Here is a 144,179-nt window from a genome sequence, read left to right as displayed (position 1 = left end):
AAGTGTAATAAAACTTCAAGTAGAATAAACTCTCACTTAAATTGACTGCAGTCACAAATTTAACAAATATATCTATTTGTGATTTGTAAATAAACTTAAAATACACTACCAAAATTGATGTGCTAGAGGACCACCTAGGATATCTTCTCTAACATATAAAAAGTTTATGTCATGATATGAGTAAAATTGGACTCAAATAAGTAATTTGAATACCACTTTTGGATAATATTTAAAACTGGATTTCAGTGCATTGTTAAATCATGTAAAAATGTTGACATTTATGCTGAAAAAAATAGTTACTCTATTTAAAAAAAAGTTGTGTCATAGCACTTTTTATTGCCAAAATATAAAAAAATTTTAATTAAAATAATTATTAATTGTTTTGTTTTATTCTGTACCTGAATTTCTTCAGTTTCACTGAACACATTTTATATTTATATACATTACAATCTAACAAATAGATATTTATATACATTATAATCTAACAAAAAAAACACTTCATATTTGAAGTGGTTTTTTTTTGTTTTTTTTCTTTCTCCATTACTGTTTTAATCAGTTATCAAATCTTAATCATTTTATTTTATTTAAATTTTTGTTTTTAAATTCACTAAAATTTGTAGCACTTCCATATACACTAAACACAGTAGTTTTTCAGTAAGTATTGTAAAAATTGTACAGCAGAACTTTGTTGATACAAACCTGGTTTATACAACATTCTAATTTATACAAAGTGCATATTACTCCACTTGCTAAAGGGTAGGTTTCTGTGTGTGTATATATATATATTTATATATAGACACACACACACACACACACACACTGATTGCTCACTGAATGTGTGACCACCCATATAAAAACTGAATGTGACCCATTGACCACGTGAGGTACGAGAGTGCAGAGTTAGTCAACCTACGTAGCATAGATAAGGTGTCAGTGGTTTAGTAGGTAGTAAAATTCCAAGTGTGATGAGTAAAAGGAAGGATTTATTGGACTTTGATAAAGACAGATTGTGGGTGCTCGACAAGCTAGTGCCTCGATTTCCCAAACGGCTGAACTAGTGGGGTGTTCGAGAGCCACCGTAGTGTACCAGGACTGGCATCAAAATGGTCAAACAACGACCCAACAGCAAAACTGCAAAGGTCAGCAAAAGGTTGATGTTAGAGGTGAGTGCCGGGTCCGATGACTTAAACAGTCACAGCACTGTTGAAGAGTTGACTACTGAATACAACATGGGCCAACCCGGAACAATATCTGGCATGACCATGCATCGCACATATGGGCTATACCAGCAGACAACCCTAACGGCATCCTCTACTAACCAAGGTTCATCGGCGTAAAAGACTCACCTGGTGCAAAGAGCATGCAAGTTGGACGTTTGAAGACTGGAAGAAGGTGTGCTGGTTGGATGAGTCATGTTATTTACTCCACACAGTGGATGGTCGTGTACGGATTTGGCGTAAACAACCTGAGGCTCTTGATCCATCAGGCATGGTATCAAAAGTGCAGGCCAGTGGAGTCGGTTGTATGGTGTGGGGCATGTTTCACTGGCAGGAACTTGGACCCCTGGTGAATGTGGAACACCATATCAGTGGTCTCTGCTATCGTCAACTGCTTACTGACTGTGTACACCCCGCTATGTTACACTTTTTCCCGAATGGTGATGGTGTCTTCCAAGATGACGATGCACCGAGCCATTGGGCACTTGTTGTGCAGGAATGGTTTGAGAAACACAGTTCTCACTTGCAGCATATCAACTGGCCTCCAAACTCCACCGATATCAATCACATAGAGCACTTGTGGGACACTATGGAAAGGCATATCAGGCGTCTGGATACACCAATCACCTCCATACCTGCATTGCTGACTGCATTACACACAGCTTGGTTGGCCATACCTTCAGAATGCTTCCAATCTCTTGTTGAATCAATGCCACATCAGATAGCTGCTGCTGTACTGAGGACAAAAGGAGGACCTACAAAGTATTAGTTAGGTGGTTATAATTCAGTGATCACTCAGTGTGTGTATATATATATATATATATATATATTTGTTGTTACAAAATTTATTTAATATTTATTACAAAGAAATTTTTATCCGGTCTCAAATAAATTAATGTTATTTTATTTGATTGATACAAAGCTTGGTATGAATCTAATTAATTAAAGTTTAATCTATTGCCTAAGGAGAGTGTTGCACTTGTTGCTTAAGAAGAGTTTTGGTGGACAATTAAAAAAGATATATTATTTGTGATAAGCTGCAAAGCACATGTCAGTACGAAACTGCACGCTCTCATGATTGTGAAATTTTCCAAGACAAGACGTTTAAAGTAGTTAACCAACTTCCATGCTTTTAAGACAGAAGTGCTTACTTGTGGTCAGATTTTTCAGTCTTGATTATTGAGAGTAGGCAGAATAATGGCTACAGAAATAAGGAACATTTTGCTGACTCTAGATCATTTTAAAAACGTTCTGCTCAGACACTTAAGCCAAAGACCATACTCCCTCCCAAATACCACTAGTTTTATGCAACAACTGTATCAAGCCATTATTTATAAGAGCATATAAAGTCTACCTGATAAGATACTTGATGCACAACATAGGGGGAACAATTTGCAGCAAAAGTTGAATGTCTTAGATTCATGATGTTGTTATTGCTTGGGATAGTACTGCATCAAGTATAATAATAATATTATTATTGAAAAGCATTGGTCCACAAAATGAATGGACAGCAAAATTGGGGAACAGGAGACTTTGAAGGAGCATATAGATTTTGTTGGAGAATTTGATGAAGATGATGATGATGTGTTACTACAGCAATGCCAATACCAGAAGTGCTTAGTACACAGCTTCTGGCATTAGCATAACTTAGCATACCAGGATAACTCTGCTGTACCAGGAAAAATTAAGTGTTTATTTTACTAGTAATAGGGCTGTGCAAAATGGGGGTGCCAGAACTTGATATGGAAGGGGGCAAAAGGTTTCTTAAATGATTATACTGTAAAATACAGGTGTAAATACACCATAGCAAACTCATATATCCAGGTATCTTTATATATACTGTATATATATATATATATATATATATATATATATATATATATATATATATACACACACACACACACACACACATATACACATACAGGAGCATATGTAACGATTCTGTTTGAAACCAGTACAAGACCATATTTCACTTGCCAAAAAGATTTTCATATTTTACTGAAAAATAATTTTCAGTAATATATACAGAAATTAAGCTTGAAATCTATGTCAATGCACAAATATATAAGTAACTCAATGAGACAAACAACTATTGACTTGATAGTTGGCCTTACACAGTGGGTATTTTTAAATAATGCAAATGGAATGTACATTGTTTTGAGAGGATTGACAAATGCATCTCATCATTGGTATCTCAACAAGAGAGATGGAATGTTTCGTAATTTCGTAAAGGAAATTTCGTAAAGGCGACTACGATGGACTGAGACAGTATTTAAATTCTATACAGCGGGATCAACTGATGATGTTACCAACAGCAAATTCAAAATGGGAAGCATTCAAAGAACTTATCTTGCAAGCTACTAGGCTTTACATACCAACTAAGAAATATTGTTCAAGGTTTAGGCCTAAATGGATGTCAGATGAACTAATGAGGCATATGGCAGAGAAGAAAAATGCATGGGACACAGAAGCCTATGATAGATACAAGTTGATCTGTAACCAAGTTACAAAGGAGGTTAGGCAGGCGAAGGCAGATTACAAGAGATCCTTGGCGAGGGATGCAAAGAAAAACAGCAAAGAGTTCTTTACTTATGTAAACTCTAGAAGGAAGGGGATGAATCAGATTGGTCCACTTGATATCGATGGATCAACTGTTGATGATCCTGCTCAGGTAGCTAACAAACTAAATGAATATTTTGCATCGACATTCACACATGAGGAGTTATTCAGCGAGGGGAATGCCAGAGGTGTATTCAACTCTAGCAGTAAGCTAGAGAATCATGTAATAACTGAGAGTAAAGTGGAGGAGAAATTGTTGAAGATAAACACAAGAAAGGCACCTGGGGTGGATGGGATCTATCCAGTTATATTAAAGGAGGCAGCAAAGGAAGTAAGCAAACCCTTAGCCATAATTATGAGAGCTTCCTTGGACTCAGGGGAGGTACCCATGGACTGCAGATGTGCAAATGTGACCCCAATTCACAAGGGAGGATCAAAGGCTGACACAAGTAATTATAGACCTGTGCGTTTAACTTCTGTTCCGGGAAAATTAATGGAGGCACTGGTTAAAGAAGCACTGCAGGATCATCTAGACAAGACTTCAGTTATAGCTCGGACACAGCATGGTTTTGTTAAGGGGAAGTCTTGCCTGACCAATTTTATTGGATACTATGATGCAGTCACAAAAGAACTGGATGCAGGGAATAACTTTGATATTATATACTTGGATCTTAGAAAGGCTTTTGATACTGTTGCACATGGAAGACTGCTGCACAAATTGGAGCAGTGTGGCATTGGAGGCAAATTGCTGCTATGGATAAAGGGGTGGTTGAGGGGGAGAAGACAGAGAGTGGTAATCAATGGACACTGCTCATCGTGGACTAATGTTATTAGTGGAGTCCCTCAGGGTTCAGTATTGGGTCCTTTATTGTTCGCTGTATTTATAAATGATATTGATGATGGTATATCAAGCTTAATGTCCAAGTTTGCAGACGATACGAAGGTTGGCAGGGTCGTTAAGGACACTACTGATGCTATGCTGCTGCAACAGGATCTGGAAAGGTTGAGCAGATGGACTGAGAGGTGGCAAATGAAGTTTAACATTGACAAATGTAAAGTACTACATATGGGAAACAGTAACCCCAGATCAACGTATCAACTCTGTGGTACTACACTGACAGTGGTAGAAAATGAGAGGGACCTGGAGGTGGTTGTGCAGGCAGATATAAAGTTCTCTGAGCAGTACAGACGGTGTGCAAGAGTAGCTCATGGTGTATTGTCAATGATATATAGGAATTTTTGTAGCAGGGATGAGGAGGTGATTATTCCCTTGCATAAGGCAATGGTCAGGCCACACCTAGAGTACTGTATACAGGTCTGGAGGCCTCATTTCAAGAAGGATGTAGAACTGCTGGAAAGAGTACAGAGAAGAGCAACAAGATTAGTGAATGGAACAAAGGGGTGCTCTTACGAAGAAAGGCTTAAGTTTTGCGAATTACAGTGTCTGGAGACTAGGCACCAGCGAGGTGATCTGATAGAGGTGTACAAAGCCTTGAATGGTTTGAGCGTGCTCAATGCTGATGGGATTCTTCCTCTTGCTCACAATAATCACCTGAGAGGGCATAAGTTCAAATTGAGGAAAGACAGATGTAGGATAGATGTGCGGAAATTTGCCTTTAGCCAGCGGGTGGTTGGTAGGTGGAACAGACTTCCATCCCTTGTCGTGGAAGTTGATAGCCTAAATAAGTTTAAGGCTCAGCTGGACAGGTACTTCGAACGAACAGAGGGGTGAAGTGGAAGTGGTTATTTTTTATTTATTTATTTTTTTTTACTTTATTTTTTTTTTGGCTGATGCTGCATAAGCTTGCTTTCTTGCATCAAATGCCTCTACTAATGCTAATGCTAATGTCAACTGCAAAAAAAAAAAAGACTTAATCCACATAACTTTATTATAATTATAATATGGTTTTTGTCTTCATGGCTATTATGAAAATGAACTACTATTTACCACTAAACAAGTTGATGTTGCAGTTAGGGTTATTCTTAGCAATGTGCTAATCATATACTGACACCTCAATATTAAAATAAAATTAAATCATTAAAAAAAATAAGAAGACAGTGACACTCGCAAGCTTCATGATTTCTCCATCCTCAGTTAATTTTATTTTTGGGAAGTGGCAACCATACCTTGGTGGTTTGTGAAGGGGGTATCGCCTTAGGCTAGCAGTCATGTGCTTGCACTACTAGGGTGAGCGTTACTTTGTCTTTTTGTTATTTTATTTTATTTTAATATTGAAGTGGATTGGTATAATTTTGCTAGCAGGGAAAAGGAGGTGTTATCCTATTGTACAAGGCAGTAGTCAAGCTGCATCTTGAATAGTCCATACAGGTTTGGAGGCCTCATTATAGGAGGAATGTAGAGCTGCTGGAACAGGAACAGAGAAGGGGATAACAAAACACTTCACTCTTTTTTGCCTTTTATATTTCCATTTGGTGTCTCCAGGATGAAATTCCAACATATTTGGACTCCGTTTTCCCTGGTGTCTTTTTTACAGTTGAGAAATATCTTGGCGAAACCTTTCACTGTATTCATCAGAGACTGCTCCCAAGTTTTCAGGAAAAAAGTCTAAATGGGAATATAGGAAATAAAGCTTTAACAACATGTTGCATCCCAACTCTCTGTATGCTGAAATTAGCTCATCCTCAATTTCACTGTAATTTTGTGTTTTCTCATTGCATAAAAAGTTCCAGCAGACATTTTTGGATGGCCTCCAGGCCTGTTATTTCTGTAGCATTTCATTTTTTATTGAATTCCTCATCTTGGAAAAGCAATTTGATTTGAGGACCCACAAAAATTCCCTCTTTTATCTTGGCCTCATTGATTTGAAGAAACTTTTGTCACAAACAGGGCACTCCTTTTTTTGTCCATCGCTTTCACAAATATTTTTTATCAAATCTAGCTTGATGCGCAATGGAGGTAAATAGATTTTTGACTTATCCACCAACACATTTTTCTGGCCTGGTGTAGTTTCTGAATGGTCTGGCCATTTTTTTACCCAGTAGTGGCAACTCTTCACTTGGGTGTCCCACTCGCATAAAAAGCAGCAATTTTTAGTGTATCTACCTTGCAACTCAGTCAACAAAGCAACCACTGTTAGGTCGGCACAGATGTTCCAATTGTATTCTTGATAGCATATTTTTTGCAAACTAACCTGCAGGTTCTCATACTTTTCTTCATATGAATTGCATGAGCCAATGGTATAGATGGCTACTTATTTCCATTATGGAGTAAAACTGCTTTCAAATGTCCTTGGATGAATCAATGAAAAGCCTCCACTGCTCAGGGACTTGCTCCAAATGTAACTCTTTCAATAATTGCTGGATATTGTTACAATAAACCAAAACACCATCCATGGAGTAATAGGTCATTATGTTAGATTGCCTCTTCCTATAAAAAGACACTTTGCAGAGCCAGTCATAGGGTTTGTGGGGCTGTGTGCGAAAAAAAAATAAACTTTTATTTACTCATTAAAGATACGTTTTTTCAAATATAAAAATAATTATTAAAATAAAATCACAGAAAGTTTTATAGCAAAAGTAACAAAAACAATTTCTATACCTCTAAACAAGTACAATATTAATATAAACAAAAGAAAACTATATATTTTATTACAAAGTAATTCTACGTGCTTTTTTCTCTGCAAAATCATCTATAATTTGTGAAAAATCTATCCCATTGCAAATGTTTCTTTCAATTGCAACTAGCGATAGCCCAACTAGTCTCTGCTGCAATATACTCAAGTGTAAATAATTTTTTATAAGTTTTAATTTCGAAAAAACTATGGTCTGCGGTAGCAGCAGTTACTGGAAGAGTAAGCAGAATTCTTAGAGCAATGTATGTATTTGGATAAACAAAATTTAGCTTATTTAATTAACTAGATACTTAAGAATATCCATCACAGAATTACATAGCTGAATGCTCTGGTAGATCCCCTGCGGAATCATCCTCCGGAAACAGTTTGTCTAGTATTTGATTAATTATGTCAGTCCAGTTCAAGGTCTCTGCAGTTTCGGTTGTAACTGTGCCAAAGATATCAGGCATGTATGTTTTCTCCCTCGCTATCTTATAAAGAAGGCCCCAAGGATTGGAATTCCCTGAGTCATTAACAAATATAGTCCAGGTTGCTCTCTTCTTGGCAGCAATCGCTTTTGTGTATTCATTCTTTTTGGCAATGTAACTACTGTGTAATCTTGCCACCCCAGAGGGGGACCAGTTGTGATGACGCTGATAAAACACTCGCACTCGGTGGGCCTCCTTACACATCGTTGCTAGCTCATTACACAACCATGAGAAAACAGTGGGATGGATGGACTTTTTATCGCAGACTTATACGAGGCCTTCAGTAGTGCTTTCTGAAGTATGTCGACCAATTCATTAGCAGCAAATGAGTTAAGATGGTTAGGATTACGTGAGGGAAAACCCTGGTAATCAAGTCATCAAACGTCTGCCAATTGACATCCTTGATTGAGAACCTCACAAGGGCAAGCTCTCTAGGAGGCCCTGGAGGGAGCAGCTGAGTGTGTCACCATGTAGAAGGTAATCACTCTATGGTCACTGAGTGTCCAGTCTGGGATTGTCTTCCAGTCAGAGATCCGGGTGCTGAGGTCACTGGTTGTTACTGTGACATTGATGTAGGACTCTCCTATAGAGCTACTATATGTGAAATATTGCTGTGGTAGATTATGAACTATAAGGTTGTGGGAGACAATGAAGTCCTCCAACAAGTGGCCTCGAGCATGAGAGATGTGGCTGTGCCAGAATGATGACTTGGCATTTACTTCGGAGACAATGAGAACAGATTTCCTGTGCAGAAAGTTGAGAGCAAACTCCAGATAGTTCAGTGAATCATTGAAATCGGCTGAGGGTGGGTAATAGAGTGATATCAAATAAAATGATAATGTAGAAGCTATGATTTGGATGCAAGTTGCAAACTTGTTGCAGAGCCTGTGTACTACCAATATCAAGTTCCCGTCTAAGTACAACAATGCAGGACTTGGGATCTTCAGGAACTGGTTGTATTACCCTAGCAGTAACAGTATACCCCATTATTTTAGTTGAAGAACCAACTTGCACCTTTGCAAAATAGGGCTCCTGGATGGCAACAATATCGATGGAGTGTTCTTCTGCTGAAAGACAGATCTCATCAGAAACAGCTCGTGACCTTTGTCCATTAATTTGCATTATGCGAAGTTTTGCTCCAGGAGTGATTAGATTGGTAGAGTTGTGATTAAGATTGGGATTGACTACTGTAATACTGGGAAGGCATCGATCCGTAACTGTATTTGGATTATTCATCAGGAGTTCTTAGCCATACCAGTTAAAGTACTCATTGATACTCTGGGCAGGATACATCATGAACTGAGTGGGAGTGTACCCACTTCCTTCTCTTACAGTTGATGCAGCTGGGCTGTTCGTCACAGTGAGGGCATTCTGCATGTTTGTGTCCACTACGGGCACAATGGCTGCAGGTGGGAGAGCTATGGGAGCAGTGTTGAGATGTATGCCCATATCCCAGGCACAAAAAAGCATTTTGTGACCACTGTGAAGGGACGGAATCTATGGGCCCCATAACCCAAAAAGATCCTATCAGAGGAGAGGAGGCTCTTGTATAGACAAGAGGAGAGGCTGATGACTCTGTGTGCTGTAGAAGTGGTTTTAGTTTTGGTTTGAAGTTTTAAGGTGACCTCACTCTTGACTTCCTCCATGGTGTATACAGAGTCAGCCAGGTTCTTATAGAAGAGGTCCTCAAGAATCTCATTATTGGTACAGTCAAATGGGGTGTCATATATCAGTACTGACGGGTTCAACTTCCTAGGTGGGGCAGCCAAGAACGCCAGCAGTGGAGAGAGAGAACCACTGGAGGAGATGTCATTAAGGTCCTCCATTGTGGTGGTCTCCAGAACAATACCCCGGTTTCTGATGGGTCTGAGAGATTTTACTTTGTGGTTCCTGAAATCCTTCTTTAGTGGGTTGGCAACCAGGTCCTTCACCTCACCACTAGTCTTGAGTTCCAAATCCTCACTGGCCTGAATCAGAAGGACATGCTGCAACCTGTTATCAGAAGTGAGAGGCAATGATGCCTTCAGGCCACCATCCTCTGTGGGCACCTGTAGCCTGGATTTGATTACTCTCGCATATGAGAGGGATGAAGTCGCAACTGGCATCGGAGCAACGCTCCCTGGACGTGGGTCAAGATCCTGAGATGACAAGAGCTTGGAAAACATGTCAATAACTTTTTCAAGAACATTCGTTTTGGACTTTAATTCATCATTAATTGCCCAGAGTTTTTCATTTTCAATGACTAATTCTGTAGTTATTGATTCCAGATTGGTCCAGAGTTCTTGAACATAGTTGCCTGCAGTTTTAGTAAATTGATTAGCATCAGAGTTCAAGAAGGAGACCAAGTTGCTGCGCTGCTTCGAAACATATTGTTGTAATGACAGGGGCCCCAAGGGGCTCTGATGGTCATTAGACCGCACAGAAGATGTGATGCCAAATTGATCCAAGAATTTTACCAGCACCAGTGGTCTGGTATAGGGCTGATGGGGTAGCAATAGAGTCGCAGATTTGGGGTTCTCAAGGGAAACTGAGTAGTAAGCAGGCAAAGGGGGCTAGCTGCTTCAACATTGTCAGCAGGCCCAGATTCGGTGGTCTCTGAGTCCCCAGGGGCCTCATCTTCTGACTGAAGGCCACTGCATGGTTGAGCATGTTTTGCTTCTTTCCTCTCTCTCTCTCGATCGCTGTCTACCCTTCTTTTTCTTTTTAACTGTCGATAAGGTGGTCTGTCTAAGGGATTTGTGTGGTATGGGGCTGCGATTCACCTCAGGTTTGTCCTCACCGGCATTACTGGTACTCTTGACTGCACTCATCTTGTAAAACTATGGTTTCAATATTCGAGATGTAATACTATGGGAGTGGAAGATTACACTAAGCTGTTTGCTTCTTAGTTCACTCTCTAAGGGGTGCTCAGTCACCCTAGCACATACACTATTTCAGATATATTTAAGCTAGCTCAAGGCTTTTAACTATTATTTCTGCTGGTTGTGCAGTTCAAGTTAATCAATTTTGATTATCAACATCTACTAAACAATTAAATGCAGATCATACCCATAATATTGGAAGTTATTAATATCGTTTCATAACTATGTATTTAGGATCAATATAGCCGGAGCACACAATAGACTAAAGTAGTACAGTTCATTTCAACAGGGGTGGTCTAAAACGGAGAAAACAAAAGAGATATCCAAGAGATCACTTTAAATAATCTACACAAGGCAAGGGCAATTCCACTTCCTCACTAGAGTAGTACAGTTGATCCTGTTGTCCTTGGTGAGGTATTTGCTTCCAGTGGTTAAATCTCCCTTAGGGATTTTTCCGACCGGGAGCTGTTACTCGCAGATGACGTTTGCACAAAAGTGTTGTTCTTGTAGTGGAAAATATTACTTTTTGATCCTTAGCCGCACTGTTCCATCTGAAAAGTCAGACATAGGAAGGCACATTACCATCCCTGCCCCATGCAGGCAGATCTCTATTATTTAAACTTTAGTTTTTTTTTAAAACTTTTAAGTTAAAGCATTTGAATCTCAAAATCATCATGGACTCAATGCATTTACAACTCATTGAGACAATTTGTTTCTAAAAAAAAAAAAAAAAAATTTCAGCTCTATAAAACTCGCATTATTTTTGTATATTTCAAAATTTTATAAAATTTTACAATATAATATAAAACTCATAACATAAAACTGTAAAGTTTAAAAACTCATAAACTTCTAAAATATAAACTCACTATTTACATGTATATATATTTACAATTACCCTCCCTTCCTTCTCAAGTGAATGGCACTGGCAAAGTCCAGGAAGCCAATATATTTCTCTTTACTTTGAAAAAAGCTCATGGCAGCTATATGAGTCCGTGCCAAGCCTTCCTACAAATTTTCTTCTTATATCATCATACCTTGGAAAATATTTCATAATGTGCTCCATATCCTCAGTGCACCCACATCTACATAATTCATTAGACTCTACTCCAGACTCTACCAATCTTTTTCTAAGCACATGCCCCATCACCAGCATAGTCACAAACATGCCAAGGCTAGGCCAATGATGTAACTTCTCTCTCCTTCATATTCAGAGTTGGCACCTCCGTAGCCAGGTGGGCAGGAGCAGCAGTGCGTAGCACATGTTTCTTGATTAGACCAGGGTTCGAGCCCGTGACCACCAAATACGGAGGATGCGGAAAGGTTAGGGAATGACCACCACATATCTCTGGAGCAATATGGCTTTAGTTGCTGATGCTCCTAAAAACCAAACAACAACAACATATTCAGAGTTCAGTCATCTAATCTCCCTTTGTTCTTCATTGTCAGTTCCTTCACGATCCTCAAGAAACAAGGAGGAGAGCATGCAGTCCATGGAGGACATCCAGTCATAACTTCTAATTCCACTATTCTCTACAGTATGGTACAATCTATCAACTTTAATTTTATTAAACAATATTTTGTATGGCATACCCACATAAATCTTCCTTCATCTTTTCATTCACATATTGCTGCCAAGATAATTTTTTCTCTTTTTGTATCATAACCATATATTCTTACATAATTTAACCTTTCTTCATTTATTTCCTCTTCAATACTATTTCAACTTAATCTTTGAAATGCCCTCCTAGGTTTCATAACCCTCCTACTCATCTCTATCAAACACGAATTCCACCAAGGTACAGAACGCTTGAAGTTTTGGCACTTTTTCAGAGCTGGCAGAAGCCTTCATCAAAATATCAGATATGATCTCATACCCTTCCTCTGCCAGGTTGCTGTCTAACTTTTGATGATTCAATGTCAGTAATTTTTTCACTTCCTCATCAAATCTATTCCAATTTACAGTCTTTACTGACAATCTATCTCTCAGTTCAGTTCATCCTCCGCTATTCTGGTCTTTTATTTCAAAATAAATGCATCGATCATCACTGGTAGTGCAGCCCTCCTTAACATTCCAATCACTCACATTTCTCCATATTGACTCTGTAACAACAGTTTCATCTATAGTCGAAAAAGTAGAGGGCTACTTTTCTAGCATCTCTCCTCACCTATTAGTCTTGGAGCTTCCCCAGGAAGTTCAGTCTGAATTTGTATCTATCCCAGTCACTATTCTTTTCTCTACTAGATCTTCACTCACTTTTTCAAAATAATTTGTATATGGAATTATCTCATCTCTAAATTGACAGTAAAGACATAAAATATATACTCCCAATTTCACTATTAATTTCTACACATACTCCATGGGAGTATGATAACTCACCAACCTGTGTCACCACAAGTTCTCTATTTCGTACAATAGCAGCCTGAAAGGTGGCACCACTTTTGGCATTCTTATCAGTTACTTGATATCCTTTTACCTCTCCATTCAACACATATGGCTCCTGCAGAAAGAGCAGGTCATCTCCAGTTTCATCTAATTTTTTACTAGCCTGTATTGGAACATTATAAGACCGTTATCCATTCCCTACCGCACTACCTTAAGCTTTTTTTATTTCATTATTCCTTCTATGCATAATTGGTTCTGTTTTTATATTGTTTTGTTTGTTATTTGGTTTTTAGGAGCATTAGCAACTAAGACCATATTGCTCCGGGATATGCGGTGGTCATTCCCTGACCTTTCTGCATCCTCCGTATTTGGTGGTGACGGGCTCGAACCCCGGTCTAATCAAGAAGCGTGTGCTACGCACTTCTGCTCCTTCCCACCTGGCTACGGAGGCGCCTTTTATATTGATTATAGAACCTTTTATATTCTAAACATTCTTTACTCCTAATTGAATGGTTATGGTCTATTCCATTTCTTTTACAATTTACGCATATCAGATTTTCATTTCTTTTCTGACAGGCTTTATAGAGGTGTCCCTCACTCCACAGTGACCACACATGGTTTTTCCCTTTACACTGATGAGCGACATATCCATGTACCAGACATTTAAAACATTTTGGTACGAGGACAAAGTCCTTCACCCTATAGGAGGACCATTAACAGTATATTCTACCTCTTTGTATTAACAGATCTCACTCTTTTAGTTACTTCAAAAATCCAGTTATTCACATTTCTTGCACCAACTCTTGAAACACTGCATACTATCACACTTGCTTTAACTTCTTGTAATGTAAAAAACCATATTCCTGAAGATTTCGTTCCCAGATTTCTTTTAATAATTCACCTTTCTCAATTTCCTTTTGAACCTCATATACTATAAGTTTTTGGCCAGGCTTCTTTGGAGTTTCAATCCTCAAACCAACCTTCAATTTCCCATTCTCCTGTAATTCCTTCATATTAACCATAGAATCAAGTTCTAGCAAAACCCCTCTGTTTCTTATTTTCCTTATCTTCTTAACTTTTACTTTATTCATACTTGGTCTTATTTCCTCCTGTAATTTTTACTTAACCTCTTTGCTTGGCTTTATCTCATCTTTATCCACTTTAACTAAGGCCACAACAGTATCATTTTTCTGCTTCTTTTCAGTACCTATATACATTTTCAAAATAGAGGCAAATTTTTGCTTCTGATCTTGAGCCAAACATTAGAGACTGACAATCTCTAATTCTAGATGTCAAAATCTTATTTTCTACATATAACTTAATGGGCCGACCAGGCTAGCCGGGTGGGTAAAGTGCCTGACTGGCAACCCAAAGGTCGCGGGTTCGAATCCCACCTCGGGCTTGGATCGTACTGCAAAAACCTTGGGAGGTGCATTATGGCCACAGAAGCCGATGCGCCAACAACTACCAAAAAAAAAAAAAAAAAACTTAATGGCTTTGTCTTCAAGTGTGTCCCACATGGGTCACCCTGTTTGCATCACAAAATAAGAATTTGTGGAGATTGGTCAGAGTCTTTATCTCCACGAACTCCTCCGACACATCTTTTTCAATTCCATGTCTCTCACTATCTTCTATGTCCATTTCCTGTATAATCTCAACTTCACGTTCACCTTTCCTTGGTCTCTTTTATGCCCTAGTTTTTTTTTTTCATCTATTCCCCCTTGGTTTTCTTTACCACTTGTCCTTCTTCACTAATTTGACTTTGACTCTCATCTTTACCTCCTTTACTACTCTGACCTTGACTAGATTCTTTAACACGCACTACTGCATCCTTTAACTGGATTTGTTCCTCGTGTACTTCTTTCATTTCCACCTCTGTCAATGTTCCATTCCACCCAAATGAGGACTCTTCAACCTTTTCATCCCCTATAGGGTGTAGATCAATCTAATCTACAAAGGGCACGGAAATGCTCTCCGACACTCCTTTAGTAAAACACTAAATATAATATAAAATTTCAAAACTATAAAACATTAAAACTCACAAGTCCAGCAGAAGGTAAGTCCACTTCAGCTACTAGGATCACCTATTCACTTCTGTCCTCTCAGTCACTTGTCAACTCCTCTTTGCTGGCCTGGACAACCCAGGCCACATGGAGGCAGGAGTCTCTGCAAACTTTTACTCCCCTCTAACAGTTCTTAGGGTCTCAAGCACACAAAAAAAGTCTAAAATACAAATCTCACTTTAGACAATATCGCTTTATATACACTGAGTTCACAACCAATAAATCCTTTGCCCTGGGGCCACGTCCTTATACAATGGTTAATCACCTTCTTATTCCTCCCAGCAAAATTCCTGTATATCACTGACAAAACCCAATAAATTGTGGATCTGTCTTTGCAGCCTACTCAGAGAACTTCACATCTGACTGCACAATAACACCAAAGTCATTTTCATTCATTCTCCGCTACTCTGAGTATGGTGCCACACAGTTGGATATTTACATAGGATTACTGCTGCCCATATGAAGTCATATGGATCGCACTACTGATTTGTTAATGTGAAACTTCAATTGCCACTGCTCAGCCCATATGCCCAATTTTTCTAGATCTTGTTGCAGTAGCATACCCTTATAACTGTCATTAACCACCCTGCCAATGTTTGTGTAATCTGCAACCTTAGACATTAAGCCCAATGTGCCTTCATCGATATCATTAATAAATATTGAGAATAGCAACGGGCCCAGTGCTGAACTGTGTGGGACTTCAATAAAAACATTAGTCCAGAAATATCAGTTCCTGTTAATAACAACTCTGTGTACTCCCACTCAACCATCCCTTTATATAAAGAAGAAACTTGCCCATAATGCCACACTGCTCCAGTTTGTACACCAGCCTTTTATGTGAAACAGTATTGAAAGCTTTTCAGAAATCTAATTATATGATATCAAAATATTTTTTGCATCCAATTCATTTCTTACTGTTTTGTAATATTATCCAATCAATCAGGGTGGTCTGAAAAGACCACTCCTTAACAACTCCATCCTCTGATTGCAGTATAACTGCACTCCTGCCTAGATGGTCCTACATTACTTCTTTAACCAGTGAATCCATTATTTTCCTCGGAATGAAAGTTAAGGTAACAAGTCGTTTATTGTTCAAGGTTTAGGCCTAAGTGGATGTCAGATGAACTAATGAGACATATGGCAGAGAAGAAAAATGCATGGGATACATACAAATTAACATGTGACACAGAAGCCTATGATAGATACAAGTTGATCTGTAACCAAGTTACAAAGGAGGTTAGGCAGGCGAAGGCAGATTACGAGAAATCTTTGGCAAGGGATGCAAAGAAAAACAGCAAAGAGTTCTTTACTTATGTAAACTCTAGAAGGAAGGGGATGAATCAGATTGGTCCACTTGATATCGATAGGTCAACTGTTGATGATCCTGCTCAGGTAGCTAACAAACTGAATGAATATTTTGCATCGACATTCACACATGAGGAGTTATTCAGCGAGGGGAATGCCAGAGGTGTATTCAACTCTGGCAGTAAGCTAGAGAATCTTGTAATAACTGAGAGTAAAGTGGAGGAGAAATTGTTGAAGATAAATACAAGAAAGGCACCTGGGGTGGATGGCATCTATCCAGTTATATTAAAGGAGGCAGCAAAGGAAGTAAGCAAACCCTTAGCCATAATTATGAGAGCTTCCTTGGACTCAGGGGAAGTACCCATGGACTGGAGATGTGCAAATGTGACCCCAATTCACAAAGGAGGATCAAAGGGCAACACAAGTAATTATAGACCTGTTAGTTTAACTACTGTTCCTGGAAAATTAATGGAGGCACTGGTTAAAGAAGCACTGCAGGATCATCTAGACAAGACTTCAGTTATAGCTCAGACACAGCATGGTTTTGTTAAGGGGAAGTCTTGCCTGACCAGTTTGATTGGATACTATGATGCAGTCACAAAAGAACTGAATACAGGGAATAACTTTGATATTATATACTTGGATCTTAGAAAGGCCTTTGATACTGTTGCACATGGAAGACTGCAGCACAAATTGGAGCAGTGTGGCATTGGAGACAAATTGCTTTTATGCATAAAGGGATGGTTGCATGGGAGAAGACAGAGTGGTAATCAATGGTCACTGCCCTTCGTGGATTACTGTTATTAGTGGAATCCCCCAGGGTTCAGTGTTGGGTCCATTGTTGTTTTCTGTATTTATTAATGATATTGATGATGGAATATCAGGCTTAATATCTAAGTTTGCAGACATGAAGGTTGGCAGGGTTATTAATGACAGTACACTACTGCTACAGGATATAGAAAAGTTCAGCTGAGAGGTAGCAACTGAAGTATACATTGACAAATATAAAGTACTGCATATGGATAGCAGTAACGCCAGAATAACATATCAACTGTGTGGTACTACGCTGAGGATGGTAGAGAATGAAAAGTACCTGGGGGTAATTGTGCAGTCAGATATGAAGTTTTCTGAGCAGTGCAGACTGTCTGCACTGCTCTGCTTATGGTGTCTTGTAAAAGGATGTAATTATCCCCTTGTATAAGGCAATGGTCAGACCACACCTTGAGTACTGTATACAGGTCTGGAAGCCACATTTTAGAAAGATGTAGAGTTGCTGGAACGAGTACAGAGATGGTCAACAAGATTAGTGAATGGAACAAAGATTGCTCTTACGAAGAAAGGCTTTAGTTTTGCAAATTACAGTGTCTGGAGACTAGGCACCTGTGAGGTGATCTGATTGAAGTGTATAAGGCCTTGAATGGTTTGAGCATGCTCAGTGCTGATGAGATTCTTCCTCTTGCCCAGATTAATTGCCTGAGGGGTCATAAATTCAAATTGAGGAAAAACAGTTGTAGAATAATATGTAGAAATTTGCCTTTAGCCAGTGGGTGGTTGATTGGTGGAACAAACTTCCATCTGTCGCTGTAGAAGTTGACAGGTTAAATAAATTCAAGGCAGAACTAGACAAACATTTGGAGTGAATGGATGGGTGAAATGGGAAGGGCTTTTTTTTTTTTTTGGCTGATACTCTATAAGTTTGCTTTCTTGCATCATATGTCTCTACTAATGCTAATATTCAATTTGTACCCTATTTCACCTCAATTAGACATTACATAAAAAATGAAACATTAACTGCACACAGGAGAGAGGAGAATCTGATTCCATCTTTGTCAGTTGTAATATATTCAGTTTTAATTGTTTGTAAACAACTGCATATGACTTCTTTTCAAGGATAAAATCACATCTAAAATGGCAGAAACTACTGACAGCATAATGCAATGTGTAGCTGAATTAACAAACGAACAGGTTCTCTATTAGAAAAGAGGCCTTGTGCATCAGAGATCATATCAAAAATAAAATTACTAGACACAGCTCAGATAACTTGATTAAAACAAGTGTGCAAAAATAAGTAAAAATAATGGGTAAGCACTTTGCATTTTCATGGTGGGCCCCAATTTTAACTGCAGTAAGGGTATCCACATCTGCCCATTATGGAATCTGTTATCCTACGATTTGATAAGCATCAACACATTCAGAATATTGTTGCCAGTGCACACTGTTGTCACCAGATCCTGATTAAGTGGTGTGGGGGGTTACCATCTATCACATGATAGATCTGCTATTTGTCATATTATGCCATGAGCTAGTTAAAAGCTTCTCATTTATATATCAGATATCAAAACTGGAACCTGTCTTGGTAAGAGCACCCTTGTGTTTCCTTCACCAGTCTTATTGCCCTTCTTTGCACCTGTTCCAGCAGATCTACATCTTACCTAAAATGAGGTCTCCAGACTGGTATGGAGTACTCAAAATAAGGCCTAACCATTGCCTTGTACAATGCCATAATCACCTTATCCCCTGCAAGAAAAATTCATGTATATCATTGACAAAACCCTATAAACTGCCCTTGCAGCCTGTCTGCACTATTCAGAGAACTTTGCATCACACTGCACAGTTACCTCAGATCCTTTTCATTTTCTACTACCCTGAAATAGTAACACACAGTAGATATGTTACTCTGGGATTACTGCTATCCATATGCAGTACCTTGCATTTGTCAACATTAAACTTTAACTTCCATGTCTCAACCCATCTGCCTGACTTTTCTAGATCTTGTTGCAGCAGCATAGCTTCATTACTGTCATTAACAACACTGCCAATCTTTGTATCATCTGCAAACTTAGACTGCCTGACCTAAACAATGTAAATACAAAAAAGAACAAGACCTAGCACTAAACCCTACTCCACTGATAACATTAACACACAAAGAGCAGTATCCATTGATAACTATTCTCTGTCTTCTCCAACTCAACCATCCCTTTATCCATAGCAGTAACTTTTCCTTAATGGTATACTGGTACAATTTGTACAGCAGTCTTTTATGTGCAACATTATCAAAAGCTTTCCTGAAATCCAAGTAATCTGATATAAAAATTATTTTATGCATCCAGTTCCTTTGTAACCACATCATAGTATCCAATCAAATTTGTCAGACAAGACTTTCCCTTAACAAACCTATGCTGTGTCTTAATCATCACTGCAGTCTTGTCTAGATGATCCTGCAATGCTTCTTTAACCAGTGACTCCATTACTTTCCCCAGAACAGAAAGTTCATGTAACAGGTCTGTAATTACTCATGTTCCCTTTAATGCCCTTTATGAATTGGGAATACATTTGCACATATGCAGTCCACAGGGACCTCCTTGAATCTAAATATGCTCTCATAAATATGGCTAAGAATTTGGTTATCCCTTTACAGTCCCTCGTAATACAATTGGATCGATCTCAAATTCCCTTTTTTTAAGTTTAACTTCAACAATTTCTCTCAACAAAACAGCTATTCAGCCTGTTAGCAACCTGAGCAGGATCATCAGATTTATTTTACAGTGGCTCAACTCATCTTCGCCATTCTCCATTGGCACTAATGTGGTTATACATTAAAGACAGTTTCAAAATACCTATTCAGCTCAGCTGCCATTATGGCTGGATTGTCGATTATGCCATCACTGTGATTTTCCTACATGGTGCGTATTGAATTTACTCTCTGCTGTTTAGTATTCATATAATGCTTTTCTTAGATCTTCTCTTCGTCAACAATTTTTTGTACTCAGTTTCATTCACACTTTTATTTTCAAGTCTTACTCCATCAGTGCTTTTATTACATTCTTTTACTAAAAATGTAAATTAAATATGGTGGGATCAAATAATGATTTACAAAATTAAACACTTTTGTATCATGTTAAAGGAATCATTGAAACTACAAAAAGAGGTGCTGAAGAAGTGTTAATTGGTACCTGCATAAAAGCATAAATAAAAAAAACTACCAGATAAAAAAAATAAATAAAATTAAGACATTACAGAATAAATAAGGAGGGAGGTCTGTACTCACTAAGGAAAACACAATGGTAGCCTCCTGTCAAAAGTATAAATAAATAAATAAATTTTCTGTTTATACTCCGGCACGACAACCAAGTCAGTAGAGTTTACAATAAATCGTCAATACAAATATTTATTGTATTTAGTAGTCACGGGCTTGAACCCCGGTCCACTCAAGGAACGCGTGCTATGCACTCTCGCTCCTGACCACTGGGTAACTGCTGCCTAAAACCTGTAAATAAAACCTCGCTGTACCAACAAATACAGAAATCCATTTAACCTAGCAGTGGTGGAGCACCTGACAGGTGTGCATTTTCTTTTTAATTTTTGGAAGATATTTTGGGGGTTTTTTTTGCTTGAATAATACCATATTTAGTATTAGTATTGGCAAATTATACAAGAAAACAAACTTATACAGCATCAGCCAAAAAAAAAAAGCTTCCCATTTCACTTATCCATCTCCTCCAATAGTTTGTCTAGTTCTTCCTTGAATTTATTAAAGCTGTCCACTTCCACAACAACAGATGGAAGTTTGTTCCAATAATCAACTGCCCGCTGACTAGAGGCAAGCTTCTGCACATCTGTTCTGCAACCATCCTTCGTCAATTTGAATTTATATGCTCTTGTATAGTCTGAGCAAGTCAAAGCCTTAAACACCTCAATCATATCACCTTGCAGATGCCTAGTCTCGGACACTGCAATTTGCAGAACTGAAGCCTTTTGTCCTCCTCACCAATCTCGTCCTTTACTTGGGGGATACCTCTATCAGATACCCCCCCAAAATATCTAGTTGCCAAATAATTTTGTAGTCCGCACCTTCTAAGCTGTTCTTCATATGGACATTGATTAGCACCCATTATCAATCTAGTTGCCCTTCTTTGAACCTTTTACTTGATGCTCTGTCTTTCTTCAAGTGTGGCCTCGAGATGTAAGCACAATATTTTAATGTGGTCTCAATAATTGTGTTATACAAAATGAAAATGGCATCCTTTTCCCTCTTTGTAAAGGTCCTACATATCATAGACAGGAAACAATGTGCCTTCATAGCCAGCTGTTTATACTGTATGGAAAATTCCATGTCTTACTGAAAGTCCATGATCTTTCTCACCACTGTCAACACCACATCTTTTGTGCCTTCCTTGTGGATTAGGGAGCTGTTTGGCACTTCTCCAGTCTAGTGGGATTGTCCCAGTATCTAATGATGATTTCATTAACATTGACAATGGGATGATGCACTCACATGCACCCTTTTTAATATAACAGCATGTATATCATTCACTCCTAGATCTTTACCTTCACTTAGCTTCAATAGTTTCCGATACTCTTATCCAAGACTGATATATCATGTAATTTACAACAGCCTGAGTCCATGTTAATATTCCCTCATGGTCCAAACAGTCTTTGAACCATAATGATTGTTGCAAAGTACCTATTCAACTCATGATTAGTACCCGTTATAAAGCCCCCTTCTATTTTTTGTTATCTTTGCTAGTAATTTCTCATATTTGGTTATGGCCTGTGTTGCCCCATTAGTGGTTTGGTTACATATATAAAAACTCATATGACTATTTGTATGGGTATAATTTGTGAATATAATTTTATAATACTCATGTAAATCAGTACCTTGCAGCCATCTAACTATTCCATGCTTTTGATTTGTGCTCAATTTAACCCTTAATCTCTCTCTCTAACATCCACTTGGGCATCTTTCTCTGCAAAGCTTCTCCACTTGAACAAATGCATTTGTAGCTTCCAGAATAAATCTTTTCAGCACCTCCCATAATTAAAATATCCAGCAGCATTCAGTTGTCTCCCCAGTTAACAGAGCCCAAGAAATATCACAACTTGCTATAGTTGAAATTAAAACCCTTCCCTTTTCTTTACCACAGAAATCTATTTGGATAATACCCATTTTATAATATTCTGGTCACTACCTGCTATCGTTTCCTGCACGTCTACGGTTTATATATAAACTTTAGGTGTGCATGCATTGCAGCACCTAAAGCATCAATATATGTTTCAGTATCCTTATAAAACTTATTTCATAGCAGTTTTCTACATCACTATAGCTAAATACATTGGCTATCCCAAATGTAATACAGTACACACTGCACGACTGCTCCACACTCCATATGGCTAGTAACTGACATTTATCAGGATGACAAGTTTAACCTCATTTATAATTTTAAATACAAACAAAAAAATATATATAAACTTTAGATGTGTACAAGTTTCACACAGCACATCCACCTTCTACTCAATTTTTTCAAGATCATTATAAACCTTAGTTTTCTAGAAGTATTAGCATTAATACTGGCAAATGCAAGAAAGAAAGCTTATATAGCAACAGGCAAAAAAAAAAAAAAAAAATCCCATATCACATGTCCATTCCCTCCAATTGTTTGTTTAGTTCATACTTCAATTTATTCAATTCTGCAACCATCCATCATCAATTTGAATTTGTGTCCTTGTGTGTAGTCCAAGCAAGAGGAAGAATGCCATCAATTTTGAGCTTGCTCAATCCATCAACGCCTTAAACACTTCAATCGTATCACCTCTACACACTACAGTCTACAGGAAGTTTAATCTTTTTCTATGTACTCTCCATGTATAGTAACACTTCCATCTATGGATCAGTTGTTTAATGCCTTGAACATAGAAGTCCACACTTTTTGCCTGAAACCATTCCACCTCATTGATGACTTCCTGAGATGAATCAAAGCGGTGTCCATGCAATGGTTTCTTCATTTCTCAAAACAAGAAGTCTTTTGGTGCTAGGTCAAGAGAATAGGGTGGGTACTGCAGTAGTTTGAAGCTGCACTGGGCAACAAAGTTGGTCATGGCAATGGCTTCTGCAAAGGCATCAGCAATCTTAGAACCCATAATGCGAAGACCGTAGACATGTGCAGATGGTCATGTAAAATGCTGTGGGCAGACCCATAACTAATTCTCACTGCATTTGCAATGAAATGAATTGTCACACGTCTGTCACTCAGCACCAACTGCTCAACCTTTGAAACCGTCTCACTGCCTGTGGATGTTGATGGCCTTCCTTCTCTTGGCTTGTCAAAGGGAAGTCTTGTCTGACCAATTTGATTGGATACCATGATGTAGTCACAAAGGAACTGGATGCAAAGAATAACTTTGATATCATATATCTGGATCTTAGAAAGGCTGCACATGGAAGACTACTGCACAAATTGGAGCAGTGTGGCATTGGAGCCAAATTGCTTCTATGGATAAAGGGATGATTGAGTGGGAGAAGAGAGAGAGAGTGGTAATCAATGGACAGTGCTCTTCGTGGACTAATGTTATTAGTGGAGTCCCTCAGGGTTCAGTGTTGGGTCCATTGTTGTTTTCTGTATTTATAAATGATATTGATGATGGTATATCAGGCTTAATGTCCAAGTTTGCAGATGTTACGAAGGTTGGCAGGGTTGTTAATGACACTAATGACAGTACACTGCTGCAACAGGATCTAGAAAAGTTGCGCAGATGGGCTGAGAGGCGGCAAATGAAGTTTATGTAAAGTACATATGGGAAGCAGTAACTCCAGAGTAATGTATCAACTCTCTTGTACTACACTGACAGTGGTAGAGAATGAAAAGGACCTGGGAGTAATTGTGCAGGCAGATATGAAGTTTTCTGAGCAGTGCTGATGGTCTGCAAGGGTAGCTCATGGTGTCTTGTCAATGATATACAGGAATTTTTCTAGCAGGGATAAAGAGGTGATTATCCCCTTGTATAAGGCAATGGTCAGACCACACCATGAGTATTGTATACAGGTCTGGAGGCCTCATTTTAAGAAGGATGTAGAGCTGTTGGAACGAGTACAGAGAAGGGCAACAAGAGTAGTGAATGGAACATAGGGTTGCTCTTACAAAGAAACGCTTAAGTTTTGCAAATTACAGTGTCTGTAGACTAGGCACCTGCGAGGTGATCTGATTGAGGTGCATAAAGCCTTGAATGGTTTGAGCATGCTCAATGCTGATGGAAATCTCCCTCTTGCTCAGAATAATCGCCTGAGAGGGCATAAAAAAATTCAAATTGGGGAAAGACGGTTGTAGGATAAATGTGTGGAAGTTTGCCTTTAGCCATGGTGGTTGATTGCTGGAACAAACTTCCATCTGTCGTAAAAGTTGATAGCTTAAATAGATTCAAGGCAGAACTTGACAAACATTTGGAGCGAGTGGATGGGTGAAATAAGGGGTTTTTTTTTTTTTTTTTGGCTGATGCTATATAAGCTTGCTTTCTTGCATCATGTGCCTTTGCTAATGCTAAAGACACTTGTATGACTGCACTGGAACTCCCATTTCCACATTTTTACAGTGTCATAGGATGAACAATTCTGCCCATACACAGCTTTCATTTCTTCGTCAATTTCCTGAGCTTTCTTGCCCTGCAAATGCAGGAACTTGATCACTGCTCGATACTCCACTTTGTCAACCATATCGTCCTTCCTCAGATTCTGGTGTACGATCACCTATGGGAATGAAATTTCACACATTAGTTATTGAATATGTAGACAACATATTAAAAATGGCATCCTCCTACTGATGTTTTATCTAGGTCAGGGTATGAACTTTTTGATACCCCCTCGTGTTCTTCTAAATAAGGCCTCCAGACCTGTATGCAGCATAATACATTGCCTTGTACAACTGTATAATCACCTTGTTATCCCTGCTAGCAAAGTTTCTGTATATCATTGACAAAACCCCATGAGTTGTCCTGGCAGACTCTCTGCATTGCCCAGAGAACATCTCCTCTAACTGCACAATAATTCCCTTTTTCATTTTCTCACCACCTTGAGTGTAGTACCACACAATACATTAATCTGGAATTACTACTATCCACATGCAGTACCTTGCAATTTTGAATGTTTAATTTCAACTGCTATTTCTCAACCCATGTGCCTAATTTTTCTGAATCTTGTTGCAGCAACTTGTCATGATTACTGTCATTAAACGTGTGGCCAACCTTTGTACCATCTGTGAACTTAGACATTAAGACTGATATACCTTCATAAATATTATTATTAAATATAGAAAACAAAAATGGGGCCTGGCCCTGAACCGTGTATAACTCCGCTATAACATTAGTCCCTGAAGAGCAGTCCATTAATAACCACATTCTCTGTCTTTACCCACTCAACCATCCCTTTATCCAGGGCAATAACCTCCCCTTAATGCTACAATGCCCCAATTTGTACAGCAGACTTTATATAAAACGGTATCAAGAGCTGTACTGAAACCCAAGTATATGATATCAAAATTATTTTTTTGCATCCAGTTCCTTTCTTACTGCACATAGTATCAAATCAGATTGGTTAGACAAGTCACCTCTTAACAAATCCTTGCTGTGACTGCAGTGTAACTGCATTCCTGTCTAGATGGTCCTGCATTACTTATTTTAACTATTGATTCCATTTTTTTCCATGAAACAGAAGTTAAGTTCTGAAATTACTCATGTCACGATTTACCCCCCTCCATTTTAAACTGAGGAGACATTTGCATATCTCTATTCCATAGGGCCCCTCAATCCAAAGATGCTTTCATAATTATGGCTAATGGGTTTGCTTACTTCCTTCGCTGCCTCCCTTAATATAATTGGATAGATCCCATCCACCACAGCAGCCTTCTTATGTTTAGCTTCAACAATTTCTTTTCTGCTTTCCACTATGTTATCACAAAATCATTTAGCTCACTGTTACAGTTCGATACACTTCTGGCATCCCCCTAGGCACCTCCATAGCCAGGTGGGCAGGAGCGGCAGTGCATAGCACATGCTTCTTGATTAGACCAGGGTTCGAGCCCGTGACCACCAAATACGGAGGATGTGGAAAGGTCAGGGAATGACCACCACCACATATCCCCGGAGCAATATGGCCTTAGTTGCTAATGCTCCAAATAACAACTGTCAACAACTGGCATCCCCCCTCACTAAAGGAATCCTCATGTGTGAATGTAGATGCACGATGCCTATTCAGTATATCAGCAATCTGAGCAGGGTCATCAATAGTTAAACCATCAAAATCAAGTGGACCAATGTGATTCAACCACTTCCTTCTACTTTCTATAAAAAAAAGAAGTCTGCTGCTTTTCTTTGCATTCTTTACTACAGGTTTCTCTTAATGTACCTTAGTTTGTCTAACTTTCTTTTTGACTTGATTAAAAATTAGTATATATTTACCGTAAGCTTCTGTACCACCTAATAATTTATATGCACAGCATGAATTTTCTTGTCTGCCACAAGTCTCATCAGTTCATCTGATATTCATTTAGGACTAAACCTGGAATGGTGTTTTTCAGTTGGTATGAAAAACACAGTAGCTTCAAGGAATACTTCCCTGAATGTATCCCATTTAGAATTTGCTATTGGTAACATTACCAAATGGTTCCCACTGTACAGAATTTAAAAACTATCACTGTAGTCACCCTTATGAAAGCCAAAACCCTTCCCTTTACCCTTGACAGTAGTTATGTCTAAAATAAATCCCACATCATTAAACTGTGAACAGTGGCACCCAGTGGGTCTTTTACCTGCAGATTCTTAATGCTTGAAGATTCACTGCTGATAATTATATCAAGTGTATTGCTTCCTCTTGTTGCCTCTCTAACATGTTACTAGAAAATAGCCTCATCTAATAAATTCACAATAGTTTTTCTAGTGTGTGAGTGACCAACCCACAAGTTCCAGTCAATATCTGGAAAGTTAAAATCCCCTATTATAAGACATTCTGATTTACTGACCCTCTGTTTCTCTGTATAGTTGTTTGTTATACTAATCGGTCTTCTCATTTTTGTTTTCCCAGTGTTTATGTCACTTCAAACTCTCTCAAAATTGCACTAGCCACCCATATCAATTCAATGTACTGCCTTAGATTTAATATGCTTCTTAACTAAGACCATAATCCTCCTCCTCCTCCTCCTCCTGTTGTGCCTGTACACATTGTATTCTCCTTATTCGAATTCTTCATCCGTTATGTCCAAATAACACTATATTTCTAATATCCTTACAGTTTGATGACTTAATGAGTACTTCTAATTCATCAAATTTATTTACTATTCTCCTAACATTTGTGTATATGAAAGTATACCTGCACCTGTTTTTATTTTTGGTTACCTTAACAAAACCATTTTTTACTTGTTCAATAATGACTCAGAGCAGAGCTTGAAATACCCAACATCTTGCTTTCCAGGCTGCTGCACATTCCAAAAGAGGTAGTGCAAGAATCCCTTTCACCTCTGCATGCAGCTGTAGTTGATCTATTAGTGTGTGTATCCCTCAAGTTTGCTATATCTCTTTCATCATTATCATCATTGTTCTCTACTCGCTCAATTTTTTTTTGGTTGGTGCAGCATAAGCCTCAGGGCTTCCTTGCGCCATATGGATTACAATAATAATAAGGTTATCCTGCACTTTAGTGTCATGAGTCATGGTCAGCCGGCAAGTCACCGCCAGCTCCAACCTGTCGTGAATCATATTCTGACAGGAAGTTCCGACTTACTCAGCATGCACAACACTCAATCTATCCGCCGGTTACCACTGTATCTACCAGTCTAGTCTGTGCTGGGAAATGTCACGGACCATGCGTGACACTCTCCATATCTGCTGGTCTATATATATTCTTACGGAGCAGTTTCGACTTGACTCAGCATGCGCGACACTTACTATATCTGCCGGTCTGTGTTGGGAATTGTCATGTCAAAAAAAATTACTCACAGTAATTTTTTTTTTATTTTTTCGTTTTCAGAAAGAATAAAAAATAAAAGTAGGACTCTAATATTGTTGTCGTTCTTGTACGGTTTTAGGAGTATCAGTGAATTATCCCAGTATTTGTCTGTAAAAGTCCCTCCTTCATAAGAATTTGATAATAAAAAAATAAGTCATCGTCAGCCATTTTCAATCCACTGCAGGATGAAGGCCTCTCCAGCAACTTTGCAGTTCCTTCTGTTTTGAGCACTGGCCATCCATTTACTACCCAAAAACTCATGAATTTCATCTATCCATCTCTGCCTTTGTCTTCCAGGTTTTCTTCTAGCTCTTCTTGGGTACCATTCTGTTATTTTCTTAGTCCATCTGTCATCATGTCTTCGAGCTATGTGTCCTGCCCAAGACCATTTTAGTTCTTTAGTTTTGATACGAATGTCCTTTACTTGAGTTTGCTGCCTAATCCATGTGTTTCTCTTCTTATCTAACAGTCTGATTCCCAATATAATTCATTCCATTCTTTGCTGTGTAGTTCTCAGCTTCTCTTCCATTCTTTTGGTGAGTGCCCAAGTTTCACTTCCATAAGTCATGGTGGGGAGTATACATTGGTTCATTATTTTACGTTTCAGACAAACTGGGATATTGCTCTTCAGTATGTGACTATATTTCCTGAATGCTACCCATCCAAAATTTATTCTTATCTTGACTTCCAGCCATTTATCATTATTACAGCTAATAACTTGTTCCAGATAAGTATATGACTCCACCTTTTCAATTACTGCTCCTTCAATCATTATTTTCCTTTCTGTGGCATACTTGTTCATCATTACTTTTGTTTTAGCCATATTGATCTTTAGTCCAAAATCCTTACTAACTGCATAACTGATTAAGATTTTCCTCTAATTCTTTGGGATCATGGCTTATGACCACAATGTCATCTGCAAATCGTAAATGGTTTAGGAACTCTCCTTTCTGCGACCAGTCTAATCTTCTGAAAGCTTCCTCAAGGGCAGCAGTAAACAGCTTTGGAGATATTGTGTCTCCTTGTCGAACTACTTTCTTGGTTTTAAATTTCCTACTGTCTTTGTCTAGTCTAATAAAGGAGGTAGCGTTCTCATATATTTTCTTCAAAATCATAATATATGGGATATCTGTGCCTTGTCTTTCCAGTGCCTGAAACATTGCCTTATGCTGTATGGAGTCAAATGCCTTTTCATAATCCACAAATGCCAGGCATAATGGTGTTTTATATTCATTTGTTTTCTCCATTAGCTGTGATATTACGTGAAGGTGATCCATATTTGAGAATCCTGTCCTAAAGCCAGATTGCTCTTTCGGTTGATTCTCATCAAGTATTCTTTCTAATCTGTTAGTAATGACCCTTGTGAACAATTTGTAGATGTGGGATAACAAGCTAATTGGTCTATAATTTCCAATTTCTGATTTATCTCCTTTCTTATGCAGCAAAACTATGATTGCATTATTCCAATGCTTAGGCATCACACCTTTTCTAATGCACTTTGTGAAGAGTCTCGCCAGTTTTTGTGTTATGTCTCTTCCTCCCAATTTTAACAACTCTACAGTAACTTTGTCTTTCCCCAAGGCTTTCTGATTCTTAATTTTCTTCAATGCATGTTCTACCTCATCAGGAAGAATATCGGGTATGTCGTATGTGTTGCTACTTTGCAATTCATCTTCCCCACTGCTGGCATCATTCCCTTGCTCCTTGTATAATTCTTTATAGTAGTCTTCTGCTATTTGAATTATGCCTTCTCTGCTGTTTATAAGTACACCATCGCTATTCTTCAGTTTCAGTATCATTTGTCTTTCTGTATTACTGCTGATTTAAATCCTTTGTTTTCTCTTAATGTTTGTTCTACTTTTCTTGTGTTAAATCTTCTTATGTCCTCTCTGAGTCTCTTTCTAATGGCTTTGCATAACTCAGTATACTCAATTTTCTCCCTGTCAGTGTTTTTCTTGCTCTTCATTTGTCATCTTCGGTTCATCAAGACAAGTGTTTCTTGACTAATTTTTTCTTTTTGGATTTCTTTTTCTCTATAGGTTTCTTGGGCTTTATCACTTTCAGAAAATTGTAGTATTCCTCGTCGATATCTTGGTCCTGAGCAGTCTGCAGAAGCTCAAACTTGTTCTTAAGTTAGCATTAGCATTAGCATTAATAGAGGCATAAGATGCAAGAAAGCAAGCTTATTCAGCATCAGCCAAAAAAAAAAAAAAAAAAAAAAAAAACCCACTTCCATTTCACCCCTCCGTTCGTTCAAAATACTTGTCCAGCTGAGCCTTAAATTTATTTAGACTATCAACTTCCACAACAAGGGATGGAAGTCTTCCACCAACCGACTACCCGCTGGCTAAAGGCAAATTTCTGCACATCTATCCTACATCTGTCTTTCCTCAATCTGAATTTATGCCCTCTCAGGTGATTATTCTGAGCAAGAGGAAGAATCCCATCGGCATTGAGCATACTTAAACCATTTAAGGCTTTATACACCTCTATCAGATCACCTCGCCAGTGCCTAGTCTCCAGACACTGTAATTTGCAAAACTTAAGCCTTTCTTCGTAAGAGCAACCCTTTGTTCCATTCACTAATCTTGTTGCCCTTCTCTGTACCCGTTCCAGCAGCTCTACATCCTTCTTGAAATGAGGCCTCCAGACCTGTATACAGTACTCAAGATGTGGCCTAACCATTGCCTTATACAAGGGAATAATCACCTCCTTATCCCTGCTAGAAAAATTCCTGTATATCATTGACAAGACACCATGAGCTACTCTTGCAGCTCGTCTGCACTGCTCAGAGAACTTCATATCTGCCTGCACAATTACCCCCAGGTCCTTTTCATTCTCCACCACTGTCAGTGTAGTACCGCAGAGTTGATACATTGCTCTGGGATTACTGTTTCCCATATGTAGCACTTTACATTTGTCAATGTTAAACTTCATTTGCCACCTCTCAGCCCATCTGTTCAACCTTTCCAGATCCTGTTGCAGCAGCATAGCATCAGTAGTGTCCTTAACGACCCTGCCAACCTTTGTATCATCTGCAAACTTGGACATTAAACTTGATATACCATCATCAATATCATTCATAAACACCGAAAACAACAACGGACCCAACACTGAACCTTGAGGAACTCCACTAATAACATTAGTCCACGTTGAGCAGTGTCCATTGATTACCACTCTCTGTCTTCTGCCACTCAACCATCCCCTTATCCATAGCAGCAATTTGCCTCCAATACTACACTGCTCCAATTTGTGCAGCAGTCTTCCATGTGCAACAGTATCAAAAGCCTTTCTAAGATCCAAATATATAATATCAAAGTTATTCCATGCATCCAGTTCTTTTGTGACTACATCATAGTATCCAATCAAATTGGTCAGGCAAGACCTGCCCTTAACAAAACCATGCTGCGTCTGAGCTATAACTGAATTCTTGTCTAGATGATCCTGCAGTGCTTCTTTAACCAGTGTCTCCATTAATTTACCTGGAACAGAAGTTAAACTAACAGGTCTATAACTACTTGTGTCAGCCTTTGATCCTCCTTTGTGAATTGGGGTTACATTTGCACATCTCCAGTCTATGGGCACCTCCCCTGAGCCCAAAGAAGCTCTCATAATTATGGCTAGGGGGTTTGCATACTTCCTTTGCTGCCTCCTTTAATATAACTGGATAGATCCCATCCACCCCAGGTGCCTTTTTTATGTTTATCCCCAACAATCTCTCCTCCACTTTCCTCTCAGTTATTACAAAATCATCCAGCTCACTGCCAATTTTTACTTTACCTACATCATTCTCCTTCCTGAATAACTCCTCATGCGTGAATGTAGATGCAAAATACTCGTTTAGATTGTTAGCCACCTGAGCAGGATCCTCAACTGTTGAACCATCAATATCCAGTGGACCAATCTGATTCATTCCTTTCCTTCTCGAGTTCAAATATGTAAAGAACTCTTTTCTGTTTTTCTTTGCATCCTTTGCCAAGGATTTTTCGTAGTCTGCCTTTGCCTGCCTAATCTCCTTTGTGACTTGGTTACAGACCAACTTATATCTATCATAGGCTTCCATGTCACCCATTAATTTGTATGTATCCCATGCATTTTTCTTCTCTGCCACATGTCTCATTAGTTCATCTGACAACCATTTAGGCCTAAACCTTGAACAATATTTCTTAGTTGGTATGTAAAGCCTGGTAGCCTCCAAGATTAGTTCCTTGAATGCTTCCCATTTTGAGTTTGCTGTTGGTAACATCATCAGTTGGTCCCACTGTATAGAATTTAAATACTGTCTCAGACCATCATAGTCGCCTTTACGAAAACAAAAACCCTTCCCTTTACCTCTGATGGCGGTTAAGTTCCAGTACATACTGCTTTTTCTCCTCCTCTGTTATCTCAAAGACCTTTGTATTATTTACTCGAGTCAGTTTTTTCCTTTCCTTTCCTACATCTATATCAAGTGTACATCTTACCATTCTGTGATTATTTCCAACATTTACCTTATTCAGGACAGTAACATCATTCACAATATATCTTCTGTTAGTGAGGATGAAGTCAATTTCATTAGTTGTTAATCCATTTGGACTCTTCCATGTCCACTTTCTGTTCACCCTTTTCTCGAAAAAAGTGTTCATTGATGACAGTCCTTGAGATTCTGCAAATTCCACAAGTCTTTCGCCTCTTTTATTTCTTTCACCAATTCCAAAATTTCCTATACAGGCAGGCCTCGCTTAACGCGAGCTCGATTACCACGGTTTTCGGTTACCGCGATTGGAAAAAATGATACCACTTTTTACTTTACGCGATTCAAATTTCCAGTTAACGCGATCTTTTATTTCTGATAGTTGAAAAAGATTCGAATCGCGCACTAAATGTCTGACTGCCAATAAACAAGCGTTTGTCCGCTTCCCGCCTCAGTGTGTTCCATCAACTAAGTAGACGTGTTACTTGTTTGTCTCCACCTAATAAAGTCACGTGCAGACGTATTTAAAAATTCTAATTTTCTACCCCTGTTAATTATGGATAAAAGAAAGAGTGAAAAACAACGTGATTGTAATAAAAAAAAAACGAAAAGTTATTACTTTAGCTGATAAACTTGAAGTTATTAAAAAACATGAACGTGGTGCAAACCATGCGAAAATCGTAAGAGATCTAGGATACAGTGAGTCTACCGTACGAACTATCTTGAGCCGTAAGAACGAATATAAAGAGAAAGGTAAAGTTTCATCATCTTCTTTTGTCTTACAAAATACCAGAAACAGAACTCTAATAATGATTGAAATGGAAAGTCTTTTATCAATTTGGATAAAAGATTGCAATCAAAAAAGAATTCCATTATCTAAGGACAATATTCAGAGCAAAGCTATTAACCTTTTTACTAAGCTCAAAGAAACAAAATATCAAGGGGAGACTGAAATGTTTGTTGCTAGTTCAGGGTGGTTTGGACGTTTCAAAAATCGAGCACGACTGCATAATGTTAAAGTAACAGGGGAAGCTGCTAGTGCTGATGAAGATGCTGCAGCCAAATTTCCTGCAGAATTGCAAAAAATCATTCAGGATGCTGAATACGACGATCGGCAAATATTTAATGTAGACGAAACGGGCGTATTTTTGAAACGGATGCCAACTAAAACTTATTTGGCTGCAAATGAAGCATCACAACCTGGGTATAAAGTCTCAAAAGATCGACTAACACTTTTATTAGGAGGTAACGCTGAAAGTGATTTTAAATTGAAACCCATGCTTGTGTACCGTACACAAAATCCTAGGGCTTTAAAAGGATACAGCCATCGCACTCTTCCAGTCATTTTTCGTTCAAATAAAAAAGCATGGATGACCAAAGCCCTATTTGAAGACTGGTTTACGTCTTATTTCTGTACAACAGTTGAAGCCTATTGCAAGAAAAATAATCTTACTTTTAAAGCTCTGTTGCTTTTAGATAATGCACCTGGACATCCTTCTGCACTTGGTGACTTAAATGAAAATGTGAAAGTTGTTTTTTTACCGGCGAATACGACTTCGTTATTGCAACCAATGGACCAGGGGACGATTGCAACTTTCAAGGCTTACTATCTCCGCAGAACCTTTGCACAGGCACTTGAAGCTATAACAGGAGATAATGCAATTCCTGTACCAGAATTTTGGAAAAAATATAACATACGATTGGCCATTGAAAACATTCATGCAGCATGGGGAGAAGTGACAGCCAGCAATATGAGAGCAGTTTGGAAGCATCTTTTACCCCGCGCAAACGATTTTACTTGCTTCAAAGATGCAGTTCAAAAAGTTATTGAAGACATAACTAATATTGGTAATGAACTTGGTTTCAAAGGCTTGGATGCGGCTAACGTTCGAGAATCACTGAATTCGCATTTAGAACAGCTAAGTGACAATGATCTCCTTCAAATAGAGCAACAGCGTGCGCACGAAGAAGCTGAAGAAAAAGAGTGTGAGCCAGATGAAAATGTTACCTCAAAGGAGATAACGGTAAAAGAACTAGACGAAATCTTTCGTATCGCAGAGAACCTTAAACAAAAGGTAATGGATGTTGATCCTAACATCGAAAGAAGCATGTTATTTCGCCAGGGCCTAGAGAAGCTTGTTGTCGGCTATCGGAAATTGTATGATGAAAAAACGAAAGCCAAAACTGTTCAAACGACTGTGTTCAAATATTTCTGTAGCAAATAGTTAGTTTCTCCATTATATATTTTGAACAATAAACATTTAATTCTATAATTTTTATTATCTTTTACATGGCATGCAGTTAAAAAGTTATTTAAAAGGTATTATTTAAAAGTTATTTAAAATTCTTTATGGACATTCCAGAAGGTCAAGTACCGATCATAATTTTTCCTATTGGTTATGATATTCGATTAACGCGTTTCCGTTTTGCGCGATGCGCTCGCGGGACGAATTAATCGCGTTAATCGAGGCCCACCTGTAGTTCCTCTTTCTGCACTGTTTTGCCTTTTTCCAACCTTAGCATTGAAGTCTCCCATAATAATAGTGTAGTGGGTTTTCTGCTCATCTAGAAGACTCAATTTCGGTGTACATTTCTTCAACCTCTTCATCATCATGGCTCGATGTTGGTGCATAAATCATTATAATCTTTAGCTTATACCTCTTAGAAATCTTGAGTATTAGTCTTGACACCCTTCGTGATGTACTTTTGAATTCCAAAATGTTGTTTTTAAAATCTTTATGGATCAGAAACCAAACTCCACCTTCACTCCTTTCACTGTTTCCATTGGTGTACAGCAGATTTCCACTTGATAAACTTATAAGTGATTCATTTCTTCTTCTTGTTTCAGCCCAACCGATGATATTCCAATTCACATTTTCTAATTCCTTTTCCAGCTCTAATTTCCTGTCTTTACCGATGTAAGTAAATATAAGATATATCTAGATATAAAATATAAGTAGATAGTTATAAAAACAATAATGGACAAACCTATAACCTTTTTTTTTTTTTTTTTCGTTTTCACAAAGAATAAAAAAACAATTTCCTGACTACATAAGGATTTGATTATAAAAATAAAATTACAGTCAGTCCACATATAACACGAATTCGATCATACACGATTTATAAATAGGGAAACGATATCGTATATAACCAGTGGTGAGCTGGAAAAGGAATTAGAAAATCTGATCGGTCACGGAAGTGACGTCACCCGTGGCGTCTGCCAGAGGTGCTTCCTACGCTCAGACAACTAGTCTGTGTCGGACACTCACTAGTAGTATGATTAGATTAGAGCGCGTGACGCATTTTTCGTGACCAGTACAATATCTCGAGTTCTGTTTGAAATTTTTGAATAGTATGACGGTACAACCATGTGACGTCTTATAGTGACGCGAAGGATGTTTCACATAAAACCATCTATCGCTCGTGCTCAGCAGACGCACGACTTTTTTATTATTTTTTTTACAACTAGAAAAATATAATGGATACATTTTTTTCATGATAAAATTTTAATATTGCGAATAAAAAATAACAAATATATTTCCCATATTACAAATAACGAATTATCACAAAACATTGTAGAATATAAAAACAAACTGTTCTAGAAAATGTACACAAAAATCACAGATTACATGAAAAAAATATTGCACAAATATTCAAGAAAATTTTATTTTAAAAACTGCCATACGAAATTTACTTCTTTATTAATATTGACATAACGATCCGGATCAAATTGAAGCAATTGTTTTCTATTTCAATGTATGGTCATCAATAATCTGCAACGTGTTTAATTTTCAATATTATTCATTCATTCACACGATATTATTCATTACGCTGAAAGCTCGCTCATTTTCCGCAGTGCTAATCGCAATGGTTTGAAAGATATTTCTGGCTTTTTGTAAAGGGAATTTCACTCGATTTTAAAGATAAACTGTCTTCGACAAAATCACTAAAATCATGAATTTTTATTTCATATTTTATCAAAAAACAAATTTCTTATTCGGTTTTCACAGTCTTGTCACCGAGACGAAAGTTCTTTTAAATTCCACAATTTCCGGTACAATATGTTTAAAATTTCTTTCAATGGTATGATTATTTTCTTTATTTAATTTAAAATCACTCTGTTGCATTAATAACTTATCCTTTAAGGATAAAAGGATAAGTTATTAATGCAAAAATGCATTCTCAGTGCATTTAATAACTTGTCACGAGGTCATTTAACTGTTCTTACTTTCGATTTTGATTCCTTCAAATTCTTTCCACTTCAACATGCTCTAAATTTTAGCTTCATATTTTCCTTCAGAATTTTTCAAATTAGCAATAGCATTGATAGTTCGAATAATTAATTTATCTGCTTTTGCCATAGTGAATCTGTAAAGCTTCTGAAATGTAAGAGAGCTCCTGCAGGATGTCAATCATTAGTGCTAAGTGCTAAATGGTTAAGAAATTCCAGATTTAAAAGTCGCATTAACAATCCCGAATAAATTTCCTGTTTATACTCTAGGGCAGGCCTGAGCAAACTTTTTGGCTGAAGGGCCACATTAGGAATTCAAAATGAAGGCAGGCCGCATGTAAAATACTATTTTTAGATATATATTATTTGTTATCATGAAGAAATATAACATTAAAAAAATTATTCTCTAACAACCAAGAATTTAATGAGATGAATGGAACTGTTTTACATCTTTTAAATTTTTTTAATTTCGGGTGTTAATTTTGTAGTTGAGATTCTTAAAACTGCTTGTAAATGTTCATCGGTGATGCTTGATCGTAAAGAATTTTTATTTAGATTCATGATGGAAAATGTTTGTTCACATATGTAGAGGTGTTCACATATGTTGATCGAAAAATAACCAACATTTTTCGGGCAAAATCTTTAAGTTCGTCGAATTGGTCCGAATTAAGAGTATTTTAAAATTTACAGATTTCGTCAAGACGGTGCAATTCCCTTAAATCGGTATCACACTGCATATTTATAATCTGAAGTTGTAGTTCACTCGGTGCGCTATCAATTTCTATTCTATTGAAAATGGGTCGCGCACTATTTCCAAACTTGTCTCAATTTTTCGGAAGTCGCCAAATCTTCGTGAAAAGTCAGCCCGTCGATACTTTCACAATATTTTTCAAATTTATTTTCTGGAATCTTCAGCAACTTCATGATTGGAAAGTGGTCTACCTTGTTAATCAATAAATGTCGAAGGAACAACTGGAGTTTTAATTGAAATTCATTCAAACTTTTTACCATATCATGGGCGTATAAATTTTCCCCTTGTAACACGGTGTTGAAAGTATTTAAGTGTATCACGATGTCCAGGGTAAACGCAAAATCACAAATCCAGTTATTATCAGTTAATCCGGGAAAGTCCATATTTTTCAGTTTTAAAAATAGAACGATGTCATCTTTAAGATCCCATACTCGTCGAAGAACTTTTCCTAAGCTAAGCCATCGAATTTGGCTGTGATAAGGAATATCTGTGTACTCGGATTCAATATCTTGAAGAAAATTAACGAATTTCTGTGTTTCAGGCCCCTCGATCGTATTAAATTTACTAGTTTAATAATACAAGATGTGACATGTTCAACTTTTAACACATTTTTACATAATACTTGTGGATGTATAATACAATGAATTGTAATTAAATTATAATCAGGACAATTTTCGCAAATTTTATCCTGAATTTTCTTTAACACCAACATTTTTACCTGTCAAACTTGGTTCTCCCTCAGTTGTTACGCTTACCATTCTGTTCCATTGTAACTTATATCTTGTTAAGCATTTTTCAACTTTTTCGAATATATCAGCTCGCATTGTTTGGTCTTTCTAAGAGATTCCAATGAAAGAAGCTCTTCAATAATTTCAAAATTAGAGGTACATTCACGTATGAAAATTAATAACTGCGCAGTATTCTTTTGGTGGTTACTTTCGTCGAGAGCTATCGAGTACCATGTTATGGATTCTAATACTGATAATAATTGCTCATTCAAATTTAAAAATAAAATAAATAAATTTTCTGTTTATACTCCGGGACGACCAAATGATCAGTGGAGTTCACAAGATAGACAGAATACAAGAAACAGCACCGTATTCAGTAGTCACGGTGCTTGAACCCCGGTCACTCAAGGCACGTGTACTTATGCACCCGCATTTTCTTTTTTTTTTTGTATCGATACATTTTTTTTTGTATCGATACATTCAATTCTTCTTACTACGGTTCGCCGAGATAAACATATTTAAAATTTGTGTTTAATTTCGGGACATATAATTCCACAAGCTTCAGTCATGCATTCTTTAATATAGTCTCCATCAGAAAAAGGCTCGTTGCTTTTTGCAATTATATGAGAAATAATAAAACTTGCCTCTACAGTAGCTTCTTGTTCCTTAGTTAGCTTCGTAAACACATTTTGTTGTCTAGATAAATTTTGAATCAATCCATCAGCAGTTTTCTTTCTCGCTTCCGGAGTTAAATTGGCACCATATTCGGAATGTTTAGTAGTGAAATGTCTTTTAATATTGTACTCTTTCAACATTGAGACACTCTCCTGGCAGATGAGACAAATAGTCTCGTTATTTATGTTAGCAAAAAAATATTTTGTGTTCCACTCTTCATTGAAGACACGATGCTCTTGTTGAATTTTTCGTTTTTTATTCATTTTTAAAGGGGCGTAAATATTATTTTTATCGCAAAAAGATAACGCAAAAAAACTAACTGCGGGATGACCGTCAGAGAAAAGAGATTGAAACTGCGGCCGGTCAGCAGTCCTATCCTATTACTCCGCCACCGCAGCAAAGCCGTTGTCGTCATCACCGGTTGTCTGTTACCGTAGTTTCGCGCGGTTAGTTTATAATCGGAAATTATATCGTTATAAAAGCGCCCGTTGGCTCGCTCCGGTTCGCGCACAATTTCAAATTCTATCTCAATTTGAACAATACAGAGATGATAAAAATTTACAAGTTGAGAAATTCTATAATGTATTAAATATATAAATTTATTTTTCCAAAAGGCGTCGCAAAAGGCATAAAATAAGTAAACATTTTTTTCGAAAATACAATTAAAGCTCGCGGGGCGCACAACAATGTGCGGCGGCCCGCGGGCCATAGTTTGCTAGGGCGACCATACCGTCAGGAGTTCACAAGGTAGAAAGAATACAAGAAACAGCACCGTATTCAGCAGTCTGAGTGCTTGAACCCGAGTCACTCAATGCACGTGTACTTATACACTCGCGCGCCTGACCACTGGGCTACGGCGGCATCTGATCCAAACTGTTTGTACACAAGTTCAACAAACAAAATGTGATAATGCAAATTTTCTTGTTATAGAATCCAAGAAATTCGCTGATAATACCTCGCTTATGCATGATTCGCCTTTGTGTTTACAAGAAATGGCAGTCGAACGCGGAATCACCCCTACTGAACGCAACACGACAGGAATGAAGAGAAGATTCTGAAAATGTATTTGTTTTTTTTTATCAGTGAAGGAGAAACACATTTCACCATAATAACGTAAAAACCCACACAATTCCAGGTATCGGCATTATCGCAAATGCCATTAGATCGAATTTACTATGAGTTTAGAACAGATTCCACTAGCAGAAATGCAACTGGAAATTATTTTTGTTTTATGGTAGTAACCCCCAGAAATGTGCTTTAGTAAAATATGAGGTGTTAATTAATAGTGTATCTCGGCCTTTACGGTGTTGTTTTTTCAGTTGCTACACGAGCGCAGCTTTGTTTCAAGCGTGCCTCCTCATTTTTAATTGTGCTTTATTCCCTAAAAATGAGTAAAATACTTAAAAGGTGTGAAAAGGAAGCGTCCTAGTGAAGACACTACAGATTCAGAGAGAAAAAGAAAAGCAAAATCGATAAACAAAGGTGGATTGAGTCAAAAATTCTTACTCGGGAAAATTTGTAGTGGCTTCATACTATGGTTTATGGCCAAAATCACACCGGCCTCCAACCCACCGGGGTTTCCCCGGTAAGGCTTATGGCCAGTCCGCCTCTGTTGATAGAGAAAAAATATGAAATTGTGAAACGCTTTGAGCGAAATGAAAGACCATGCGAATATGATATTGCACGTGCTACAGGCCTAAATGAGGCAACGCCGAGAATTAGAAAGAATGCAAAGAAAATAAAAACAACTTTCATAGCACGAACAACTCAAAGTGTAATTAAATTCCATTAGATCAAGACACAAAGAATTGGAAGAGATGGAACGGCTGTCATCTGTTTGGATAGAAAATCAAACAAAAAACAAGTTTTCTTACGATAGAAGCAAAAGCATTAGCAATATTTTATTATGTAATAAAATAGGTAAGTATTTTATTACGATTATTTATTGTGTTTGGTAATGTTTTGGTTACAAATGTGTGTTCAGCCTTGGGTGTGGTCGGCACATAACCCTATTTTTTCCCATAGGGCCTGTTGTTTATATTGCACGAGAGTTTCAAGGAACACAATTATCGTGCTATACGATGACTGACTGTAGTTAGTTAAAAAACGATAATGGAAATATAGTAGGTAATTATTATTTTCAGGTAATATATTTTGTATTGCCTGAAAATAATAATGAGTATATTTTGTGATTATTTATATATATTTGTAATAATTTGTGAATGGAAACACTTGTGAAAAGGTGAATTAAATAAAAAATACATAAAGTACTTAATGCTACAGATCCAATGATTTTCACTTTCTATCTATATACATGTGTATATATATATTAAACTTTACAAAAGTATGGTAGTGCATTTGTTAAAAAAACACACCATTTTAAGTGAAAATAAACTGAACATGCGCAATGAAGATATATTGTTTTAATTCAATTTTCTTCCTTTTCTCGACGCGAAATCAATATTTTTATCCTAAATTATGTTTGGTGCAACGTGAGTTTCAATGGATACAATTCGTATACTGTATTGATTAGGCGTTCTTGTCCATTTATGACTAAGGTAGCGGTTCCCAACCTTTTTTGACTCGCGAACGCCTTTCAACTAAGCCTATATTCTCTGAAATCGTATATTTCTGAATTTGTATTATAAAATATTTCAAGTACTACGTTTTTATAAGCGACATATAATAATAATTTTTATTATTAAGTATCATTTATACTTCGTAAAGCAGTTAATAATCAGACCAAACTAGATTTCGAACAGGCTGAGCCGAAAAACTTCCTTCTCGTCCAATGGTAGCCGAGCATTCTGGTCTCTTGCCAAAGCGACCAGAATGCTCTGCCAGAATGGGCAAAAGTTTCGGCTAAAGCTATTGCCTGAAACTTTTGCCCATCTCTGTTCCCACCTCTGTCAAAATCAGATAGTTCTTGTGCCACATCAACAAAAAATAAAGCTGACCTACCAGCATCCTATTTTTCTTCCAAATCACGTACTGATCTTGGTAAATCACCTCAAACCATTCCCAGTACATTCCATTTAATGCCTCCTGTGATCTTCCATCAAAACGATGTTAGAAGTATTTTGATGAATCTGATGTGATGCTAAGAAAGCTCCAGGTCCTGATGGTATTTCTCCAATTGTTCTCAAAACCTGAGCTCCAGAACTTACTTCAGTTCTTTGCCGCTTTTTTCACTTTCTTATTCCAAAGGTTTTTCCTTCTGCTTGGAAATTTGCTCATATCCAGCCAGTTCCTAAAAAGGGTGACAAATCCCTCGAATCCAATTATTGTCCCATTGCAATTACTTCTACTAAAGTAATGGAGAAATCAATTAATCGCCAACTCTTAAACTATCTAGAAACCTTCCGTCTGATCAATAATCGCCAGTATGGATTCCGTCAGTGTCGATCCACTGGTGATATTCTGGCTTATGTTACCCATTTATGGACAAATTCAATGGAAAAGTTGGGTGAAACACAAGCAGTTGCTCTTGACATCTCAGAGGCTTTGGATCGTTTGCCACACAGTTCTTCTAAACAAGCTTCCATCTTATGGTTTGGCTATCCAGTTTTCTCTCTGACCTCACTGAGGGTGATGGTACATAGCTAACTTCTAACTTCTCCACTAATGCTGGTGTAGCCCAAGGTTCAGTTCTTTCCCCCACCCTTTTCCTCTTGTATATTAATTACCTTCTTCCATTGACCGGAAATCCTACCCATAGTTTTGGCAATGATAGCACATAGCATTCCACTTTTCATTTTGAGAAATCTTGCCCTGCTCAAACAGCTTCAACTTCTCAAATATCCACTACCATTTCCTTAAATGCTAATCTCCAGTGGGACAAAGGTAACTTAATTTCAATCGTTCTAAAACCTAGTCCTGTTATCTCTCTCAAAAAGGATATTTCTGCTCCTATGTTTATCTTCGATGACGCTCCGATTTTTGGGGAAAATCTTGGGGATTACGCTGATTCTAATCTCTCTTGGCATAAAGCACATTACAAATATTGCTTCCTGCGCATCTGTAAAAACCTTGGTTTTCTCTTGGCGTTACTTTTCTTCCAAACTGTTGACACTGTACAAATCACAAATTCACCTACCACAGAATATTGTTCCCCCATCTGGGGCGGTGCCCACAAAACCTCTCTCAGACCTCTAGATTCCATTCAAAAGAGGGCAGATAGGTTAATTAATGCCTCATCTCTTAAAAAAAAAAAAAAATTATATTAGGATCACACCTAAATGATTACACCTACCCATAATATTTATTGTCTGAGAACTCAGCCACGGAGTAAAAAAAGCCCTTTAAAATCCCTCGCGCCATCGACGGGATTCGAACCCGTGCCTTTTCCACCTGTTGTTGGGAGGTAGACCTATGATATTTCTGCGGGCACTGTTTTTCTGAATTGGCTTCTACAATTCCCGCTCTCTCTTTCTAAGCAGTCCGAACCCGTGCCACCACCAGCCAACGTCCATTTACTGCCCAACTTCAAACTCACAAAACAACTTTTCGTCTTCTTCATTTATTCATTCAACTGCAGTTTTCTGGAACAATCTTCGTCCATAAGAATTTCCTGAAAATGACAGAAGTTCAAGTCTAATCTTTCGTCTACTCAACCTCCAAACCATGCACGGTATACTATAGGTTCTAAAAAATAAAAAAACTTGCACACAACAATGGACCTTGAAAATCAAAAAAAAAAAAAATTTAGTATGGAAAACATTTACTTAACATGATATACTATAAGATAGTAAACTAATAATAAGGAATTGTGGGAGATGTGATTTCTTTCTTTGGCAATTCTTTCCAAAATGGATTGTTGGCTATTCCCAGTGTTGTTAGCTTGCTGTGTGTATAGCACCCTCAGGAGCTTGAGATCCGCAGAGAGTGATGTGTATATCTACAGTGTTATGCGATCGCACTTTAGCGACAGACATATTGAGGTGGTGACAAAACATCTTAAGTACAGGGCTCAGATTTCAAGAGGATGCCCCCAAGGATCAGTGTTGGGACCTCTCCTCTGGAACGCTGTGCTGGATCAATGGTTAATGCGGGAACACAATGGTATCAGTAAGATAGCCTATGCGGATGACTTGGTGATCGTTGCTGATAGAAACACAAGGTAAATAAGTGAAGAGAAAATACAGCCTATCTTGGATGACTTGATGTCATGGGCTACAGTTAACATACTGAAAATATCCCCCAGTAAAACCAGTTTTATGACTTTTAAGAACCATTTTAGCCACAGCAGACCGTCCCGATTCCGACTAAATAATGCGCAAATACCATATGTATCCGAAACTAATTATTTGGGAATCACCTTAGATGATAAACTCAGTTTTCTGCCTCGTGTCAAAATTCAGGGACAAAATCCGTTTTTTCAGTCTCAAGGAAAGTGTGGGGATTATCAAAGAAAACCTTGAACCTTTACAATAAAACCATCTTTTTGCCTATTATATCATACGCCGCAAATGTTTGGTATCAAAGGTAAAAGTGAAACAAAAACTTATTTCCACACAAAGATCAGTTCTTTTGACGATCAATAATATTCCAAGGATTGTTTCAAACAACACTCTCCAAATACTTGGCATTACGATTCCTGTAGATTTATATATTGCTTTTCGGGGTTTGATTCACTACCTAAAAATAGGACAGTCTAGGACAATGCTTGGAATTACAACTGACCCAGCTTTAAAAGGGAGAAGAAAAGACTTTGAAAGGAATTTACTGTTGTCTCGCAAAAAAGATGGGATGAGAGCGAATTTGGGCTTGTAACAAGAAAGTATATTGTGCAAGTAGAATTTTCAAGAACCCCCGGAGTTATTTCGTGGTTTAGACCTTCTGTGACAACTTATCTGTTAACAGAGCATGTGTCCCTCCGGACTAAGTTATTTGAGTGTGGCCTCGAGCCTGATCCGAACTGCAAATTCAGGGAATATGAAACGTGGATTCATATACTTCTGAACTGTCCATTGTACTTTCAATCTAGAACGCAATTTAATATCTGCGGTTCCAAACTTATTGAAGTACAGTGTAAATATCTTAGTTGAAGACCATAATAACTTTACTGCTGTGCAAACCTTCTCAACATCAGTTTTCATATTGAGGACAGCTAAGAACTTCAGTTTTTTCTGGGAATTGACTTTACAAATGACCAAAAGACAAAAGGTTAAGTGTAAACAGAAGATTTAAGTTAATTATTATTGTGTTGATTTATGTTGCATTGATTTTGGCCAATTGTTATTGACAAAATTTACGTCAATTGTTATTGTCAAGATTGGTTTCTGTGAAACGCAAGGTTTGTGAGGATCATTTAGTAGCTATCTCATCGTGCTTGTCAACAGGTTTGAAAGTTCAAGCGGACAGTGTTGTTAATTCCCCATTGTATGTTATATATTGTTTTCTTGGTTCTCAGTAATTGAGACTCTGAGCATATTAAAAAAAAAGTATTGTATATATCTGTTTAATTTAATTAGTGAGTGTAACTGAGGATAATTTGTGGAAGTGCTCCACTAATAGTTCATTTTTGGACACTGGTATTGCACTACTTCCGGTGGGTGCGGGACTTGTGCATTCGGCACAAATACATAACGTAAACCCCGGCCTAGAGGACTCTGAAAATGCCTTGCACATGTTTTTAGACTAGATTTGTTGAGGTTCTACGCCAAAAACAGACGAAATAGGTGGAGATGAGCTTTTGCCTAGGAGCAACCCTCGACTCTAGGATACACGTGAGGGAGAAAAACAAAAAAAAAGCGAATAGCACCATGTCCTGTTAACAAGCAAGTGCAATAGAGTCCAGGGGAGAATCACGAAGGCGATTTTGGATATGTTCTTTGTACGTCTGGAAGGATTTTGCGAGTTACACCCCCCCCCCACAAAACACATTGGACTCCATCCAGTGTAGTTGCCATATGGATTGGAGGTAGTTTTGTAGTGGTTTCTTTTCTGCAGATCGATTCCCAGCGGGGTCCGTGATGTGGTACCTGTATGTCGTGCTCTTTCCTCGTGCAAGCTGGTACAACATGCCTGTGCATATCACCTCCAGGTCAAGAGGTAATTGTGCAGGGCTATTGTTATTTTGGTTTTTAGGAACATTAGCAACTAAGGCCATATTGCTCCGGGATAGGCGGTGGTCATTCGCTGACCTTTCCGCATCCTCCGTTTTTGGTGGTGACAGGCTCGAACCCCGGTCTAATGAAGAAGCATGTGCTATGCACTGCTGCTGCTTCCCACCTGGCTACGGAGGCGCTGTCACGTGCAGACTATAGGTGGAAATGGTATTACAGGCACGTGTCATGGTAAGAACTGGTCGGTGAATATTGAGTTTCCTGCTATTTGCCGCTTTTGTACCTTGTTAAAACGCACACGAGGTGTATGTAGCTGCTGGAATGAAGACTGTTTTGAAGGTTCATGGGAAGGTTTGAGTCAATTATACAAAGCATGGGCCCAATCCTTATCAGCACCAGAGGTATATTTAGGGTCCTGTATCATGCCCAATTTGAGCACCTCAGTTGCGAGAGGATGCTCGGCCACCGAATGAACGACCCAGCAAAATCAACTGAGATGACGAGGAGGTATTTTCTTTGGCAGTTTTCAGCTGTGGTGATGATTCAAGTGCATCAGTGGTGGATCGGTCTCTCCTAAATCCAAACTGGTCTCTCTCTCTCTCATCCTTTGGGGATGAGAGACATGCCGATTTATCTCTCTCTCTCTCTCATCCTTTGGGGATGAGAGAGAGAGAGAGATAAATCGGCATGTGTTGTGGCTTGGTCGGGCTTTTCAGAATCAGTTTAATGTTGGCAGTTTTTCAGTCTGTGGGAATGTGGCCACTTTCCCACAGTGGTTGTATAGATCCAGGAGATGTGGGGCAAGCTCTGCCACCTTTTTGACTATTTTAGGTTCTATCACATTCCTGGAGATTTTTGTTTCTTAGTTTGCCGACTGCGGATATTAGTTCCAGCTGCGTGAGGCCTGCAGCTGTGAGGATGGTGCGATATGTGTCATTTTCCAGGCAGGTTTGCTCTTGCTCCAGGGAGTTTTGAATATTGTGTTTAGGATGCTATTGACCGATCCTCGGGGCATACTGGTAGAGGGTGTCACCTCACCTCTGGGCAGTTTGTTCATTGTGATTTTATAGGCTATGCCCCAGGGGTCTTTGTTTCCCACCATGGGGACAAGGTGCTCCCAGCACAGCTTTTTCCACTGCTAGTGAAAACATTCATGGTTTCCCCATGTTGTTGCCTGAGGGCCTCCACCTCTTGAGGGGGGGGAAGGAATGCCTGGCTCTTTGGAATGCTCATCTCTTGTGGTCGAGCTCTGTGCACAGGGCATCCAGTTGCCTAGACTACCAGGGAACAGCCCCTGGTCATGGAGATTTTATCATAATGTGGTTTGCTGCGTCTACAATTGCGTTGGTGAGTGAAGGTCAGGGGTTTGGGTCTGGTAGTTCTCAGTGGACAGTCTGCACGTTTGTAACGATCGCTTTCTCAAACACAACACACTGCCACAGCGTATATCTGGAGCTAATAGCTGGTGATTGTTCTGTGCATGTTGAAAGTGATGGCACAGTGGTCGGATATGGTCCAACCCTCCACCTGGATGTTTATAGGATGTCGGTATCCTTGCACTTCATTAACTACTGCATAGGGTTCTTGTATGATATCATAGTTTTCCTCATCTGCCTTTTTTAGTATCTGGGTTGCCACAGCTTTGGCCAGCTGTGCATTGATCTGTATGAACTTGATGCACTTGTCATTATATTGTTTAGGCAGAGTTCCCATATTCAATTCAATTCTTTAAGGTATACTGGGCATTCACTGTCCCGAATGGAATGGGAGTTTTGGGCTTTTGCAGTTTGCACACGTGGTTCTTGTTCCATGTTGGGGCAGTTTGCAAAGTTGTGCCCCTTCTCTACATATTGGCTGCAAGTCAAGATGCACACATGTGGGTTATGGGTCCGAAGTGACAGCAGCAGAAGCACTTGGGTACTGCTACATGCTCTCTGTACCATTGTGACCCCGTTTATGAATACTATTGTCTGCCGTGTGAGCATCTTCCATGCATGTGGAGTTAGCTCTACAACCCAGTTTATGGAGTTGCCATACCTGCTTCTTGTCTGATATCTAGGGATAATAACATAACACTCAGTGGGTCTTAGGTACATCCTGTTGTAGGTTGCGTCTGTATATTTCATAGCAGATTCTGGCTGCACTAAGGTCTTTGTCTACTTCATAGATGGCTATGGAGGGTCCCTAACAGCAGAACCATCCAGGTTCTGCCATGAGCCGTGTTGGGACCTTAGTTACTCAAGATATGGTTGGCATCATGGCTGGATTCAGTTTCAGTATCACCCCAATGGTGAAAGTTTTCCGTATCAATTTTATTTTGGCTGTCCTAAAGTCCTCGTTCAGGGAGTCCATCACTGTCCTTTTTAATTACTCGCTGGTTTGGTTTCCGTCCGGAGTAGCAGGTTTAGGAACCACTGGTGAGGTTTGGGGAGTAGGGTCTTTGTTGTTGCTTTGGCAGTGTTTGTCCTCAGCACTTCAGCAAAAGTGGGAGCTCTCTGTGGCATTTTGTTCACCCCACTTTCCAGATAGGCATAGAGCCTAGCCTATATTTTTTTCATTTTCCAGGTGGGTTTGGTCCAAAATTGTTTCCAGTTAACCGTAGGGAAACTATTTCAGCTCTTAATCCTGTAGTTACTCTGCTTTTTGGGTTACTCTGGTTTTCAAAGCCAGTTCACAGGATCATTTTTTGTTAAGGGACAATGCCCCGAAGTAAAGTTGGGTCAAATGGTGTATCTTCTTGTTTCTCCTCAGTAGAATCCCGTTGGGATGCGTTTATCTCTTATAATTCTCATGTGGATTTGTGAGCTGGTTTTATAAACTTCCTGTATTTATTAATGATGGACATTAAGCCTGATATATCAGGCTTAGCATCTCAGTTCGCAGACAATACGAATGTTGGCAGGGTTGTTAATGACAGGATGTAGAAAAGTTGAGTAGATGGGCTGAGGGTAGCAACTGAAGTATAACAAATATCAAATACTGCATAGGGGTCGCAGTAACCCCAGAATAGATTATCAACTGTGTGGTACTATGCTATACTTTCATTCTCTATAGTAGAGAATGAAAAGGACCGGCAGATATGAAGTGTCCTGAGCAGTGCAGACAGTCTAAAGAGTAGCTTATGGTGTCTTGAAAAGGGATGTAACTGTCCTCTTCTATAAATAAGGCAATGGTCAGGCCACACCTTGAGTACTGTATACAGATCTGGAGGCCACATTTTAGAAGGACAATAAGATTAATGAATGGAACAGAGTTGCTCTCGCAAATAAAGGCTTAAGATTTGCAAATTATATTGTCTGGTGACTAGGCACCTGCACGGCAATCTGGTTGAGGTGTATAAGGCTTTGAATGGTTTGAGCAAGTTCATTGCTGATGAGATTCATCCTCTAGCCCAGATTAATAGTGTCAGGGGATATGCAGAAATTTGCATTAAGATTCTGTCATTGTAGAAGTTGATAACTTAAATTCCTTTCTTGCATCATATGCCTTTCCAAATGCTAAACGCTAGACTCAGTAAATTCTTCTTAAAACCAGAGTTTCCTAATACTTTTATTCTATCTTGAAAACATGGTCTCACAACAACTTTTCCATTTTCCTTGAGGTATGCTATTCTTTGTTTTGGTTATTCCATGTGTTATATTCAGATCTTCAATATTATTTCGAACAAAATGTTTGTTGAGCCCGTATTAATTCGATAGTTTAAATCACAATGGTATGGCAATTATCCTAAGGCAATATGTCCATGCTGATAGAGTATTTCATCCATTGTGTATGTTTTTGGAATATTTAAATGGCTAATTTCCACATACTATGCTGAAATGTTACCTTTTCTCTCTCACCAACCACTCTATATCATGCGTCGGCAATGAGGTGTTCGGATGCTTGTCTCAATAAACACGCTGATACTTTATCGAAAGAAAACATAACAGAACCTGCCAGAATAGTATTCGCTCAAAGTTTCAAAATTATGTTATTTCCTTTGGCCATGATAGTCCCCAGTTGTTTCCAGGTTTTAAAATTGCTGTTAGTTTGTAATAAAACTTACAGCAAGGAACTCCCCATGCAATTACCTAATTACTAAGACCTTTCACTTCCCTTACAACGATTATTCCTTGCCTATACACTGATCACTAAATTATGGCCACTCCTGTGAAAACTGAATGTGACTCGTTGACCATGTGAAGAACGAGGTGCACAGTTAGTTGATCTATGTAGCATATATAACCACTGAACTGGTGGGGTTTAACATGACCATTCATCGCACACATGGGCTATACTGGCAGATGATCCCTACAGATCCTATCGTAACCAAGGTTCAGACGTTATAAGTGTACTGCTCGGATGAGGCACATTTTCTCAACACTGTGGATTGTTGTGTACGGTTTTGGCGTCAGCGCTTGATGCTCTTGATCCATCATGCGTGGTATTAAATGTTCCGGAGAGTGGAGTCGGTTGTATGGGGTGTGGCATGAACCTGGACCCTGGTGCACGTGGAACAACGTTTATCACCAGTCCCTGTTTACCATCAACTGCACACCCCGCTATGTTGGAGGACCACTGATTGGCCTCCAAACTCCACCGATATCAATCCCATACAGCACGTATGGGGCACCATGGAAAGGAATATCATGGCATCTGTATACACACCAATCTCCTCCATAGCTGCATTACACACAGCTTGTTTGCTCATACCTCCCAAACACTTCCGATGTCTTGTTCAATGACATGTCAAATAGCTGCTGTACTGAGGGCAAAAGGAGGACCAACTAAGTATTCGGCAGGTGGTCATAATTCAGTGTGTTTCAAGCCATTAAGCTTACAAACTGAGAGAGAAATACATGGCAATGTAGTTAGAAATCAAACTAAGAATAATATTAATCTGTAATAACCAAGAAAATATGCTGGACACATTAATAAAATTAAAAAGCCAATTTAAGAATAAAATGCTACTTAAGTTTGTCAGATTCCATATAAATGTTCAAGCAAATTTAATTCTATAACCATAACATTAATCATAATAGGGTCACAGAGCAACCCTTTCCCTTCCCCCAGGTTTATTGCACTTAGATTAGGTTTGTTCACTGACTGCACTGTAACCCAGATGTCCAAATTCAAGCCCTAAAACTGCACAAACCTTTCAATAGAGAAAATAATATTCCCTGGCTGGATTAATTTGCCTACTAACCTTTTTACATAATCTACTTAATAGCTTAACCGGACTATTACCCGGCATACTTTTCTGGATAATTATATATGGCATCAGAAAAACCATATTGTATTGCATATTTACACATTGTACTTCACCTCCCCATTAGTTAGTTAACAGACAAAATAAATTATAATGCACCGTAAGGATTAAAATCACTACCATGGGAGGACGAAAATATGTACAGGGTGTTTATAAATGGTGGGAACGCTTTCAGTGATTTCTTGCACAGATATCATACATACCTTTTGAAAGAGAAAAAGTCAGTTACATCACTTCACAATTCAACCTGGGAACCATGTGTGACACGGCAAATGCCTACACAGTAATCAAACTGTTGACATACCCTGTCCAGCATATCCTGTGTGACCTGTTGCTGGACACCATGTGGCAAAGGTGGTACATAAACACAATCCTTTATGTAGTCCCATAAGAAGAAATCACACTGAGTTAAAAGTCCGGGGGTCATTTAAAGAAACATTCATCCCTTTCTCCAGCACTTGTGTAGCTTGGTGTTAAAGTTGGCTCGAACCTCATTATGGAAGTGGGGAGGGGCCCTGCCTTGCTGGTAAATAAAGTAATCACTATCTTCCTGCACTTGATGCATCAACCATTGCTGCAGCATACTGAGGTAGAATTGCCCACTTACAGTGGTATGACAGGTAATGTCACCTAGCAGTGAATGATGGAACTACTCACCTTTGCAGTAACAACTGGGAAACTTTCTATACCATGTGAAAGTTGTCTTTCACATGGTATAAATAAGTAAATGGTATCTCTCTTATTCCATGGGCAATAAATTATTGAATGTGTTACCACCATTTATAGACATACCCTGCATGTCTGTAAATGGTGGGAACTGTATATAGAGACCCTGTATATAGTTATCCTGCTGTGTATATGATGACTGTTACACTATACAAAGGTTATACCAGTCCTAACCCAGTGAATAACATTCGTAATTTGAATTAAGATAGCATTATAATTTAGTTGAAATTTGAACTGAAATGTACCTAACCTTTTCCTATTTTATTTCTATATGTATTTACCTATAATCAAAAATACCTACCTGAAACTTTTACAAAATTAATAGTTAATGCCTATAAGTTACCATTCAGTCTACCATAACCCAAAATTGGAAACATTTAGGGTAAAAAAAAAAAAAAAAATTATTGCTAGACATGCTATATTGACAATATGGCACCCAAGCAACCTATAAATATTGGCCCTTGGACCAAAACAGTCTTTTTATACCGACCACCATCCATGATTGTAGGTAAATACCTTTTCCAATCCCAGTTTGCTGTAAATACCAATCTAAAATTAAATTATTGTAATTTTGTCACATTCTATTATAATTATGATGCCCAAAACTTAAAATGGATAATGAATTTTAGTAAAACTTAGTGACTACAGAAATGGATATGAATGAGACATTCATTTAAAATGGCAGTCTGACTGCTCAAAGCCCGCTGAGGAAACAGCAAAGACTGCCAAGAGAATGTAACCCCCCCCCTCAATTTTTTTTCTTCCTCCTCACCTAAATTTTTATTCATCATTCTCTTTCCTCTAACCTTTCATATTCAGTTTTAAATTTCTTTTCATATTCCTTTCTCAACATAGATCTTTAGGCAAATAAGGATCTGCTAGCACAAAAATTACTATGCAGCGAAGTGAGGCCTTAATGCCTACCATGCAAATATAAACTACACCAGGGTTTTTCAAACTATGCTCTGCAAGGAAATTTTAGAATGTTAATATTTTTTCCTGAAAACTATAAAATTGAATCAGAACAAGCTGTGCATAAAATTTGGCCTTTTCTGAGTCACCCGGGACTGTTATTTATGCAAAGATCTGCTACTAGTTGGTCTACTGTTTCTATTTTTAGTGTATTTTTTTTTTTAAGGCTCCAGAATGCATGCAAGACATCACAGAACCTGCTATAAATATATACTGGGCTTTGAACAGAGAATTGCAAAAGTGAGCATGCAAGACATGTTCAACAGAATTAACCCAACTCTTGAACAGAGTCAATCAACTCAACAAATGCCAAATTACATGGTGTAAGGAGTGTGAATCCTGGACTGTAGAGCAGTGGAAAAGTCCTATGGATACACAAGTTGAGGTTTGCACTACCGATCTGATGGCCGTTCCTGCGTGTGGCAAATGTCAGGGGAACAGGTCCTTCCTGATTGTATCCTCCCAATGAGGTTTGGTTGAGGCGGTGTCATGATATGAGACTCCTTTCATGGTTTGGGCCCATAAGTCGTTATCTACAAAACCATGAGTGCTGTGCAACACCAGGACATTATGCATTATACCTGTATCAGCAAGACAATGCACCAGACCAATACTGCCCGGGTTGTAACAGTGGTTTGAGGACATGGGTGTAGAAAAGTTGGTTTGGACAGCAGAGTTCTGATCAGAACCGTGGAGCATCTTTGGGATGTATGCTATCATCGGGTACATACATGTCGAGATGGCCCAAAGAACAAGCACAAACTGCTAGCTGCGTTAAAGGCCGATTGGAGAACCATACCAGCTGATATTTATAGAAATCTGGTTGAGAGTATGCCACAAAGATTGAAGGTCATCATAAAAGCAATAATAGTTTTTTTTTGTCTAAAAGCAGGTGTGCAGATATTAACAGTAGTTTAGTGTATATGTTCTCTTTTCGTGCATATCTATATGGGTATATAATCTCCTCTTTACACCTACATTTCTCAGCAAGATGATTATTACTTCAACTTAACACATTTATACTTAATTCCACATAATCCCTTACATCACAGAAAAAGAACACCTTCCTTTCTGACATTTATAATTCTTACATGTATATCCTCCAATTAATCAAACTTACACTATCCAAGATAAAGTTCAACCTGTCAGTCCTATCTATTGAACAGTATTATCCAGGGAAACTTACTCTACCCCTTTTCTGCTGCCTATTCGGACTTCACAGCCCCATAATCCTTTTCATACTTCAGTTTTTTAGACTGTGTTGGATTCTGCTTGGTGTCTGTAAACAGTTTAAAGTTTTTCCCAGTGTATTTGCAATTACAGTGGATTCCAGTTATTTGAGTCACCAGTTAATCAGGGCAAATCTTAAAAATCAGAAAACAATCAAGAAAATAGCCGGGGTTTACTTTGCTTAATTGGGACAGCATGCCATTTAATCGGGGCAGGAGACTGCAGCACTGGAGATTACCCTATGATTGTCTCTGACGGTACCACGTGGCTCGTTCGAAATTCTGGCCGTCACAACCATAAAACAATAAAAACAATTAGCAGTCACCTGTTTATTGGGCTTTTCTGTTAGTGAAATCTATCATAAATGGACAGTAAACTCAATCTTACTGAATTTGCAATAATACCGCGAGCTGGAATTCAGTGTGTTATTAGGGTGAAATGTGTGTACACTTCCATGAAATCTTCAATCATAGAAAAAAATTAATCTTCAGATCTTCTCTTCATTCCTATTTTTAAAGCTTTGTAACTCATTAGTCCATTTTCACTTGCAATTTGTGTGTACCGTGTTCTTTGTTATTGATTGCTTATCTTTTTACTGTTTTAAATTTTAACCTTCATCCACAAATGTCAGTGAACAGAAATGTCAACTGGTTCGTAGGTACATATGCCAGTATGTATTAATTATTCCATTTATCAGGTATGTTTCCAATTTTCATGTTTGATTTAATTTTTTAATTGGTAAGGTAATAAAGGGTAAATTTGTGCTTAATAATAACCTGTGGATAATATTCTTCCTATTTTCGCTAATTAGAATTAAAATTCAATTCACAAACGTGATCACAATTACCAGCACTTACTGCACATTGTATAGTGAATGGTACTTTACTATGTTGAGTTCGTTGTAACGTGATTTGATTTTACAGTGAACCAATTGTGGGGGAGGGGGACACACACACACTATTTTTAACTATTCACGTGGAACTTCGGATAATTGGGGCCGCTTAATCGGGCCAAAATGCACTAGTCCCAAATAACCGTAACGGAATGTATTTGTAAATAATAATCTTAAAAATGTCTTTCAAGTGATATTTTAAGCCAAAAACTATGAATCATAGCTTTTACATCATTTAAATATAGCTGATTTAATAGTTAATAATTTTACTAATTTAATATTAAATTAGTAAAATTATTAATTAGTAAATTAAATAGTAAATTAGTAAAACTATTGCTCTGAGTAATTTCAAGGAATTTAAGCTGAACGGTGCAAGGTAAGAATCAATTCTACATACAGGTGCTTCAAAGACCACTTAAGCTTAATTCCCACATGAGGCTGTAATACTTCACAAGTATGGAATGAACACTTGCTAAATTTTTTCAATGACACATTTCTAAAACTATCAAACTAACATGCACGCATAAATAGCTGGAAATATGTAAGATGTGTGGCATAATGCTATGTGATTTTATTTCTGAAAATCACTATTAAGCTCACCACTCAGATGTAATAGAGAATGCACCAGTGCTTTCATACGTTCCACATGATTTGCAAGTACCACGTCACCCAGCAGCCAATACTGATAAGTAAGCAGAACTTCAATTTAATGGAAAAGCTGTAGTTTACTTCGTTTTCAGAGAGAATGAAAACCTATTCGTATGAGACACACAAATGAGTCAGAGAAGTCAGTTCTAGTTCTAAAAGTTCATTTTTAATTAAGGTGGTTGAATATAATGTACAATCTACTTTGAAATCCGTTTTCTTTTTAAATAGTGCAAGTTTCTTTCCTTCTTCTGCTCCCTTCTTTCAAGTAATAATTATCCTGAATTTGTCATCCGAACATGAGATTTTGGCCAGTTTAGTAAAAACTGGTAAGAATTATATTACCAAAGGCAAGGTTTTGCCCATCAGTAGTGGAATGAAAATGGTTCAGCACAAGGGCATGATGAAACAATCCAATGTACAGTTTGCACATGGTGAGAAGGCAAACAATGTCCTATCAAGTGATTTATCGTATCTTGATTAGTTAAAAAAAAAAAAAAAAAAGTCACTATTGTGGTATAATGGTGTTCAAACAAAAGTGTGGACTTTTGGTTAATAAAGAACTGTTACCTCTAATAAATTTAAAATACATTCAATCAAAAGAAAGAAAAGCTTGCCTACCTTAGTTCTAATGAACACTTTTAATGGAAAATAAAACTGGACCCCTCACTGTGCATGTTTCCCCCAACTGAAGTAAATAATAGGATTTTTAATGAATACAATGCATAGGGCATTGTATTCATTCACTTGTGCATATGTTTATGCATTGTAAACACATGCACAAGTCCCTAGTGCCATGGTACAAGCACATTCTTTTATCCCTAATTGGGGATAATCCCACCAGGCTCTTAACCAAAATTCGCAAGCAAAAATTTTGAAGTTAATTTTTGTATACACCTAATTCTGTTTTTACACGATATTTTTCATTTTTTTTGCACATATTTTTCATTTTACATGAAAAATATGTGCAAAAAAAGACATTGTATTTATGGAAGAAAAGAAGATTGGTTCCGGATCTAAAAAAATCAGTAAAGTTTTTTTTTTTTTTTTTTTTATGTGAACCCCAAACACGAGAGGTATTAGAACCTATAGTACTTCGTACGGTGCTTGGGGTGGAGGTTGAGAAGACGAAAGAAGATATTTGTTGACATTGGACTTGAACTTCTGTAGATTGTAATTTTCAGGAAATATTTCAGGAAAGCTCGGCTACCATTAGGGTTGTTGCAGAAAACGGCAGTTGAATGAATAAATGAGGAAGATGAAAAGTTGGTTCTGTGGGTTTGAAGTTGGACAGTAAATGGATGTTGGCTGGTTCTTATACCTTTGTCTAGTGGTTGTATCAAAGATGTAGTAATAGGTGGAAGGAGTAAAATTTGTACGTGTGGGTGTTCCGAGACAGGATCGCTGGGTGCAGTCAAGAATCAGGACTTCAAGACCTTTTGAATTCATATAATGTCTGACTTCTGGGACGAAACATTTGTTGAACCATTCCGTAAAGATAGCATCCAGTGAACGTGCAGTTTATTGACATCTACACCTTTCACATTAAATGTGGGTTTAGGACTCGATTTACCAGCAGTGGTTTCAACATATGATCTCCTAAAGCATTGGAGGAAGGGGGATTTCCTCCCTTCCTCCAATGCTTTAGAAGGGGGATTGAAGGGAGGGGGATTTCCCCGTTATTTTCATGTTAAGACTTGTGAGTGGTGAAAGTTTTTCACCCTAAAATAAAATGCAAAAGAAACAGTACATGGGCTGTATTCCGAGTGAAAGAACATTTGTAATGTCTATATAAAACAATAAAAATACTGAAACTACATGAAATATATTTCATGTTTTATTGGGCCATCAAGTATACAGTGTCTATCCATCCATCCACAGCTAAAAACTGCACACTTGTACAATGGAAGCTCTCCGCAACAGGTAAAAGTGAATATTGCAAAATTATGGACTGAATTCAAAACAATGAACATGAGAAGAGGCAGTTAAATTCTTCTACAATCTTCAACTGCAGTCTACTGAACATGACAATTAGTGATATGATAAGTATGACAATTGAATCTGAGGTGAATAGCAGAGGATGGAGGACCAAATAAATTTAAAAAAAAAAAAAAAATATAATAATAATAATAATAATATAATAAAAAAAAAGGTAACTATTAAAATTTGTTAACAAATTATAGGTTAAATACTGCAGGTGAGGTGAATTAATAGTAATATGTGATTTTAAAAATTTACAAAAATCAATTTCAAAAAAAAAAAAAAAAAAAAAAAAACTAATTGAAACAAAATATACTCATTTGCGCAGCATTAAAAAATAACAGTAGGAAAATATGTATAATAAAAAAAAACCAAATACTTGTTTAAAAAATTTTTTGCATTCCAAATGTTCTCATGGTCCATTTTTCCTTCTACTTCTATGATCCATATATGATCCAAGTGAATGCCACAGGATGAAAAGAAAACATTAATACACAACACTTTCACAGTGTACTAAACATGACACTCCAAGACACCATAACCATAGGAAACTTTAAAGCTTTTATCGCCTTTTCCCCTTTGAACGACCTTGAGCTCTACCGCGAGCTCTACCCCTTCGTGTGACAGGTGAACTGCTGATTTCTTCTTTGCTTGGTTTCTCTTCAGCTTCATCATCATCACCTTCTGCTTCATCGCCATGGTCAGAATGCACAGTATCAGCTGCTGGTTTATCATCTGCTTCTGTATCCTGGGATTCTGAAGGGAGAAAAAAATTGAGTGATTACTGCAATGATAAATTTAAGCCATAATTACATTACTATACTTAAAGTCACAATTTCCCTCCATGCTTCTACCTAAATAAAAGGAATGAGGTAAGGAGGTATGAAGGACAGCAAGTTTGGCTACTTTAAGCAGTGGCATCTAGAACCAAAAAAGATAGTTTTACCTCATCTATCATCACTTAAATATTCAGTGTAAACAATAACAAAAACCCACCCAATAAAAACAGTCAGTGGAAATCCTTAATTTAAAGATTATTTCTAAGTTAAATATGGGTTCCTTTTAACTTTCTGAATCACCTCATAAGTTGTGCTAGGAGTTAAAAAAAAAGGGGGGGGGGGGGAAAGAAAATTAATTTAGAACAGGTCTAGTTTACAATAAAAACTCATTGCATTGAAAAATTACCTAAAAAGTCAAAACAGTACAACATGAACTAGCAGTTCCATTTCAGATTAAGACAAGCAATCCATTAAGGCTACCTGCACACACAGGAGTTTGCTGTATAACTGTTTAGTCACGGGAATGAAACCCATTACATTATATGGAGGTATGCTCAACATGTGACAGGCCTGCAACAGGACAAAATTGTTGCAATCAGTCCAAAATTCCCAGGAACTAAACAGTCATAACTGTTAGGTACAAAACCACAGGTACACCCATAGACAACAGAACTATCATCAAATTTAGTCCACATTCTGCCCTTTCTTCATTCCCTCAAATGTCAATTGAACACTTACAACCACCCTATATCTATCACTCCAAATTGCACATTTCGTGGCAAATAATTGAAAAACACAGATGTGAAAATTGTTAATACCTCTCACAATTTGTACTAATTGGGCCAAAAAAGGATCTAACAAGTTGAGGTCAAGTACCATACTTAAGAGGGAATGAAATGCCAATAATTAAATAATGAGACTGACAATACCAAAAAAAAAAAAAAAAAAAAAAAAAACCAACATTAAAATAAGGTTATATATTTTTGAAGTAATCGCCTCCAATGTGTACACAAAGTTTACATCCGTTACACAAGTTTTGAAAATACTTTCCTCGTACTGCTTTTAGCTGGTTGGTCACTGCAGCCTGGATGGTCTCTCATCCTCTATCACATTCTTTTCATGGCTGTTTTCGTTTTGGGGAACAAAAAGTAATTGGCAGGATCCAATTACTTTTGGGTGGGGTCGAAACTCAACAAATGTGGTACAAAAGTGGAAAAAAATTTTCCCTTACACAGACCTTTTAGAATTTCTTGTACAGATTCCTTATTGCCACTGATCATCAAGCAACCTCTTTGAAATTGATCTGTCTTCAGTCACGATTTTTAATGCTGTTTCATTCAAGCATTTCACAGAAATTAATGCTGATGAGACCAGCTTGTTTTGGAAGCATATGCCATGCAGAACTGCCACAGGTTTCAAAGCTGTAAAGCATAGGTTAGAAATGCAGAGCGTGACTAATTACTAACTACCTTGCACACATTGTTCATTTACCTACATGAATAACAGACAATCCTAACCATACAGCCAACACACTTGATCTTTTTTCTCACAAAAAACCCTTCAAAGTACATGGTGAAAGTGAGTGGTCATTTAGGCAACTTGGTGATTGCCTCTTCTCTAATGGAGCCTTTATCTCATGGCTATTCCCAACCTTGTGTTGTTTGGCATTATAAGAAATGCAAAATGGGATGACCTGCAATTTTTCTTTGGCAGGATTACTGTTTCAAAACTTCTGATGTAAGCATTTGTTCAGATCGTGCCAGTGAAATTATTCTTGTAGAAATGGAATCCTTTATTCCACACTCCACTTTAAAATCTCGTCTTTTATCTAAACCTTGATTTTACAATAAATGTGCTAAGGCCATTCAGGAGAAGAACGTTGCATATTGCAATTGGCTTGTTTCCAATTCTCAATTTCATTTTCTGCCTACACCAAAGCTTGCAAAAATTGTAACAGTTATTAATCAGTCCAAACTAGAGTTTGAACAGGCTAAGAGTAGAAAACTTTCTTCTTGCCCTAATGGTAGCCGAGCATTCTGGTCTCTTGCCAAAGCTACTGGCCGCAACTTTTCCCATCTCTGCTCCCACCTCTGTCCAAACCAGATGGTTCTGTTGTCACTTCAGCCAAGGATAAAGCTGACCTGCTAGCAGCCCAGTTTTCTTCCAGCTCATGTATTAATGATCTTGGTAAAACACCTCCCACCATTCCGAACACGCTCCGTTCAATACATCCTGTGGTCTTCCATCAAAAGGATGTCAGAAGGATTTTGACGAATCTAAGAAAGCTCCAGGTCCCGATGGTATTTCTCCTCTTGTTCTCAAAACCTGTTCTCCTGAACTTACTCCTATTCTTTGCCGCCTTTTTTCACTTTCTTATTCCAAAGGTGTTTTTCCTTCTGCTTGGAAATTTGCTCATATCCAGCCAGTTCCTAAAAAGGGTGGGAAATTACTCCCATCCAATTACTTCTACTCTAAACAAAGTAATGGAGAAATCAATTAACCGCCAACTCTTCAACTACCTAGAAACCTTGTCTGATCAACGACCGCCAGTATGGATTCCGTCAATGTCGATCCACTGGTGATATTCTGGCTTATGTTACCCATTTATTGACAAATTCAATGGAAAAGTTATATTGTTCCTGCATCTGGGGCAGTGCCCCCAAAACCTCTCAGGCTTCTAGATTCCATTCAGAAGAATGGCAGTTATGTTATTTAATGACTGATCTGTAACAGTCTCTCCGCTCGCTGTCTCATAGATACTTCCATGGACACTGTTCTTCCGAATGGGCTTCTAGAATTCACCCTCTCTCTTTCAAAACAGTCCAAACACATGCGGCCAACATCCACTTACTGTCCAACTCCAAACTCACAGAACCAACTTTTCATCTTCTTCGTTTATTCATTCAACTGCCGTTTTGGCTGATTCAACAACCTCCCTTCACATGTCGTTCCTGAAAGTCAAAGTGTAACGTCAACGAATCTTTCTTTTCGTTGTTTATTATTTTATAAACACCCAAACGAGAAGTATTAGAACCTACAGTACTTAGTATTGTACCTATGTACGATTAGTATTAATTATGAAAAATGAAATCTACGGCTTTGAGGGAATTATATTACGAAAGAAGGTAAGCACTAATTTTCACTGACAAAGTCACAATGGAACTCAACTAAATACATCTGCTATCCCTTTATAGTCATCAGTAAATTTTGGGTGTATATTAATAAATGTTAAAACTTACTTTCTAAGTCTGCTGTCTTTTCTTGATGATCCATGCTATCACCAGTACCACTAGTTTCCATAGACTCATCCTGATCTTTTTCAGCTTCTCCATCTTGCATATCGGCATCAGCCTTTTCATTGTCACCAGAATTTCCTTCAACTTTTGTATCCATAGGTTCATTTTCTAAAAATGAGAGAGATTAATACTAGTTGCACTGGTAGCATTTCTAAATTACTAGAATGTGTAATGAGCTTTTTTGGAACTGCTAATATTTATCTCCTTTCAAACAAGAAGGCCAACATGCCATTAATTTAAACTGAAAAAGGAACACCGTAAAGAACAGAGGTGTAAATTCACACCCAGCTAAAGAGTAATGTTGTTGGAATAAACTTAAACCTAATGGTGTGTGGTAATTTGAATAAGTTATTAAAAAGCATGGGGAAATGAGATCCACGAGGTTAGCCCCATTCATCAGGTACAACAGAATGCCAACTGCAAGTCTAACTTACTGAAGGAAATATTTAGATCCTATCTGCAACTCAAATGGACCAAATTTTGGTGAAGTCTATGTATTAACCTAACCAAATCAATTGTTACTGTAGGGTGGTTAGTATCACAAGGTGCCCACAATCTAGCTGCAAACCTTGAAAACCTGCACTTACGACAGCGAAGTGACTATTCACGTGACGCAATGGAATGCTATCCCCTGTGTCAAGAGGCAATACTTGGTGGTAGGTAAATTCATCTGGTGCAACCCTACCATACTGCTACATTAGTGAAATCAGTTGGTGGGGGAAAAAAAAAAAAAAAAAATCTACAGCAGTGTGTGAGAAGTTTAGCTCTGCTTATTCCAGCCAGCAATTTCTCAGGTCCTTTTTAGATTTTGTTTTTTTTTTACAACGCCCCTGTACAATCTTGCAGAAAAACACAGTGCATTAACGAACTTGTTTTCCCAAAATTTCTAACTATACTGACAAACATATTGCAAAGTTTGAGTTTATTTTATCGCAATTAGTTTCATTGCAGCACCTACTACACTTGCAATAAACTAATCACAAACAACCTTTGTATGTATATCGTAGTAGCGTCACACATGTGGCCGATGCAACCTCTCAAGAAATAAAGTAACCTACTGGGTCACATACATGCAAGACAAGCAGCAAAGGCCTTTTTTTTTTTTTGGATATTTTAAGCAAAAAAATGACAACACTGACATTACAATATTTATTTTAGAATTACTAATAAAATTATTTTCTAAATATTTTTTTGCCCCTGGGGAATTCTCTTCTTAACACGGTTGCTACAGCTAATTATCATCGGCCTTTGTGACCCACTGGCGTCTTTTTACACTAAATCTTGTATTCAGTCATTAAGCGCCCGGTGTTACAAGCACTGCTCCGCCTCTGCGCTGAATGAAGCATTTTATTGGACTCAGTCGTCCTCCATATATTTTACCTACCAATGTCAGCCCAGGATCAATATTTTTTATTTATTGAGGTTTGTGTGGGGTATATAAAATCATAGTAGTTGAATAGAAAAAGGAACAAAAAGTTGACATTTTTATTTTAAACATAATTATTTTTGTTTCCAGTGAATTTTGTTGAAGCATTCTAGACACAAAGCAGCTTGATTTTCATAATCTTGACAAAACTTTTTTTGCATTTGGGTCTGCTCCTTTCTTTCCTTCTTTTTCAGAAAATTTCTTGTAACACTCCCTGCAATGTTTCCAAACTTTCCTTGCTTGACCTTCCATTTTACAAAAATGTATGAATTCTTCCAGGTGCCTTTGTTACTTTTGTAGTAGTCTCGCTATTCAATAAACTGTATATTACACTTTCTTGGATTGAAAGATGGGTAGACTATTATTGGTTCCAAATTTACTCTGTACCACCCATGCATGGTACAGAGATGACTAGCATGGTACCAAAGATGATCTCAATTGCAGCTTTTTTATGCAAGCTACTATAATATGATGCCATTTGGTCAGATATATCCACTTCCTTCTTTGCTTGATTGCAGCTGATAACATCGGGTTTCTTGATTACTTTTCTCCCTTTCTATTGTTCTTTCCTCTCTCAATAATTTCACACTGATGAGTTTTGCATGTTCTTGGCATCACTACTGGTCTTTTATCGATCCATTTCATAACTTTCACTCCTTTGTTATTCTCAAGAGCAATTATGTCTCCCTGTAATATTCCTTGGTATTCCTTTTCGATTGCTTCTTAAGAGTCCCACAGAGAAATGTTTTCTTTTCTAATAACTCTTGCGCTAGAGGGAAACTGGTGTAAAAATTATCCGAATAAAGAACAAATCTTTCATTGTGCAGATTAGCCATCAGTTTCACTGAGATGGCCTTTACCTTCCACTGAATCATCCTTTCGGGTATAAATTTCACGTGTTTCCTCAGGCAAACAAAATTTATAAAATTTGATCCCATATTTATGAAATTTGATAGGGATATACTGGTGAAAAAAGTAGCCTTCCACACACCAAGGGATCAAACTTTCATCAATTACCAAGTGTTTTCCTGGCTTGAACACACTTTGAAGATTCCTATTGGCTTTATCTAATAAAGCTCTGATTTTGTTGAGACTGTTTTGTCCATTGGCAATTTTGTTGTTAGAAAAATGTCAATATTTCAGCAGATCTAGGAAGCGATCTCTACTCAGTTCCCATTATCAATAATATTCCAAGAAATTTTTTCATTTTTGGTTCAGTGGTTGGTCTCCAATCGGCTTTCTTCTTTTTGGGTGTTTGTATTTTTCTAGCTGCTGATGACAAACAGTACTGTGCATATCTGCTGGTTTCAGTCCCCATCATCTGAAGCATATAGTCGGTTTGTATATGTGGTAAGGTTGGTTCAAATCAACATCAAGGATTGCAGCATCTTTATTATATTCATTAATTGAAATTTTAATTTTTCCTACCTCTTGCCAAATAACATTTTCAGACTTAAGATGCATTGGAGATAACTTGAAAATTTGGGCCATTAGCTTCACTGATTTCATGATATTCACTTTCATCAACTTCTGAAGTTTTGAATCTTATCAACATCACTGTACAGTCAGTCCTCATATAACGTGTTTACACTACACGAATTCGATCATACATGATTTATAAATAGGGGTACGATATCTTACATAACGCTAACAGAATCCGCTTACGCATGATTTGCCTTTGTGTTTACAAGAAATCTTAGTCGAACGCGGAATCACCCCAACCAAACGCAACACGATAGGAATGAAGAGAAGATTCTGAAAATGTATTTATGTTTTTTATATCAGTGAAGGGGAAACACATTTCACCATAATAACGTAAAAACCCATGCAATTCCAGCTTTTGGTATTATTGCAAATGCCATTAGATCGAGTTTACTATCAGTTTATAGCGGATTCAACTAGCAGAAATGCAACTGGAAATTATTTTTGTTTTATGGTAGTAACCCCCAGAAATGTGCTTTAGTAAAATATGAGGTGTTAATTAATAGTGTATCTCTGCCTTTACGGTGTTGTTTATTCAGTTGCTACACGCGAGCAGCTTTGTTTATGTGTATCAAGCGTGCCTGCTCATTTTGTAATTGTGCTTTATTCCCTAAAAATCAGTAAAGTACTTAAAATGTGTGAAAGGGAAGCATCCTGGTGAAGACACTGCAGATTCAGAGAGAAAAAGAAAAGCAAAATCGATAAACAGAGGCGGACTGGGTCAAAAATTATTACCCGGGAAAATTTATAGTGGCCTCATACTATGGTTTATGGCCAAAATCACACCAGCTCCAGCTGGTTTGTTTGTTGTTTGTTTGTTATTTGGTTTTTAGGAGCATTAGCAACTAAGGCCATATTGCTCCGGGATATGCAGTGGTCATTCCCTGAATGACCTTTCCGCATCCTCCGTATTTGGTGGTGACGGGCTCGAACCCCGGTCTAATCAAGAAGCGTGTGCTACGCACTGCTGCTCCTTCCCACCAGCTCCAGCTGGTGTGATTACGGCCAGTCCACCTCTGTCGATAGAGAAAAAATATGAAATTGTGCAACGCTTTGAGAGAAATGAAAGACCATGTGATATTGCACGTGCTACAGATCTAAATGAGGCAACGCCAAGAATTACAAAGAATGCAGAGAAAATAAAAACAACTTTCATAGTAGAAACAACTCAAAGTGTCATAGATTAAGACACAAAGAATTGAAGAGATGGAACAGCTGTCATCTGTTTGGATAGAAAATCAAGTTTGCTTACGATCGAAGCAAAAGCATTAGCAATATTTTATTACATAATAATCGTAATAAAATACGTATTTTATTACGATTATTTATTGTGTTTGGTAATGTTTTGGTTACAAATGTGTGTTCATCTGGGGTAGTCGGCACCTAATCCTATTTTTCCCATAGGGTCTGTTGTTTGTATTGCACGAGGGTTTCTAGTAACACAACTATTGTGCTATACGAGGACTGACTAATTGGAATGTATGTCTAAATCATCTAATTCTGACCCGTCATCGGATTAATCACTAAAAAATGTAGTGGCTTCTCTTTTGTCTGCAAGTCCAACTCTGTTAAAATTGACCCTGGCCGATTTTCACCATGTTTTTGGGCATCTATTTCTTTCAAGAGTGAATCATATCACTAATATTCAAGCATTCTTTGTCTTTAGCTCATGTTCCGTAAAAAGAGCAAGGGGACTGGTTCATTTCAAAAACGTTTTAGAAATAGGTATCTATAAATGCAATACACGAAAATTCTAAATATCTAAGGAGTTCAAATCTCAAATCTCAAACCTCAATCTCAAAGATTATAGAGATAAATTAAATGTTCTCCACGCATGCACAGTCAATATGGAGGCAATAACTGTTGTCAGTCTCACAGAGTACGAATAAATTGGAAAAGAATCCTCTAAATGGTACAAGGAAGCAATTCAAGCATGCACATTGGTGGTTATCCCCCTTCATTGACAATAATTAGCGCCACAGCTAATCTAACCACTGGTGATCCAACAAACTCACTAATCTGGCACCCACAGGTCCCAACACGACTGGATTAGTAATGGTAGATTTCACTTGGCAAATGGGACCACACTAACCGCCACTTGCTACATATTATATATGGAACTATTCTTAAAGTGAGGGACCAGTCTACTTTGTATCAACAAGATTTTTTAATGTATAAAGAAATGTGAAATCTAAATTCATCAATATCTCGTGGAATTCTAAAATATTACAGAGAAACTACATTTGTGCCATATACTCACGGGGGGGGGGGGGGGAGAGAACCCTGCTAATGATATGAAATGCCCAGTATCACTTCAGTATTGTGCATTTTTAAGCATTTGAATATATATATTCAATTTGAAGAGAATAATAAATGTGCAGGGTGTCTTTTGACGACACCCTTCATAAATTCATTATGAAAAGAATAACTAGTTTTTTAAAAATCAATTAGCAGCCATCAGTAGAACAACTTAGAACAAGTTTCTTTACCATATTAAATGTGATTATAGGTGATACAAAAGAGTACTAAGTGAAAACGGCATCTCAATAGAAGACTTCATTCGTAGCACGTTTCTTCAAGACATCTCAAGCTCAAAGAAATTATTAAACTAAGTACACAAAACCACCAACATCCTACCAAATATCAATCACACTGAATTGAGATAGCGATGAAAATTCTTAAGCAGCCTGTGTTTACAGTCCACATTTTTCTCTTGGAAAACCACAGGCTGCATGGGAAGTGGAAAGAAGCAGCGAAAAGGTAAGCGGTACAAACTTCATAATGTAATTGCTTCTTTGTTTTCCATGAATGGACTTGGGAGACAAACACTTATGAGAATTTCACCTTTTTTACAGCTGGAAGAACTCCAACCAGTCTCAATCCACTAGTGATATTCTGGCTTATGTTATCCATCTATGGACAAATTCAATGGAAAAGTTCAGTGAAAATCTCTCTTGGCAGAAGCACATTACAAATATTGCTTCCTCTGCATCTAAAAAACTTGGTTTTTTCTTTTGCTCTCAGCATTACTTTTCTTCCAAACGGCTGTTCCCTCTGTACAAATCAGAAATCCCCTACCATGGAATATTGTTCCCACATCTGGGGCGGTGCCCCCAAAACATATCTCAGTCTTCTAGATTCCATTCAGAAGTGGGTAGTTAGGTTAATTAATGATTCATCTTTAACAGTCTCTTCACTCTGTCTCGTAAACGTACTGTTTCTGCTGCATGCCTCTTCTACAGATACTTCCATGGGCATTGTTCTTCCGAATTGGCTTCTATAATTCCCACTCGCTCTTTCAAAACAGCCCGAACATGTGCTCTCACCAGCCCAACATCCATTTACTGTCCAACTTCAAACTCCCAGAACGAACTTCTCATCTTCCTCATTTATTCATTCATCTGCTGTTTTCTGGAACAACCTTCCTTCATACATACATATTTCCTGAAAATTAATTGTCTACAGCAGTTCAAATCTAATGTCAACAAATATATCTTTTCTCATCTTCTCAACGCCCAACCCAAATGGTCTTGCATGTTTGCAAAATGATCGAATTTGTTTTCTTGGAGATCCGTAACTATTGCCAAAAATTGAAATTTATATGCAGAAATACTACTGTCACCCACATTTTTATTTTTTCCTTGTAATTCCAAATTCAGATAAAATACTGGTAAAATTCTGCAAAAAATGCCAGATCACACAACCACTCTGTATCTTTAGCATTAGCATTAGCATTAGTAGAGGCATTTGATGCAAGAAAGCAAGCTTATGCAGCATCAGCCAAAAAAAAAAAAAAAAAAAAAAAAGTAACATAAATAAATAAAAATAACCACTTCACCCCTCTGTTCGTTCGAAATACCTGTCCAGCTGAGCCTTAAACTTATTTAGGCTATCAACTTCCACGACAAGGGATGGAAGTCTGTTCCACCCACCAACCACCCGCTGGCTAAAGGCAAATTTCCACACATCTATCCTACATCTGTCTTTCCTCAATTTGAATTTATGCCCTCTCAGGTGATTTTTCTGAGCTAGAGGAAGAATCCCATCAGCATTGAGCATGCTCAAACCATTCAAGGCTTTGTACACCTCTATCAGATCACCCCGCTGGTGCCTAGTTTCCAGACATTGTAATTTGCAAACCTTAAGCCTTTCTTCGTAAGAGAACCCCTTTGTCCCATTCACCAATCTAGTTGCCCTTCTCTGTACTTGTTCCAGCAGCTCTACATCCTTCCTGAAATGAGGCCTCCAGGCCTGTATACAGTACTCTAGGTGTGGCCTGACCATTGCCTTATACAAGGGAATAATCACCTCCTTATCCCTGCTAGAAAAATTCCTATATATCATTGACAATACACCATGAGCTACTCTTGCAGCTCGTCTGCACTGCTCAGAGAACTTCATATCTGCCTGCACCACCACCCCCAGGTCCCTTTCATTCTCTACCACTGTCAGTGTAGTACCACAGAGTTGATACGTTGCTCTGGGGTTGCTGTTTCCCATATGTAGTACTTTACATTTGTCAATGTTAAACTTCATTTGCCACCTCGAAGCCCATCTGCTCAACCTTTCCAAATCCTGTTGCAGCAGCATAGTGTCAGTAGTGTCCTTGACAACCCTGCCAACCTTCGTATCGTCTGCAAACTTGGACATTAAGCCTGATATACCATCATCAATATCATTTATAAATACAGAAAACAATAAAGGCCCCAATACTGAACCCTGAGGGACTCCACTAATAACATTAGTCCACGATGAGCAGTGTCCATTGATTACCACTCTCTGTCTTCTCCCCCTCAACCACCCCTTTATCCATAGCAGCAACTTGCCTCCAATGCCACACTGCTCCAATTTGTGCAGCAGTCTTCCATGTGCAACAGTATCAAAAGCCTTTCTAAGATCCAAGTATATAATATCAAAGTTATTCCCTGCATCCAGTTCTTTTGTGACTGCATCATAGTATCCAATCAAATTGGTCAGGCAAGACTTCCTCTTAACAAAACCATGCTGTGTCCTAGCTATAACTGAAGTCTTGTCTAGATGATCCTGCAGTGCTTCTTTCACCAGTGCCTCCATTAATTTTCCGGGAACAGAAGTTAAACTCACAGGTCTATAATTACTTGTGTCAGCCTTTGATCCCCCTTTGTGAATTGGGGTCACATTTGCACATCTCCAGTCAATGGGTACCTCCCCTGAGTCCAAGGAAGCTCTCATAATTATGGCTAAGGGTTTGCTTACCTCCTTTGCTGCCTCCTTTAATATAACTGGATAGATCCCATCCACCCCAGGTGCCTTTCTTGTGTTTATCTTCAACAATTTCTCCTCCACTTTACTCTCAGTTATTACAAGATTCTTTAGCTTACTGCTAGAGTTGAATACACCTCTGGCATTCCCCTCGCTGAATAACTCCTCATGTGTGAATGTCGATGCAAAATATTCATTTAGTTTGTTAGCTACCCGAGCAGGGTCATCAACAGTTGACCCATCGATCTCAAGTGGACCAATCTGATTCATCCCCTTCCTTCTAGAGTTTACATAAGTAAAGAACTCTTTGCTGTTTTTCTTCGCATCCCTTGCCAAGGATCTCTCGTAATCTGCCTTCGCCTGCCTAACCTCCTTTGTAACTTGGTTACAGATCAACTTGTATCTATCATAGGCGTCCGTGTCACGTGTTAATTTGTATGTATCCCATGCATTTTTCTTCTCTGCCATATGCCTCATTAGTTCATCTGACAACCATTTAGGCCTAAACCTTGAACAATATTTCTCAGTTGGTATGTAAAGCCTAGTAGCTTCCACGATAAGTTCTTTGAATGCTTCCCATTTTGAATTTGCTGTTGGCAATATCATCAGTTGATCCCACTGTATAGAATTTAAATACTGTCTCAGTCCATTGTAGTCGCCTTTACGAAAGCAATCTTGTAGCTGCTGATAATCATCTCCCCTTAGACCAATAAATTTTTTAATTTCATTCAGCAAATTTTGAAATCTCTGTAGAAACTTACTCCAACTCAGCCACCTCACACCTGTGTGTAATATCAGATCTGGTTCATTTTTATAGAGTTGCATTTTGAAAAGTCTCATTTGGAGAGTGTCTTCTGATGGAATTCACAATTCCAAAGGTTTTCTGGAATTCACGGTTTCAAGTGTTAGCCAGCAAAAGATTTTTAATCTTTTGCTGGCTAACACTTGATGGTGGATGATACAGTGGCAACTCAAATAATCTGCAAATTCATCATTCTTTGGTCACAATGCGATGAATCTGTTAAGATGCCCCATCACTGCTTTAGCTCCATCAGTTGTTATTGATACGAGCTTAAACAGTGGTAATTTAATTTTTTCAATAAAAATTTTTAATGCGTTAAATGTCAAAACCTCTAGTTTTCTTTTAATGAAACCATACAAACAAAAACAAGCAATTGAGCTGCATCACTGACATCTGTAGATTCATCCAGTTGTAAAGAAAAGAAGACAATTAACAACATCAGCACGCAATTGTTTGCTCACATTTTTACTCATTTTTTTTAATGCATTGCATCACAGTATTTCAAGATAATTGCAGATCTTGAAGAGCATTTTAATTTCATTTTTGTGCTTAATTTTCAAAAAGAGAATGTTATTTATAAAAATGTGTCTTTCAAAAATGCAAACCATCAGAAAATGGTCTGCATTTTTTGCAAGATAACTCACTTTAAATGATGCACAAAAAGTTGTGCAAATAATGTGGATTTACGTTTTAAATTATATTATTTTTTGTGGAAAATCCGATTAGTATTTACGTTGAAGTGCCATTCTAAATTTCCTGTTACGAGTATAGCCACAAGCATTGCAAATCAAATGACAATTCTTAATTAGCTTACTTAATATTAATAATGGGAATGTATAAATACTGTCTGGTTATTAAACTTAAGTAAGCTAATTAAGAATTCTAAACACACTATGCTTTCCACAACATACCTGCGCTAATTTTCACTAGACAAGCCTAGCGGTTGCGTGGCAACAAGAGTAGTCACGTGGTTCAGCGGATTTGTAATAAGCATGTGGTTGGGTCTCCGTAATAATAATATTTAAATTTTGATTAATCTATTTTTATATAGATTTAAAATTCGTTGTGATCGACCCAAATTAAAGCAGCAATCAACTGGTAGATCACAATTGACTCGGTGGCCACCCCTGCTCAAAAAACTCTCCCTCGTAGCAGTATCTCACATATACAATAAGTTGAGCAAGGTTTTAAATATCTGTGAATTCACATAACTTTATTGCAAAAATTGGACTTTCTAAGAAATAGAGATTAAGAATGCAATTTTATCAGCTGCACATAAAAACCATAATTGTACTTTGATTTCGAGATCTGAGAATGATTGTGATATTTCAAATGAACAGCAAGATATGCAGCAATATTTCCAAATTCCATAAAGGATATTATGTTATGCTGGATTGAACTGTTTGCATTAATTCTTCAATAATGCTTTGCCTTCACCTTATATTAAAACCATCAATGCCGCCATCAATTAGTAAGCTGGCAGATGTGACACTTGGCCATAATTTACTCCATGGTCTCACAAGAGAATTAGGTTTCACAGTATTCCAAGCAATCGCTATAGAATTTAATGCATTTTAATTGTGAAACCTTGTTGAAAGTTGAGAAGAGATATCCTTGCTAATCATTTATTTCATATTATTTCTGCAATGGCATTTAAAATTTTGGATAACTCTTTAATCCATGATTTGAATGAGAAAAGTGATGTTGGATGGTAAAGAATACAAAAAAAAAAAAATTTTCCACAATCAGAAACTAATTCTGATTTATGAGGCTGGGCCCTACAATTAATAAAGCAAGACATTTTGAATTTGGACCCTTCCCCATATCATTTCAATTCGCTGGAACAAATTCACAAGGGAACCAATCTTGAAAAATATCCTTATCAATTTTTTTTTTTTTTTTTTGGGCCTTACAATTCACCAGTAAATGCATAATTTCCCTTAAATACCATCAGACCACGGACAATGGTATTTAAAAGGAATGTTGGCCCAGTGCATTTCCGCCCAAGTACTGCCACTCCTTTATTTTGTTTAAAATCACTTGCACTTTTTACTTTAAAAAGTACCAGTGTTTTTTGTGATAAAAATTTCCAGTAGACTGGTTTCTTCAGCATTGTATATTTGGTTAACGGTAAGATTGTCATTAGCACGTTTCTCATATGTCACTCTGCATTCTTTAGCTGCCTCTGTGTCAGCAGATTGTTTTCCTCCTGCAACATCAAATTTTCCAATTCTTTGCCTTATCTTAAATTTAGTTAACTATCCATCCGGTTGTAATGATGCCCATTTTTTCCCTTTAAAATCTTTTGCAATAATCTGACTCTGATATAATTACACCACCCGATTGTTTTACTAAACATCACCCATTCATCTGTACTGTATGTAAACATCTTATCTCAGTGTGCCATTAGCTCGAATGTTCCATTATTTTGACAGTTTACTGTATTTAGAATGGGGAAGGGGGTAGCCAACTACATAATATTATTCTTGTACATTTGTTGATTACACCAATCTTTGAAATCCTGAACTTATCACTATTCTCAATTTTAACAGGTTCAAGTCCAACAAATAACAATGTAATAATGTTAATATTGACTATTAAAAGTAGTAATACGTAATAAAACCAATACAGTAAATTACATGTTTCTTACCAGATTTTTGTTCAGCCTCTTTTTTCTTTGCCTTCTCTGCCTCCTTTTCAGCAGCTTCTTTAGCAGCTTTCTCAGCAGCCTCTTTTTCTGCTGCTTCTTTGGCTGCTTTTTCTGCTGCCTCCTTCTCCTTTTCAATTCTTTCTTGCTCTTCGGCCTGACGCTGTCGTTCCTCTTCTTGTTCCATAGCAACTTCCATTGCTTTCTATAAATAGAAATACTGGTTGAATACGATATGGACGTTTGTTTAAGTACAATGTTCTTAAATACCTTGTGATCTGTGAACTATGTATGTCTGTGCATGATAGCGTGCTAAACATGGGAAGAAAAATTTCATATGCTCAAATCTATTCAATTTATATAAAAAAAAGTATCAAGAAGCATTTCAGCATAGTACTGTGACAACAATGTATTTTAAGAGTAGGATATTATGTATTTAGATCTGCTATCATCCTGAAAATTAGGTGATCCACTTTTATCAATATTCTGTGTACCTGCTTTGCATTATACTTGTGTAGATTATATTATACATGAACACTGGCCTGCATACAGTTATCAAGAACATAATATCATCAAAATGAATAACTTTTTTTTAAAAAAAAATCTGTACGGTCAAACTAACAATTATATGAAATTAATCAGCCCTATCAGAGTATATTGTATTGAGAGTTCCATGACGGATATTAGCATGTTCTAAAATACAGAGCATAAACTATTTACTTGTCTAAATTCTGCATTATAAATAGAGCTTTCATTTTAAATGTGTCATAACATATTTATGATGAAAATAATGTCCAAAATAATGTCCATGTGGGATAATCATATATCTAGGATGTGCCCAGATAATAGGTTATCTGGGCACATCTAAATTAATAATAAAGTAGAACCTGGATAAAAAGGTTTTCCAGTGGAGTGGAGGTTTAGAACTTCTTAAGAGAGAAAACTTCTTAGAATGGCAAAGAGCCTTAAGGGTATGAAACAATATCCCACATACTGAATTCTTAATCGTGCTATTAGCACATAATTTCAGGTCAGTTTGCAGATTATTCAAAGGTTGGCAGGGTTCTCAATAACAATAATACTGCAACATGATCCAGAAAAGTTGGGCAGACAGGCTAAGAGGTAGCAACTCAGGTATAACATTGACAAATGCACAATACTGAAGCTGAATACATTTATCAAAAGACCACTATTTTTAGAAGGTAACACCCAAAAGATTGTCTTCTCCAACTCATAATCAAAGCTGTCAAAGCTGTTCATAAATCATGTGAATCCCCAGATAAATATACCACCTGTGTGGCACTACACTGAGGGCAGTGGTGGATGTAAAATACCTGGGGGAAATTGTGCAGTCAGACATGAAGTTTTCTGAGCATTGCAGACTGACTACCAGATCAGGTAATGGGGGTCTTGTCAATGATATACAGTAATTTTGCTTGCAGGAATATGGAGGTGATTATCCCTTTGTATAAGGCAATGGTCATGCCACACCTTGAGTACTGATACACACACAAAAAACAATAATTTGGTATATCTTTGCAGGTTTACAGCATTGAAAACAAAGAAAAATAGAATGGAAGAGAGCAGAGTGAAAACTAAGAGCACAGGTGACAATGTCCGCTTAACTGACAGTGAAATTTTACTATCAAAATACGTAACTTGTTTTTTTTTATTATTATTATTTTTATTATTACACTGGGATAAGTTTGATTACTGTACAAATCAAAAATAATTCCTATGCAAAACCATGCAAACTTCACAAATAGTGTTGGTTCACAACTACCCATCACCCAATATCACTTTTAGGAAACATTTTTGAAATATGCAGCTGAAAAAAAGGGCGTAACAGAAAATTGTGAGAAAAGATACAAATAAGCATTGTCACTACAAAGGATGCTACATGTATTTTCATTTCTTTCTCTGCACAGTATACTTTCCCTAGGATTATTTGTTTGCAAATATCTGATTATAGTATGGAGTGGCCCACTGCTTGAAACAGAAAAATTACATCTACATGCACAAGGTGCAAACATGTTACCTTTTTCAGACTTTAGAATACACAGAAATTCTTGAATATTGGTGTTTCCAGAAATCATATGTAGTATTTCTTTGGCATTTTACCAAAAGACAGAGTTAATTAGCACCTACTTATTGAAATCAGAGAAGAATGCTGTTTTCATATGTTTCTATTTTACAATTTACATTAGCCCGACATATTGACAGACTTGGAAAAGGAGAAATATTGAATCATAAGTAGATTTATGTCCTGCAGAGTAGGCAACTGGTTTCTACATTCTTAAATGTTTAATATAGGTTAGCAAACAGCTCATCCTCACAGAAATTACAACATGAACTAACCAGAGCCCCAACTACTGTGCTAAATTAATGCTAACAGTTTATGTGCGAGTGGTTACTATCACACTGAAACTGGGACTATTAATTTCAGATGTCTAATTTGCACAATATTTTCAAAATTGGGGTAGAGCTGTCCATGTTAGCTTTGATAATACAAAATTACAATTGCTTCTAACACCAAATGACTAATCTCATTTTGCATAAATACTTTCATTGCAGTAATGGAGGAAATATGAATATCTAAAGCAAAATTAATTGTCGTGCTATGTTTTGCAACAGAATAGTGAATAAGCAAATATAAAAAGAAATCAACCCTGAACAAAAACCAGAAAAACCACATGCACCATTATATTACAGCTTAACCAGGAACATTTTTTTCCTGAAAATGTGCCATAACAGATTGACTTTTATTCTAGAGATTAATAAGTATGCACCATGCAAATACTCGTATAGTTTTGAGTTTTCTATAAAATTTTTAGTAGAAAATACATGGGAGTATTTAACCCATTTGGGCTATCCAGAGTTGTCTCGCGACATATAGGAAACGTGCACTACTGTTCTGACATTGCTGTACAATAAATAAAATATAAGTAAAATGAAAGCCAGTCGTCTGCTGCCAGATGTAAGAAATTCCCGAGATATCTCGGGATTTATCTAGCTAATGCAAAATTAGGCAGATACTGTCCAAGAAAATACTTTCAATCCTAAATTTGGAGGTATTATTGTATCCTGAGATATTTCATGTTGTTCAAATTGCTTTTAAAACTAAAAGCGAGATATCTCGGGATAATCGATGAAGAGGTTAAACCAACAAATGGGTGAAAAACAAGTTTGACCACCAAGACTGAAGCACACAGGTAATTCAAATTAAGGGGGAATTCATTTTCCATAGATGCAATGTTAAAAACAGGGGGGTACATTCTCAACAATAAAATTTGACCATAGTAATGTTAAAGGTAAGGAAAATAATAGTTTATGCTGAAACAATATCCAAAGAAATGAAAACAGCCTCTAAAATCAAGCGAATGATAAAGAAATTATGTCATACAAACGTGAACGAACATTCATTCTTCATTTTCATCAGTTGATGAGGAAAATGAAGGAGAAATACAAGCTATCACTCAAGAGACTTGTGGGTGCGATTGCCAATGCTGCTCCAGTGATGATAGGTAAAGTCAAATAATTTGTGTCAACACTAGAAGCAAAACTGAATGACGAGTATCCAGAAAAACAAAAATTGCAATTGTTTCACTTTATTATTAATCAGCAGGTTGTGTTCGAAAATACTGAAAATGGACCACGTGCTCAGGACTGAATTTAATCCGGTCCAGAGGAGTGAATCATTGCCTGCTTGCTCTCCTTCAATACTGTAGTAACTGCATAGTTAATTTATTTTCATTCCTGAAACTTAATGACCCAAAATTTGTTTTTCAGCGTTATAAGTAGCTTTGAAGTGTAGAGGACATGAGAAAGGTTAACTGCAGAAGCTAACCTACAGGAACAATAAACATCTGTGTGTGCTATTGTTTAAGAATATTAAATTGCACTTCTCAAAAACGTTTATATTAATCATCCAATCCTTTCAGGATGGAAGGAACTCCGTGGGTGTTCAAGCCCATTTCAATTATCCTGAAGGCTGTGTTATTACACAATGGAAATATGCCTTCAATACCTCATTTGTATGCCACCCACAAAAAAGAAACGGGAGCCAAAGGGTAGAGAGAGGGGTGATGTCTAAGGGTTGCGGTAAGTGGCAGTGGGCCGACATGGAGAAAATCCTCTTAGGTGTACACTATCAGGTGTGAGTGGCAGATATGTAGTGATTTAAAAGTAACTAACTTTCATGCTTGTAACAAGATATAACCCAAAATTTATTGTTCAGTGTAATTGGTTCCATGAAGGGCAGATGCAAATTAAATTAAAGACAAGTAATTAATTTTTCAACACCCAAAATTGACAATCAATTTTGGGTGTTGAAATCAATTTTTTCAACACCCAAAACAATCAATTTTTATATTCTTAAAAAATACACAGAACCTACTCCAATCAATGTCCATATTTAATAGTACGAACTGAAATAAGTGAACTTATTTGGTTAAATTTAATGGAAAATTGTCAAGCCGGCAAGTATCACACACTTTAAATAACAGAAGAAACTTGAAGTGTACTTACTGTATATTTTTCAGTATGCACTGCAGATTTACAATGGATTACACGAGCCACACTAGAATCTTTGAAAAACTTGCGACACAGCTTGCAGAAGTATCCTGTTACAGCCACAACAAATACTTGTCCTGGGGGAGATAAGTTACCCAGATTTGTAAACGTAGCAATAATAACGTTTGTAACCTACTTAACATTATATAAGAATGTTTGAATGACTGTTAAATAAAACAATGAACACACAAGAACTGTCACTAATCGGCATAGAAAAGCATTTTATTTTATGAAATAAAATCTGGATTCCTAGTTGGCATATTAGAAGTAACACTGCCTAACAAGTTTCAAGCAGGGCTACAATTCTACAAAAAAGTTGGTTACTGGTGAGGTTGAAAGAACAAGCAAAGTACACCGCCTACAGGATGTACTGCATTCAATCAATAATTTCTATAATTCTAATAAAATGGATTTTAATGTCATATACAGTGTGTTCCAGCTTTACTGCCATAATGCAATTTTTATATAACATTAGGGAAAATTTTGTTTCAATAACAGGAAAATTATGCGCAGGCATCCCTCAATTTACACGGAGGCTCAGTGATGGACTAAGGAAAAATCGGGCCCAAGGCAAGGTTCTCATTTGGGGACACATTTGAATGGGTTAAAAAAGGTCTTCTATTACTAAATGCAAAAATACATTTGAACTCTTATTATTGAAGTTGCCAACTGAAATCAAATAGTTCACACCAATATACAACAGAGGCATTGGTTAAGTAACTAAATCTACCTATCTGGAGAATCATTGTGTATACCAGCACCTGGTACAGTTTACACGATAATTCACCAGGTAGCATGCTTTCAAAGATGCTTTGATTGATCGGCATGAAACAAGTGGAACGATATAAATTTATTTAAAATAGTGAAAAAATGTATAATAAAACCGTTTCACGGGCCCCAAAAATTTACAGGTCCTAGGCAGTTGCCTAGTCTGCCTAAGCCAAAACTTATACAAAGTCAAATTTCCACAACAAGTAGAGCATTGTGTAAGCTGGGGGATGGCTATACTTACATTTGAATACAACCGAACCCCCTTTCAATGCAGCATAAAGTTGTTTATAGCATTTTATAATATGCTCCAAATTTCTACAAACTTAACAAAAGAGATTCTGAATCCCATTCTTTTTGGTCTCAGTTTATGGCTGCGCTCTTTGTTAATGAATTTGAGATAATCAAATCTTCATTAATTTTCTCCAATCCATTGAAGTCCTGTGGAGAGTGCAAGCAACCATCAAATACAACAAAATACTACCCAAATAATAAAATTGTAAATTACAAATAATAATACTATCAAAATAATGCCTCAAATGCCAAATACTAAAATATAAGATTGTACAAGCTGCATTTTTATGCCTTAGCTGATGTACTAACAAATTAAATAAACAGTGATAACATAGGTTAGGTCTGTAAAGGGGGGAGGGGACATTTATCTTTATAAATATAACATCAATGATACTCTCCTTTTCTTGTATTATTTTCTTATAGACCGTTACATTTGATTTTACTTTAACCATCTCTCAATCATGATTTTTAAATGTTTCATGTTTTATTCTGTTGCTAGTCCTAGAAACAGCCATTTTAATACAGTTAAAACAATGGGGGGGGGGAGCAAATGCAAATTGTCAAAGAACACCTTTCATTGAAAGCTACTAGTCAATATGTAAGGACTTATGATAATAATAAAGGTTTTAAAAAGAAGACTTGTACAAAAATATATTCAAACTTGAATTATATTTATACCTTTCAGGTCTTGTTTGAATAGCCTTTTTTGATTCAAATAATTTTGTTGCTAATGGTTTCTTTATTTCAAGAATAAATTCTATTATAGAATCCAAACAACTCAAATGTTGCAAAAATTTCGTAATGTTGCAAATGCTGCAGAAAATGAAGTCTTCAATATTTATCCTCTGTCTTCAACGTTTTACTGAAGGCAAACTACCAAGTACATGTTTTAAAGCTGTATTTGTATTTTCCCTTGAGAAAGATTCACATTGCATGGAAAATAAGAGCACTAGGATTATCTTACCACTTGCCAGACTAAAGAAGGATACAGCCTGAACATCAAGCAATTGTACAGAGATCTTCATGCTCAAAATATGCTTCATGCAGTTTCCACTGCAACTACTGAATAACAAAATTTCAAATTTAAAACTGCTCCAAACAACTAAATAACAGTACTGCAGCTATTAATTCAGACCATAAAAACAGAGGACTAAGGGAATCAACTTTTAAGTGGGGGAAAATTTGTTCACAAAATATAATTAATTGGTTGTTGTGACTAGTGTTTGTAGTTTATTTTAAAACACCAAGCCTATATAATATTAAATTTTTATATTTAGTTTTAAATATAAACTTTAAATACCACTAAATATGTAAATTAGTGTCCATCTCTCTCTTTTTTTAATATATCCAATTTAGTTTCCAAAAAAAAGGTTTATTTGGCCGTTACTTACAGTATCACTTAAAATTGGGACTAAATCATAGAATACCCCTCTGAAGGTAAGTCCAGTGAAATGCAGCTGATTGGAAAATTGAATTCATTGTCAAATTTATTATTTTTTTTTTTACCCCAACAGGGCCTCCCTAGCACAAACACCTCATGTGCAAGAATGAATGAGGATCAAAAGCTCGCCAAGTTCAACAAACTCAGTGCAATTCCAAAGGTAATAATAGTACTATGCTGGGAGAAGAAAGCACAACTATGCGGGACTATGCAGAACTATGCGTATAGTACTTTTTATAACATTCCAGGAACTTTAGCAGCATAAGCATTTCTTAGAGTTTAATTAAATCAGACAATAAAAAGGCCTTCCTGCCATACAGTCCATTAAATCACAGTATGACACAACACAACTAGTAGCATAAAGTAGTCGAGGAACACTAATTTTAACCAAAAAACAAATAAAATGAGCAACTTCCACATGCTCAGATTACCATAAGCAAAAGGAATAACTAGATAATGAATTAAAGTCATACCTAATGGCTTGGGCTCTTTTGTCTTCTCACTTTTAGAATCCTTTTTCACTTCAGTTTTATCATCAGCTTTATCCTTATCTTCTTTGTCTTTGTCTTCAGTAGTCTTATCCATATTCTTGTCTTCATCTTTCTCAGCCTTTTCCTCCTCATTTTTCTCCTTAGCTTCCTACAGACAAAATGCCAGAAATAACAGATGTGCACTTTATCCCCAAAGGATGTGTGTGTGTGTGTGTGTGTGTGTGTGTGTGTGTGTGAGAGAGAGAGAGAGAGAGAGAGAGAGAGAGAGAGAGAGAGAGAGAGAGAGAGAGAGAGAGAGAGAGAAGGGGGAAGAAAACAAAAACAAAAAAACAAAAAAAAAAAAAAACCCTACCTCTTCGGTACCACCATCTTCTGCAACAGCCTTTTCTTCAGCATTTTCTTTCTCAGCCTCTTCCTAAAATTAAAGAATTTACTTCAGAGATAACCCATACAGTCTACAAAAATATACTTAGGAAAACAACCTTTGAGAGAGGGAGACCGTGCATACGCACAAAAGATCTAATTTATGCTCACACCTGCTACTTATTCTACCAAATCAGCGTGCGGACGAGGTTAGGCCAATAGCCTAATTACCCATTTGATTGTAGCCGTTTGTTGAATAGTATGATTGCAGCAACACAAGCATTTGTATTTACAATCATACTATTGTGTTATTCCATTGTGCTTCGCCGCAAATTACACGTGCAGTCAGTGCTATGAGATCTGCAAGAAACGACAGTAATCACGCATAATATGCTATCGAAACTGACTAAGCTAAGGATCCCAACAAATTCAATAAATGTAATGAAACCAAATATCTTCGCTTTTGCATCGACGAGAGTTTTATTTGTTCCTTGAAGTTGTTTATTTAATATATTTAGTTTTTCAAAGATATCGGCTAAATAACTCACAAATGCTTTACCATCGACCGTTAACAGATGCTTCATTTCAGGTTTGTCACTTAAAAAGTCACTAATAATATCAAATAGTTCCATAAATCTTTTCAAGCAGTTCCCTTTCGAGAGCCACCTTACTTCAGTGTGAAGTAAAAGTCTCACATGGTCTGCATTTTGTTCTTCACGAAAAAGCTTGAAGAGATGCTCACATTTGGCATTAGCTTTAATAGCATTGACACACTTTATAACTGATTTTAGTACTTCATTAAGAACAGGTTAAATATTTTTAGCTACCAAGTTTTCCCTATGAATAACACAATGCACAAGAAGCATTTCTGGATTCTCATCTTTCATCAATTTTAAGCAGCCATTTTTCTTGCCCATCATATTAGGAGCACCATCTGCAGCAAAAGATGTTATATTTTTCATTGGTATATTATTGTCATCTAAGTAATTTTTTAGCTTATTATATATATATATATATATATATATATATATATATATATCTTTGGAAGTAGTGGTGCTCTCTAATGATTTACAGAATAACATTTTTTCAGCAAAATTACCTTTATCAATGTATCTTACACAAGTTATCAGTACGGCTTCACTATCTCTCAAAGTTGATTCATCCATTTGCACTGAGAATTTTCTTGTTTTCAGCTTTCCAACAAGTTGTATTTCAATATTTTCACTCATTTCATCTATTCTTCTGCTAACAGTATTGTTATTGAGTGGCATAGCTTTCACGTCTTTGTCATCTTCTTCCAGAACTGTTTTAAGAAATGCTGATATTGATGGTTTGATTAAATTCTCTCCTACAGTATGATATTTTCCAGATTTAGCAATGAGTAAAGAAATTTCATAACTAGCCTCAAGAGTACGATTGACAGTTGCAGTATGAGCAATAAACAGACTTTAACGTTGCTCTTTTTTCAAAATTCTTCTTTTAAAGTTTGAAAGTAATTTAAATCTGAATTTACATGAGCATTATTTTGCCTTCAAATGCACCTCAAGGCTTCAATGATTCGTTGGTCAAGCATTGTTGGCATAAAAGACAAAATGGTGACCTTTGATCGTGGATAGCGGGTATGAAGCCAAATTTGAAGTATTCCTCTGAATACTGACAAACTTTTTTTTTTTTTTTTACTTACACTACTCATTTTACTGTGCAACTGAAATAAATAAATATAAGATAAATCAAAAACTAAAAATAAACTAAATTATTTTAATATATCAAAATTAATTATTAGTACGCTTTTTGAATGAATTTTTTTTTTTTTTTTTTTTTTTTGTAGTTGTTGGCGCATCGGCTTCTGTGGCCATAGTGCACCTCCCAAAGTTTTTGCAGTACTGATCCAAGCCCGAGGCGGGATTCGAACCCGCGACCTTTGGGTTGCCAGGCAGTCACTTTACCCACCTGGCTAGCCCGGTCGGCTTTTGAATGAATAAATCACACAAATTACTGAATATGGGCTATTAAATTTGTGGTCTCTGAACAAGCAGATAAGTCTAATTTGTAAATAATAAATACTATAATAAAGTATTTATTATTTACTATTATGTGACATGCAGATATCTTCGTTATTGTAGTTTTAGCACGAGTAATAAATATTTGTATATTCGAATATATGCATGTTTATATATTAGAGTGTGAAGTTTATTTTTCACCTGCAAATTCGAGTTTTTGGACCATATTTGCTTATTTACTAAGACCACAGAAATATACATATAGAAATATAATATCTGTCATATACATATACAACAAATACATACCATTGGGTATCACGGTTCTTCATTAATAATAATTCTGTGCACAGACAAAGTAATTTTTTATTTTAATCTGGGATCACCAAACCTATCCAAATGTACAGCCATGATGCCCAAACGAGCGTTTGTATGAAAGGAATTACATATTTCATATAACATGCGGAGTTTGCGGTAGGCTACAGTAGACAGCCACTTTGCTTGTGCATGCCATAAGCAATCGTCCAATACAGTACTTACTATTCCTTCACTAGGCATAGCAAGCAATACTCTCTGAGCAAACTTTAGTTGATATCACTCCAAACTTTCAAGTGCAGCTCTATAGAAAGTACAACATTTAACAAATGCTTATTTCAAATTGAGATACCAACAATTCTTCTTTTGTACAAGTTAAATCATAGGAGGCAGTTGTTTTAAACACTAGATGAGCAATTTTTGAAGTTTCCCTGTGTGGGGCATGGGACCTATGTTGGGAAACACTGATTTAGCCCCTTCATTAATGTCATTTATGAAAACACAACAGTGGTTTCAGAACCGATCATTTGGGAAACCTATTGTGTTATTCCATTCATCACAGCCCTCGGCCTCCTGTGGTACAATCTGTTAGGATCTCACATGTGATCCCAAAATTTTTAAGCTCAGGGGAGGGGAAAAAAAAAAAAAAAACCTTGGTAAAATTGATTGTCACACTTGCTATCCAATTCAATCCACAAGCTCTCATCATGATCTGATCTGTAGTTCTCATTTTACGTTTACTTATAACTGCTTTAACATTTTAAGCTGGTGAGCATAAGTTCTGAATCTGGGAAAGCCTGTCAAACTCTGGCTACTTTCAATAAGAAGCACGACCCCCCCCCCTCCCTTGAATGCATTAGGCATGCTGTAGTGAAACTTATCCCCATTTCTGGGTGATAGCACAGCACATTTCCATTAGCCTTGTTATATCAATGTTACATCACACTTTTATAACACTAGTTTGGTGGTACAGTGCTCTTCAATGAGTAACTTTAGTTGTATTACTTTTCAATTAATGCATGCACATACACATATGACAGTTTTTGAAAGTAGTCTTACAGATAAAATTGATAATGCACCTGTTATGATAGGCCTAAAAATTGGAGCAGCATGAATATTAAAAGAATAGATTGAGAATTTTGTGGAAGTAAGATATGGCTAAAAGGAAAGGCAGACTTAAATATTTCAACTCATGTTAGCGCCACTGAAGTAAAAACGATTTTGAAGCAAGTGAACAGACAAGGTTTATTCCACTGTGCACACATTTTCAACATTTCGATCAATATACAAGTATAGCAGTGACAGCCACCTGTATATTTATTTAAATAAAACAGGTGTGATGAGAGAACACTTAGTCCTGAATTTCTGTGCGGGAGGAATAATTCGGGGAAGGCAGCTTGGTATTTTAACACTTCCCCTGCATCATTTCTGATCATAAAGATATTCAGCAGTGAGAAGAGGGGAACCCTTCAAATTGTTTTGGTGAAATTCAGATATGCTCCTTTTAGCCAAGTATAAACAGCAGACCAATTATATAAACAAAACTGACTTAACATATCTAAAGGGTAACACTGTCAAGAATAATTCTTTGAAGCTATAATTAGCTGGTATCTTAGAGAAGTCAAACAGAAATCCAGAAAAATCCAAGATAAGTTACTGTTCGCAAGTATAATGAATAAGTAAAAATTCTATAGCTATATCTCAATAGCACTGTTTTGATTTCAAATGTAATTTTTATTTTCTTCCAAAGAGTTAAATGTTACCACTAAAACTTCTTCTTCAAGTCCTCCCCAAAACTTGAAATAAGTTACAATTCTCCCAAAGTTGCACTATTTCAGAGTTGTTTCTCTCCTCACTGAGAGAGCAGAATCTAAGAGCTGAACATCAGTGTCACCCAAAAAATTTAATTCTGCAAAGCTAAAAATATTGATAAAATTGCACTGAGTTTAACAGATACTGTCAGAAGAAAGCAGTGAAAGTAAGCAATATTTGTTCTGAATCACACCTAGGTACACATTAAATTTACATACCTGACACAATTTACATAGAATTTCTAGATAAAAATAATGCTGATAACCTATTTTTAATCAGTCTAAAATAAGTCTGTCAAATGAACAAACCAACTCCATAAAAATCACATAAATGAATAATTTATAGCAATAAATTCAATAAAAAAAAAAAAAAAACTTCACTCAAGGTTTGTGCAAATAACATGTTTGACTGTAATTAACACTATTTTAAATATTTTCATTGATGCTAATGCAAGAAAAAGGCATACATAAACCCAAAAAAAAAAATTCTTTGTATATGTTTAATATGGTCATCATTTGGGTCCACAAAATGTAGTTTCTGGGCAACACCAAGCAATGCAGAATACCCCAGAAATATTCGGTCCTGAAGCTCCGGAGACCTGTTTATTGTGAAATGCCTTAACCTTTACGAATCCCCAAAAAGGCTCTAGTGATTAGTCTCTAGGTTAAATACAAGGAAGTGGTAGCCATTCCATCGACGTCCACCGTCCGATCCGGGACTTTGTTTCAAATCTCACAGACAATATTTTTGAGGTAAGCTCAATCCTGCATAAAAAGCAAATTTGAAAACTACTGGACTGATTAATTTAATAATTTGTCTTCTACCAGTCTTGGATAGATTTGTTTTGTCATAGTCTACGCAGCAAAAAAAAAAAAAAAAGTTAAAGGACACACCTCTCCAAATTCCAGCCCAGGACTGCTTATTAAAGAATGGGGTTGTAGAGAGAACAATAAACAATTATGGTGATTAACAGTTCCATTTAATTTAAATGTAGCTTCATCAGATCTTGAAACACTGTCAACCCAGGTTTTTAATATTTGTGGCCAAAAACCATTTTGCATTATTCCAATCTTCTATCTCACAGTTGTCCTCCTTGAATCTTTGTAGGAACAAGGGATGATAGATAAACCCTTATATTTAAGCTCTTTTAAGATTCTATTTAAACTGGTTTTTAGGTTTCTTAGTTCCAAACTAATATTTTTGGTATTTTGATTTCTTCTCTTACAGGTTCCAAAACAGCAGATGTCTTTCAGATACAAGGTTTTGGTAAATTGTGCACTCTTTCCACTTTATTAAAGTCTTTCCACTTTATTAAATTTGGTTTATGGTGTTCTGTGGGTGGTTTATGTCCAAGAAAGTTCTTGAACTAGCTTGCAACTGCTGCAGAATTATTCTGGAAACTATAACTTATATTTTAATCAGAAGTTATTTCAAAATAGCTTCCTTATTTATTTAACACTCTGTATTTCCAACTGCACCAGCAGTCAGATATACAGTGGTCCATAATTAGCAAAGGATTAAGAGTTTAATTAAATCATAGACACAGAGCAACCAACATCCGACTTTTTTCAAATCTCACAGACAATATATTTTTATGGTAAGCTCAATCCTGCATAAAAAGCAAATTTTAAAACTGATACTGGACTGATTAATTGAATAATTTGTCTTCTACCAGTCTCGGATAGCTTTGTTTGGGACCCGACAAAAAAAAAAAAAAAAAAAAAAAAAGCTCAAGGACCCACCTGTCAATTCGGCCCATTTGTATTTATTGTATTGTATTTTCAGTCCAGGACTGGAAATACAATACAATAAATACATACCACTATCTGTGAAGCCAAGGTTAATTACTTGATGGCACCCAGCAGACCCCCTGAAATTAACATGGGTTAATTTCCAAGCAATTTGTCCTTCATTGGACATCACAGCCTCCTCTCTGTTAACATGTCTAAATGTTATATATAAAAAAAAAAAAAAAAAAAGAATTCCTGTAAAGGAACTGTCATACCTGTTCTTTTTTCTCTTCGATTTCTTGAAGCCGCTAAAATTAAAAACATAAGAATATCAATATTAGCACAATGTTAAGAGAAAAATTTGCAGAAAATTTGATTCAACAATACTAGTGAAATATTATATTCTAGTGCACTGGAGCTTATTAGTGGAAAAATAAAGGGAGAAAAACCTTACGGTACAACAAACTATAATACATTGTGAGAAGCAAACAGCATATACAGGCAACTTTCGGATTACGAACATTCACTATAATGAATGTCACAGTTCATTCAAAATTTTTTTTTAAAGTTGCCAATAGTTAGTTCCTTATAAAAATGAAATGCCAAACGTATCTAACTGTAAGATTTAAATAAATAAATCTTTATTTCAATAATTATCAAAATTTATTATTTGATAATTATAATGAACTGTTCTTGGTTAATAAAACTAATCTGGCCAGTAAAAAAAAACTGGTTCGTTTACTTGTCTAGCATGCTACAGTGAGCATTTTTGAAGAAAAAAGAAATTAACTGTGCAATCTTCTATAAAAAACACTTTAATAAAGTAGAAACCCAGCTGTTTCTTCATTACCAGACAACCTTCCATTTAACTCATCTGCACCTAGTGTCACTTATAAGGAAAATATTGAAATCTGATGAAGATACTGACAAGTAAAAGTTGAATACCGTACATATATGTTAGTACTCATTTTCTTTATTTCTATTTTGTAATTCTTTGTTTTTAATTATAATAACAAGTAAGATATTTGCTTTTTTCCATTCTTACGTTACTTATTGTATATAATAAACGCATACATAAATTATAATAAAGTGTATTGTATAGATAAATGTTTAGTACATGGTTTTAATGCTTTAGAATGGCTAAAGTATACAATACGTGTCGTAAAAGCTAAGGAATGCAAGATACACATAACAAATGTCATGGAATGGAACTCATTCATAAATCGAGTTGCCAGTATCTCTGGAAATCATATAGTTCCTATATATATTAGCTTGCAGACTCTCTATGCCATTACAAAAAATAAAGCAGAATTTCTCACTTCTCAAACTCATACGAATATCCAAAAGGAACACAAATTGCACACTTTGTGCAAATGAATGTCTTGCCAGATGTATTAAACTCTGACAGTAGGTTAGATAATCTTGTAATAATTGAGAATAAAGTGAAATTGAAGATAATCATAAGAAAAGAACCTGGGGTGGATGGGGTCTATCCAGTTATATTAAAGGAGGCAGCAAAGGAAGTAAGCAAACCCTTAGTCATAATTATGAGAGCTTCCTTGGACTCACGCAAGGTACCCATGGACTGGAGATGTGCAAATGTGATCCCAATCCACAAAGGAGAATCAAGGGGAGAGACAGGTAATTACAGACATGTTAGTTTAACTTCTGTTCCAGGGAAATTAATGGAGGCACTGGTTAAAGAAGCATTGCAGGGCCATCTAGACAAGACTACAGTTATAGCTCGGACACAGCATGGGATTGTTAAAGAGAAATCTTGTCTGACCAATTTGACTGGATGCTATGATGTAGTCACAATGGCACCAGATGCAAAGAATAATATTGACATCATATTTTTGGATCTTAGAAAGGCTTTTGATACTGTTGCATACCGAAGACTGCTGCACAAATTGGAGTATTGTGCCATTGCAGGCAAATTGCTGGTATGGATGAAGGAATGGTTCAGAGGGAGAAGACAGAGTGGTAATCAATGGACAGTTGTTAGTGGAGTCCCCTGGGGTTCAGTGTTCGGCCCATTGTTGTTTTCTGTATTTATAAATGATATTGACGGTGGTATCCCAGGCTTAATGTCCAAGTTTGCAGACGATACAAAGTTCAGCAGGGTTGTTAATGACACTAATCACAGTACGCTACTGCAACAGGATCTAGAAAAGTTGAGCAGCTGGACTGAGAGGTGGCAAATGAAGTTTAACATTGACAAATGTAAAATACTCCAGATGGGAAGCAGTAACCCCACAGTAATGTATCAACTCTGGTACTGCACTGACAGTGGTAGAGAATGAAAAGGACCTGGGGTGAATTTTGCAGGCAGATATGAAGTTTACTGAGTAGTGCAGACAGTCAGCAAGAGTAGCTCATGGTGTCTTGTCAATGATATACAGGAATTTTTCTAGCAGAGATAATGTGATTATCCCCTTGTATAAGGGCCACACCTGGAGTATTGTATACAGGTCTGGAGGCCTCATTTTAAGAAGGATGTAGAGCTGTTGGAACGAGTACAGAGAAGTGCAACAAGATTAGTGAATGGAACAAAGGGTTGCTCTTACAAAGAAAGGGCTTAAGTTTTGCAAATTACAGTGTCTGGAGACTAGGTACCTGCGAGGAGATCTGTTTGAGCTGTATAAAGCCTTGAATGGTTTTAGCATGCTCAATGCTGATGGGATCCTTCTTCTTGCTCAGAATAATTGCCAGAGAGTGTATAATTCAAATTGAGAAAAGACAGTTGTAGGATAGATGTGTGGGAGTTTGCCTTTAATCAGCAGGGAAGTTAATTGCTGGAACAAACTTCCATCTGTCGTAGAAGTTAATAGCTTAAACAGATTCAAGCCAGAACTAGACAAACATTTGGAGCGAATGGATGGATAAAATGAGAAGGGTGTGTGTGGGTTTTGGGCTGATGCTATATAAGCTTTCTAGCATCATGTGCCCTTGCTAATAAGTATTAGTGATAGCTCTGAAGAAAAAAATTAATAAAATAAATAAATCTGTGTTGCTATCTTGTGAAATTAGCAAGTAAGAATAAATGCTTGCCTTCAATATTAAAACAAAATCTCAAACATCAGTGAAAAAGAAAGATAATGCAAAGTGTGTTAAATATATTAGTCATGCTATACCAATACACAATTAGGTGTATTGGTATAGCATCAGGAATGTTTTTCTGGATACTTCACCAAAGATAAAGATTAATGAGAACACCATTATAGGAGAACTTTTCCACACTATACAAACCAAGTTAACTTCCAGTGCTTATTTAGGAAATTGATACAATTGATAAGATCAGAGCATATAAATATCACAACTGGAATTTAAAATGTTTATTCAGTATAGGAGTTAATCATTTTAAAACATAGGTCCTAGGAATTCTAATCTACAAAACAGCTCCAAGCTGATGGGATTCTTCCTTGTATTCCCCTACTCACATAGAGCATAGATCGAATTGAGGAAGGGTGGCTGCAGAATAGATGTGCAAAAATTTTCCTTTTGCCAGTGAGTGGTATATTCCTTTCATCTGTTGTCGTGGTAATTGATAGCTTAAATAAATTCTATACTAACTAACTATACTATTTGAAGGAATGGATAGGTGAAGGGGTTTTTTTCTTTTGGATGAAGCTTGCATCATATGCCACTACTAATGATAATATTAAGACTCCTAATAAAAACATTTGAAAGAATATTCAAGAAATCTAAAAAAACTTACCCTTTCTTCTTTCACACGGGACTCAGTTGCACACTCGTCATCATCTGAGCCAGACTGTAAGTTCTTCAAATAATGGAATTCTGCTGATTTCTACAAAATACAATTTTCAGCATTACTATTTTATAATCTTATTAACTACATGAAATTAGAATCAGAACTCACTGTTCATAACATAAAATGAAAGAAGCAGCAATGCTTATAATTAATCCTGCACAAATGGATTTTCTTGACATTCGATTTGTAATGTACCATCATACAAACTAGATTAAGTTTTTATTACATTTAAGCTCGTATTATTATCATAGACAAATTCTGAATGTCAAGTGTATTGTCTATGCAGCTGTTCCAGTGGATGAAGTTCTTGATCAGAAAAATGACACAATCAAATTCTTTTCCCTTAGCACAGCAACTCTGTCCAGCAGTAATCCAGATTTTTTGGGCTTAATAAATGACCAATGATTTTAATTCAATTCAAATCACTTCTGGAATTAGTGCAAAAAAGAGTGTCTTTGGCCTCTTTAGCTCATGAATCCTTGTTAATAAACTTATCAAAGTTATTGCTTTTTCCTTTTGCATTTCTAATATACTAAATCACATTTTGTTTGTTTTTTTTTTTTTTTTTTTTTTCCGCCTAAAATAAATATCCTAAATGCAGCTGACAGGGCTGGCTGGCGGTTGTAGGTTTTAAATGCATCTGCAGATTAGGCCATATGTAATGTTCTGTAAATGGCACAATATGGCCTAAGTTGAACCATGCTACCATCCCCCAAGGACCGACTAAGTTCTTTCCATCATTAAAAGGAGTTGAACCTGTCTTTTGCACTTGATGTGAGGTGGACGGTGATTGTGCGAACTGTGCTACACACAAGGGTGCACAAACAACTTAAGTATCAATATACAGCAAAGCTGCAATAATAGCAGACATTTATGGACTGATGTCCTCGTCTCAAATATATACTGAGAACATACAAATTCAGGTAGGCAACTGTTTTGTTAAAACTTGCATCAGAAACAGATGAATCATATTCATTAATTATGATTGCATTAACCCAGCTGGGACTGGCAGAAAGGGACTATCATTCTTCATGCAAATAGTTAAATTCTTCCTATAATTACTTAACAGTTTCAGCCACATTCAGCAATTTCCTCGTTTTGTAGGTAGGGTATATTTGCATTTTCAATCAAGAATGATTAACTTATCATTGGGTAATATACATTAATATTTTATTATGACTATGGAATCAAATCCTAATATCTTCCCAAAAAAAAAAAAAAAAAGTGAAACTTTGGTGTTGACTTGACTGTTCCCTTTGAGTATCCAAAAGTATAAATTTATGTGGGTACGGAACTAGTGGCAAATAGATCAAACCAGAAATTTTATATTTGTATTAATACAAAGATCCAATTATAAACTTTCACTATCTGCCTTCATTAGCAACTGAAGTTCCAGTGGACAGAGTTTGCTCTGTCCACTGGAACTTCAGTTGCTAATGAAGGCAGACAGTAATGGCAAGACATTTTATGCACAAAAAAAAAAAAAAAAAAAAAAAAAAAAACTTAGTAATGTGCAGGCTGCATTTTATTTTAAGCATATTCAATTATTGAATAACATACTGGGTATCAACTTGGGTTGCAGTACTTTCATACTGACTGCCAGTGGTGGCTTAGTTTAACCTTCAGCAGAGGCCTGGAAAAGGAGGATTGGCAGTGCCCATTATTAAATAACATACAGGGTAGAGTGCTGCATGGTATTAGACTAACACCCACAGTAGCTGAAAAACTGCTAACACCCAAAAAAGGTATTAAGAAAACTATTAAATTTCTATGTATGAATTATTCATACACAGAAATTTAACACTTAGCTTTGAGGAGTTATGTACCCACACAATACAGTATAATTTACACAGATCATTTAATTGGTCAAAACTAAAATCGCCATGTTAATGGGGAGATCTTCGTAAATGGAGCCCTCAGAAATTTATACCTTTGGATGTAGTGAATTACTCACAAGGTAACAGTGAGATTAACACCAAAGCTGAAATGTACACATTTTAGTATCCCATTAAGTTGTGTTTGTTCTATAATGGGAAGGGGGTGGGTGAACTGCAAATCACCAACCATCTTCACCAGGAACTCCACATTGGCTAATTACATACTAATTCCATCTTCTCCACATATATTGGATAATCTAATAACTTCTGCCCTGTGGTAGTGACTACAACACACAAATTAAAACCATCAGTGTGTCAGCTGCACATATCCATATCTTCCAATTGTTGTAAATCTGAATTCTTTAACAATTCCATTCAGATGAATTGTTAAAGAATTGTTAATTGCTAGAAATGCTCTAGAATGCCTTTTGGCATTCCAGAGCATTTCTAGCAAATTAATAATAATGAATGCTGTGCCACAAAACTGTCTGTGATAGGGAAAATATTCTATTCAATGCTATGCACAGCAATTTCTAGCAATTCACATAGAGGTAACATTCCCCCCCCCCCCCATTAAATTTCATTAGATTAGCATTTTATTTAGATCCTTTGATTGATAATAGAATTAGTAATTAGTAATCACTGATTATGCCAGTCACTAAGCCATCCATCAAAAATGTTGAGCATCATGATATAAAACTGATCTTAAACCACTGATTTTTAGTGGTTTAAAATTCAATATACTCGTGGTTGAAATTAAGACAGTACTAACTGAAAATAACATAGCTCATGTTCAAACGAGGATATTAACCAAACAATCACGATTTCTTTTAATATAGCCTATGAAATTCCATTGCCTAGTAAAAAAAAAAAAAATGGTCAGAATTAATTAATGTTAAAAGGAAAATCTACTAAGTGGAAAAGTGACAATGGGAAGAGTATAAAATAAAGGTTTACATTCTTGTGATCTTCAGTTTTACAGTGATCTCTATATTCTTCTGGACTGCTGAATCCCATTCTGCATGGTCTGCACTTTGGATATTTCTTATCACGTTTTCTCTAAAAATGAAATAAAATAGGAAGTTGTATTATTGTAAAAATGTACCTAATTATAAATATTTAGGTAATACAATTTACTAAAAACTATAACATATTCAGACTTTAAATTTATTCTAGTAACAGTGAATATTCTACACAACTAAAGTTTAATTTTTATATTCTTTATTCACCCATTTGGATGAATACATACATTTTTAAAAATGTCAACCATTTACATAAATGATTAAGTGTTTATTTATTAGTCTGATATTTTAAAGCTATGACAGAAAGACTTATGAAACAGAACAGAAACTAGTTTAAACCAAATCTGGAAGCTATGACCTTTTCCCCTTTCAGAAAGGCCATATTATTAATCAGCAAAAGTTACAATTAAATGTTTAGAAATGTTTTTTTTAACATCTTTAGTATTACTGTATAAAGGTGATAAATATAGTATTACATAATGTAAGTATTGAAACTTACTGAGGAACACATACTGAACACAGGCACAACAAAGAGATCATTCAATTTATAAAGCAAATATCACTTCTGCCCAAATCAATTACCTTCCTCACGCCACCCAATACTGAGGTTTCTATGCTTTTCTGGGCGCTGTGCTTCCAACTGACACCTCAAATTCAAAGTCCTCTTCAGAACATGTGAATTAAATTAGCTAATCAGCCCTCATTTAAACTCAGATTTTGCTACTCTTTGGTTTTTTTCATTCCCTTCACTTCCATTTTCCAAAACACACATTGACAACTCTAGACACATGTTCCAGCAAAAAAAAAAAAAAAGTGGCACACGGAAGGGATGATATATTCACATTGTTTATTTCTCTAGGTGGCATAAATGAGACTCACAAGAAAAAAGGTCATCAAACTATGCTCGAAAACACTTCCTTCACAAATATTACTTAAAATAAAATCTACAAAAATCAAGTTACTATGTTCCATCTGTTCTGTCAATTCAGTCTATGGCCTGGAGACCTAGGTTTTTGGAAACTGATGCCACAAGGTGAAACACCTTTCAACTGTGTTTCAATATAAAATTGTACATAACTATTGATCTTAATGACAACTTCAAGGATAATTTTCTCTACTGACAAATAGTTCACAGAACAGGCACTGATTTTCTTTCAAATACAATAAGCAAAAATTAGAAATAAAAGCATTTTAAAAAATGTAAAATATAGACAGTGCCTTATAATGTTACTAGATACCAGCAGCAGGCTAATAAAACAAATAGAGCATGGTAATATTTTTTTACTTAAATTAGGGGTTTAAAATTCCTTGAAGAGAGCTACAATTTTTTCTAGTACAGTGATAATGTACTCCAATACTTCATAGGAATCTTATTAAAAATAAGATTCTTATTTTTAATCAGAAATATCTATGTAATCTTATTACAAAAAAAATATTATTTTAAAAAATGAAGTAATTATTTACCATCTGTATAAAGTGAAGAAACCTTTTTGATGCGCATACATACCCTGTGTTCTTTGGTACGTCTGTGTGATAGGAAATTACCAGTGAAAGAGCATTCGCAGACAGTACACCAATTTCCAGACCTTCTGCCACTGCTGCCACTACCACTTCCTCCTCGTCTAGAGCTAAATAGAAAGAAGCCGATTTTAAAATGTATCTTAAATTTATAAATATGTACTAATGGTAAATAAAATTCATAACATTAGAGTAAGTACTGAAATCAGACTCAGATGAGATACAAAATTCAAATGCTTTTCTTCACAATTTCCAGAACATTTAATATGTGAGAAGTGCATTTTGTGGCAGTGCTCACTTATTAATAAAAAGAAGCAAATATTAAAGGGATTGTATAATAAACCATTTACATCCCTTACTAAAATTGTTAGAATGAGTAAAATTTTCCCAAGAAACTTTAGTTAATCACTACAAATATAGTGAAAACTTTTTCGAAGAAAAATAACTAAACTCATTTGCATAAAAATATTTCAATTAATTTAAATATATGCAATGGGGAACTATTTGATTACAGTCTTACCTCTGAGCACCATTTTTGGATCATACAATCACCTATTTACATAAATAAGGTTATCAATTTTGCATATATATATATATATATAAACATATAAATTGCAAATGCTGTTGTTTTACAACTATTAATAACCCAAAATGAGAACTGATATTTAACGTGTTACCCTTATAAGCTATCTTCAACAGAAGTCACTTAAGTTTAACACACACACACACACACACACACACACACACACACACACACACACACACACACACACACACACACACACACACACACACACACACACACACACACACACACACACACACACACACACACACAGAGAGAGAGAGAGATATATATATATGAACAAAATTAACAAATGCAAAGTATCATTTATGTTAAGATGATTAGGAAAATTGTAACAGGCGAGGGGATGTCGAAAACCCCCACACAAACAGCTACAATGACTGTAACACCTTATACTTGTATAAGTTAAAGATGTATTCTGAGAATTGCAAAAGTCAAGATGTAAGAAACTTGTAACTTATTTTAGTTATCCATTAATCTTTAGAGAATAACAAACATACATATGAAGACTACTGTCACATCAATTTTCCTTTGTTCAGGGACTACTCAGAAGCATGAGTACCCAGAGCATTAAATCAGCGTCGAGGGTTGCATACCTGCTGATTAATGACACTCTACGATACACATATCAATTGACTACAGATGTTGGGAATATGACACAGAAAAACAAGCAAATTTAAAGGCCATTTTACTTTATAGTAATAATGTGAAATGACTCAATAAAAACAACCTGAACAAGGGCAAAAACAATTATTTCAGTTTGGTTTGTCTAATCACACACCCAAAACAAGACAAAGATACATGAGCAACTTGATCACATTTGAAGAGAAGGTTGCTATTATTGGCCATCCCTTTATCCAATTTAGTTGACACATTTGCTGCTTAAAAAGGAATAATAATTAATGGGAATGATTAGACAGTTAATAACCAGGTTAAAACAAAATAATGTAGCCTTATCAGAATGATAACCATACACACACAGATACAGCAACAAAGCTGAACTTTTGTGGAAGGGTTCCACATATTGGCACGTACGTATTTCTATTGCGCAGTACTTTCTCAGTAAGCCAGTTTTGTGATGTCAACTAGTCCAAAGAAAAGTGCATGCTCATTTTATGTTGTATAACAATTTGTGTGCACACTGCATTATATTTTGGGAATATTCAATTACACCGAATAATGAATCCCCCCTCCTGCAGAAATAGAATTACTATTTTTAATAATGAAAATGTGCAGTCCATCTTTTTTTCTATCACTAGCAGTTCACAAGGTTTATTTTAGTTGGACTGCTGATTGATGAGAAGATCTGGGGTTTGGATGCAATGTATTTGTAACTTAATTTAAGTACCAAACTTGCAATCACATGGCCTATTCTATTCCTATCTGATCAGTGCCTGAGATGGTTGTGTGTCATGTTACATTTTAGCAAATTCGTGTTCCCTTCCCTCTAGTTTTTGGGGTCAACAACAGTTGAACATGCTTTTAGAATGTCATGTCAGAGCATTAATTCAACAGATACCTTTTTGCTACCCGTGTTGATCAGATAAATCTCACAGATAGAATTAAATAAAATCACAATCAAATACAATTCCAATATTAATTGTTTTCACTGCACAAACCTATTTGTTAGTATCTACCCTGGGGAATAAATATGTACATTCAAGTCCATTTCAAACAATATATTAAACTTATGTGTGTCAAAAGTATTAATACTGCTATTAATACTATAATAATACTGCTGCAATACGTGTTTCTGAGTAATTGTAGACAAGGTTTATAAGATTTCAGCAAAAGAGTAATTTAAAATCAGAAATTTGGAAAATTTTTACTAACAAAAACCAGACTTCTCTAAAATTCAGAATCACAAATTAATGAAACAGAAAAGCAATACTTAAATACATAGAAGATATTGCATTTCTTGATGTTATCATTAAAAAAATAATAATAAACAATAGTTTTATATATAAAAATTGTTTTCACAAAAGGAAACTACACAAAGTAACTCACTCCAAACACCCGAAACTCACTAACAAACTAACAAACGGCTCGCAGGCAATCCAAGAATCCACTACCGCAGGTGTTAAGAGCAATCATGTGTAGTCAACAAAAAAAAAAAAAAAACACACAGAATGACACATTGCTTATAAACTCCATCTAAAATTGATGAACTTTATCAGCAATTAGACCAGTCTGTCAGAGATAAACTATCTAATCTAGTTCCTTGAAATCTTATAAGAGGGAAATAAAGATTATTCGATGGAAACAACTTGCCCAAACTCTAAATCAGAATATGAATACCCACACTTCAACAATCCTCACATGATAATAAAACAAATTAAACAATCTAGTGCTTGATCTAGGCAGTGCCTAAGGCAGAGGAAGTTCTTTTCAGAACCAAGTGGGAGGAATGGAATTTAATGCAGAATTTAACTGTGCTATTTGGAAGCTTTTAGATTTAAGAGGAACAATGATCTATCCCTTCAATAGCAATAGATCATGCTGTCCAGATGAAAGAACACAGAACTTTTTTTAAAAAAGTACAGTATGCCAAATACAATTTGCACACTTAAATTCAGATCTGAAGGCTGACTTACAAAATATTTTGTTCTTTATGAAAGTATTCCAGTCACGCCCAAAGTTCATTGAATAAACAATTCTTCATACAAAGTTAAACTATAGAAATATGAAGTTACCTTAAAAACTATAGATAGGAACTGAGATGGCTATTTAGAACTAAAAAAAAAAAACTAAAGTTTCTATGCATTAGTGATCCAAAAATCAAAGATTAAGTTCATTGGTCTGTAGATTCAGGAAACATCAGACTACTGGGCATTTTCTGAGAAACACCAAATAGCTCCTGATCATCATAAGAAAATTCACACAAAAGAAACATCTCCATTTTTATGCTAATTATTGTAATACAGACAACCCCCAAATAACACAGTACTTCTTGGTTTCACTCTAACATGGTGTTAAAAAGTGAAATTGGGGGAAACCTCACAAAACTGTATGGTTTCACTCTAACATTGTTAGAGAATTGTGGCAAACCTCATTTTTGAGCAGAGAAAACCCCTCCTATTAAATTGGATGCTATTTTTCAACATTTCCATTATTTTTTGTGAATCCCCACTGTTAACTTGCTGGTCGTTATGCAGGGAAAAAAAGGGGGGGGGGGAGAATACTCGGATATTTGATTTTGTCAGGAGATCCCCACGTTAGGTTCTGTGCTATTGAATTTGTGCTTGTTTGAGACCATAAAAAAATTGTGACTTCAAAGCATGCAATTTGCAACTTAGGTATTTGTAAGGTTATTTTGGTTTTATTTGATTGTTTATAAATGTTTTATGTATTACTAATACTTTCTTCTTAATCTTATCGGAATAATTTCTCTGTTATGAATTAAATTCCAGCCCAAATTATGCCTAAGGAACTTAGGCATAATTTGGCTAACTGCAAATTTATTTAAAGAATGGTTTCTAAATTTTTTGTGCCAATGGAAAAATATTTAAAGCAGAAAACTATTTTTCCAAGTTTTATTACTACTGGATAACACACCAGGCAATCCAAAAAGTTGAAGTAATGTTCCTACCACCTAATAGAACTTTAATTCAGCCATTATCGTCACAATGGATTTTGATTCAAATCTACTGAAGTGATGAAGCCATGGAAACATTTTTCAATTGTGGATTGTATCGGAATCATAGCTTTATCGCTGAAAGAAGTAAACCATCAACACGCACATGTTGGAAAAATTGCATTGCCAGTTTATTCAGAAATATGATTGAACCGGCAGAAAACAGAATCGGCGTGACAATAGAACTTACTAAGTTGGCAGGAGGGGAAGGTTTTTATGACTACTGAATATGGTCAAGAATTACTGGTAGCAAAAGAAGCTGACAAAGTGGATTTGATGGGAAAGGGAATGGGAGGAAATCTAAATAAATTCAGAGGATGATAGTGCTAATGATAATTCCGAAGTTTCAAATTTTACACTAGAAAGCATACACGCACATTTAGCCGAGCAGTTAGAATCTTATTTTTTGAATGGATCCTTAGACTGAAAGGAACAAAGTTCAAAAGAGCTTCAAAAATACTTAGCTCCATACCATGCAATTTACAAAGACCTATCGAGCAAAGGGAAACAATCCCAGAATACAGATTTTGAAAGATAAAAGCTCTAAAGAGAGCAGAAGATACATGAAATCTAATTGCTACAGAAGAAAGTTCAGAATGTAAAGATATTCTGCCGTAGAGAAAATGTTCTCATTTGATTATGCTTTGCAGCAAAGAACATGAAGAAAATTAAATGAATGTACATGTTCAGTTTATACTATTTTTAATTTAAATTAAGTTACCGATAGCTGTAAAAAATGCATTGTTAGCTTTTGGGACATAACCCTCCTTTTTCTACTGATCCTGTCTCATATACTGTTTCGCACTACACAAGATTTTATAGGATCTAACTACCGTGTATAAGGGTTACCTATACTTGTCAAATTGCAATATACTATATTCAAACAGTTAATTTTCAAAGAACATAACTGAATCCCACTCGATCTGTGGGTGCTATGTAATGTGCAACTTCAGTGTTTTATCAATAATTTACTGACCTTTCCATCTAGGGAAAGTGGAGGTTATCAGTTATGATTTCAGTTATTCATAACTTGGATTCAGCTCTACACAATAACTGTACCATATTTTGGGAAGAACAAATTAAAAAAAAAATAAATAAACAAATAAAATCGCTTGTCCTCTGTTATCAAATACAATTCCTGAGAGGTTGGAACTATTGTATGGTGCTGATGTGCTTACTAAAACCTCACAATGCGATTAGACAAGACAGTCTTGATATGAGATTTGGGTTTAAAATAAATTGATGGAAATCTTTTTAAGATTCTGAAATTCTGATCCAAGGCCACTGCACTGTTTCTTTATGGTGGAAGTACAGACCACAGAATTAAACTTTACTGAAACAAGGCACTAACAAAATATGTGAAAATTGTGTTTATCATGCATTTCCATTTAATACAATATGAACTAATATTCATTCTAATAGGGTACAAAAATGGGTTAAAAGAATATACACTGAAAATTTGGTGACAATCTTGTTTCCTCATAGATTAATGTCCAAAAAAAATATGAACTCTACCTCCAACTTATAGAGAACACTAAATTTTAGGGAGGGGAACCAAATTTCAATTATAAGGCTCTGAAATCAGTTATTAAAATTAACGAAGGCAGAATTTTCACTGTTTGGGGTTTTAATTTTAACAAAATTTGGTACACCTCAATACATTAAAGTATCCATTTATAAAAATTAATGAAAACCCATTCACTCAAAGTTAAACTATTACATTCAACTAAATATAAGTAGCATATTGTGGATACACGATAAATTTCTAGCCTTTCATATATGATGTATTTTTTTAGATATATTTTTTAATGATTTGAACCTTTATAAACACAGGCATAATTTCAACTTGATTTAGGTTGCTGACATTCAATGTCCAACACCTGCAACAACAGGAATTAACATAGCTCAACAGGTCATCGTGTTCTGTTAAACAAATTAAGCATGACAAAAGTATCTGATGGAAGCCTCACCCATTGACAAATAAGAAATATTCAATTAAAAACTGTAGAGCAACTTCATGCTCATCATCAAGCAAATCCTGATAACTTTTTGGTGAGACATGTAATTATAGAAAAAAATTTGGCTCCATCACTACCAACTAGTCAGAACTGCATTCAAAACAATGTAATGCATACGTTTTCAATACCTTCAAAGGGACGGACAACAAATGGATAGTACCTGCTAATTCAGTAACTAAATTATGCAAAGCAAACAAGTCAAAGCTAAGTGTTTTGTTTACTAGGAGTACCTGTTATCTGACTGTTGCAATGGCTGAAAGTTTTTGGTACAGCTATGAATCCACCCTATATCTAGCTCAATTTTATTTCAACCTCTCCTTGCAACTAAAAACAAATTTATAGTAGCTACCCATTCCTTTTTCAGAAACTTCAAGAAAGCAACTACAAAAACCAGGATCACAGGTCAGGAAGATCAGTGAAAAAAAGTATGGTGAATCGCAAGAACACATAAAAAAAAAAAAAATAAAAATAGCGTAATCTGAGCAGTAGATAATAGATGCTTCAAAGCCAGGCTAGAAACTTAGTTTATGTGGATCGAAATGCTGAAAAGTTATATTTTTCTGACTGCAAATGGGATGGAAAAGGTTTAAAGAGCTAAATTTACAAGGAATGCCCCCTCTGAAAAAGGCTGAGCATGAATGAGAAAGGTTTCCACGGATACTATCAAACACATCAAAATGAAAAGAAAGAGCAGACATTTGTTCTACTCCTTCAAAACCTACAATAATTATTGCTTTTTTTTTGTGAAAAACTAACCAGACAAAATATGATGTTACAAATGACCTGGAAATGAAGTCTAAATGTGCTACTGCATAAAACTGCTATCCAAGAAAACATGTTCGAATTTATTTCTGACATTAATGCTCATACAGAATTCATCCTACAAGTTCCAACAGTCAATTAGCCTAATTAAATAGAAATACTCAATCATTACAGAATTATCAAGGAGATAACAAAGATGCATTTAGGGCTAAAGCCTCAAGCTGCGAGCAAATTTAGACTATGTATATATTAAGTACAATAGAATCATTAATACACAGCCATTTCTGAATAAACAGAATATTTACAAGGCGACATCGTTTTAAGTTAACGAATTGCCATGATATTGCACTACTTCGAATAAATAATGCTTCACCTAAGGAGAAGACTAATGTTACTTATTCTCAGAGAGAATAAGATAACTGTAACTGTATAATTAACTTTATGCTACATCATTTTGAAGAAAGTGAGATTTCTATGTAACATTCTTGGCTAAAATAGCTGTATTATCCATTAGCCAAAAATCAAAAACAGAAAGTGGACATGGAAGAGTCCAAATGGATTAACAACTAATGAAATCGACTTCATCCTCACTAACAGAAGATATATTGTGAATGATGTTACCGTCCTGAATAAGGTAAATGTTGGAAGTGATCACAGAATGGCAAGATGTACACTTGATATACATGTAGGAAAGGAAAGGAAAAAACTGACTCAAGTAAATAATATGGTCTTTGAGATAACAAAAGAGGAGAAAAAGCAGAATGTACTGGAACTTAAGAACAAGTTTGGGCTTCTGCAGACTGCTCAGGACCAAGATATTGACAAGGAATACTACAACTTTTTTTCTAAAAGTGATAAAGGCCAAGAAACCTATAGGTAAAAAGAAATCCAAAGAAGAAAAAATTAGTCAAGAAACACTTGTTATGATGAACCATAGGTGACAAATGAAGAGCAAGATAAACACCGACAAGGAGGAAATTGGTATACTGAGTTATGCAAAGCCATTAGAAAGAGACTCGGAGAGGACATAAGATTTAACACAAGTAAAACAAGCATTAAGGAAGAACAAAGGATTTAAATTAGCAGTCATGAGCAGTAATACAGAAAGACAAATGATACTGAAATGAAAAAAAAAAAAAAGCGATAGTGTACTTATAAACAGCCGAGAAGGCATAATTCAAATAGCAGAAGACTACTATAGAGAATTATACAAGGAGCAAGGGAATGATGCCAGCAGTGGGGAAGATGAATTGCAAAGTGGCAAGACATACGACATACCTGATATTCTTCCTGATGAGGTAGAACACGCATTGAAGAAAATGAAGAATCAGAAAGCCCCAGGGGGGGGGGATGAAGTTACTGTACAGTTGTTAAAATTGGGAGGAAGAGACATAACACAAAAACTGGCGAGACTCTTCACAAAGTGCATCCGAAAAGGTGTAATGCTTAAGCAGTGGAATAATGCAATCATAGTTTTGCTGCATAAGAAAGGAGATAAATCAGAAATTATAGACCAATTAGCTTGTTATCCCACATCTACAAGTTGTTCACAAGGGTCATTACTAACAGATTAGAAAGAATACTTGATGAGAATCAACCGAAAGAGCAATCTGGCTTTAGGACAGGATTCTCAAATATGGATCACCGCTATGTAATATCACAACTAATGGAGGAAGCAAATGAATAGAAAACACCATTATGCCTGGCATTTGTGGATTATGAAAAGGCATTTGACTCCATACAGCATAAGGCAATGTTTCGGGTGCTGGAAGGACAAAGCACAGATACCCCATATATTATGATTTTGAAGAAAATATGAGAACGCTACCTCCTTTATTAGACTAGACAAAGACAGTAGAAAATTTAAAATCGAGAAAGCAGTTCAACAAGGAGACACAATATCTCCAAAGCTGTTTACTGCTGCCCTTGAGGAAGCTTTCAGAAGATTAGACTGGTTGCAGAAAGGAGTTAATGTGAAAGGAGAGTACCTAAACCATTTACGATTTGCAGATGACATTGTGGTCATAAGCCACGATCCCAGAGAATTAGAGGAAAATCTTAATCAGTTATGCATAGTAAGGATTTTGGACTAAAGATGAATATGGCTAAAACAAAAGTAATGATGAATAAGTGTGCCACAGAAAGGAAAATTATGATTGAAGGAGCAGTAATTGAAAAGGTGGAGTCATATACTTATTTGGGAAAAGTTATTAGCTGTAGTGATGATAAATGGCTGCAAGTCAAGAGAAGAATAAATTTTGGATGGATAGCATTCAGGAAATATAGTCACATACTGAAGAGCAATATTCCAGTTTGTCTGAAACGTAAAATAATTAACCAATGTATACCCCCAACCATGATTTATGGAAGTGAAACTTGGGCACTCACCAAAAGAATGGAAGAGAAGCTGAGAACTACACAGCAAAGAATGGAACGAATTATGTTGGGAATCAGAATGTTAGATAAGAAGAGAAACACTTGGATTAGGCAGCAAACTCAAGTAAAGGACATTATTATCAAAACTAAAATGGGCTTGGGCAGGATACAGCTCGGAGACATCATGACAGACGGACTTAGAAAATAAGAGAATGGTACCCGAGAGGAGCTAGAAGAAAACCTGGAAGACAAAGGCGGAGATGGATAGATGAAGGGTAATAAATGGATGGCCAGTGCTCAAAAGAGAAGGAACTAGAAAGTTGCTGGAGAGGCCTTCATCCTGCAGTGCATTGAAAATGGCTGATGATGATGTATTGTTAAGAAAAACATCAGCTGCTTTTTCTGCCTTTTCCAAAAATATTATTTTGACTTCACTAGTACATTTTGCAAGTTGCTGAAAATGTACACAAACTGATTTTTTTTTCATAATTTCCTTTGCTTCTATGAAAAATTGCTTTGGCCATTAAAAAAATAAATTAGCTGTGACTTACATTCTTTTGTGGATTATAAATTCTAGAAAGTTTTAAAACCAAAATCTCTTATACATTACAAAATTTTCTTTAGAAAAACATGTCACTAGTAAAAATCTTAATGTAATTGGGTGTCTGGTTCTAAGCAGCCAAAATGAGTAATATATTAACATGTTTCTAAATCATCCTAAAGCTAAATTGAACATGAAAAAGTATCACCAGAAGTAACATCCTAAATTAATGTAAATAGCCTAAAAGCAAAATATGGTACATGCATTTTAACATGGAAAAACTTAATTAAAAAAATTCTGAATTTATTTTCTTCATCTTCTTGTGTCCTTTTGGCAGCAATAAGCAGCCTAAAAGTGCTCCCTCTACCCAATCCAAAGTTCTACTGTTAAGATCACTAGTGAAAACAAATGATAGTTCTGCTGGCCCTGCACAGGGAAATGGGGAAAAAAACCAAAAGCTGCAATTACTACAAGTCTACATTATACATAACAATGTAAAACTTAATTCAGCCATCAATAACATCTCATTACTGCACTGAGTGATGTTAATATCAATAATAAATAATACCAACAACAAAACTGGTTAATACCACCAGCCCACTTCCCAAGCATGTTATTCAAACAAAAATGTGTGTCCAAAATGCATGTTGGTATCCAAACTGAGGAGATGCTCACACGTATTGTCTGCATAACATTTTATTTAAATATGTGCATCAATCATAATACCCAAAGATAAACATTTTCAAGCATTATATGCAAAGGAAACCCCATTATTCTCATGTGAAGCAAGATGTCATTATTCCCCGGCCATTTCCCTATAAGTACTTAGAAAATAAATTAGGTTGTATTGTTTTACACTCCACAGGGATGCTGTGCTACCACACCATAACATGTCACAACTAAGAAGTGCAATACACAACTTTTTTGCATGCTTCCCTCTATGGAGAACACTACAGATAATTTCAGTTTCAGCAAAAACTGAGTAGCCCATTTACATTTTCTGAAATTTCTTCTAGTTGCATTTGTTATCTGAACTAAATCATTTAGACTGGGGGGGGGGGATCATAATGGGCTTGGTCTTATACAAAGCAAGCAAAAAACAATTTTCCAAAATGGAGGTTAAATAACTGAAGACATTAACAGTCCAGAATTTAACGAGGGTCATTTAGTTGCAGTTTCACCAGCATTTTTATCTTGCTGTTGATGACAATTATGTATTGGCTTAAAAAAACCTATAAAGAGAACAGAAATTACTGTTGCTACATAAAGTGAGGGGTAAGAGCTTTATCATGGGATAGAATATTTAAACATTGTAAGCACTTCAAAGTTCAATGCAAGCGTTTCCTTGCCAGCAAAGGAACTTAGCATTACAATTCAAACCCATTGTCAAATAAGAACTGAAGATGTCTTAAAGCTGGAATATCATATAGTAGTAAGTTCTTATATTTGATATTTCCAAACATCAAAAAAGATTATGCAATTTTTTTTCAATAAATCTATTAAAAGAAAAAGTTCTAGTTAGATTTCACTAAAAAGACATGAAAAATTTAAAACAAGCCTATTTTCACAGATGTCTCATGTGTCAGAAGAAAAAATTAAAATAAATTAAATCTGAATTTCAACATAAAGACAATTCATTATGATTTTTTTTTTTTTTTTTTTTAAATCAGGGAGGTATATTTCAAATTGGAATTTTTTACACACTGAGTGTTAAATAAATTCAAAACAGAATTGTGGATAACAAAAATCGAAAATTACTCAACATTTCTCGTATCAAACTTGAATATTTCTGGATGACTTTACAGAAATTGTCGAGTACTGTGTAACTGTCCTACAGCATCCTTATTTGACTGCACCTCCAACCATGTATTTTATTTTTCTCCAACTAATTAAATTGATGAAAATTTTTCATTTTGCAGAAGTTACAGCTGTTTGTGTTTACCAATGGCTATTTACATATTATTTTGAAAAATGTGACTCTGGAACTTTTTGATCCAATCGTGCAGATGAGCACATTTATTCTTATATCTAGGCAACATTTTTACATATCTATTATAATTTTTAATGTTTTTAATTTTTTTTAGTTTCATTAAGTGCATCTTGTTTTATCTACAGGTATCATCTATTACCAAATCACAATGTTATCAAGTATAACAGATAATACTAGTAAAACTATACAAAACTATACAGATGGGGTTCTGTGTATAAAACTATACACAGAACCCCATCAAATGCTAACAGGACTAGGGATTCCCATGAAATAAGTGGTATACCCAAATTAAGTAGTATACTGTGTAGATTAGTCAGACACACACTGATGCAGGAATTGGACAAGTCCAGCAAAACAGAAGAACAATGACAAAAATAATTACAATTACTTTCAATTTTGATAAATTAGTATTTATTACAAGGATAATGGAAATGCAAACTTCATAAGTATTTAAACTAAACATGTTGTTTTAGTTTAACTGCATCACAGCTAATTACAGGTTAAGACCTGAGCACTATGGCACATTCTATCATGCACTAATGAACAAAACTATTTACAGTGGTACCTTGGTTTGCGAGCATAATTCGTTCCGGAAACGTGCTCGTAATCCAAAGCACTCGTATATCAAAGCGAATTTCCCCATAAGAAATAATGGAAACCCAGATGATTTGCTCCAAAACTCAAAAATATTCATATACTGTAAAAATGATTAATACAAAACACATACATACCGTATTATATTTTTAATATTTAAATTTAATATACATAAAGCAATCGAATTTTTTAATTATTGGGTAGGACGACTTTCACTGTCACTAACGGAATCACTGCTATCTGTTGACTTTTTCTTTTTGTGACTTTAACAAGGAACCTATCTAATGACACTTGCTTTTGCCTCCTTTTGAGGATTTCATGGAAATACGACATTGCATTGTCGTTAAACAGATTCATCGCTCGCACTATTACAAAATGAGGAGGCACACTTGATACAGATAAACAAAGTAGCAACTGAATAAACAACATGTAAAGGCAGAGATACACTATTAACACCTCACATTTTACTAAAGCACATTTCTAGGGGTTACTACCATAAAACAATTTCCAGTTACTCCTGCTAGTGGAATCTGTTATAAACTGGTAGTAAATTCGATCCAATTGCATTTGCAATTATACTGATAGCTGGAATTGTGTTGGTTTTTATGTTATTATGGTGAAATGTGTTTCCCCTTCACTGATATAAAAAACAAATACATTTTCAAAATCTTCTCTTCATTCCTATCGTGTTGTGTTCGGTTGGGGTGATTCTGCATTCGATTGCCATTTCTTGTAAACACAAAGGAGAATTGTGTATAAGCGAATTCGGTTCGTGTTATATACGATTTCGTGTAGTGTAAACGTGTTATACGAGGACTGACTGTACTCTTATATGGACGACCTCGCTTGTTTATCAAGTAGTTAAAATTTATTAAAAACTGTTGCTCGTCTTGCAAAACATTCGCAGACCAAGGTACCACTGTACAAAACTTAACCTGCCTAGGTAGTTTTAGCTGCAAAACTTGATGAAACCCTCAACAAATGGTTATATTATTTTGAGCCACGGCAACACAATACATGTGGAACTGTATTCAGATGATTTGAAAAGAATTCAGCAGCATGACAAGTGCTGCTTGGACAGCACATTTTTACTGCCTTTTCAGAAATAATTGTTGATATCATAAACCTAGAATAAAAAGACGACAATAAGAACTACATTTGAAAATATAAAACAATTACAGCTTTCTCCACACTGAGGGTATAGCAAATGAATATGTACCTTTTAACTATTGTTTTCATGTAACAAGAACATGATATCAGTGTTTACTATTCTATATAACTGCTTGGAAAATTTAGAGCATAATATGCAAACATAGCACATGATTATCAATACAAGACAAACCAATGTGTTATAAACACAACCATGTCTTTAAGTTTCTGTTCCAATACCAAGCCTCACCTACATCAGAAAATGCTACGCGCCTTGTAAAAAGGAACATAATATTCAGTACAATTGGAATATATGGACTGAAATAACTGAAACTTATGAATCTTATGACAGAAATCTATACAAAGAGGTATTCATCTCTGATTATTTATTTTGCATCACATGGGAATAAATTCAATGGCTTAAAACAATGAAAAACTGACTCCTCTTGGATTTCATAAGCAAATGGTGGGACTTCAGAATGCCTGAATGTACATATTACACAGGCTTACTATTATCTTCAGGACGCCAGAATGTACATATACACAGGCTTACTATTATCTGTGTAATTGTATTCAGTAATTGTTTTCATTTTTTGGAATGCAAATCTACAATTTGCTTTTCTGTTTAAGAAAAAAGTGACTGTTTAAACATTGTGAATAATCTTTAACAAGAATTGTGGTATTTGAATTGTACAAGTGCTTCAAAATCACTTGTGAATGAATGATGCAAGGTGAACTAGTCATCAAAAAAATAGCTATATAATCCTGCACTGAAGCATCATTTGGGACAATTATCAAATATGAACTGACATAACAGTTGCCAAGCCATGTTGCTGATGTGAAAAGATCATGCAACTTTTTTGAAAAAAATTTAACACCAGTTTAGGTGGAAACAAGAGCTGAGCTTTCAAACAAACTGGACAGACTTGTGACCCTGATGCAGTATTTCTTAAACTAAATGAGATGAAACATGAAATTACCTTTACAACCCACACACAAAACTTGAAGTCCTCTGAATGAAAGTTTTAGTAGGTAAGAAGTCTGGATTGAGAGTATTAAGGTAAATTATGTTAGAATTTGACCCTAAAGGCATAAATTATTAGTCATTTACCCAGAGGGCCATTATAGTGATAAAACTGAATATTAATAAATAAACTAAGTGCTTGAGAGATGTAATCTGAGAATACCTCATCTTTGAGCAAAGAAAAATTAGAACATAACTCCATCAGAATGCTCCTACTAATCAGTAATAAAAGCATGGGGCTTCTTTCACCATTAGACAAATACTAACCTGTCTGGACACCTGTTTCCACTCTCTCCAGCTATAGCATCCTCCTCATTTACCGGACTTTGCCATAACAGCCTTCATAATCAGAGGGTTTACTAAAAATAAATCCAAAACGTGTCAGTGGATTTCCTGTCAACTAATTTTCAGAAAAAAATGTACTATCTTGTGATGACTATGCCAAGGAAAGCTGTGTTCTGCACGGGTTTATTTCATGGGGGGGGGGGGATCTTCTATGGAAGGCCATGATGTATGGTAATCAATCTGGTTCCTTTTATTTCGATTTCAGGATCTATTGGAATTTATTTGGTTCATTATGATTCTGCCTGTATGCAGAAATGTAGTAAACTGCCATTCAATAAATTATTTATACTGTATAAACTTCAATGTTACCTACATGTGGAAGATTATTCTCCAACTATTTTATTTTAGATGTGAATAAGCTTACCTTGCATCAGAAGTCTCATGTACCAAATGTGGTGGCTGTTCAGAGTAAGTGCCATTAATACATCATCTCTAAATTTTAAGGTTCTGAGTCAGTTTGCCTGTTACGGAATCAAAAGTGTACAATCTGCACTCGAGAGCAACTAACTGAAGTAGGGAAGGAGTGATTATCATATGGGATGCAAAACAGAATTCTTTCTGTGTATTGAAGGAAAACAGCAGTCGGCCTTCTGTTGGTTCTCACTCAACTACCCAAACCAAAGTGACTACTACTGGCTGTTTTCCACTGAAATAACACAGCAATATCCAGTTTTACAAATAACATGCAGGCTGAAAAGATAGTTCATAAACAGGTAGAAATTTTACCATTCATACAATGTAGTAGGGCTAGGGCATATATTTAGTAACAAATGGCAATGAGACCATGCCTTTTTGTACAACAACGTTAATGTCTTGTATCATGCAAAGCTATCAATTTTCTCTGCATCATATATATGTAACAGTGTTGTATACTGATACCAGGCTTCTGTGGAAGATATGGTGGTATATGGTAATACCATCTTCCTTTTTCGGTATCACTGAACATTTTTATAACTGCAGTTCTGATTACACAGCAATACAGAAATACATTATGTAGAAAAAAATTTACGACCTTACATCAAAGTTTTGCAGGTTCTGTTGAAAGATTAACAACAACAAAAAAAAAAAAAAAAACACCCCAAAAATACTGCATTAGCCATATTCATTTAACAAAACAAAAATTATTTGAACTATACTGTATTCTATATATTTCTCAGATAAAAAAATTCTATTTATACTTCAGCATTTCCAAAAAAAGTCAAAACTTGGGGGGGGGGGGGGGGGGGGGTGATTGTCAGACCATCTACTCTTAATGTGAACAACTAAAATGTGTCAAATGTATTTTCTGTATAGTCGTTGATTGAGCCTTTAAATTTAAATTCAATTTCAGGCATCAAAAATTGTGGTAAAACAGGGTTCAGATAATTGGGAGACAACTCTGCACATATTCTATGGTCAGGGTCTACTTATAAGGGGGGCAAAAACCATTTCTCAGAGAAAATTATGTTGCCAAACTAAATTTATCTAATGACTGACAGAAGAGCTTCTAAAATCAACTAGATGTGCTCCTGAACCACACTAATCTGTGAAGCCCACTACCATAGTGATGTCATGCCTCCTTCCTCAAGTGCATTAACTGCTGCCACCAGTTCCAAGTGGTGTGAGATCTTATACAGAGTCTCTGTGCATCCACAGTGCGACCTCCCCCACCATAGGGGGACCCTGTGATGTCCCTAACAAAGTCCACATACCTTCCCCCACCCAAACATTTCACCTAGTGGACTACCACCACAACTTTCACTGTTTTGGCATTCCCCCACTGTGGAGGATAGGCTTCTTCTATTGCTATTAATTCCCTATTTCCAGGTGGACACTCTTGCTATTGTTTCACCTCTCTTCACCTTCCACTTTTTTGGGGGACTTCCCTGGAAAGCTCAGGTGCAGACTAGGGTTTGCTTCGGCCAGAGGCTATATCTATATCCTACTATACACAACTGCCTCCTCAGGATGAAGGACAGGCAATGTACAGTCCTCACAGCTAAATGCCAGAGGAACAACAGACCAAGACTACTAAAACACCAAAACTTACACTACCCCTGGCATTTAAAGAGTTTGTACTGCAACACTGAGAATACTATGTAGTTTTAAGGGAGATCATTACAATGTGCCACCCAGTGCCGCTTTACAATAAACACTAATCTGTGAATCACAAAAATTTCAATAAACTATTGCATAACCAACGAGATGTTTAGGTTATGCAGGTGAACACTTTAATACCAGAAAAACACTAAAATGCATGAGGCCATCAGGGGAAAAAAACTAGCGTATTACTTTAATCGAAACTAAAAGCATATCAAGTAACAGTCATTCAAGACAAGAAATATAACTAACTTTTCCAAATACAGTTTCAAACCAGGAAAGAGAATTTGACCAATTTGGACAACCTGGTAACTGATCCTTCTCAGATGTTGATTTTCAGGACACTGAAAACCAACATCTGAAGAGGCTAGAAATCCAATGAAGGACATACATTTAATTTACGTTTGTTTGTTTGTTATTTAGTTTTTAGGAGCATTAGCAACTTAAGGCCATATTGCTCCGGGATATGCGGTGGTCATTCCCTGACCTTTCCGCATCCTCCGTATTTGGTGGTGACGGGCTCGAACCCCGGTCTAATCAAGAAGCATGTGCTACGCACTGCTGCTCCTTCCCACCTGGCTACGGAGGCGCCTTAATTTACGTAAAGGTCTGCTAAAATTTGTCAAATGTGTATATTTGATAATGGCACTTTCATAAAAGTGAAAATGTTCACATGAGTGTGGCCATCCTCAATTCCATGCTTTTGTTGGCCTTGCCAGTAGAAATTTCAGCTTCCTGAAAAAACACCTGGAAGATGAAGGCTGATCATGCAGAGACATAAGTAGAAATGTGAAAAAACCTTGCCCTGTCAGTTAAGTGCCCTTGCCACCTTTAACAAGTTCTCTATCAGGTGGGTAAGTATCCTTGATAAAATTATTAAATTAAAAATTAATGTGTATTGCATCTTATGTATGGCAGTACCTAAACACTAGTTCAACTCTGCCATGCTACACTGTTATGAACACAGAACTCTGTAAAATGGCAACCCAAATCTTCCTGCAAAATAAGCAGCAGACAATTCTGACAGATAATAAGACAATTCATTATAGATTGGGACCACTAAATGTATGAAACTCAAGCATTTATACAAACAACCACTTCAGTTTGTGCAAACTGACTTCACTGAATTATAAGCGCAATACGTTTTTACTTAGAAGCTGATAAAAAACATGACATTCACAAAAATACATACAAAACTTTGCAAGGTTATTATGCTGAAGAATATTTATTGATAACATTTTCTCTTTTCAAAGAAATTGTATATGCAGAATCAAAAAGCCACATCTTGTCTATGATTTCACTAAAACTGAAGTCTGACATCAGTTATTCGTATTCTACTGAAAAATAATAAAACTGCTGAAAGAGGCAAACACCATTTTTTTTTTTTTTTTTTTTTGTTGACAATCAAAATTAAGTTTTCTTGCTATTTCTATGAAGATATGAACAAAGTCAAACTATGTACTATTACTCCAAGAGTTAACTTTCTGGCAAAACTATTACACACAAAAAAAAAAAAAACCCCACCCTACACTCTTCAGAAAGTAATGCATTTTAACTTCAAACTCCAAATATCTAAAACCAAAGAATATTTTTGAAATGGTAAGTGGGCTGTGCATTTACTTGCCATCCTCAAAGTTGTCTAATTATGTGCATTGCATATTACAACTTCAGAGAATATTTATGGTGCTTTTTAAACCAGTCATCAAAACAAAATATGGATTTAAAATATGTATAACAAAAAAAATTTTTTTTTATGTGTGTGGTGTTATGCCAGTTGACCCATCTATGGATTGTAAACTTCAAGGAAAGCTTTAAATGATTTGGTGCTAAAAATAATAGTGATCTTTTTTTAATAATGAACAGGGTTCAACTTGATATATTTGTTCATATCAAGAATAAAATTAAAGTGAACAAAGTAATAATAAAAATGTCACGATCCTATTATGAATATCATTCTCCACTAGACATCGAATTTGCTACCCATCACTGAAATCATAATCAAAATAAAATTTAACACCAGTTAGCCTTTGTACTCCATATTCTGAAATGCAGCCACTGCTTAAAAGTTTTATTTAAGACACCAGCATTAATTTTTATTAGGCCTGTTCTTATCCACAGAATGCCTCTTTATAAGGTGTAAAATTTATATTAGAGAACTAAGTTAAAAAACTCCTATACACAGGTCAGAAACTGTGCCCTTACGAAGTAAAATCTGAAATAGTACTGTTATCTTTTAAGACATTTTCTGTGTTTTTTTGTCAGGTTTTCGCCCAAGAAAAGAGAAACTGGTAATCAGCACACAGTAATAAATTGGTAAATGTGGGCAGACAATCAGTGAAGTAGCTATAATCTGAATATAAAGAGTACCTTTGCTCTGATGAATCGCAGAACTCTACACAACAAGAAAATAGCAAAATCTTAATTCTCACTATTTTTGGTCTTAACAAATTTCTCAGAAAATAGCTTTTTTTTCTCTCAACTTAACTGCAGGAGTTTGCTCTATATCTTGTGTGTGGAGAGCTTACTAATGTCGAAAGACAAACATCCTCAGACTAATTAATTAACTAAAAAATCTCAGTTCAGAAATTACTGATCAGTTCAATTTAAAATCATTAAAAGTAATGCACCACAGAATAAGAGAATAAAAAAAACAAATGCTATCACTTTTATAGTGCTACTAATTTCATGAACAAGTTAAGGTGTAAATTACAAGAAGTGGTTACGTATATAATGACATTACTTCTATGCTATATTTAAATTACAAGATTTTCTCCATGTACAGTGGCCAATATTAACCAAAATGAGTGCCCGTCTGTCGGCAATAAGATGCTATAGATGGCTAAATCACACAACCTGAAATATGAATGGGAAAGTGCCTGGGGTCCAGTTGACAGTATTTTCATACAGGCCAAAATGTGAGAGTTGACAGGCAAATAAACAACATCAAGACAAACTGATATCAAATTGGGGGAGAAACAACGGTTCAATTACTGAATAAAGAAGCAAGCAAGCATCTAACACATTGGGCCATCAGCTGCTGACACACATGGAACATCAAATCCGGACAAAGCAAAAGTAGCATCAATAAGAAATTAGCCCGATTACCAATCAATCGGCCAATGAGTAATTAGTCAAACAATGCTTATCCACCTTAATAGTCAGCAACCCACTGAAAAAGTCACCTACTGCTTAATTAAAGTACAGTATATACGGTAAAATATCGACTAAATAATACTAATATAAGCAATATTACAATGATTCATTGTCTAAGAGTGTTCAATTACAGAATTAATTACATATCTGTAGTATCGTTAACTAGTTCTTTGAGACCACCTTCCAGAAGGCATTTTTTGCATCCCAGCAACACTGATAACGTTTGCATCTTAGAAACACTAGCCCATCTCACTTGAACCCGTTAACAATTGCAACTAGGGATGGGAATTCTGCCTATTCATCTTTCTACATTGCTACCGTTCTGGATTTTTGCCAGTGCTGGGGGGGGGGGGGGGGGGGTAATCAGCAATTCTCAACAAATGACTTTTAATGAGTTTCAATGCCGACAAAACTGCCCTATATTGGAAGATGATGCCATCTAGAACTTTCATAGCTAAACTCCTAAATTTTCACAGCATCTAGCTATGAGTCAATGCAGCTGGTGACTGCAAGTTGAAGCCAATACTCATGTACCATTCTGAAAATGCTAAAGCCCTCAAGACTTACACTAAAGCTTGCCTGCCTGTGTATTATTAATAGAACAAAGCCTGGATGACAGATCTGTTTATTACGTGGTTTACTGAATATTTTTAGCACTGCCGAAGCCTACTGCTTACTAAAAGATTCCTTTGAAGATATTACTGATTAGTGACACTGCACCTGGTCACCGAAGAGCTCTGACGGAGGTGTACTGTGAGATTAGTTTTCCTGCCTGCTGACACAACATCTATTCTGCAGCCCATGGGTCAAGGAGTAATAGCTGCTTTTTAAGTCCTATCTCATTCATACATTTGTTAAGGCTAAAGCTGCCATAAATAGTGATACCTTTGATGGGCCTAGGCAAAATAAAATGAAAGCCCTCAAAAAACCCCCAAATAATCTGAGGGCAGACCATCAAGTTACAAAGTTACAGAGTGACAAATCAAAGTTAAAATAAAGAACTGGCCCATCACGAGAATTTATTTATGCTCAGGTTAATCTTAACTTGTCAGCTGTTTGTACGATTTTAGGCATATCAGTGACAGACAATATTGTGCAAAACTACAGAGTGTTTTTTTTGGGCCAAAAAGGTCTAAATAGTTCATGTGTTGTGGTGGTGGTGGAGGACCCAAGTACTTCCTGAGATCAATTAACTATAGCCTTCCTTTATGTGTACAGTACCATTACAATAAACCATGAATACAAAATGGATGTTACTGAAATAAATTGTTTAGCGAAATCACAGCTGACAAGACTAAGGCTGCCAAATAAAGGGAGAGGGGAATATAAAATTGAATCGCAATAATATGAAAAGCCATTGTAATCTATATTTTGAATCTGCACAGCATGAAACTGGAAGTCTTCTGTTCTGATATCAATCTTCCTTGTTCTTTCCATTCATTTGTCATTTACTGAACATTTAGAGGCCACAATAATGGTTCAAATATATTGATTACATTAATTTAATTTAAATCATACGTATAGATTATATTAATAAAGGTTAAAATATAGATTAGAAAGAAGAGTTAGAAAAACTATTCTAAAATATGGTTGGGGTTTGTATTGTTAGTCAAAATTTACAGGCAGCATGAAGTCCACATGCAACACTGAACATGTGGTACTGTTGAGTGCATCACTAAGAGGGCACAGCACAAGCCAATAACCATCCCTGTTCTCTTTAATTAGCAAAGAATTTTTTTAAAAAATGTGAAATTATTACTTATCACAAATAACTTCATTCAGTTCATTTTAAAACTGTTTTCTGATTTAACATTCTTAAAGTACACCAGATGAACTTTAAGATTGTTAAACAGAAACCTAAATAGGTTATCATAAGACAAAGCATAGTTACCTCATAACACTACACTACAAATTCCTGCCTAAAACAATAGCAATTCTGTATTAGAAATTCACTATAAACTAGTAACAGTTATTCCCTCCTTCTGCAGGAAATGAGCATAGATTATACTAATATATTACATTTTTGCAATATAACGAAGATTAAGTTTAGAGAAAATATTATTTCACAGTATTTATAAATAGCAAAATTTCTAATTTTAGCATTCACTAAACTGGAATGAATTTCATTTCTTCTTTTTAGTAACTCAAAGACACAATACTAATTCATTATAATTTCAATGCTTACTGCAATATAACGAAGGAATGTTTATAAGTCCATTTTATATAATATTTGTTCATAGCATATAAGTAAAAAAAGATTTGAAATATTAAAAAAATATATTTTAATGAACTTAAACCAGTTGTTGCCCAAAGACCACATGGAAAGAAATCCAAAGATAGTTCAGAAATTCTTTCCAACAGATGAGACTATATACAACTAGATATATTTACAGAATTTGCTGGTAACAAATTAACAGTAAATAAGAATGGTAATTATGAGGATTCTCAGACAAAAAAAATTCTAAATTAAAAGCTTGGAAAAATTATCTTGTTAATTAAATTTTGAAAAGTTGTGCAGATATCCTTTTGAAAATGAATTAACAGGTCTCATTTCATTATACCAAGTTATCTGCTAACTGAGTGTTACACTTAAAAAGAAAACTAGAAACTTCCAATTAGATAAAAATTTCAGCAAGTTCACCATTGTGTACCCATCAGGTTTCTTTTCTAGCATACCACTGCATGTTCTCAACATTATCACTGAAGTGAAATTCGTTTAGAATAAATTTGGCAAATTCTATAATCACAAATCAACATCGGTCCACAGAAATAAAACTGCTAACATCCTTAAATAGCCACTGTATGCCTATAAATGGCAATATTAAGTAAATATTGAGGGGGGGGGCAAAAATGATATCTGAATATTTCTTCATTTTATTTAAAAGAAAAAATGAACTTTTTAAAATCAACTATTTCAAAAAAATTAATTCACCAATATTTAAAAAAAAATGCCACAATGTCTAAACATGTATCACAGTAATATACTTGATTAAGTGTCTTTTGAGATTCATTGAACTGACTTTCTATAAACTAAAAGTAACCAAAGGCTGCACAAAAAAGGACAACACAAATTTACAATTTCCTTAAAGAAAATAAAATGATCCTTCACTAATGCTTACAAATCAGCCAATACCATACTTTTATATGCAAAATTGATATTAACAACACAAATACGAATTCAACATGAAAGAATTTAATTTTTTTCTCAATTTAATTGGGGAAAGTTAAATTTTGAATTTAAAATAATACTGAAAAAACAATTACAGGATGTAAAAGATAACATACCCATAGATGGGAAATTGTGCTAATCATTCTAACTGCAGAGTGCATAGACTAGTTCTTTTTCAAACTCATTTCTGGCAAGTTTACATTTATAATGGATAGGATAGGGGAAATTGTACCGATTTTAATACTAAACAATGACATAAATCTGCTACTCTTGCATAAGTGCAATTTACACGATGCACTGTCAGTGGCACCAATTACCATTTTAAAACAACCAATCTAAAAAAGAACCAACTAAAATGTGCCTTTACTTCTCTGTCCTAAAGATCCTAACAAAGTAATGAGTTGTAAGGCTAATTATAATCAACACCACATGTTATATGGTATTTAAAAAAATATCAAAATTTGCACTAATATTTTTATTCAAGGTGTCAAATATGTAAAATATCAAATACAACAAGGTTAAGTGTTTAGGTCCTTTCTGCAAAACAAAATCTGCTATTATTAATCTAATCTAAAATAATCTGCCTTAAGTAGCCCCAGTATGCATATAAATGGCAATAATAAGTAAATATTGAAGGAGAAAAAAAATTAAATCTGAAGATGTTTGTCTAACCAAAATGAGTAATATTAGTAAACAGCTCCATGAGGAGAGTTGCAAGGTATATGGGTAGGTATATGAATAATTATGCTTTTTAATAAAAAAAAAAAAAAAATGGGGAGGGAGATGATTGGCTTATACTTAGACAAAACTGAAGTGATGAAAACACAAAGCACTAGGACTAGGAACTCATTAGGTGCAAATGCAACCCAAGAGGCAGACAGATGGCAAGTGTTCTAGTTTGCAAGACTGGCTTTCAATGAAAAAGATGTTTCAACCTACTGCAAACTTTCAAAATCTGCCATAAGTAAAACGTGTTTACACTATTTCTAACCCAAAGATCCAATGCCACCCTTCATTTCTAAACACACTTCCCTACAAGATGTAGCAAAACTAGATAAAAAAAAAAAAAAGACAGTAGCTAGTTATATATAAACCCAAAATTAGCAAGCAGGGTGGCCAAACAGCAATGGATATGTTACAAGAAATGCAAATGTATGGGTACGAAAGAGAAATTATCATTAGAAAGATGAGTATATAATTGTTGAAAAATAAACCAAATAACAATATACATGTTATCTAGTCTTGGATTTTTCTAATAGGTACAACAATCCAAAAATAAGATAAATGTATAAATATTCTAGCCTGTCACTATCTAGTATGTTTCATTAATCAAACATTCTGCACACAAGTCAAAAAATGAATGGCAATATATAGCCTTGCTAGTAGTCTAAAAACAAACTTATTTAGGAAAATAGCCACTTTTAGTGACAATTCTACAAAAATTCCTTCTCCGCTACTCTTTCCCCATGTCAAAGAATAATTTAAAAGAAAAAAGGAGGGATGGGGGGCACTTAATTGACAAGTCTCTCCTGGCCAAAGAACTGTTTTCCACAGTATTAGTTGAATTCATAACTAGCACCTTCATGAATTGCATTATCATTTTCATTCCCAAAATGGGTTGCAAATTTTGGTGAACACCCAACTGCATTTAACCATCTACCCAGGAGATGGTCACTCCATCACAAATGGCAACACTCCCTAATCACTGAAATTTTCTCTAAGCCAATGCGGCAGCACAGACCACCGCATAAAAGTGTCGCTGCTATTCTCATTCTCAAACTCAGGATCATTTTCCACATATTCAATCAATTTTAAAGAAACTGAAATTCACACAGTTGGAAATGGTCATGAGTTTGACTGCACTTGATGCATTATACAACCTGGAGTATATCAATCCTTGTATCTCATCTTCTCTCCAGATATGGACAATCTGATTCTGCAAGAAGTAGTGAGTACTGGGTATGGGAAATATTTTCTCAGATTGAGCAGCTAAAAACATGGTGGTTTTAAATACTGAAAATACACAGGAGATACCTTAATAGTGGGGAACCAGATGAAGACTGCTGCATGAGGATAAATGCTAATGGATGTGAAAACACACTATTACCACTCATATAATAGTCTGTGGTACAGTTCAATTATTTCAGCCACCAGACAGTATGGAAGCCACTTTGCAACCATTAAATAAGTAACAGCACTCATATGGTTAAATAACTGAAAAGTTTACAATTGTAGCAATGCTTTTCATCTTTTTAGATGAAAAAGTTTCACGAAGACTGAAGAAATGCAAGTAGGCGTGAGAATGTGCTAAACCAAGATGTGTGTACAATCCTGTGACACATTTACATTGATAAATGTGGGAAAAAAGTTATAAAATGGGAGTAATTTGACAGTGAAAAATTATTTTAATGGGAGTAATTTGACAGTGAAAAATTATCACAGGTGAAAATTGTCATTAAAACTGAGCAGCAATAAATACGGATAAGCATAATTATATAAATGCCTCTTATAACCAAAAGTGCTAGCAAACTCATGTGACACTAAATGTTAACGATCGAATATCTTTACACTTGCATCAAAAACACTGAGAAAAACAATTAAATATAAACGGCAATATTTCAAGATAAATTAACAAATTTTCAAAAGCAAAAAATTTCCACAAGTTAAAAAATAAATAAATAAATATAAGGAAGAGTAGTATTTTAAGTGAGGTATGGGGGAGATCAATTTGGCCAAGAATCAAAATCTTTCTGAAAATTTTAGATGTCGGCATTAGTTGAGCACAATGGATAACATTTAAATGTTCATCATTATTAATATTATTTTACAGTAGATATCTCTGGTTGGAATATAATTGGATAGATGTAATAAACATTTCCAATTCTGGACCAAAGTGAAGAAAGTGTTCTAGAACTTTGTTCCTTCTCACGGAACAACTGGAACATGAAAGGTCTCAATAAAAACACTCGGAATGACAATCCTCAAAAACAAGTTTTTAATGTGCACAGTGTGTTACATTTCAGGAACATTAGGCACTTAGCAATAATTCATGATTTATTTATAAAAAAAAACCTATGCATGAACAGAGAACATCATTTCTACTGACCATTCTTCCAATCAGTGCGCAGCAAAAACAATAGCCAGTGCTTCAACTATGAGGCTGGTTCAAAAAAAGATTTGTATTCACCCTGAAATAGTTGTGGTAAAAAGGGGTTTTTTTTTTTTTTTTTTTTTTTTTTGTTTAGCAGTGCTACTATGGATAAAGGAGAATGCAGATCAGATTCAATTCCTCTTTCTGTAAGGGAAAATGCCAAAAAAAATATACACAAAGAAATGGTTTTTGTTTATGGAGAAGACTGCCCAGATTACAACATTGATTGAATGAAGAAATCCTAGGATGCACCTCTCACTCTTCTGTTACAGCAGTTGCAGTAACAGAAGAGTGTTTCAAAATTGAGGCATTAATCCTGGAAGGTGCTCCAAGTATCAGTTTCAGAGAACTAGCTAGAGCTCCAAATGTGTAGAATCTGAGAAACATATCCATCAAGAGCTGCATGAATAAAATTTTGGGGTGTGGTAAGGGGTCGGAAATATTGGGAATCCATCTGCTAGATGGATTCTCAATACTTCTGGCCCCTTACTAGGAGGAAATGACAATGTGCACATGAAATGCTGATGTGCAAGGAAATGAAAGTTTTATTCCAGTGGCTAATCAACATGGAATAAACTTGGATGCATCACTATGATCCCTAAATTAAACAAATGTGAAAAGAATGGAAGGATGGAGAATCAATGCCAGCCCAAAAAAAAGGGAAAGGTGCAACCAAATGCTGCAAGGTGATGCATTATTTTTTAGGATCAGCATGTTGTTATACTAACAGATTAACTTCAGAAAAGAAGTACTGTGTCAGCATAGTTTTATTCAAACCTCCTCATTCCTCAAAAAGCAAAGTGATGTTATAAAAGAAGTCGGGAAGGCTGCAAAAGATGTGCACCTGCTCCACAATAATGTCCCTACACATCTCTCTCCCATGCTGCGAGCCCAAGAATGTGGGGTTGAAATATTTCTGTGTCCTGCTCATTCCCCTGAACACACACACATATATTTTGATTTCTTCCTCTTTCCTACACTGAAGTCCTTTCTTCATGGAAACCCCTTGCTGAGTCATGATTTGAAGGACATTCAGAGGACTTCAGCAAAACTGGCCTGCAGAAGCATATTGAAAGGTGACAAAAATGTCACTTTGTCTCAACCTTCTATCACAACTACCTCTGGGTAAATACAAATCTTTCAAACCCCCCTTAAACTGTACAGTATATGGATCGCCTAAAAATAAAATAAATAACATCAAGACCTGTATTGGTCTGATTTCAGTGAAATTCGGCAGAGCTTGATAATTCATTGTAAGAGTCAACTATAAAATTTCATCTACCACCGAGAGTCGATTTATTACATGAATAGATGAACAAGATAGAACAGCCAGATTTCGTTTTAGAATTAACTTAAAAAATATTTCTAAAATAAGCCAAAAATAATATTTCCTGAAAATCCAATCGCTGGGAATTTATTACATGCAGACAGGTGTTCAAAGAAATAACTGCCAGATTTTTGTTGGTCTGACTTCAATGAAATTTGGAAGGGATCAAACAAATATAAATTATTTAAATAAATGCCATGAAAATCCATCCACTAGGAGTGGACTGACAGATGTGGTGAAAACAAGAGGCATCATACAGATAAGCTGCTGCACATTAATATATAATGGATTATTTTGCTGGATCATTGTATTCTTTTCAACTTTTTTGCTAATGAAATAAATTATTTGCTTTTTGAAGCATTAAATTGGGGGAATTCAAAAAATTAAACTAGTTTAATTCTTTGAATTACATCTTATCTTCAGCAACAACTAAGATTTCATTTCTCTTATCTGAAATAACCACCAAATACTGTAACTCAATGAAAGGAAGAAAAATGTCATTAAAAATTTAGGAATGCTTGAGGAAAAGGCTGTATGCACACCACACCACAGGATTTAACAGAATGTAATGAATTTCATTATAATCCAAAAAACATTTCAGTTGGGAAGGAAGTGAAATTATTTGGTATAACCAAACCACCTAATAAACTTGAACTTCACTATTTTCCAGGATTATCATTTAAAAGTTTGGAAAGGAATATACCTCCAACCAAAAATTATATCAAAACTTATTATTCGCACACAACAGATATTCTAGTAATGATGAAGACAAAGAGTTGTCTTCTCTGATATATTATAATAAGCGTTTTATAATCACACTCCAATGCCGTCACACAGGATCAGAGGAAATTACATTTTAGTAAGTATGGGTTTGATTTGGTAGTTGTTGGCGCATCGGCTTCTGTGGCCATATTGCACCTCCCAAGGTTTTTGCAGTACTTTGATCCAAGCCCGAGGCGGGAATCGAACCCGCGACCTTTGGGTTGCCGGGCAGGTACTTTACCCACTCGGCTAGCCCGGTCGGCTTTAGTAAGTATGGGAGAAATTAGCTAGCTTTCTGACCAAATACTAATGGAAGACAAACATGAAACATGCAAAATTTCCCACTTGTACTCAAAGCCCTAGATCAGACGAGGCCATTTATCTGGAGTAGAAACTTAAATAAGGAACCACTCTTCATTAAACCAAATCACTTATTTTAAAAATGTTTATCTTTGCCAATTTAACTTACATTACCAAGTAATTCTTTTGCACTGTACACAAAAATTGATATTTTTCACTACTGTTTTAAATTTAGTTAATATAACTAGTTAAATTAATACATTGTGGGGTATATTTTAAATATATGAATATGAAATTTAGCTATGTCTAAATTTTTAGTGGAATTTTGATACATTAATGTTAAAAAAAATTTTGATAGTTTCTTTAATCTCATCATATGTTGCCAAACATCTTTATCCGATCCCTAATCTTATTCAATATTTAAGAGAAATAAATGGCTATGCAGTTATGGGGATTTTTTTTTTTTTTTATTTACAAGTTACAAAAAATAAAAGAGCAGTTACTATTAATACAGCTTTCACTACTCTAAAACTCCCACTTTTAAAAAAAATTATTATATTCTTAAACCTGTAATAATTTCTTAAATTTAGGGTGAATGTAATGTAAGTGTTTTCATTAAGTTACCCTCTTTTACTGCAAAATTTATCTACAATTAATAAAATTATTTTATCTTATACAAGTAAAGGGAATTGTTTGATATCACTCTCACTACTAAATCTACAGAAGCTTAGCATCACCAATGCCCGCAGCTTCCAGGTTAACATCAATGGGATCCGGCGTGTTTGCCATTAAAGAAATCTATGAATTTAATTTTTATTTACTTTTTTAAATACCAAATCTGCAGTAGTTCAGTTACTAGTAACGACTTCAGTAATTTCTAACACAAATGTTAATCAAAGTTGTAGTATCCCACCCCATAAAACATATATTCTACTATTAACAGAAATGTAGCTTTTTAACCTTTAATTATCTAAGCAAATTATTTATCCTATTAACGAAAATAAAGTGCCTGTCTTAACTATCAGATTTTTCACTTTAAAACAACTTCTTTAATATTAGTGGGTTTAGAGTTCTTAGATGTTTGGCACTTCAGCATATTTTACACAACCATTTCTAGGTTGTAGTAAGTGGAGTGTTCCTTCAGATAAATTTTCCACCCCACCCCCAAACAAAATAAAAATCATAACGATTTAAATTGGTTATGTGAAAAAAAAGTACACAAAGATGTACTTTTTTCACATAACCAATAGCATTTTATAAAGATGAATAAGAACTATTCCACTTACAATAGAAACCTCTATGTATTTATACTATGTATTAAATGCTTATTCACTCATTACATTCTAACCCCCCCCCTTATAAGTTTCAGTTTTAGCTAAATATAACAACTATTATAACGACTTAATTTTCAAATTTTACTGCTGTTCTAAAGCATTTGCATTCCTGCATTACAAATTTAAATAATCTATGTGATAACTAGGATTAGAAAAGCATGCAACTCTTCTTTTAATGGGAGGGGAAGGGTATCCATTATTTAGAAATTCACATATATTCAAGACCAAGTTTTTGCCTTACCTAACACGCAATATTTTGGGCAAAGATTCCTTTTTATTGATAAATATAGTGAATCCACACAATTCAAAAAGCTGTTATGAAGTCTGACAGGACAGTAGCTGCATGAAGCAGTTAGAAAAAGACGAAACAATGAAATGGAACAATAAAATTTCCCCCATGGTCCTATGATGTTTATTAGTGTTCATGGAAAAATTTTCATTATGAGCAAATACATTTGTTCAAATAATAATATTCCATAGTGCAGATATTATTTCAATAATACAGCAATGGTTACTGGTGATTATGGATACATTCAAACACATCACAGAATAAGAGAAATGCAGGTGTGTATTACCCTGCTAAATTAATTTTTTTTCATAGAATTGAGAAAAAAAAAAAAAAAAAACATAGTATTCAAGATGTAAACTAGCATGTATCACTTGCTAGTTAAAAATACGCAAGATTATATAAGAATAGCAGTTCAAAAATTACTGCAACAAACGCAGCACATTATAAAGAATACAAAGGCAGATTCATGGCTCAGAGGCAACAAAATCATATACAGTGCATCAATAGCACAGCAAGAAATACTAAACCATCAGGTAAAAAAGAACTGTGCTTTTACAAGCAATTCTATACCTTTCCCTTATTTCAACCATCTTCAGGTGTTGTTGGGAGGCTTTCATTCTGGCCTCCAGAGCTTGTGTTTTCTCTCGCTGTAGCACCAGCAAAGTTTCCATTTTCGATCTGTGGGCCCTGCTGTTCATGTGATTACGAAATCTCTGTAAAGAGAAATTTCCAGTTGCAGAATAACTACTGTCCTGTCATTCAGGATCAACTTTAGTCACTGAGACCAAACAGAATAGGGAATTTCCCTAAGTAGCTAAAATATAACCAGAATAAGCCTTACTTAAAAAAATAAAAAACTACAATGTCCTAATATAATAAAAATTAAAGTTACATTTAATTAAATATCCTACGTTAATTTTATTTATATTTAAAGTGCTATACTTTGAATTAATTTTACTTCAATTTGTTCTAAATTATTTTAAAGAATTTTGTCAAGTTACTTTAATTTAATCAGATGATTGCTACAATTAAAAAGAATTGTAACCAGCACACACAAATACTCACGTCAGAAGTAGAGCATGTTATTCTACACACGTGGCACACAAGTGGCTTTTTCCCCTAAAATGTCACAAAAAAAAAATAAGAAAATTAATTGTGATCCCTTGATTTTTGTATTTTAAAATAAAAGTACATGAAAAACAAAAGTAATATGACAGCCAGGATACATGAACTTTGCTATATTACAGTGGAGAGGAATGATATAGGTAGCTAAATGTCATCTCTCCTCTCTTATACCACTCCCTCTCCCTCTCCCCCCCCCCTCTCTCTCTCAACATGATCAACTAGAAATAAAGGTTTTAAAAAATATATACACATTCACTGCAGATTTGCTGTCCAAGCCAGATTTGCAAGTGGATTTGCTGTCCAAGCCAGATTTGCAGTAATATGAATGTACAAGGCATTTGAAACTTATATAATTCAGGAAGGAATATATAATTCTCATTAAACATTCTCAATACTGATATGGAAGCAAGGGTAGGGAAGAACATCTTGGAAATGTGTTGCTCATACAGGTGTAAAGCAAATGTTTGCAATATGGCAAAGTGTAGTGAAGGAGTACTGGTTAAACAGAGTAATTTAAAAACACAGGCACTTAAATTTCATATGCTACTTGGTGGAGATGACACGTTTAAAGCTTCTGAAGGGTGGCTTTAGAGATGGAAGAGATATCCTATGTTAGTCTTGTAGGCAAATCTGCATTTGGTGACATTGTAGCAGCAGAACTGTTTCCTGTATAATGTGATTAAAGATGGTGAATTCACAGATGAGCAGTTGTACAACTGTGATGAAACAGTTTTGTACTATAAACTTCTACCTCACATCACTGGATATTAAAAAGGCACCCAACAAAGCAGGCATGAAAACTAAAAAAGAAGAGAATTATTGCATTACTGTTTGCAAAAAACTGTAAATCAATCTAAAGCCATTCATCAAGAAATTTTTATCTTGTGATTTATAAAAACAGGTTTAATGATTGGATGACAAGAAATGTTTTTGCTTCATGGTTTGAAGGTGAGTTTGTACGATCAGTGAGACACCACTTGCTTTTCAAAAAACTTGAAAAAAAAGGCTCTGTTGCTGTTGGATCACTACCCAACTCATCCTTTCGCTGATGTCCTAAAATCGAAAGATACATTGTTATTTGGTTTTTAGGAGCATTAGCAACTAAAGCCATATTGCTCCGGGATATGTAACTTTGCTAATTCAGTCCTTTGATCAGGATATTATTCGAACCTTCAAAGCCTACTGCTGTGGTTTTTCAGAAATTCAAGTCATAGAATTTCTGAAACCATTAGCACTGAAAGACATTGCATACAATACGGGATTAGCATGGGAGAAAGCAAGCTCAACAACAACAATTGAAAACTGCTGGAAAAATATGCTTTAGAAAAGACAAGATCACTGCCAATAACCCTGAATTAGCAGCCTTTTCAGAACAAGAAGCAAGGGCTACTTATAACGTACTTGGTGGCAGTGTTGATACGAATGACCAGGCTGCCTTAGATTGAGATGAATATGGAAGCTCCAATTGCATTATTACCTGAAGAAAGAAATTGCAGCCTCTGTGAGCAGGGGGGAAGGCAATCAATAAACAGAAGGCCAATTGGAGGAGTGACTCAGAAGATAAGGTGGATGACTCTTGTAAATTGCCTTCCCCCCTCTTTGAGCAGGGGGGAAGGCAATCAATAAACAGAAGGCCAATTGGAGGAGTGACTCAGAAGATAAGGTGGATGACTCTTGTAAAGTAAAAGCACTAGAAATTAACAAGTTGCTTGAAAAAAGAATGAGGTGATGGCATGGTTAAGAGTGATAGCGAACATCTTCATTTATCACATCTGACACTTATGAATTATGTACTGAAAACCACTGGTATCGGTTCCAGCAAACTAAATTACAGAACTATTTCAAAATATGGACTGTGCAATGCTGTTTTCAACTATTTCAAGCCCATAAAAGCACCGTGTATTAGAATAATATAAAGAGAATGATATAACATTTAATACCTTATATCTTTTAGTTTGTACACTCAAAACAGTAAATAAAGCATTTAGGTTTAAAAACTGGAGGGGAGGGGAATTTTCAGCTGTAACGTGCTTTCGCTAATAATGTGGTTATTAAAGTTATCACCTAACACCTGCATTATATGCGGGTGCACTGTATTACTTACAAAGACAACTGACACTTCAAAAAAAAAAAAAAAAAAAAAAACCAATACCTATTCATTTTCATCGCATGACTTTTCTTATCAAAAGTCTGATCTATGAAGAAAGCTATAATTCACACAGAGAACAGCATAATTAATTTAAACCAATATACACATTTGAAAACCTAACTACATTTTACAAATACACATTTTGGGCCTTGGCATACTTGAAACTATACAATCTGAACGGGAAAAAAAACAAGAACCAGATAAAACTATTCGTTTCAAGGGTTAAAAACAAGTATAACTGGACATGAGTGAAATGAAATTGTTACTGAAAGGAAGCTAAAAAATAAATTATTCACACCAAAAATTATGGACAAATACTTTAACCGTCCAAAAGTCAACAGTTTACTCATGCCCCAGTTATATTTAAGTCTGAAGAAGAATTCACTATATCTTCAAAAAGGCCTATGGGGCTGTGTAATACCATATTGAAATAATTACACTCAAACACCAGCCAAGCAGTTAAAATTTTACTAGAAAATAAATGATACGAATATCGTTTAAACTAGACTATTACAATAAAATAGGTTAAAACAATTAAAAACAATGCTAAAATCGATAAAATATACTAAAATACCGAAGCTTTCCGAGACCACTGTCTTCTTCCTCAACAGTGTACTATTGCTGACGACACATCCTTAAGTAACAGGCTTATGGCACTCAAACACGTGATTTACCAGGCACATAGTCTGCATTTCCCACTTGCACACCAGAAACGGCAGTGGCTCGGGAGTGTGCCATACGAAATCAATCACGTCTGTGGACAACAGCCTCAAACAGGGGATGTAAACGCACACCACTATCTGTGTTGATAGTATGACTAGATGCACCGATTCGTAAGCTCTCGAGCCACTTGGATTCCCAGAACCCATATGCACGGTCAGTTATGACCGCATCCTCAGGGGATGATCCAATGTTGCTTCTTCCAGAAATGCTCTGCCACAGCAGACCCACCATAGTTCAGTCTTTATAGCGGTCGTGTCAAACACCAGCGAAGCAGTTAAAATTTTAACCGCTTGGCTGGTGTTTGAGCGTAATTATTTCAATGAAGAAGAATTGTTGCTTTACTGAGCCTCATATACTTCACTCAGGTCTCTAAGGTTTGTAGTTCCCAAGCTGAGTGTCCCATATATTCAGTCTCTCCTGATATAGATGCCCCCCCCCCAATCTGGCCCATCTTTGAAACCTTTCAGAAAGCTCAATATCTTTAAGTTGTGGTCCTACAACTGCCTTATACAGTGAGATGAGCTCCCTATCTTTACCAGCAAATGTCTTATTAAATCTTCAATACTGTGAGTCTTCCTTACCATCCGTCCACACCATTCTGAGAACTTCATTTCTGCCCATATAACTCCCAATCCTTTTCTTCATCTGTTTTACATTTAGAGAAATAATGCAAGGAACATGGATTCAAACGATTCACAGGATGAATCTGTTAAAAGGAGATCATGCCTAACTAATCTAATTAGTTACCAAGCCTGTCCACAAATTGGAAGCCAAAAAATAATTGCCTTATACTTGGAAACCATCAGTTTTTTTTAAAAAAAATATGATCTCACAACAATGAATGTTGCAAAAATTGAACAGCACAACATTTGAAGGAAATTTATCACTATGGGTAAAGAAATGGTCAAAAATATCCCAAGTGCAGAAACTCTAATGTTTATTGTCAAAACCAACCAATAAATGTTTCAATAATCTTTAATTGTAACTGATTGCCTGGGATAAAAACAGTGCTATATCTGCTAGTGAAATGCTAAATTATATTTCACTTTCAAGCCTAAGTTGGCAAGGTGACTACTGAAATTAATCAGGGCATGCTATTTCAAAAATATCTAATTTAAGGCTTACTCTTTCTAACACAAGGGACAAATTTATATTGGAAAAGTTATAGGTTACAGAAATTTGCTTTCAACCAGAGAGTAAATGCCAGCTGGAATAAATTTCCACCTGGTGTTGTGGAAGTGAAACTTGGAAAGGATTGGAAAAATTATTAGACAGGATGGACATTTAAGTGGGCAATGAAAGCAGGTGCTGCATAAGCTTGCTTCCTTTTAGCATTAGCAAAGGCACATGATGCAAGAAAGCAAGCTTATATAGCAACAGCAAAAAAAAAAAAAAAACCCACCTTATTTCACCCATCCACTCGGTACAAATGTTTGTCTGCCTTGAATCTATTTAAGCTATCAACTTCTACAACGACAGATGGAAGTTTGTTCAAGGAATCAACAACTCACTGGTAAAGGCAAACTTCGACACATTTATCCTACAACCGTCTTTCCTCAATTTAAATTTATGCCCTTTCAGGCGATTATTCTGAGCAAGAGGAAGAATCCAATCCGCATTGAACAGGCTAAAACCATTCAAGGCTTTATACACCTCGCAGGTGCCTAATCTCCAAACACTGTAATTTGCAAAACCTAAGCCTTTCTTCGTAAGAGCAACCTTTTGTTCCATTCACTAATCTTGTTGCCCTCTCTTTACTCGTTACAACAGCTCTACATCCTTCTTAAAACGAGGCCTCCAGACCTGTATACAATACTCGGGTTTTGTGGCCTGACAATTGCCTTATACAAGGGGATAATCACAACCTTATCCCTGCTAGAAAAATTCCTGTGTATCGTTGAAAAGACACCATAAGTTACTCTTGCAGACCATCTGCAATGCTCAGAAAACTTCATATCTGCCTGCACGATTACCCCCAGGTCCTTTTCATTCTCTACCACTGTCAGTGTGGTACCACAAAGTTGAAACATTACTGTGGGATTACTGCTTCCCATATGTAGTACTTTATATTTGTCAATGTTATACTTTATTTGCCACCTCTCAGCCCATATGCTCAACTTTTCTAGATCCTGTTGCAGCAGTGTACTGTCATTAACAACCCTTACAACCTTCGTATTGTCTGCAAACTTGCCTGATATACCATCATCAATATCATTTATAAATACAGAAAACAACAATGGACCGAACACTGAACCCTGAGGGATTCCACTAATAACATTAGTCCACGATGAGCAGTGTCCATTGATTACCACTCTGTCTTCTCCCACTCAACCATCCCTTTATCCATAGCAGCAATTTGCCTCCAATGCCACAGTGTTCCAATTTGTGCAGCAGTATCAAAGGCCTTTCTAAGATCCAAATATATGATATCAAAGTTATTCTTTGCATCCAGTTCCTTGTGACTACAGTGTCCAATCAAAGAGCATGGGTTTGTTAAGGGGAAGTCTTGTCAGACAAGACTTCCCCTTAACAAACCCATGATAAAGTTTAATTTATAAATTAGGCACAGTAAGAGATTAACAATAACTATTAGTAAAATAGAACAATTATAACAATATACTACAATAAAAGTTGTGAATGTGGTCTCTTTTTAACCCACCAAAGTGTTTCTGCAGAGGTTGTAATCCTTTAGTGATTATACAGATGTTGTTAATGCTGCATTCCATTCGAGGATCGTAATTCCATAATTTTGCCCTTTAATGTCTTTATGCAATTTGAAACACTTCGGCAATGTCCACATTGCTCGTTCTGCTTCAGTTTCTTCTTCATCTTCCTCTGTAGATGACTCAACAAGTTCTTCCAATTTCTCATTTGTTAACACCTCTCTATGGCCTTCAATATGTTCTTTCACTTCATTAAGCATGTTGGCAAATTCTTCTCCATCAACTTGTCTTGCTGCGTGAACGATTTTCCTAACTTCTCCATCAATCCAGGAAGCCTTTAAAATCATTCACGGCTTCACTCCATCAATTTTTCCAGAAGGCATTTACGGTTTCTAGTTTTAATTCAATCAATTGCAGCTTTGATGAATGTAATTGCATCAGCAATAGTGAATGATTTACAGCACTGCATTATGTCCAGATTAGGGTCTATATCAATTGCTGATCGAATGCGATCAAATAGCAGCAGGTGTATGTGGCCTTGACAAACCGAATGATACCCTGGTCAAGTGGCTGAAGCAATGACATTGTATTTGGAGGTAAAAATACAACTTCAACATTTTCATAGCAAACAGATTCAGGATGGCCAGATGCATTGTCTATTTTAATAGGACTTTAAATTCCAACCTTTCCTCTTCCAAGCATTTTTTTCACAAGGATGAAGCACTGGTGGAACCATTACATAAACAAGATGGCTGTCACCAACGCTTTCTCATTATGTTGCCAGAACATGGGCAGATTTTTGTTTTTGAGAGCGTGTGGCTTATATTATATGCCCTGCAGTGTTGCCACCTGGTAAAGTTAATCTGTCCTTCCATGTTTTAAACCCTGGTGCCTCCTTTGCACTTTTATGAATGTAGGTTCTATTGGACATCTTCTTCCAGAAGATGCCTGGTTTCATTACAATTGAAGGACTTGCTCTGCACGGTATCCTTTCTGCTTAATCAACTCTGCCGGAAATACAGCAGCAGCTTCTTCATCGGCAGATGCAGCCTCTCCAATAATTTTTATATTTTTCAGTCCAAACCTATTTTTGAATCTGTGTGGCCATCCCTTACTTGCAGTAAATGGCTTGGTGTCACTCTTCAGGTGATCCCTTGTTGAAGTCTTCGTATAGGCTCAACTGTGTAGCCAACCCTTACTTGCAGTAAATGGCTTGGTGTCACTCTTCAGGTGATCCCTTGTTGAAGTCTTCGTATAGGCTCAACATGTTGCCGTCAATTGGAACAAGTTTTCTGTTCATGTCTAACACCTACAAATTTAATGCCTTTTCCATCTTAACTAAGCACTCATCACGCACTGTGGCTGTAACTTTTGCAGTTTGAAGTGAGACAGCAAAACTGGCACAAATTTCTTTTTTCTTATTCACAACTACACAGAGAAGATTCATTCTTACTGTAGATCTTAGCAACCTCGGCATACGATTTTTTTTTCTTTCCTTATTAAGTTGGGAACTTTTACCTTTTCACTTAAGGGAAGCACTTTACGACTTATCTTTGGTATATCTGAATTGCCAGCATCACTACTCTTGTGCTTTGGAGCCATTATTAAATAAAATAATGGGTTATTTGAACACAGGTAATGCAATACTGTGACAGTTGGTCTGATAACCCAGACGGCTACTAAATGACTAATGGGCAGGTAGTGTATACACTGGATTTAAAACTTATGAATTGTTTATTTCTAGAATTTGCCATTTAATATTTTTTGACTGTGGGTAACTGAAACTGTGGACCAGGAGGGAAAGAACTACTGTAAATATTGTTCTAACAAACAGGATAAATATGAACAAAAAGTTTTCAGAAATCAAGCTGCCAGTAGGGTGAAAAAAAGAGGGGGGGGGACATGTTTAAAATATAGATTACGAATCACCTAAAGTAAAATCCATCTTTAACTTATCTGTTGAAGAGGCAACAAAGGAAAAACAATACTTAAGGGAAAAAAAGTGAGATTGCAATCAACAGAAGAATAAATTGGCATAAGAAAAACAATACAGGAATAAGTATGAAGACGTCCAGCCACACCTCACGTTCCACCTATGCTTTTTTTTTGCGGAGAATGGGAGCAGCAACAGGTATTCATTCACATCTCATTCCAAAATCAATTGTGCATTTTAAACCAATAAATGGAGATGCATGTTTTTTTTTTAATGTGATCTTATAAATTTACTGCTTGAATTTAAAAATTGAATTATTAACATGTTTGAAAATTTACATATTTTCAAATTGGAAATATCAAATTTTTAGTTGCTTAAATTAATTAAACCTTTCAATAAAACATTTACAAGCATAAGAATGTATGTACTTACTTTTTTATCATCATTGCTTGTATCATTCTCTTCTTTCCCATCTACATCCTTATCTTTGGTTTCCAATTCCTTTTCCTCATTTGCATCTAATTTTTCCTCACTTTTTTTGCCTTTATCTCCTTCTTCCTCTTCTTCTGATTCCCAACTATCATAGTCTTCGATATTCTAAAAAGAAAACATCTCATTCCAAAACCAATTGTGCATTTTAAACCAATAAATGGAGATGAATGTTTTTTTTTTTTAATGTGATCTTATAAATTTACTGCTTGAATTTAAAAATTGAATTATTAACATGTTTGAAAATGTACATATTTACATACTACTATACATGAACAAGCAAAAACAGAAAATTTTGATGAAAAATGGAAATAAATAGGAGACATGAAAGCAAGCTGTCTGAAAAAACAACTCTGAAAACTGGCCAGCTTTGAAAACAACTTTGAACACTGGCCATCCTACAAGTTCTAGTTGGGTCAGACATCAAATCTAAAGATAAAAGATTAAAAATTTGGAAACATTTACTTAAAAATGTCCTAAACAACTAAAAAAATAATAATAATAATAAAGAAATAATGCTTGTGATATTTGCGAAAATACAGCATGTAGCAAAGGAAAAACAAATCTGATATATCCTGAACAATCTGCATCTTCAAATTCTTACCTCTTTCCAAGTTAAAAATAAATAGTAAAAATAATGACCGGGAATGTTCAAAGAACAAACAGTATAACAAGAACTAAAAAGTATAAACAAACAGTATAACTAAGAACTAAACTAAACCATAAGCTGAAGAAAATATTAGATTTTCTTCAGCTTATCCTCTCACAAAAGAAAAGGTTATTCCATGGCCTAAAAATGTTATTGAAAATATGAGTTCAGAATACCAATAAATGGGGGTATATGTATAATTTTCAATCGCTAAAATCTCTTGAAATGAAAAACAAAAAGGCATATACCAATTCCAGTAGTCTGCATTATTAGCAAATATGACTATCCATTACTCAAATCAGCAGTTATTTGGAGAACTTGAGCTTATATGTAAATGCAAAGCTTACTAAACTGTTGTTGCCCATTACTATAAAAGATGGCAATTTTTCCAAATTAATACCATGGCACAGAAGTATACTACTGTTCACATAAGCATTTTTTTAAGACGTGCTATAACATAGTTATGGCTTAAGAATTCTTGGTGTGCCATAAATGGTGCAAAGTGAAAGATCTGAAGTTAGACACTAATATACCATGTTTCAGTCCCAATGGCATATTACAGCTATAATATAAGCACAATAAATAATAAGAGAAATATCACATTTTATTGAGAAAAATGAACATACCACACTGGTAAGTGTTTCATATACTAACAGGGTGGAAAAAGAGTTCTGAAACAAGAACTACAAACTAACATTAGTATCCAGAGTACAACTGATGGATCACTACCTAGGGTAGAGAGACATAGCCAGTATGAGATTTTTCATTATTCTTATAAATTACCAACCATTACACCAAAATCAAATTAAATTATGAATTAAAATTCCATATCAAAGCATTTAAAAACCTCTGAAAGTAGGAATTTATTTCCCATAGATAATATTAAAACAGGGATGAAATCATGAAATTAGTTAGCTAATTAGTTTATGTTTAAACAATGACTGATTTATCCAAAGAAATGAAAAAGTAGCCTGTAAAATCAAGCAAATTATAATAGAGAAATTATTTATGAGTTACAAATGTTAAAGAATGCTTACTCTTCCCCATCATATCATCGACTAAATGTACACTTGTTGATCACTCATTATTGGCTCGGCACTCATTAGCTTGTTGCCCAATGAGTCATCTTCTTCAGAAAAACTTAGAGGCATTTATTTGCAAGATAATCTTAATCTTCTCTTTATAAATTCCAATAGCATGCATAAGCATTTTTAACAGAATGCACAAATTGCAACTAACACGATTTGCGAAGTAAAGAGTTTACGAAGCTTTAAAAAGGGGGGGGGGGAGAATGGAGAGAACATTCTGAAAATGTGTTTTATACGATTGAAGATTTAAGTAAAGGGGAAACGCATTTCACCATAGCGTAAAAACCACACAATTCCAGCTATCCGTATTTTTGCAAATGCAATAACATAGTTTACTACCCATTTATAATTGCTTGCCACAAACCAGAAAGTGCATATTGTTTTATGGCCATGACCTCCAAGAAATGTGCTTTAGAAAAATATCACAAAGCCATTCAAAATTTGTTCTTATAACAGAACATTATGTAACGATGAGTCTAGTGCATTTTAATGATTTGAATTGGTAACTAATACAAAATACACTACAAAAATGACCCTTTAGAGTTATATAGCACCAATTTTCAACTTCTGAAGTCATGGAACAAATTACCAAAAAATGTGTTATTGCGTTCACATTATGATATTTTCACAATACGATGGAACGGATATCGTAGTGGGCTACGCACAAATTACTAAAAGAAGACCTAACCATCTAATACAAAAGTCATTAATAAATTGATGTGCATTACTATTATTTGTTGCATACCAATAAATATTTAGTATATTTATATGCTGCCTTCTTCCCACATTTATATGGGGTCAGCATTTCCATCCTTAATTCTTTTCCTCCATCCCTCCCTATCCTGGGCTTCCTCTCTCCTCCATCCTCTGCCACCTTGTCCTTCCATCTCAGCTTAGTCTCCCCCTCTTTCTCTTCCCTATCACCCCCAACTTTTCACACCTCTTTCTTACATACTCCTCACTTCTTTGTTCCACATGTCCAAGCCACTTCAACCTAGATTCCTGCATTTTTTTTTTTTACTCAGAGGCCCCACCTTAGCCATACCTCTGATGTAGTCGTTTCTTATCCTGTCCTTCCTCGTCACACCACACATTCATCTTAGCATCCTCATCTCTGCCACTTCCATCTTTTTCTCCTGGGCCCTTGTAATCACCCATGTCTCAGCACCATACATCAATGAGGGTCTAACAAGTTTTATACACTCATCCCTTCATTTTACAATTTACTTTATCACACTACCCGACTCATCTTTCTCCAGTTCAACCATCCACATTGCACTCTATGCTGTATTTCTGCACTCAGTCCTCCATCCCTCTCAACGTTCAATCCCAGACACTTAAATTTCAAAACTGATGGTTATTTATTTATATTTATCCATATTTATATGCTGCCTAATGAAGAAAAATTTTAAAAAAAATTTAAGTGCATTAATTTTTAGAATAACAACATAGAATATAGAGCTGGAAAAATATAAAAAATGAAATGGAAGAAAAAAATTGAGAAATAAAAAATATGCAACTGTCAGAAAATTTCTATAACCAAGTAAAAAAATATTTACGTTATCTGATGCATCATCTGTTGGTTCAGCAGGATTATACGGTTCATCTCCCTTTTCATGATCTTTGTCAACCGATCGCGACCTTCGGTCATCGCTTGTTCCTCTGCCTGGACGGCTTGAAGGTCTGCTGCTTCTGCTGTCCCTTCGACGACGACGCATTCTGTTTCTTCTATCATCAAGGTTTGGACGCTTACTACGTGGACCACCCACTGGACTTCTCTGTGGAGGACGCTTGCGCATCTGTCCCCGACTAGACATCTAAAGAAATTTATGCCAATAAGTAATAAACTAAATTTCAAGAAGAAAGAATATCAGCCAAACAAGAATCCTGCATTATCTCAAGAACATTCTTATTATTCAAAAATATTAATTCAAACTAACTGAAATCATTTGCACTGATAAAATCAATGGTTTAATGATTTTAGTTTATTAGCCTTTATAAACAATTTATTCTAATTTATTCATATTTTAGTGTAATAAAATTACAAACCAATAAAATTTTGAACGGTTATACAAATGGGATTTGGTTTTTTATAACTATGAAAATTTTATAAAATTAAATCTTTCGCAGCACACCAGTAATCTTTCTGTGGCACATTGATTGGGAAGTGTCTATTATACAGCATTAGCAAAAATAAAAAATGCAAACCCTTATCATTTCACCTGTCCTCCCTATAACAGTATCTAGTTCTTACTTAAATTCTGGCTATCCACTTATAGAACAGATGGGAGTTTGTTCTAGCAATCAATCACCTGCTGGTTAAATGCAAACTTCCACATATCTATCCTGCAACCATCCTTCCTCAATTTGAATTTATGCTGCCCCCCCAGAATGTGTGTAGTCTGAGCAAAAAGAAAATGCCATCAGCATTGAGCTTACTTAATCCATTCAAAGCCTTAGACACCTCACAAGTGCCTAGTCTACAGACACTGCAATTTGCAGAACTGAAGCCTTTCTTAGTAAGAGCAAAAAAAAAAATTTTTTTTTTTTCATGCAACAAGATTGTTGCCCTTTTGTACTCATTCCAGCAGCTCAGCTTTCTAATATGAGGCCTCCAGACCTGTATGCAGTATTCAAGATGTAATCTAACCGCTGCTTTATACAAAGGGATAATCACCCCTTCCCTGCTGGCAAAATTCCTGCATATTATTACCAAAACCCCATGACAGAATTTTTCCAATTAACCTGATACTGGTGAAAAACTGTCATTTCAAAATATGGTTGCCCACAAGCATAGCAGCAACATGAGTTTTGTGCATATAATGCCAAATAAATACTGTGTAGGTGAGATGGCATGTTATTACAGGATAGGCTGTAATGCCAATGGCATTACAGCCTATCTTGGCATTAATTTTTGTGCTATAACTTTCAAAAGTTAAACAATTCTTTGCAAGATACAGACTACTATGATCACAGAAATACAGACTACTATGACCTTAATGAAATAACTGAATGCAGCAGTCACTGAAATTACAAGACACCATATTAGCATATTACCTGAAATTTAATTAAGGTTACATGAAAGCAATATTTTCATTAAACAAAAGTTTTATGAAAAGGTGATAAGTAAATTGAAGATGCAACGAAAGATCTCTCCCCTTGGAACAAGCTGAAAGCAGCTATCACCTCCACAGCTAAGAAGTGCCTCACCAAATGAGAAGAAAACAAGAAAAAGAAATGGATATCACATTTCTTATCTTATTGACGAAAGAAGGTGCAAATGAACAGGAAGAACGAGGCATAAAGCATTGGATAAAAGAATAAAACAGCTGTTTAAGAAACTGAAAGTTACATTAAAAGCAATGTGATGAGATTGAAACCTTACAAAGATTTAACAAGACTTGACAAGCAGGCATGCAACATCATGAATAAAGATGGGAATTTGACTGTTGACAATGGCAAGATGGGTTGGCAGTCGAGGTGAGGGGACATGCTTCGCCAGGGCTCCTCAGTAAGTGGATTGGATTAGTGCTTTTAAATATTTGATTTATTTAGATATTGTTGGATTATTATAGGTTTTCTATAATAATTTAATTTAATTTATATAATTTCTATAATATATTATTATAGTATTATTATAGGTTTTCCTGTAACAGTTTGATTTTAATAATATAGTTATAATTTTAAAGTTAATTTTCATTGATATTTGGCTAATTTTATAATGCTAGTTATGAGATCTGCCTTAAACACGTCACAGGGTATCTTGACTCGCACGGAAATAGCTGATGGCGATTTACAGGCGAGTCGTGATTTAATCCGTTGCAGAACCTGTTGAATGTTTTCCAAGGTCGACCTGGTGACTATTCATAGCTCACCTGGGGATTCTTTTCTTTGTGATCGAGGTAAGGAGTGCACCGATCTTAAATCACAACTTGGAGCAGCCCGAGCGTGCCGATAGCTTTCCCGGATTCAGAAGTTTCACATGCTAGTATTGAATCTGGTGTGAGATAGTTGGAAACAGGTATAATGTGAGGAGTAATCTACAGACCGGATGATTGTGAAGATTATGATGAAAGCCTCTACATGCAAATAGAATGGGCAAGTAAGCATCAATGTCTTATTATGGGCGATTTCAATTTGCCTCTAATTGATTGGAGTAAACGGGAAGGAAACTCGGCATGGGGAACAAAATTTTTAGATTACTGTTATTTGTATCAACATGTCAGGGAAAGTACTAGAGAAAAGAATATACTAGACATCATCACCCATGAATCAGATGACATAACAGGGCTGACAGTAGAGGAACCAGTAGCAGGAAGTGATCACGGAGTTCTACGGTGGATGATGATGAGAGAGAGAGGTAGCAGTAGTAAAAGGCAAAGGAATGGCTTTTAATTTCAGAAAAGGAAATTATGACGCCTTAAGATACTACATGGCCTCTATTAACTGGGTAGATATCGCACAGAGAATGAGTACATTTGAACTGTGGTATGCTTTTAAAACATTAATCACAGACACCTTGAATGCGTATTTAGCATTAAAAAATACTCCACGAGGAGAGTTCCAAGTTGGATGAATAGTGAAGTTGCCACATTACTTGAGCAGAAAAAGTGACACAGCAATAAAAAGTACTGAAGCGTATAACAGCTACAAGATGATCTGTAATAGAGCCACAGAAAAGGTTCGACAGGCAAAGGCAGTTTATGAGAAATCACTAGCAAACAGAGCAAAGAGGGGTGGGATAAGGAATTCTTCACATATAGAAATGCCAAGAAGAGCAGGAAAAACCAGATCAGACCTTTACATAAGGGAAAGGTGATAGTATTAAATACACCAGCTACCATTGCAGATGAACTCAACAGTTATTTTGCATCGATATTTACAAATGAAAAACCTTTTGTGGCAATGGGAAATTGTGGAGAGCAAAGTTGAAAAATATGTAATTAATGATATTGAAATTTCGCAAAAAACTTTCGAGCCTACAGGCCAGTAAGGCTCCTGGAGTTTATGGAATATACCCTAATCTTAAGGGAGGCGGCAAGTGAGTGCATTGAACCATTGAGGCTAATTATGCAAGCATCACTAGACTCTGGGGAGATTCCCTTGGATTTGAAAAGTGCCAATGTATCTCCAATACATAAGGGTGGCTCTAAGAGTGAAGTGGGAAATTATCGAACTGTCAGTCTGACTTCAGTGGTAGGGAAAATCATGGAGGCAATGATCAAGGGTGGAATTCAGGATCATTTGGATCGGATTGAAATTCTCAAGGATACTCAGCATGGTTTTGTAAAGGGAAAATCATGTTTAACAAATCTGGTTCGCTATTTTGAAAGGGTCACTCACGAATGGATTTAGGGAATAATTTCGACATTGTTTATTTAGATTTCAGCAAAGCTTTTGACTCAGTCCCACATGAGCAGTTGCTTTATAAGCTGGAACAGGTTGGAATCACTGGGAAAATCCTTAGATGGATAGCAGGATGGCTTTGTGGCAAGAGGCAGAAGGTTGTGATAAATGGCTATTCCTCAGATTGGGTTGATGTAAGAAGTGGGGTTCCCCAAGTATCAGTATTAGGACCACTGTTGTTTTTAATTTTCATAAACGACATTGATGAAGGGATAGAGGGCGTGATGTCTAAATTTGCAGATGTTAAAATTGGTAGAGTAGTTAATGATCACTGTCAAGCTGAGCTATTTCAGAGTTCTAGACAGACTTCAGGAATGATCAGAAAAATGGCAGCTATGCTTTAATCCAACAAAGTGTAAGGTATTACACCTGGGAAACAGTAATCCCAAAATAACTTATTCACTTGGTGGATTTCGACTAAACCCAGTACTGGAGGAAAGGGACTTGGGTGTTACGATACAGTCAGGCATGAAATTCTGAGCATTGTAAACAGGTTGCAAGGAAGGCCCATGGTGTCCTATCGATGATCTATCGAACTTTTGCAAGTAGAGATAGGGACATGATAATCCCATTATATAAGGCTTTTGTTAGACCACACTTGGAATACTGTGTTCAAATATGGAGACCACACCTAAAGAAAGACATCTAGCTTCTTGAAAGGGTGCAAAGATGGGCAACTTGCCTGGTGAGATTGGCAAAACCTTATGAAGAAAGACTTCAAAAATGTGGGCTGCAGAGTTTGGAAACTAGACACCTTAGAGGAGATTTGATTGAGGTGTTTAAGGCTCTGAGAGGCATCAGTAAAATGAATGAGGACGAAATTTAAGATTATAAATGATGCTAGAACTAAGGGACATAAATTCAAGTTATGGGGGGAGATGTTTAGATTGGACTGCAGGAAGTTTTATTTTAGCCAGCGAGTTATAAATTACTGGAATAAGTTGCCTACATGGGTGGTAGAGGCTGACAGTTTGGGGAAATTCAAAGGTCATCTGGATAGTACCTTTGGGTCAGGGAAGTGCATATGATAGGTTTAATTTCCTTTTCTTTTATTAATTATTATTATTTTTTTATCATTGTTCTATTCATTTTTTTTTTTTTTTTTGGCTGGTGCAGCATAAGCCATAGGCTTTCTTGCACCATGCGGCCATTACTAATACTAAACAACAAATGGACAGAGTACTAACCACAGCTATATGATGATGACCTGCTCAAACACCAGATGTCAGATACTATATTAAACATCACCCTGCCATATAGAAATGAGATACAAGACGTGATAAACAGACTTCCCAACAAATGTCCTTAATGTGACATGGTAAAAATTTTTAGTGGATACTATCCAATAGATCTATGAAATGGCAGAATTTCCTGAATTGTTTACAACATGCATTTGTATCAGAATCCAAAAGTAAGTTAATGCCCAAGAAATTGATGACTACAGAACTCAGTTTAATCACGCACACATCAAAAATTATCCTATCCATCATTAATAAAGAAATTGAAAAAACAATTAATGAGATAAACAATCAGCAAAAAGGATATAGAAGAAAAATGGGAACAATATATGCCAGTGGTTTTAATCCTTTTTTATTAAAAAAAACAGCACACCGAGTAATTTATTTTATTTTGCAGCAATCCTACTCAAGTTTTCTGCCTGTTAGATCCGATTCTCATTAAAAAATGTTATATGATAGTTATTACAATAATATAATTATAAAAATTAAATTTCATAATTCAAATTATATACCGTATTTCCCCATGTATAAGACGCACCTTAATTTTGGGGCCCGAAATTTGAAAAAAAAATGTATTACATAAAGTTATTGAACTCAAGTTTTATTCATCGTAAAATTCATACAACTCATCACTGTCAAAACGTCCATTAGCTTGTCCTCATCTGTGTCTGA

The 144,179-nt window shown here is 36.0% G+C and overlaps 1 protein-coding gene across 1 annotated transcript; it reads right to left on the bottom strand.

Annotated features, from left to right (window-relative positions):
- Positions 1–58,206: 58,206 nt before the first annotated feature.
- On the bottom strand, positions 58,207–138,680 carry LOC150089518 (uncharacterized). Its single transcript, XM_090390012.1, has 14 exons — positions 138,423–138,680; positions 135,070–135,234; positions 127,110–127,163; positions 126,615–126,757; positions 95,451–95,571; positions 93,879–93,980; positions 90,991–91,080; positions 87,548–87,580; positions 81,408–81,470; positions 81,038–81,203; positions 78,017–78,138; positions 73,493–73,694; positions 61,835–61,999; positions 58,207–58,572 (listed from the first exon to the last, which is right to left on the bottom strand). The coding sequence occupies exons 1-14, from the start codon at positions 138,678–138,680 to the stop codon at positions 58,379–58,381; spliced, it is 1,878 nt and encodes a 625-aa protein (XP_090246138.1). The 3' UTR covers positions 58,207–58,378.
- Between the last annotated feature and the right edge of the window lie 5,499 nt (positions 138,681–144,179).

This window comes from Mastigoproctus giganteus, chromosome 2, assembly GCF_048544385.1.
Source record: "Mastigoproctus giganteus isolate SK-2022 chromosome 2, ASM4854438v1, whole genome shotgun sequence".
NCBI lineage: Eukaryota > Metazoa > Arthropoda > Arachnida > Uropygi > Thelyphonidae > Mastigoproctus > Mastigoproctus giganteus.
Note: the sequence above shows the minus strand (reverse complement) of the source record. Positions and strands in the feature narration are given on the sequence as shown.

Excerpts from the sequence above, each read along its gene's own strand:
- LOC150089518 (XM_090390012.1), bottom strand. The coding sequence starts at position 138,680 with ATGTCTAGTCGGGGACAGATGCGCAAGCGTCCTCCACAGAGAAGTCCA. Across the intron at positions 93,981-95,450 it reads GACGTACCAAAGAACACAGG|AGAAAACGTGATAAGAAATA; the intron begins GTATGTATGCGC and ends TTTCATTTTTAG. Across the intron at positions 81,471-87,547 it reads TCGAAGAGAAAAAAGAACAG|GAAGAGGCTGAGAAAGAAAA; the intron begins GTATGACAGTTC and ends CTTTAATTTTAG.